The 144,179-nt window shown below is 43.9% G+C and overlaps 3 protein-coding genes and 1 long non-coding RNA gene across 7 annotated transcripts in view; 2 read left to right on the plus strand and 2 right to left on the minus strand.

The window, feature by feature from the left end:
• Positions 1-47,259: 47,259 nt before the first annotated feature.
• Positions 47,260-116,739, plus strand: LOC115163028 (latent-transforming growth factor beta-binding protein 4). Of its 3 annotated transcripts, XM_029714601.1 has the most exons (40): positions 47,260-47,794; positions 51,292-51,362; positions 56,693-56,978; positions 65,795-66,009; positions 72,616-72,822; positions 83,142-83,378; positions 87,408-87,697; positions 88,121-88,223; positions 90,262-90,324; positions 92,389-92,511; positions 95,366-95,542; positions 99,296-99,661; positions 100,793-100,909; positions 103,169-103,297; positions 103,621-103,746; positions 103,993-104,118; positions 104,320-104,439; positions 104,607-104,726; positions 104,810-104,929; positions 105,063-105,182; positions 105,339-105,578; positions 105,710-105,829; positions 105,993-106,112; positions 106,197-106,316; positions 106,405-106,524; positions 107,671-107,796; positions 107,912-108,037; positions 108,446-108,574; positions 108,784-108,909; positions 109,526-109,651; positions 109,832-109,975; positions 110,278-110,535; positions 110,872-110,940; positions 111,191-111,319; positions 111,464-111,610; positions 111,891-112,043; positions 112,267-112,573; positions 112,672-112,949; positions 113,194-113,343; positions 115,236-116,739. In XM_029714601.1, the coding sequence occupies exons 1-40, from the start codon at positions 47,496-47,498 to the stop codon at positions 115,367-115,369; spliced, it is 6,537 nt and encodes a 2,178-aa protein (XP_029570461.1). In that variant the 5' UTR covers positions 47,260-47,495; the 3' UTR covers positions 115,370-116,739. The 3 variants fall into 3 exon arrangements, with proteins under 3 accessions (XP_029570461.1, XP_029570462.1, XP_029570463.1); XM_029714602.1 differs by lacking the exon at positions 92,389-92,511; XM_029714603.1 differs by lacking the exon at positions 72,616-72,822.
• Positions 116,740-118,668: 1,929 nt separating this feature from the next.
• LOC115163030 (uncharacterized) lies at positions 118,669-121,409 on the minus strand. The gene is made up of 3 exons (XR_003869682.1): positions 121,341-121,409; positions 120,226-120,348; positions 118,669-118,752 (listed from the first exon to the last, which is right to left on the minus strand). It is a non-coding gene; the product is annotated as an uncharacterized LOC115163030 (long non-coding RNA).
• On the plus strand, positions 120,758-130,065 carry LOC115163029 (estrogen-related receptor gamma-like). Its single transcript, XM_029714604.1, has 7 exons — positions 120,758-120,904; positions 121,263-121,684; positions 123,046-123,162; positions 123,759-123,869; positions 123,981-124,142; positions 124,316-124,585; positions 129,029-130,065. Exons 1-7 carry the CDS (start codon positions 120,846-120,848, stop codon positions 129,271-129,273), a joined length of 1,386 nt encoding a protein of 461 aa, XP_029570464.1. The 5' UTR covers positions 120,758-120,845; the 3' UTR covers positions 129,274-130,065.
• Positions 130,066-132,772: 2,707 nt separating this feature from the next.
• The window catches only part of LOC115163031 (SH3KBP1-binding protein 1), a 12,779-nt gene continuing 1,372 nt past the window's right edge, over positions 132,773-144,179 (minus strand). The window contains exons 7-17 of one of the 2 annotated variants that reach the window (XM_029714607.1): positions 143,939-144,109; positions 138,789-138,879; positions 138,495-138,685; positions 138,178-138,293; positions 137,864-137,951; positions 137,594-137,710; positions 137,008-137,178; positions 135,247-135,402; positions 134,837-135,118; positions 134,608-134,743; positions 132,773-133,687 (exon numbers count right to left, since the gene is read on the minus strand). In XM_029714607.1, coding sequence (XP_029570467.1) covers positions 133,021-133,687; positions 134,608-134,743; positions 134,837-135,118; positions 135,247-135,402; positions 137,008-137,178; positions 137,594-137,710; positions 137,864-137,951; positions 138,178-138,293; positions 138,495-138,685; positions 138,789-138,879; positions 143,939-144,109 — 2,186 coding nt within the window. In that variant the 3' untranslated portion in view covers positions 132,773-133,020. Of the gene's footprint in view, positions 133,688-134,607; positions 134,744-134,836; positions 135,119-135,246; positions 135,403-137,007; positions 137,197-137,593; positions 137,711-137,863; positions 137,952-138,177; positions 138,294-138,494; positions 138,686-138,788; positions 138,880-143,938; positions 144,110-144,179 lie in introns of both variants that reach the window. The other variant, XM_029714606.1, reaches the window with a different exon arrangement.

Raw genomic sequence — 144,179 nt, forward strand, 5'->3', positions numbered from 1 at the left:
GGGTAAGGGTAGGCAGAGGTCAATAATCCAGAGGTGGGGCAAAGGTACAGGTCGGCAGGCAGGCTCAGGGGCAGGCAGAGTGGTCAGGCAGGCGGGATCAGAATAGGAATGGGTCAAAACCAGGAGGGTGAGAAAGAGAGAGAATGGGAAAAGCAGGAGCTGAGAACAAAAACGCTGGTTGACTTGACAAACAAGACGAACTGGCAACAGACAAACAGAGAACACAGGTTTAAATACACAGGGGATATTGGGGAAGATGGGTGAAACATGGAGGGGGTGGAGACAATCAGAAAGACAGGTGAAACAGATCAGGGTGTGACATGCACAAGAGATTAACAAAAAAATTCACCAGACTGTCATGGGTCTAGACACCCAGTGGTCAATGACTCAGGTCAGAAGTACCAGTTTGGTCTCTCTGCTCCTGTCCTGCATTAACTTATAGTACACCCTTTACTTTTGACAGTCTCTATGGTGCACTAGGTGCATTTCTAAAGAATAAAAGCATAAATAAGGGACTACCTGCTGAGCACTTTAAAGGTAGTAACATCCCTGCAGTCAAACCTCTGGTACATTGGACTCAGACTCAAAAATGTTTTAAGATGACAAGATAACTTGTTTTAGACAACAGTAAGAAAAGCAAAGTCAATGGAAAGTGCCAACTGTGCAGTGTTTTTAAATTATTACTGTGCAGTCAAAATTAGGTATTTCCAGTGTTTTGTATCATATTGTAAAAGTGTGGAAAAATATGATCACTTATTTTCTGGTTGAAAATACAATATACACAGGACCTTCTAATCAGCAGGTTTTGCATGGATGGAGTTTTGGCATACCTGGTGACATCACCAGGCAGTATAAGTTCATAGACCAATAACAAAGGAGGAGGGTATATAATATGCTCATTTACATATTTACTTTATTGTATATTTCTTCTTATTTCTAATCTTTTTTTAGTAGCAATACGTTGTTATTGATTATTGCATTGTTGGGTTTTGAGTTTGCAACAAAGGCTTTACACTGTACTTGTGCACTTGACATTAAAACTTGAAACAATGCGTTCTAACCCTCTCTACCAATGCTAGTTTTCAGGTAACAGACAGAATCCCTACAATTAAGCCCTACAATTAGGCCACTCTCTTACACCACTCGCAGACAGTCCCAGCAAAATCATTGCTCAAGAAAGGATCTTTTGCTTAAAAGCGATTGTTTATTTTTTAATTTTTCTATGGAAACGCATCATAGTAAATGAGACCATAAGAAACAAGATTCTCTGGTCTGAAGAAAACAAGATTGAACTCTTTGGCCTGAATGCCAAGCGTCACGGCTGGAGGAAACCTGGCACCATCTCTACGGTGAAGCATGGTAGTGGCAGCATCATGATGTGGGGATGTTTTTCAGCAGCAGGGACTGGGAGACTAATCAGAATCGAGGGAAAGATGAACGGAGCAAAGTACATAGAGATCCTTGATGAAAACCTGCTCCAGAGCACTCAGGACCTCAGACTGGGGTGAAGGTTCACCTTCCAACAGTACAATGACCCTAAGCACACAGCCAAGACAACGAAGTAGTGGCTTCGGGACAAGTCTCTGAATGTCCATGAGTGGCCGGACTTGAACCAGATCGAACATCTCTGGAGAGACCTGAAAATAGCTGTGCAGCGACGCTCCCCATCCAACCTGAGTCAGCAACTCCACGAGGTGAGATCTTGCATGGAGCCCCAGGCCGAGGGAGATTGACAGTTCTTTTGTGTTTCTTCCATTTGCGAATAATCGCACCAACTGTTGTAACCTTCTCACCAAGCTGCTTGGCGATGGTCTTGTAGCCCATTCCAGCCTTGTGTAGGTCTACAATCTTGTCCCTGACATCCTTGGAGAGCTCTTTGGTCTTGGCCATGGTGGAGAGTTTGGAATCTGATTGATTGCTTCTGTGGACAGGTGTCTTTTATACAGGTAACAAGGTGAGATTAGGAGCACTCCCTTTAAGAATGTGCTCCTAATCTCAGCTCGTTACCTGTATAAAAGACACCTGGGAGCCAGAAATCTTTCTGATTGAGAGGGGGTCAAATACTTGTTTCCCTCATTAAAATGCAAATCAATTTTTCTTTTGTTGTTATTCTGTCTCTCACTGTTCAAATAAACCTACCATTAAAATTATAGACTGATAATTTCTTTGTCAGTGGGCAAACGTACAAAATCAGCAGGGGATCAAATACTTTTTTCCCTCACTGTAATTCCCCTCAATTTGATGTGTTCAAAACGTGAGCTTGTGTAATGTAGAAACAGTGTCCACATCAAGGAAAGTAGCCTATATACAAATTAAATATGGAGAAAATTATTACATATTTTAATTTAGTATGATAGTAAATTAAGCAAAATAGCAAACTTTTACAATAAATCACATATTTCACTAGTTTAACCATTTAGAAAGTTTAAAAATACTCTTATGCACAATTTAACCAGGTGCTCTAGAAAGAGTTGGGTAGCCTACATTACGGGAACATGTTCTGCTGTTCTCAATTGTTGCTCATATGATAAGCAGGTATTTGTTACATGAGAGATATAAGGAAGGCTATTATTGCCACCAGTACAGGCATTGTGAAAAACACAAAACTCGTCGTTAATGAATTGCGTGGTATCTGTTGGCAGTTTGATGTGCGTGAGTGATGTAGTGATGTCCCATTCCCTAGGCCTTATGGATCTCTCCCTACCACTAGTTGTGCCGTTTTCAGTGCCACTCCCCCACCAAGGGACACACGTAAACACGGGGGAGGGTATTGGAATTGAGTCAAAGTGCTTAGCAGGTAGTCCCTTATGAATGCACCTAGTGCACCCATAGAGACTGTCGAAAGTAAAGGGTGTACTATAAGTTAATGCAGGACAGGAGCAGAGAGACCAAACTGGTACTTCTGACCTGAGTCATTGACCACTGGGTGTCTAGACCCATGACAGTCTGGTGAATTTGTTTCCAGCCTGTCCTGCGCATCCAATTAAAAGTGTCCTTAGACTGACTTGTTCATTCCCAATGATGCTCATGCACCCCTCAAGTAACCTGACCTCACAAAAATGTCAGCAATGGGGGTAAGGATGGACATGACCTGAACACACTTGGCCAGGCTAACATGTTAAAATGGATCTCTGGTTGGACATCGACAAATGGCGTGACTCTTTGCCTGCAAGGCTGGTTGAATTCCATCTTTAAACATGCATGCCACGGATCTGTGTGCTTGCTCAGTGTGCACCAGTACACAGAAAATCAGACCTTCCGTGGACAACCTACCCCCCCCCCCCCCGCCCCAAACACACAACGCCCTCCGTCCACACATTAAAACTGATTCATACTCAGTTCCTCGTCATCAGGCGAGGAATCACTTTGTGATTTCTACATGCCCACCAGGAAGCTCCTAGATGGGAGGATATCCCTCTCTCTGCCCTGGGATATGATTTATTTATCCATAACAACATACTGGAGGGAGGGACGCACATGCCCAAGGTGCAGCGATTCCTCAGTAGCGTACAAGAGGCCACACACACACACACACACACACACACACACACACACGTGAGAAATACACAAATACTGAGAATCACACACAGAAAAGGGCACTCTGCTAATGGTGAGCTGCACTCAACATCTCTCACAGATGAGCTGCTACGCAGGTACAGCTGCCTCACCTAAAGCCTACTCTCGTAGGAAGACGCTGTAGACCGCCAAGTGCTAAAAGTCAGTATTCTATTTATGCTGCAGTAGTTTATGTGTCGGGGGGGGCTAGGGTCAGTCTGTTATATCTGGAGTATTTCTCCTGTCTTGTCCGGTGTCCTGTGTGAATTTAAGTATGCTCTCTCTAATTCTCTCGTTCTTCCTTTCTCTCTCAGAGGACCTAAGCCCTAGGACCATGCCTCAGGACTTCCTGGCAGGGTGACTCTTGTTGTCCCCAGTCCACCTGGCCGTGCTGCTGCTCCAGTTTTAACTGTTTTGCCTGCGGATATGGAACCCTGTTCACTGTGATTACTATGATTTGACCATGCTGGTCATTTATGAACATTTGAACATCTTGGCCATGTTCTGTTATAATCTCCACCCGGCACAGCCAGAAGAGGACTGGCCACCCCTCATAGCCTGGTTCCTCTCTAACAACACAGAAATACCTTATTTACATAAGTATTCAGACCCTTTGCTATGAGACTCGAAATTGAGCTAAGGTGCATCCTGTTTCCATTGATCATCCTTGAGATGTTTCTACATGTCACGATCGTCGTAATGAGCGGACCAAGGCGCAGCGTGAGTTGAGTTCGACATACTTTTCTTCACAGTGAAACTACAAAAACAATAAACATAACCCAACCGTGAAAGCCGTAGTGCAACAAAACACTAACACAAACAATATCCCACAAACGCAGGTGGAAAAAAGGGCTACCTAAATATGATCCCCAATTAGAGGTAAAAATTACCAGCTGCCTATAATTGGGAACCATACAAACCACCAACATAGAAATACAAACTCTAGAAACCCCCCTAGTCACGCTCTGACCTATACACCATAGAGAGCCCAGAGGGCTCAGCCGTTTTATTTTTATATATATATATATATATATATATATATATATATATATATATATAGTATTGTAATTTGCACTGTATTATGTATTAGACCTAGATATTGTGTGCGTGTACTGATATGTAGGCTATGTGTGACTTTTAAATGTATGTACTTCAGTCCTTGACAAACGATGTTCTGTACTATGTATTATGTCATGTTTCATGTGGACCCCAGGAAAAGTAGCTGCTGCTTTTGCATCAGCTGATGGGGATCATAATAAATACCAATACCAAACTCTGTCACTAACATTCATGTCATAAAAACATGCACAAAGCACAGATCCCAGGTCAGGTCCTATACAATGAAACAGTCCAGGGTGGTACCAGGGTGGTCAGACAATAGACACCCTATTACATGACTGAGTGGTTGATGAAGATGAAGCAGGGTGGTTTAGGGTCAAACGTTTGACAAGCAGGGTCTATGATGGTTGAGGGAGAGTGTGAAACTCTTACCTCACATGCATTGTTGGTTAGATTGAAGGGCAGAGAGAATGGAGGGGACAAAGAGGAGGAAATTAAGTCACATTGTGCTGTTTCATACCTGAGGAAGGAGTTTGTTCTTCTGCCATTTTCTTTTTTGTAACAGTATTTTTTATTGGAGTTTCACAATTTTCACCCATATTAAGAGATACAACAACAAAGACAAGGCAAAAAAAACTGCACTCGCTTACACATATCCGTATGTATGCACGAACGTACACACACACCTACCGTTTCCCTCTCCCCGCTTCTCTCACCCCATCCCCCTCATTGCATCCCTCAATACATACATTTTAAACAAACATAAACAGAAAAAAAAATAACAATAAAGACATAATAAATAAATAAAATAAAATGCTCAGTTTAAACCAAGAAGTTGAGTTCCTCACACGGACCGTACAGTGTAATTCTGGAATACATAGATCACCATTCTAAGAGAATCCTTGCAGCATAATAGCTGATACTTCAGGTTCTAGGTAATTTAGGTAAGGTTCCCATACTTTGTAGAACTGATCTGTCTTAGAGTGCAATGTACATGTCAGATATTCCAGCGGCACCCATTCAAATAGTATCTTATGCCAATCTTTAATAGAGGGAACCTTATCACTAATCCACTGTAAAAGTATGTTTTTCCTCGCTGCGAAGGTGAGGATGTTGTAAAGCCTCCTCTTACCCACAGAAGTTACATGCCTACCAAGGAGACCTAACAGTAGAGAAACTGGGTCCAATTCCAGATCGACCCCTAGGATCTTTTCAATCTCTTGCAGAACACCAGACCAATATCTTTGTATTTTGGGACATGACCATAAACAATGTGTTAGGGTGCCTGTATCAGTTTTACATTTGAGACACTGAGGAGAGGAGGAAGCGGGGCTAAATGCATGTCTGCGATTTGGGGATATATGCAATCTGTGTATTATTCTTAATTGAATTGCTCTAGTACGATTACATATAGATATTGTTTTTGCATATTTCCAAATGTCCTCCCACATCTCTTCGTCAATGGTAACAGACAGTTCTTTCTCCCACACTTGTTTCACCCTCTGTGTGTCGACAGCGGAAAAGGACCTTAAAGCATCATAAAACAGACTTACAGACATTTTCCTTTGTGGGGAAAAAAGCATTCTTTCAATGACAGACATATCAGGGTTACCAATTAAGGTGGTGCTCTTCAGAATATAGTGTGCCATTTTCTTTTTAATAGTCTGTCTTAGATGAGTTAGAGGCTACGGTATATGCTGAAACAGTGCTTTCATGTGCTGTTACTGTGAATGGAGAATTGTCAAACGAGGCTATGCAAAATCAAATCAAATCACATTGTATTTGTCACATGCGCCGAGTACAACCTTACCGTGAAATGCTTACTTAGAAACCCTTAACCAACAATGAAGTTTTAAGAAAAACATTTCCTAAATACACTAATGTAAAAAATAAAAGAGCAGCAGTAAAATAACAATAACGAGTCTATATACAGAGGGTACCGGTACCGAGTCAATGTGCAGGTGTACAGGTTAGTCGAGGTCATTGAGGTAATATGTACAGTAGCAGTCAAACGTTTGGACACACCTACTCATTCAAGGGTTTTTCTTTATTTTTACTATTTTCTACATTGTACAATAATGTTGAAGACATCAAAACTATGAAATAACACATATGGAATTATGTAGTAACCAAAAAAGTGTTAAACAAATCAACTTTTATTTTATATTTGAGATTCTTCAAAGTAGCCACCCTTTGCCTTGATGACAGCTTTGCACACTCATGGCATTCTCTCAACCAGCTTCATGAGGTAGTCACCTAGAATGCATTTCAATTAACAGGCGTGCCTTGTTAAAATTAATTTGTGGAATTTCTTAATGCGTTTGAACCAATCAGTTGTGTTGTGACAAGGTAGGGTTGGTATACAGAAGATAGCCCTATTTGGCAAGAATAGCTCAAATAAGCAAAGAGAAATGACAGTCCATCATTACTTTAAGACATGAAGAGGTGTCAAGAACTTTGAAAGTTTCTTCAAGTGCAGTCGGAAAAACCATCAAGTGCTGTGATGAAACTGTCTCTCATTACGACCCCCACAGGAAAGGAAGACCCAGAATTAACTCTGTTGCAAGTTCATTAGAGTTAACTGCACCTCAGATTGCAGCCCAAATAAATGCTTCACAGAGTTCAAGTAACAGACACATCTCATTCTCAACATCAACTGTTCAGAAGAGACTGCATGAATCAGGTCTTCATGTTCGAATTGCTGCAAAGAAACCACTACTAAAGGACCAATAAGAAGAAGAGACTTGCTTGGGACAAGAAACACAAGCAATGGACATTAGACTGGTGGAAATCTGAAATTTGGTCTGATGAGTCCAAATTTGAGATTTTTGCTCCAACTGCTGTGTCTTTGTGAAACGCAGAGCAGGTGAATGGATAATCTCAGCATGTGTGGTTCCCACCGTGAAGCATGTAGGAGGAGGTGTGATGTTGTGGGGGTGCTAGTGACCTTTGCTGGTGACACTATCAGTGATTTGTTTATAATTCAAGGCACACTTAACCAGCATGGCTACTAAAGCATTCTGCAGCGATACGCCATCTCATCTGGTTTGCGCTTAGTAGGACTATCATTTGTTTTTCAACAGGACAATGACCAAAAACACACCTCCAGGCTGTGGAAGGGCTATTTGACCAAGGAGAGTGATGGAGTGCTGCAACAGATGACCTGGCCTCCACAATCACCCTATCTAAAGCCAATTGAGATGGTTTAGGATGAGTTGAACCGCAGAGTGACGGAAAAGAAGCCAACAAGTGCTCAGCATATGTGGGAACTCCTTCAAGACTGTTGGAAAAGCATTCCTCATCAAGCTGGTTGAGAGAATGCCAATCTGTCATCAAGGCAAAGGGTGGTTACTTTGAAGAATCTAAAATCTAAAATATATTTTGATTTGTTTACTACATGATGGGTTACTACATGATTCCATATGTGTTATTTCATAGTTTTGATGTCTTCACTATTATTCTACAATGTATAAAAAAGTAAAAATAAAGAAAAACCCTTGAATGAGTAGGTATGTCTGTCAGGTGTGTGCGTACTGGTAGCGAAGTCAGGAGCAGGAGAGCAGAGATTTGTGAACAGGCGCACACTTTATTGAGGCAAAAGTGCAAAACGCGCAAAACAGTCACAAGAATTATGTTTAACAATAAACATCTTCGTGAAATACCACAGAAAAAACAAACCAGTCTGGCGCGTCAACAACAAACACGTAACACAAACAATCCTACACAAAGCCATGATGGGGAACAGAGGAATAAATACATGTAGATTGATTGGGGAATGAAAACCAGGTGTGCAGGGAACAAGACAAAACAAATGGATACATGAAAAATGGCTAGAAAGCCGGTGACGTCGACCGCTGAACGCCGCCCGAACAAGGATAGGAGCCGACTTCGGCGGAAGTCGTGACAGTGTCCACATTTTTGACTGGTACTGTACGTGTAGGTAGGGGTAAAGTGACTATGCATAGATAATAAACAGCGAGTAGCAGCAGCATAAAAAAGGGGAGGTCAATGCAAATTGTCCTAGTAGCCATTTGATTAGCTGTTCAGCATTCTTATGGCTTGGGTGTAGAAGCTGTTAAGAAGCTTTTTGGACCTAGACTTGGCGCTCCCGTACCGCTTGCCATGTGGTAGCAGAGAGAACAGTCTATGACTAGGATGGCTCTAGTCTTTGGCAATTTTTAGGCCTTCCTCTGACACCACCTGGTATAGAGGTCCTGGATGGCAGGAAGCTTGGCCACAGTGATGTACTGGGGCCGTACGCACTACCCTCTGAGGCCGAGCAGATGCCATATCCATTGCACTGTATTATGTATTACGTATTACAGGTGGGAAATTAGGGTCAGTGTTCATAACGCTCACTCCAGTGTCACAGAACATGAGCATGAAAATAAATTAATCTGAAAATGAGACTGATTCATCCAGATCCATTCATGTAACATTTACCAAAGCGAAGTAACACTGCTCACTTTAAAATGCAATAAATCAAGCTAAATTCCATAGCATATCTCTTCACAAATCTACACAGGAAATAAAAAATGTTGTGGCTTCCCTCTATTCCTGCCAGTAGTCATTTAGTTGGTAGGCATGTGAGGGGGATGGGCGCCAGTGGGTACTGCAGCAATTTCTGGGGCCTGGGTCTCACTGACATCCATCTTTTGCAGAGATAGTGGCTGTGTGACAGGACGGCATGATGGAGTCAAAGAGGCATAAAGTACTGAGGCCGTGAAGGGTCAGCGATTGACAAAGACCCTGGCTCTCAAAAGGTCAGACTTCACCAACCGGTAATAAGATGACTCTCTCATGCAATTAGATGCAGTCAGGACATCTGATTGATTTGTGCAAGGCCGCAGAGCCAAAAACCCACGACAGCAACGTTTAAGACTTGTTTTAACCACTTCTATTCTTGAACACTGTATTTTATCTCAGTTAGAATAACCTCCTACATACATAAAGATTAGGCATGCGTGACCTCAGTTGACCTCCCCAAAACGCCCATCATATCTCATTGCAGTACATAACTAATTGATGCGGGGGTGGATGTAATCTACCACTGTGGGAGTTTGCAGTGCATCACAAACACTCTTATCAGGCACAGAAGGTGATAACAGAACAGGACCTTTCTAAGAACCACTAGAACTCTCTCTCTACTCAGAATCCATTTTTCCATTGACCTCGTTCACTTCTTTGTCTGTGTTCTCCTGTGGCTGCCTACTGCATTCGCTATGATGTAATTACTTAAATGTTAGAATACTCAAATCAGGATGAGCCCGATTGGTGGGATGAGGTGAACACATCTCAGGGACCAATCCACCTCCTCACTGATAATGTGAGGACAAGCCATCCAACTGACTTACCTGTCAGCTAAAATGATTAGTAGCCAACCCAAAGTCTAACAGATTCTTTCGCACACACTTTTCCATACAGTTCTCATCACAAACCTTCACCAGCAGAGGGCAAGCATGCATCGTGTGTCTTTATCAAAGCCAATTTCACTCATTTCATGTAATGCATTCTTCATTACTAACACTAGAGGGTGCAATGGCCAAATTTAAATCCCAAGTATGTGTATTGACTAAAGTATAACCATGCAGTACTGTAATAATACTCATACACACACACATGCTTCAACATACAAGGCACTTTACTCCTAAACTGATCCTGTTCTCCAACCTTTCTCTCTCTGTTTGTGGCTCTGACGCTCGTCGGATGTGGCAGGGCCTGAAAACCATTGCAGACTACAAAGGGAAGCACAGCCGAGAGCTTCCCAGTGACACAAGCCTACCGGATGAGCGAAACTACTTCTATGCTCGCTTCGAGGCAAATAACACTGAAACATGCATGAGGGCACCAGCTGTACCGGAAGACTGTGTGATCACGCTCTCCGCAGCTAATGTGAGGAAGACCTTTAGACAGGTCAGCATTCACAAGGCTGCAGGGCCAGACGGATAACCAGGACGTGTACTGCGAGCATGCGCTGAGTGTCTTCACTGACGTTTTCAACCTCTCCCTGTCCGAGTCTGTAATACCAACATGTTTTAAGAAGACCACCATAGTGCCTGTGCCAAAGAACACTAAGGTAACCTGCCTAAATGACTACCGACCCGTAGCACTCACGTCTGTAACCATGAAGTGCTTTGAAAGGCTGGTCATGGCTCACATCAACGCCATCATCCCAGAAACGCTAGACCCACTCCAATTTACATACGGCCCCAACAGATCCACAGATGATGCAGTCCCTATTGCACTCCACACTGCCCTTTCCCACCTGGACAAAAGGAACACCTATGTGAGGATGCTATTCATTGACTACAGCTCAGCTTTCAACACCATAGTTCCCTCAAAGCTCATCAATAAGCTAAGGAACCTGGGACTAAACACCTCCCTCTGCCCCCAGGTGGTAAGGGTAGGTAACAACACTTCCGCCACGCTGATCCTCAACACAGGGGCCCCTCAGGGGTGCATGCTCAGCCCCTCCTGTACTCCCTGTTCACTCATTACTGCACGGCCAGGCATGACTCCAGCACCATCATTAAATTTGCCGATGACACAACAGTGGTAGGCCTGATCACCGACAACAACGGGACAGCCTATAGGGAGGAGGTCAGAGACCTGGCCGTGTGGTGACAGGACAACAACCTATGCCTCAACGTGATTAACACAAAGGAGATGATTGTGGACTACAGGAAAAAGAGGACCGAGCACGCCCCCATTCTCATCGACGGGGCTGCAGGGGTTGAGAGCTTCAAGTTCCTTGGTGTCCACATCACCAACAAACTAACATGGTCCAAGCACACCATGACAGTCGTGAAGCGGGCACGACAAAACCTATTCCCCCTCAGAAGACTGAAAAGATTTGGCATGGGTCCTCAGATCCTCAAAAGGTTCGACAGCTGCACCATCGAGAACATCCTGACTGGTTGCATCACTGCCTGGTATGGCAACTGCTCGGCCTCCGACCGCAAGGCACTACAGAGGGTAGTGCGAACGGCCCAGTACATCACTGGGGCCAAGCTTCCTGCCATCCAGGACTTCTATACCAGGCGATGTCAGAGGAAGGCCTAAAAATTGTCAACGACTCCAGCCAGCCCCCTCTCTTCCCCTCCCCTCTCCACACCACTGACACTCTCTGTTGTCATCTATGCACTATTCATAGTCACTGTAATTAACTCTACCTACATGTACATACTACCTCAACTAACCGGTGCCCCCACACATTGACTCTGTACCGGTACCCCCCTGTATATATTATTATGTTTTACTGCTGCTCTTTAATTACTTGTTACTTTTATCTCTTATTCTTATCCATATATTTTTTAACTGCACTGTTGGTTAGGGGCTCGGAAGTAAGTATTTCACTGTAAGGTCTACACCTGTTGTATTCGGAGCATTTGACTGTGTCTCTTGTGTGTCTCTCTGTGTCTGTGTGTGTGTGTGTGTGTGTGTGTGTGTGTGTGTGTGTGTGTGTGTGTGTGTGTGTGTGTGTGTGTGTGTGTGTGTGTGTGTCTCTCTCTCTCTCTCTCTCTGTGTGTCTCTCTCTCTCTCTCTCTCTGTGTGTGTCTCTTGGCAGGGTTGGAACAAAGGAAGACATTTCAAATAGACTTTTGTGAGGTGAATGATTCCATGTCTGCACACGTGCCTGCTTGAAAGCATGTGCGTACATGCATGCGTCGCTCGGGTTGGGATGATTGGGTTGTTATGCCTGCATCTTACTAAAATGAAAACTTCCATCCCATCTGTTTTGGTCCTGAGCTATAATTCACCCAGACAACGTTCTGCTAATCAGTGCCATTGTAAACTGATCCTCTGGGTCAGACAATCTATCCTCTCACACTGAAAAAAGTCTTCAAACTGATGATCCCCAGACATTCATCATATAATAGTGAAAACTATTGCGGTTCTTGAGGATTGATTACATCTTCAATGCTTATTTAGATGGAGAGATCAGTGAGCTGGCCAAAATGAAGGAAGGAATGAAAGGAACGATGTGATGATGCCATTGGGCAGCCCACTGAAGTGCTGCATACACAGTGACCCCATGTGACCAAAGATCATGACCTCCCCAACTATTCCCTCCCCTGAGGTGCTAACCCTCCGTCAGTGAAACGCCTCCACAGCTCTTCCATAATAGTACAATTACCCCTCTTCATTATATAAACTGGCACAAGTCATATAAGCTTTTCTATGTGTATAGTTTTTGGCACGCAGTGAACTACATTTCTAAAGGGTTAATGATCTCGACATTATGTTTCAATACTGTTTCTGTAGCATCTTAAACATACTTTTTTGCCTCTAGTCAAATGAAATCTCTCCAAGATTTCGGGTTCTGTGAAATGACAGGGATTCAACACATGATAAATCCTGCCCACCTGCTCCTCTCATAGGGTATCTGAGACATCTATCATGACGGGAATAGAACCTGACCTCCCTGTGTCTAGGGTTTGCTCTCACCACCATAGCCAGTCACAACTAAGCTGACAAGTGTATTCAGATAGGCAATCAGGGTGGCTTTAGCCTCATGGTAAAGTGCACAAAGGGCATTCTATAGGCCAGTAAGCTGTGACAGGTCCACATAGCAACTCTGGACCACTAACAATTGGAAGAGAGAAGGGGCTCTCCCATTTACTTTTCCCAAATTCTCTGATTGTCAACAGGCTCCTTGGGGATTTATGGAGGTGACAGACAGACCGAGATCTGTAGCAGCTCTGTCATGCATTGACCAAAGGAGATAAAGTATTTGTGTTGAAATCAATGACATGCAATTTTCTATGGTGACACAATGCACAAGACACAGGGCAAATGCCTAAAAGCACACAGACCTCCGTCTCAAGGCCTGGAATGGAACCTTAGCTATTTCACTGAACACTTTTCAGTGGTACCAAATTTTTATGCAAAACATTTTTTTTGTGGACTCCAGGCATGAGAGAGATCATTTTCACGCACAAGAGCTAACTATAGATAACAGTTAGGGACAACAAATCAATAGAGGCACAACAAGGGAAACTCAAATAAACATTTGCTGAAGATGGATGACGGAAAAGAAAGGAAAAACAGATCACACAAGATAAATCGGTCAGCTCTTGAGTGGAAGTACGATAGCTCTAGGGGTGGGGGCACAGGGTGCCTTCAATAATTTTTCAACTCGAACTAGCTAGCTAACATTAGCTAACTAATTTCAACTGGCACAATGATATTGACAGCTAACTAACCCAGATTTGCAAGTTAGGTAGCTAGCTAGCCGGTTAGGTGAATTCCATCCCAGAAAAGTGGTAGTATGTTTGCTTTTGATCAGATGCGACCATCCTGATTAAAGTGTCCTCTAGAGTAATGGAGGACACATAGATCAGGTAGGTAACATCTGATCTGGTCAAAGGCAAAACATACTACCACTTTTCTGTCCTGGAATTCACCTAACCATCAGAGATGTCATCAGTGCTGTGTGTGTTTGTATGCATGTGTCTATGTTGTAAGGAGGTGCCCCCTTCCACAGTTCCTTGTAAATTAGGTGTGAATCATATGTACTGATGTGTGCGACTGGTGGATTCTGCTGGGTGAGAATGTGATATAGGGAAATGAAAATTGAAATGTAAGACAAGTTGCTGACAAGGAAACCATTAAGTTGAAACTGTAGGAGGCAACACCACACGATTCCAGGCATGACTGTTGCGTCTTACCTAACGAACCCCATAGTGGGTGTTAATGTAACAAAAAGGCCTGGAAGTTCAAGAGATTGCAGGTTACCCCAGGAAACCCATTGCGGGTGGTAACTGTAGACAACAAGGTAGCTTTATTCACGTCAGGGGAATTTAACGAACAAGATTGCTGCGTTCACATCAGGGGAACATAGCAGGGGTGAAACTTAGGTGCATACGATATTATATATGGCTCTGTTCACGCCAGGGGGGCAGAGCAGGAGTTAACAACTTTGGTGAAACTCCACATGGTTTCATGTGTTGCACTTGCATTTAGTAGAGTCTATGAATCACATAATAAGGCATAGTAATGGCGTCAAACGGAAGAATCAAGGACACGGATGGTTCCTGATGTTGTGAGATTCGCTCTGGTGTTTACAGAACTTGTGCTGTGAGATTGGGATATCAGGATTCAAGGTTGCTATGAGATTAGGATATTAGGACCTGCTTAGACAAAGCAAGTGTAACAGTACTGCAAAGAATGCAATATATGAAGAAAAAAATGAATGGCTGCAGTATTTCCATTATAATAAGTAAATGATGCTTGGAACTCTAAGGCATAAATATATGAAAGTGTGTATTCTTATTTTAAAATGTATATAGTTCTGTCCTTGTGCCGTACCTGTCTATTAATGTTATGTTTTGTGTGCTGCTTTAGCTAATGAGAATCCTAATAAAATACTAAATCATGACCAGTATCTGTGAAGTGAGGGGCCTGGAGCTGATCTACGCTGCCATGCCCATCAGGCACCTGACAAACACCTTTAGTAATATCAGAATCCCATTTATTCACCAAATACATTTGCATGGAGTCCTCCGACTGAAAGACAGGTTGATGCTGTTGCCTGAATTGGGAGAGACATTGCACTTAGCTATAAAATCATACAAGACATCTATTACTTTTTCATTGTCTTTTGTTCTTTTTGAATCAAATGGTACTATCAATAGGGGGCAGGACCCTGTGTATTCTTTCAACATGTCAGAGAACTCCTGTCTTAAAATGGGAAACCATACAGGAAGGAATGTCAAGTGACATGTTCGGCAAGGTAGCCTCGGCCTGCACCGGACAAAGTGCTGATAGTTCCAGTATCTGTATCGGCTGTGAATGACAATAGAAGATGAAAGACAAGTGTAATATTTGCACATTGTTATAGTAACAAGCATTTCGCTACACCCGCAATAACATCTGCTAAACACACGTATGTGACCAATAAAATTGGATTTGATTTGATTTGAGAAGAATGGTTTATTCTACATGGAACTGTTACACTTAAAACGTATCCATTTTGTTTTAGAATATCTACATACAGTAAGTTCAGCAATTGTACTCTTCTCATATTACTCTAGAGGCTACTGACCTCCTGGAGAAAGCTTTGAATTGATCAGTAGCTTTGAATTGATCAGTAGCTTTGAATTGATCAGAGTGCCATCCTCCTGCGTCTCAAATCTGCCTGTAGCTACTGAACTCTGCGAGCTGGACCCATGGGTTGAGGCAAACTCCACCCTTCCTGCCACCTGACTGCACCTGTCCATAACCTGTAATACGCTAGAGGCTTGAAGACAGAACCCCACCCAGAGTGCTGTGCATGTCATTAGCTATGTTTCCATTAACTTGTCCAGTGACTTTTTGTCGACATTTAGAAAGTTCTACACAACCGAATTAGCTGACCATCTTGAGATGGCGAGTCAGTCAGGATGGGAGAAGTCCAACTACAAAATGTTGTGCTCTCCACGGCAAAGCTAGCTTAACTTACCTCGCTGTACTCACTACTGCCCTTTTTTTGTTGTGATTGAATGGAAAAAACACACCCAAGAAATACACACATCAAACCACACCCCCAAGACAACCCTTGTTTGGCTTCAGTCATGGCCGCTAGCGTTAATGAGCAAGCTAAAAACAATTACGCCAAATCAGGAAGTTCAGCCCCCCCCCCTTTTAAATGGGCTGCTTTAGCTACCTAGCATTTGAACGGAAAACCGAAGTAGACATTAGAAAAGCCTTCCACACTTTGGTGAGGTTCTTGGAAGTCAAAAGTCACAGAAGGAAACTTCTGATAAACAATACAACATCCCTTACAAGTTTGAGAAAGTTCTCACTTGCATGGAGTGAGAAAATGTAGCTTTTAAAACTATAAACTATTTCCTAGTTACCAAACATTTCTGACATGCAGCAGATAGGAAGATAGAGGTGAAGCAAGAGCGTTTACTCTGCTCAAAAAAACTGTTCACGAAAAATAAGTCCACAAAGTAAGGAATTTTTGTATTTGAGCAAATAGAAGTTCCGTAATGGTAAGGTTGTTAAGAATGCACTGATATAGGTAGACTTGTGGCATTTCCATTTTTCTTTAATTAATAACTGTAAACTGACAAAAAAATCTAAAAAATAAAACTCCCTCTTCTTCAGTCCTTCACAAATCCATATCTCCCTTCTCAGGCTCCGAGCTCGTGCTCCACGTAGCTCCTCTGCCGAGAAGTCTTCCAATCCCGGATCCAGTCTTCCGCAACCACAATGATGTCCATCTTTCTGGACTTCCTCTCCACCTTGGCAATGCAATTAATCTCAATAGCTATAAAGGCGACACCATGGACTCTTCAGGAGCACCATTCGAACCCTCAACCCTTTTAACAGCTGCTGCATATGAAATGCTCTCGACAACCCTGACTTTGATCGCCTCATTCTCTTTCACCCTCGTCGGGCATTAAAAAGATGGGACTTCATGGTTAAAAAAAACAAGTTCATATGGAGGTGTGCCAGTTGTTCACACGCGTATCTACCCTCTTATTGGCTAGAATGTTCCCACCTGATCTCGCCTCCCATCCATCTTTGAGGACGTGTATTTCCATTGTTAGACCGGTCACTCTAATATCTTGTCAATATCATTATAACTGTCACCTGTCCTTTCTGAACCAGTGTGCTATATAAAAACAAGGAGTGGGAACCGTGTAGCAATAACTTGACCCCTAGACCTTTTCTCAATTTAGAGAAAGTATAAATATGCACTACCCCAGCAAAATATCAATTACAAGCAATATAGACAGCATACATGGTTTATATTTGCCATTTACCTCTGCTGGATCACATTTATCAATAAAAGCACAGGGTTTTTTTATATAAAATGTGATTTTTGAAAACAAAAATCTATAATAATCAAGACATAGGTGGAATAAATATTTTTTTTATCTTGAAAAAATATAAATGAAACAAGGTTTTCATCACTATTGATGTTTATTGCTTTGAACTGAACAAATTGACAAATTTTACAGACAGTATTTTATGGAAATGATAAATGAGCCCCATTGAACACAAATTACACACCGCATGAGGGACAGAGTTTTACTGTGTGTGTTGGGTCCACACACATCACAGCGCTTGTTCTTGTTGCTACCGGCTGCAATCTAGAATGATGAAAACACTTAGTTCAGGAATTTTACTAACATGTCACTCACTCACATATATAGTTACAGCAGGCCAAGGTGTCAGTCACGCAAACATGCAACAAAGTCAAAGTGATTCAGTTCAAACAAAAATGTCCTTTAAATCCAAGCTTCTCAAAAATAATTCAATTCAGATCTTTGAGTTTGTTCCCAAAAAAAGGTAAGTCCACAAAAAAAAAAACATTTTAATCCAATGGGAATACACGCATAACCTTTCATTCTGCTTAATTTCCTATCACATTTAATGTGGAGACATTACATAATAGAACATCTTCGGTGAGAGCAAATGGAGTTTGTGTTGAAATGTATAATGGGGAACATGGACACCTGCCTGCTGGGCTGTGTCAGCATCTTGCCAATATAATAGATCATCTTTGCATGCATTTAGAATGGCTTCCACCTACTGACCAACCCACTTCCTATTTCACTTCTTCTTCTGTGAGGTTTTATGGTGAACTACACACAAAAAGGTGTATTGCCGCCACCAACTGGACACTTTATAGTGTTTGTAATGCATGTGTATGGTATACTTGTCTTGTTGATTATGCTGGAAACATGGCCTTTGCTTTGGATATAATACAACTTTGGAAAGTGGTACCATTTTCCATTTGTATTTGAATTCTCTATAATATAACAATACATGAAAAGCTGATTTCATGGCATTCGTTTTATTCTCAGGATATATACACATTTGGTAGCAACATTGTAATATAGCAAAATTTTGCTATCATTTCCAAACACAAATATAAAGAGTTAGACAACTGCATAGAAATGCAGAAATATATCTCCGTTATAACGCCCCATTCTCCTCTTTTAAACTTTAACATAAATTATAACTCTGGCAAAAGATGAGTTTCGATTAGATAGAACTATCAAATATTTCAGTATTTCAATATTTCATGACTTTAAAATAAGAAAGCAGGGTGAAACATTTTCATCTTGTTCAGACACATCTGAATCATCCACCAAATATTCCCTTTAGTTCCAAAATACAGGTCACTCATACATCATGAATAAAGTTGGATTGTCAGAGTTAAAGTCTGGAAAATAAAATAAAACCCAATGCATAGACAGAAGATAAAATACAATGAAACATAACAGGGGCTGCATCACACCAATGTGAAATAAAACAAAAACACATTTTGATTTGAATAAAAGGATGCACAAACTGAGCCTAATACTGTATGCAACCTGGTGAAATGAATGTTGCTGAGAAATTCTGAGCACACACAGGGCAGCGAGGACACGCTCCAGGGCAGTGAGGACACGCAGTAAAAACTCACATTCTGAGGTTCCATTTTACCCACGAGTCCCTGAATTGAAGTACTTCTGTCAGTTCAGTTTAAGTAGTGGAATAATGAGATGGAGAAGGAAGCCATTCTGGCTCTGGCTCTGTTCTGGGTTGAGGAGGTGCCACTGTCCAGATGGTCTTGAGTCTGCTCCGGGCTCTTCCCTCCCATTGGTCCCTGGTTACTTCTCGTCTGGTCCAAAGCAAAAGCTCTATAATGTCAGAAAGCCCTGCACTGCAGCTAGCTAACTATATACCGGACTGTATCGTACACACCCATACACACACACAAAGAAAGGATGGTCGACTCCATGACTTTTCTAGTGATGTGTTGCACTACAAAGACTTGTTTTAACTAGCTTTGTTATTCAGTGGTTAGCTGTGTGTAAACTGTGTTTTGGGAATTTGAAGCATGCTTACTTACAGTCAGTATCTTTGTGTTGTTATGATATAGGACACAGTACAGCTGCATGTTGTACTGTAGAATTTAGTATACATCGCCATGCACTACAGCCTAGACCAGTGTCCGGTCTTCGAGTACCCCCCGACAGTACATATTTTTGTTGTGGCCCCGGACAAGTACACCTGATTTTACTTCTCAACTAATCATCAAGCCTCTGGCAAGTTGAATCAGGTGTTTTTGTACGGGGCTACAACAAAAAAGTGTGCAGTTGGGGGTAGCCTACTCAAGGACCGGAGTTGGGAAACACTGGTCTAGACAACAATCAGCCCAAACATGCTACGGTATTGGGTGGTTTAAGTAAGTTTATCTGGCAATAGAGAGTCCATTCTGTCCATCCCCATTACTATTCACTCCGATTCACTTCACTGTAGAAGCTCAATGGGACGGTATAGTGAGCTGGAATCATGTCATTATACCAATATAAGTGATTGTGTTAAAAAAGCATCAGGAAGCATTTCCATTTCAGCTACCAAAGTGTCTCTTCAATGACATCAGTAAGGCAAGTGTTTTTCAAGGTGAGGAGTGTGGGTCTGTGTTCTGTTCAAGTACTGAACTCTTTTGGAAGCACTGGAGATTGATTTGAGATGTATTTGTGCAGCAAGGTTGGCAATTGGGGCAAAACAAATGTGCTATACTTGTGTATGAGTGAAACTCATGGAGGTGACCATGTCATGCTAAGCTACACAGCACAGCAGGATCTCAAAGCTACATCTGACGCCCTACCGGTTAAATACTCTGACATCAATTGTAAATGGAAACCCAATATTTTGCTTTAATTGGTGCAGTGACAAACCATACTCAACTTTTCAATTGAAATTGACATGTTGGCTGCAATGGGAGTGGGGGGTAGTTTCTGTGAAAGCACATTACATTCCAAAGATAAAATGTTATTAATTACAGCGTCATACATGAACGTGGGGAAATATAATGATCCTAAATGTACAGCAATGATATAAATTAGCTTTGACTCTTATCCGTCTCTTTTGTTGTTGTAGCTAACATTTATAACCACAAGATGAAACGTGTGTATCAAACAGGTGTCTGAAGCAAGAGTTCCACTGATATTATCATGGCATCATGTCTTCTCAGGTTTCAGCTTGTTAGTAGAAAAGAGGATGTTGAGGATGAAGTGAATATTCAGGCCTGCGCCAAGTACAGTGCAGTGATATAATGGACTCAATAAACAGCCTCTCTTTTTCACTGTGTCGGGGTGAATGTCATATCCTTCAGCGTTGGAATGTGGTCCAGGTGACAATGCCATTTTGACCAGGATAAAATCCTCCACAATGAGGAGGGTCTTTGTGCTTGTTGACAAATGTTAACACCAGCGAACCATAAAGTGTGAATTCAGAACAAAATGGTCAACAATAGAGTATAGTTAGGAAAATGCGTGGCCAATTAATAATCAAACAGGGTGAACTCTACAAATAATACACGTGAGAGGGTCTGTACAAAACAATAGAATTGTCATCAAAGAAATGGTTTCCTATGTTTTTGATATCAAAATGTCCGCACATGAATACGCCTGCTCTTCCTCACCCTTCTGAGCCTAAAGATGGAATGGACGGCGATATGATCAGGCACTGCTTAGATTTTGGGGGCAAAGCTCAATGACACTGGTGGTCTTGACAAGCTTGGTCCTACTCCTTCTTGGTCCACCTCCATTTTCTCCCTGTCGCTGCATGCGTTCTCCTCTCCCTTGGTGACGTGTGTGTCAGCCTGGACCGTGGTCCAGTACTGGTTGTACGGTTGCAGTGGTGGTGGTGGTCAGATGGTGGTGTATATGTAGACGAAGATGACCACCAGCAGGTTGAGCACGGTCCCGATGATCCCCAGCACGGCCAGGATGCGCTCCTCTTGGTCGTCCACAGGGTCGGCGGCGTGGGCGTGGCAGACATACCGGCCGTGGGGGACCATGTTTACCATCAGTGAGCCCCACCCCCACAGGTGCCTACAGAGGGGAGGAGAGAGATGAGTGGGATACTGTCATTTACCATTGTAAGTGTTTATGCTGTACTTTATGTAGAGGTCTCCAATTCAGACATTAGACAGACAGACAGACAGACAGACAGACAGACAGACAGACAGACAGACAGACAGACAGACAGACAGACAGACAGACAGACAGACAGACAGACAGACAGACAGACAGACAGACAGTTGTTGATTACGTTTCGTTTTAGACAAGCTGACATTTCACATGATTACCCATATTTGGTTAACCCTTGCTATGGTTCCAGCATGACAGTGAGATGTTGGGCTGGGCAGCTCAGGGTACCTGCTCCTGTCCCTTTCCATGCAACAGCCCCATGTTTTAATTCAAGATGATGCTCATGTCAAACTGAATGTTTTATCGTCCAATTCCAGCCTCATCATGGGCATGACAGTTCTGTGCTACTTTGTCAATGAGGGGCCATTCAAGTGGACTGAAGTAGAGAGGACAGATTGTAGTAGGTGTCTGTGGAATGCTCTAACTGATACAGCTTACAAGAAGTGAGCCCAGGTCAGTTTGTGACAAAACAGAAACAAACTCTCTCCTGTACTGCGCTTGTTGGCTTCTCGCTGCACAACACAGGGCCGAACAGAATAAACAATATAGGAGCCAACCGAAGTTGTGGCAGCATAGGGGGCCCCGGTGAGGCCTGGGAGACAGTGATGTCTCCCTCCCTCTGCTCTGATGTGACTTAGCCATTCAGCGGTGAAACACGATTATTCCAACCCAATTAGGGGGAAATACATGTGGCACCTCCTTGCTCCAGGCCCCAGCCAGGGAGTCACTCACACATGGCCCCGGTGAGTCCTCTCCACGCTGGCGAGGAAAAAAAAGACTGGGGGGGGAAGAGAGAAGAGAGAGAGAGAGAGAGAGAGAGAGAGAGAGAGAACAAAATAAAGAAAAAGTAGAGGTGGAAGAAGTATGAAGAAAATAGATATTAAAACAGAAATAGAAGGAGAGATGTGGCGGTCGTAAGCAGTGTTCTTAATAGATACCACACTACCTCTTGACGCAACGGAAACAAACAGGCTATAATGGTTTTAAAGTGTCTCCAGTGGAACATTAACATTGAAAGATGCTTTTCCTGTCTACATCCAGGTATTGATTCTCAGTTCTGCACTCCACTTTGACTTATACAGCTTTATTGGATCTCATCATAACTGAATTTACGTGCAACTGATAGCCTCCTGGCTCTCTGTTGTTCACTCCATACCCATAAAAAGGGCTTCTCCCAAAGCCCCATGTGTAACAGTGAGTCGCTGGATGCTGACAGTGGACAGGGATCTGATGGGATGGGTGGGGATGAGTCACGGTATGTGCTCCCTAGCCCAGCCCCAGTGTCACTGAGAAAACCCATAACAATGTGATGCCTATTTTCCTATAATCAAGGCATTACCAACCCAACATACTGTATGTTATCTTTACAAGCATCAACCAGCATTGAAAAGAATTTTGCGTAGATGGTATTAAAATGCTTTCTTTAGATATATCGCTCCTCATACAAGTTGCAGGAATATACTGTAGGTTCCTCATTTACCCACCACAGCATATGGATTACACTAACCTATTCTTTAAGATCCACATTGGACTGGGGTAGATGATAGGAAATTGATGTTCTATTGGCAAATCCCTCAATGGCCAGACACTGTGATTGACATGGCAGCCAGCCAATCGGAGGCATATTCACAACCATTATCAGTAAAAGAGAACATATAACCCGCTTATTTTGAGTCCTTAGCAATGTTCTATCTTAGCCAGTCTGCACACAATACAGGCCTGTTCAGAAAGCATGTATTAGTGATGGTTCATAGGCTCGCTGAGGTTACAAGACTTCACCCTGCAACATTAATATCATAAGGGATCTGAGCGAGACACCATCGATGATTAATGCACTTAAATTTGCTCTTTAAAGAGCACTAGCACGGCGGAGTTAGAGACAGAGAGAACACTACTGAAGCTACTTTCATAGCAGAGCCTGGATGGACCTCCATCTGCAGTCCTCATTAGAGTCAACTGAAAACTATTACAGTATAGTAACACAGCGTTCAAATGAGACCAAAATATCAGCTCAGTTCAGACATTTTCTCTGCAGGAGTCTAATGGAAGGTTCTTGATGTTTTATTGTTCTGAAACCTCTATAAAGACAACCCCCAAAATCTCCAAGCTCAGACGCTTCAATTTTTTAATATGTTTTTCTGAAGACACAGAGGACATGGTCTACTAATGGACTGCACATCTGAGCACTTTACATCTCAAGTGTAATGGGAAAGGTTTTGATAAACAGTCAAATGTAATTGTGTATACATCTACAGTACTAAGTACCTTGCCCTGCTCCCTCTCCCATTTTAGCAGTGGCAGGTAGAGTTCTATTGGATTGCCCTCTGTACACTGAGCTCAATCAGGAGCTATCTTTAAGTTCATAAACAACTGCTGCTGGCTTCCAGTCAAACCTTTTAAGCACTAAAGAGAGATCAGAGCTAGTTATTGATGAAGTGTTGGCGACATCGGACCGTTCACCTTGAGGAATCATGCGAGCGTGCACACCTACACGGCAGGTCCAGAGAACTCCGGGTCACCGCTGCCCAGAGAGGAGTTCAATAATGGAATGTTCCCAGTTTTACTCAACACTAATTGCCAGTTAAATCAATCATGCTAATTACTGTCAAAGAGTAGAGATCCATTCTTATATAGTTTGTTACGACTATTGTAGTGTTAGTGACAAACAGCAGGAGAGAAGTGGTACTGTACACATGATCTAGAAAATACAGTAAAACCTTCCATTACAAGGCTTTGTGCAGCTTCAAGTTTTTCCTGGCTGTGGGTTGGGCTGGGCCTGGCTGTCTCTCCTTGTGCCACAACATTATGTATTCAGCCAGAGGTGGAAATAGGAAGGAATAATGACGGTGAAACAGAGTAAAAGAAAGATATACACTACATGGTCAAAAGTAGGTGGGCACCCCTTCAAATGAGTGGATTTGGCTATTTCAGCCACACCCGTTGCTGACGTGTGTATACAATTGAGTACCCAGCCGTGCAATCTCTATAGACAAACATTGTCAGTAGAATGGCCCGTACTGAAGAGCCCAGTGACTTTCACTGTGGCACCATCATAGGATGCCTTTCCAACAAGTCAGTTTGTAAAATGTCTGCCCTACTAGAGCTGCCCAGTCAACTGTAAGTGCTGTTACTGTGAAGTGGAAATGTCTAGGAGCAACAACGGCTCAGCCACAAAGTGGTAAGCCACACAAGCTCACAGAACTGGACCACCGAGTGCTGAAGCGTGTAGCAACAGTCACTACCAAGTTCCTAACTGTCCCTGGAAGCAACGTTAGCACAAGAACTGTTCATCTGGAGCTTCATGAAATTAGTTTCCTTGGCTGAGCAGCTGCACACAAGCCTAAGATCACCATGCACAATGCCAAGTGTCGGCAGGAGGGGGGTAAAGCTCACCGCCATTGGACTCTGGAACAGTGGAAACGCATTTTCTACAGTGATGATTCACGTTTCACCATATGGTAGTCTGGCGGACAAATCTGGTTTTGGCGGATACCAGGGGAATGCTACCTGCCCGAATGCTGTAAAGTTTGGTGGAGGAGGACTAATGCTCTGGGGCTGTTTTTTATGGTTTGGTCTAGGCCCCTTAGTTCCAGTGAAGGGAAATATTAACTCTACAGCATACAATGACACTATAGACGATTCTGTGCTTCCAACTTTGTGACAACAGTTTGGGGTAGGCACTTTCCTGTTTCAGCATGACAATGCCCCCGTGAACAAAGCGAGCTCCATACAGAAATGGTTTGTCGAGATCAGTGTGGAATAATTTGACTGGCCTGTACAGAGCCCTGACCTCAACCCCATCGAACACCTTTGGGATGAATTGGAACGCCGACTGCGAGCCAGGTCTAATCGCCCAACATCAATGCCTGACCTCACTAATGCTCTTGTGGCTGAATCGAAGCAAGTCCCCACAGAAATGTTCCAACATATAGTGGAAGGCCTTCCTAGAAGTGTGGAGGCTGTTACAGCAGCAAAGGAGGGACCAACTCCATGTTAATGCCCATGATTTTGAAATGAGATGTTCGATGAGCATGTGTCCACATACTCTTGGTCATGTAGTGTATATTTAGGAGATGTTTTCAAACTGTGGTGCATTTTGGTCCTGCATTAACGTGGTCTATGCCTTCTAACACCCATAGAGGCTGGAACTAGTTTAAAGTGTATGCCCCATAACAGGATTAAAATATCTCTCTCTCTCTCTCCAATGGAGGGATGCACACACAGCTCAGCCACATGTGCGGTGCCAAATCTTCAGTCATCAGAATTGGGGAGAAACAAACCAGAAGCACAACGTACTGATCAGAGTTGTGTTGTGGCATGGAGGTTTGGTTGGTAAGCATGAGCGTGAGTAATGAGATGCCTTTCAAGAGCATGCCCAGGCGTTGTAGGGAGGTCATACAGGCACGTGGAGGCCACACACACTACTGAGCCTCATTTTGACTTGTTTTAAGGACATTACATCAAAGTTGGATCAGCCTGTAGTGTGGTTTTCCACTTTAATTTTGAGTGTGACTCCAAATCCAGACCTCCATGGGTTGATAAATTGGATTTCCATGGATTATTTTTGTGTGATTTTGTTGTCAGCACGTTCAACTATGTAAAGAAAAAAGTATTTAATAAGATTATTTCTTTCATTCAGATCTAGGATGTGTTGTTTAAGTGTTCCCTTTATTTTTTTGAGCAGTATATATATGCACGCACCACTTTTCAGTTTATTCTTTTATACTTTTTTAAATAAAGTTTTTTTTTCATTTCACTTCACCATTTTGAGGGAAAAAATTGTATGTTCATTACAAGAAATCCAAATAAAAATCCATGTAAATTACAGATTGTAATGCAACAAAATACAAAAAAATGCCAAGAGGGATGAATACTTTTGCAAGGCACTGTAGCTACCAGCATGAGTGTGCAGTTTTCTCCACCAGAATGGTAGACTGGCCAACGCTGCCGAAAATGTTGTGGACTTTTTGTTGAAGAACCCCTTTCATTCTCTGGGGCAAACGAAAAAGGTGTGAATTAAAAGCGAGGGTCGACCTCTGCCTGAGATCAGTTTCATGAGGAAGGATGAAAAGGCGAAACACAACGAGAAAGTATGAAGAAACAGGGATGTTCTCAAGCAGCTTATCAAAACCACTGCGTTTTTGGGCAAGCAAGAATTTGCTTTAAGAGGACCCGACGAGAGGGAAAGTTCTGCCTACAAGGGCAACTACAAGGAGCTTGCAGACTTAATTGCACGTTACAATGCTTTACTTGCTGAACATATTGAACTTTCGACTGTCAATTCTGAATGATTTGATAGCTTCCATCGCATCATCCATTCAAATATTAAAGAGAGGTTGATGCAGCGCATATTTTCAAAATCCCCCAGTCTTTATTTAGCAAAGATGATAATACATCACTCCGGCCAGACACAAGCAAAAACTCATGACATAAATGTTGCAGCAGCCTAGGCTACACCTAAACATTAGAAATCTGACATGCTGTATGGGATGAAAACTAGACTATTACTCAGTCTGATCAACTGTAGGCTACTATTAAGAGCAGCTGCATACAGCCTATGTGCCCTGTCCATCTGGTCAGGGTAAACTAATTGGTAACGTTATGTATTTATAGTCCATTTGTGCGTCATGAGAAAATGTGAATAATCAAATGTAATTTATATTCAAAATTGGGGTGTTACGTGGGTCGTCTAAAGGAGAGCAAGGCGCAGCGTGTAGAGTGCTCATAATTTAACTTTTAATGAAGACACTTCAACAAAACAACAAAACGACCGACAACAGTTCCGTAAGGTACACTTTGACAAAACGGAAAACAACTACCCACACCCACACATGAAAAACGGGCTGCCTAAGTATGGCTTCCAATCAGAGACAACGATAGACAGCTGCCTCTGATTGGAAACCATACCTGGCCAAAACATAGAAATAGAAATCTAGAAAACCCCACATAGAAACAGAAAACCAAAACCACCCAAAACACCCACCTGTCACGCCCTGACCACTCTACTATGGAAAATGACCTCTTACAAGGGTCAGGACGTGACATGGGGTGGCTAGGCTGCCTATATGTTTTTGATCCAAAATGATTAACTGGAAATAATGAATCAACATAATAGTGATGGCAGATGTGAGTAATTTTTTTATAAGGCCTACAGTTGCATAGGCCTGCATGATGCAAACATGCATAAAGCAAGCTCAGCCCTGTGAGTTCCATTGTCTATCAGTTGTTGTCTATGTGTCTGGGTAGAGGAAATGTAAGGTAGCTGCAGTTTGAAAGGGTTTTCACCCCCCCCCCCCCCCCCCCCAGGGCCAGGAGTTTTTTTCAGGAGTTTTTTAAAACCATGAGATCTGATTTAAGAAAATCTCGTCCCATCATAGCCCATATGAAACCATTTTACAACTGATTAAGCACTGTCATACCTTATAGGCTCCAGAGTTTTCCTAATTAGGTTAACATATAAGGAAAAACTCCAGGCCTCAGGGGGTAAAAATTGTCCCACCGCTCTGGAACCTATGGTGGCACTAATCTGCTTGCAGTTGTCAGTTATCATCAGGTACGTGGATGACCAGGGCTTTATTCAGGAACGTTTCTTGAGCTACTTTGATGTGTCAAGTGAGCAAGATGCGCGGTCTGTGTTTAACTTTATGAATTCTGAGATGTTTGAGTTTAAGTTCTTAAAGAAACTCGTTGTACAAACCTACGATGGCGCCGCTCTAATGGAATGTATCTGCTATTTGTATTTACAGCTAAGTCCCCTCCTGTTCCCTGATTTAAGAGGTGATGACTACTCCACTACCATTGTCAACTTTCTACTGGCATGAACTGAAGCCACGTCTCATGTGCCCGCTCATCCACTGGCACAATGAATGTTTCCCCTCCAAGCACAGAGTACCCCTATCAATTTTCTGTCATTACTGTACAGTCATGGCCAAAAGTTTTGAGAATTACACAGATATTAATTTTCACAAAGTCTGCTGCCTCAGTTTGTATGATGACAATTTGCATATATTCCAGAACGTTATGAAGAGTGATCAGATGAATTGCAATTAATTGCAAAGTCCCCTCTTCGCCATGCAAATGAACTGAATCCCCCAAAAACATTTCCACTGCATTTCAGCCCTGCCACAAAAGGACCAGCTGACATCATGTCAGTGATTCTCTCGTTAACACAGGTGTGAGTGTTGACGAGGACAAGGCTGGAGATCACTCTGTCATACTGATTGAGTTCGAATAACAGACTGGAAGCTTCAAAAGGAGGGTGGTGCTTGGAATCATTGTTCTTCCTCTGTCAATCATGGTTACCTGCAAGGAAACACGTGCCGTCATCATTGCAGGTACAAAAAGGGCTTCACAGGCAAGGATATTGCTGCCAGTAAGATTGCACCTAAATCATCCATTTGTCGGATCATCAAGAACTTCAAGGAGAGCGGTTCAATTGTTGTGAAGAAGGCTTCAGGGCACCAAAGAAAGTCCAGCAAGCGCCAGGACCGTCTCCTAAACTTGATTCAGCTGTGGGATCTGGGCATCACCAGTACAGAGCTTGCTTAGGAATGGCAGCATGCAGGTGTGAGTGCATCTGCACGCACAGTGAGGCGAAGACTTTTGGAGGATGGCCTGGTGACAAGAAGGGCAGCAAAGAAGCCACTTCTCTCCAGGAAAAACATCAGGGACAGACTGATATTCTGCAAAAGGTACAGGGATTAGACTGCTGAGGACTGGGGTAAAGTCATTTTCTCTGATGAATCCCCTTTCCGATTGTTTGGGGCATCCGGAAAAAAGCTTGTCTGGAGAAGACAAGGTGAGCGCTACCGTCAGTCCTGTGTCATGCCAACAGTAAAGCATCCTGAGACCATTCATGTGTGGGATTTCTTCTCAGCCAAGGGAGTGGGCTCACTCACAATTTTGCCTAAAAACACAGCCATGAATAAAGAATGGTACCAACACATCCTCTGAGAGCAACTTCTCCCAACCATCCAGGAACAGTTTGGTGACGAACAATGCCTTTTCCAGCATGATGGAGCACCTTGCCATAAGGCAAAAGTGATAACTAAGTGGCTCGGGGAACAAAACATCGATATTTTGTTGTCCATGGCCAGGAAAGACCTTAATCCCGTTGAGAACTTGTGGTCAAACCTCAAGAGGCAGGTGGACAAACAAAACCCCACAAATTCTGTCAAACTCCAAGCATTGATTATGCAAGAATGGGCTGCCATCAGTCAGGATGTGGCCCAGAAGTTAATTGACAGCATGCCAGGGCAGATTGCAGAGGTCTTGAAAAAGAAGGGTCAACACTGAAAATATTGACTCTTTGCATCAACTTCATGTAATTGTCAATAAAAGCCTTTGACACTTACGAAATGCTTGTAATTATACTTCAGTATTCCATAGTAACTTCTGCCAAAAATATCTAAAGACTCTGAAGCAGCAAACTTTGTGGAAATTAATATTTGTGTCATTCTCAAAACTTTTGGCCACGACTGTATGTAGAGTCAATCACATATACAATCACATTATTACAGATCAATGATTTTACTCATTGCCTGGACTAACTCATTCTTAGCTATTTCATCTAACTGTGTACTGTGTTGTGTTATTGTTTTTTGTCTTCCCTTTTTGTCAAATCCTGTCCTGCACTGGTCAAGCCTCTGAACACCTCAACTCATGCCTCATACCCTCATTTAATCACTGATCCCTTTCCAACACAGTGTAAGTAGCCCTCCCATTCACCATAATATTGTACCATAAATGTATTTTTAAATGCTTTAGGTTAAAATAATTAGTCTTTGACGATTTTTGAAACACACTTGTTCGTCTCCGTGCGTTCCGCCTATACCGTGGGTCTCCCATCCTCCTCCATTTTAAGTCACCAGCCTCCACTGACGTACTGTATATCTCTAATGCTCAGGGGAAACAGTTAGGACAATTCCAGTGGGGTGGAAAACAGGAAGCAAAATCCTATTTATAAAATGCAAATACAATACGATGGATTGAAAGAGCTGCAAGTCAATATATTGCCTTACTGAAGAGTATTGGATTCTCAATTTAGATAATACTGTTATTCCACCCCATGTGGACGACAGATTATCTGCATCATCTCTTCATCACACAGAGACACTGGATGCCTTGTGAATGCCTTGTAGGCCTCTGTCATTGTGATCAATGGTTGTTGATCGATACCTAAATGATCATGGACTGTCTTGCCTATGATGTGAAAGCACTAACATAACACGTCCAAATAGACACCATGCTGCCGTCATATCCGTTGCCCCTCTCTCTCCCTCAGTCCACCCACTACACGGGTGCCTCTGATGCAGAGGTTATTGCATAATGTGGCCATAATGTAATTGTTCTGGGTCACTGCCTGAAGTGGGAAGTGTCTGGCTGTCTCATTTTAAAGATATGGTGTTGACATTTCCCAAAAATGATCACACTTTAACACGCTATATTAGAACCCTTACTAAAACAGCACAGACACACACACACACACACTCACATCCACACATGCACAAACGGTACACACGCGCGCACACACAGCGAGATGAGTCACAGAGAGTGATGGCAGAGGAACCAGAGCCTTATGACGGCCCAGACATCCACAGGCCTCATTATAAGCTCTGATGGACAGGCAGCGTGGGAGGGAAGAGTGGCGCCCAGGGCCAACGGATGACTGTCAGATCGCTTCCCATTCTTTCGTTCATCTTTCGCTTTTTCCCGCTCGGATTAGTGACTGTCCTTCCGACCAAAGCATCCGGGCTGACACTGGATTAAATTCCTCGCTTCCCCCTTTTCCGGTGTTATTCCCATTAGCTTCACCAGTGACCTCTTTTTGGGATCTCTCCTTGATGTTCAAGAGGTGGCAGGTTACTTGTGCCCTTTCCAATTCCACTCCCTTTCTCTACAAATGAAATGAACATTTACTGGCAACACCATTTGTATGTGGTTGTCGTGGTGGTGGTGGGGGGGGCGCAGCAGCCATTCTATTTAGATCTGCAGCTCCTCTATCTCCACCTCTCCTCCAACCAATGAAACTGAGAGACGGTGGCTTAACTGGCTCAATCTAATCAAATACAAGTTGATTGTTAGCGATTGAGTGGTGTTTCCGAGAGAGTTTGGAGGATAAAATGTAAGAAGCAAGGGGGATATGTAGAGGCTCTTGAAGGAGAAAACAGACCAGAGACTGCTTCCCTGTGGCTTTCAGCTACATTGATTGATCAATCCCTCATCCCCTGGCTGCTCTGTGAATGAATCTGACTTGTGGGAATGCCCTGTGTAGCCACACATGTCTGGAATGAAAGCCCCTGTGTTGATAGTGATAGATGGACGTGCTTCTGAAGAACACTCTCAGACATAGGGGCATACACCCAGGGGGCCAATTCACACTTGTCAGCCATGCAAAAACGTTCAAATCGACGAGGGAACGCAGTACTGACACCAAACGGTTACATGGGAATTTTCAAAGAGGGTAAGTTGCAGACCCCCTATTTTCTACACGAATATGTCAAACAAATCTGCTACGTCCCATTATGATCATAATTCTTAATTTTATATTTTTCAAACGTGTCAAAAGTAAGCATATGGTTTATCAGAACCATCAAAAAGTGAAGTCAAAAGGAGTCCAAAGGTGCAGTACAAGTGTAAGCATATGAACATTATCCTACAGGATGAGCGTGCTTTCAAAACTATAGTCAATTCTCTGCCTTAAGCGGAGGGCTTTTCAGCAGGAAGCAGGAAGCTGTCCTATATGACCTATTGGAAACACTGACAGGACTCATTGTTGCAGATGCTGGAAATCACATAGTGGTCATTTCGTTTTTTCCCTAGCACTACACAGCTGATTCAAATAATCAAAGCTTGGTTATTTTAATCAGCTGTGTAGTGCTCCGGCAAAAAACAAAATGTGCACCCAGGGGGGGCCCAGGACCTCAGGGCCCTGATTGATGTCACACTTTTACCCCCAGCTAATATACCTGACTCCAATAATCAACAAATCATGATCTTCTGTTAAGAATGCCATTTTTTTTAAATCAGCTGTGTTTGCTAGGGATGTGGAAAAAGTTTGACACCCCTCCACCCCCGTAGACTGGAGTTGCCCATCCCTGCTTTAGAGTCAACAACAGCCTAACCTCTGACCCAGCTCACCTTCTAAACAAACCCCTGTGGGGAGCAACATAGCACCCTTCAACAACATGTTCAGTGACACTTTCTCTGTTTGGCTTTTTGTCTATTCGATAAACATTAAGAAGCTGTATCGGATAACATCTTTCCCTCCTTTTCCTCTCATACAGTACCGCGACACAATGACACTCATCATGCACAGACAGACAGACAGGCAGACAGCACACGAATGCACACGAATGCACACTCTCACACGCACACACAACCTCTCCCTATCTCTATGACTGTAATGTGCAGTACGTCAACTAATGACTTGCATACTCACCACACATTGCACCAGGGGGGTAACCAATATGCTCCTTCTTTTTTGCTATTCCAGTATCCTCTCCATGTCTCCACCGTCTTGCCAAGCTCCTTCTCCACCCCCTCCCTTTCCCACGGCACACTTCTTTCTTCCTGGTCCAGCTCTCTCGCTGTTGGAAAATAGTTCAAATGTCCTGCTGCAGCACAGATTCGTTTGCAGTTAGTCTCTGTTTCCCTGAAGCAGTCCCTTTGAAACTCTGACACTTTTAAGTATGGCTTTGGCTTCTCAAGTAGAATAAATCCTTAACTTGACTTTGTATATGGTTCAACTGTTTTCAGTCCTCCAGAAGGAAGAGTCCCACCTGATCTTTTCCTCAGGTGTCAAGAGCCTCTTTCGTTTGTTTTGTTTCCACTTTGCAGGTAATGGAACATTGATGTATGCTTTTCCAACATGCCTGTCGTTATCAATATTTAATAAGAACTCTTGCCGTTTGAGCTTGATTCCCACTGTCCTTGTCATGAGGCTGTGGACAATGCTTTTCCTCCGCTTCATATAGTCGAAGTCTCATCTTCTGTCCCAGAGGTCTGTCTGGTCAGTGTCAGTTCTGCATCAAAGTCTTAACATAACATAATCTGATCCTTTGCACTTGTTGTGGACCTGTAGACAGTCTTCCCGACCCCAAAATGACATATTATTCAATTTTATCTTTCTATTTCTCCAAATAAGATCTGCTGCTGGTTGGAGCTGTGTTCAAGTAAGAGGCGTCTTCCATATAGCGGCAAAAAGGGCTGGGAATGTAGCCATAACAGAAATCAAGCCAATGGGACTGGATGAGAGGATTGTGAGATAAAAAAAAAGAGATCCCCAAAGAAGCTGCTGAACTGACAGCAGAGGAGATAGGAGAGGAGGAGAGGGAGGAGGTTGCAGAGAAACGTATGTGGGGGTGGGATGGAGGGGAGGGGACAGGTGGGTCAAGTTGCGTGTCTAGCGGTCCTCTGTCACACCTATGGATTTCCACTGAAGACAAATAAAGTCGTGAGTAACAGCCACAGAATCCCAGATAGGTCTTATATCGCTCGCTCTCTCTCTGAGGCGGTCAAACTTACTCCATATGCTCGTCCATCCATCATTCTCTCTTACACTCCCTCTCTTCTTCGGTCCTCCTCTTGACTTCTCTTTGTGTCACCTGGTTGGCTGTCAGATACCCAGCTTCTCCTCTCACAGGGACGAATTATGATTTAAAACCTGGTGGTTAACCTGTAGTGGAATCCCTTTTTGTTGCTTGTCCACATTTTCATGATCCTCCTCAAGTCTGAAGGAGGATCCATCACTCTCGGGTTTACAGGTTTGCACCTTTTCACAATTCCACTGTCTCTCTCTCTTTCTCTCTGTTTCGCTTACTCCACATGCGTCTCTGTGTATCGCTGAGCAGCTCTGTCCCCCCTCCTTTTTCCCTCTTTCTCTCTCTTCCCCTCCACTTCGAAGCTCCTAGAACAGCTACTAACTGACAGCATCCAAAATCCATTCATAATCCTGCTTTATAAATTACCCATGTTCCTGGTTATGCACACACTAACACACAGAAAGATACCAGAACACACTCTGGGGAAACATAAATAATGGAGTGCTAGGTTACAGTAGTAGTATGGTTATATATAGAAGACAACAAATTTCACTAAATATATATGACCCAAAACAACAATTTCAGCACTTCTCACAAGTCTGTTACCACAGAACTAGTCTACGGCTCAAGAAGAAGCATCGGTGCTGCCATAATAACAGTCCTCATTTCTGGCATAGCACCAGCATGAGCTGCTGTATTCTCTACAGTCCTCCAGTAGCACCGGTGCCAATGTGCCTGGGACTGTGGCCCACTGGCCTCCAGCTCCATACCCACTACCCAACGCCACCATCTGGGCACTGACAGCCAGCACACAGCCTGACAGAGAGGGAAGCACACTCGCTGGAAAAAAGGAAGAGGCATTTACAGTCCTGCCTCTGTCTCTGTTTATGTTTGGCCGGGTTTGTGGTGTTGGTGCCATTAGGTTGTTGAAATACATTGAATGGAACAGACCTTACACTGCAAGGTTCTCACGTTCTTTGCTACATGTTCTGTAGAGGTACAGCTAGTACACATACAGACACAAACAGGCACACACACATGCACACCCATGCACACACCCATGCACACCCACGCACACACCCATGCACACACACACACACAACCATGCAAACACACACCCATGCACACATACACCCATGCACACACACGCATGCACACACCCATGCACACACACGCATGCACACACCCATGCACACACAAACCATGCACACACACACACACGCAAGAAAAGGGCAAACATACATTATCGCATTATCAGGGATTTATATTACATGAATGAATTCTTTGTCGCAAGGTGTGATGAATGAAAATTATTTCCTGTAGCTTAAGCTTTATTGCCAAAAAACTTTTCAATCAACACGGTAGGTGGTGAAACTTCCTTTATTTTATTTTTTAAATGTTCTCCGCCAACTGGAGCAAAGCCATCAAATAATTAACTGGAACCATGGTAATGGCGAGGAGGAGAATAACCCTTCATGTAGGCTGAATGGGCACATTGGCTCTCGATTAGCAGAACAGGGGATAGAAGACACACTGTGAAATAGAAGGGCTACAGTAATTAGAAAGTGTGTGGGCACTGGAAAGAAAGTAAGGGAGTGGGAGGTGGTTGGGGAGGGGGGCAGTCAGAAGGAAGGCAGTCAGTCCCTTTCTAATGTATTACTCCTTTATTTTGAGGAAGGATTAAACTCCATCTCTTTTTACCCCAAGAAAATACTGATAAGAACACACACAGACACACACACACACACACACACACACACTCTCTACTCACCTCTTCCTCCCGTTGCCGGATATCCTTGGGTCTGACATACCATAATCAAACAGAATTTGGTTGCTAAGCAACTGCCTCTGTTGAGACACCTGCTGCATCACAGCCAGGCTGCTGATAACAAGTCAGATAAGCAAAAAGAAAGGGAGGACTGGGTAGGGATGGGCTGTTATAAAGCATTCAGCGTGTTATACTTTAGAAGATATTTAGGAGCGGACTCTGGAGAAGTTACATAATATACTGTATGTAGGCTGTCATGACAGTAATGTCAAGTTATGTCATATTGACGCGGACCCTACGGATGTAGGCTATCATGATGGAACATTCAAATGAGATCGTCGTGTTGTCCCAGGTTCTCTTATCTCTCAAACAACGTGAGAACATGTATCATTCTCCTGAAGCAACACGGTCTGAATCATGCACTCTGTGGTGCCTCTGAAGGCAGAGAGACAGAGAGGCGCTCACATGTCCCCCCCCCCCCCCCATGAGAGACTCTGTGGGGATGTGACTGAAAAGGAAGTGCAGATGATAAAATATTGACTCAGTCAGTACTACAGGGACCTCTCTTCACCAGTGTTCTACAGGAGGCTTAGCGAAGCAGCTCAAAGTCCTTCATTCGCAGCCTGGTCAGGCAGGCTGATTGAGGACAGAGGGATGGAGAGATGATGCAGATATAGGGATCTAAATGTGACAGCAGGACTGATTTGTGTTCTGAATAATGTAATTACTGATAACCTAGCTAGCAAAAAAAACAAGAGTCTGTGCCAATTTCTGGAAAGGCAAAGGAAAAATATCACACCCATTAAAGGGGTTTTTAATGGTTGTGATATTTTCACACTGTGAAGTCGAACTAACGGTATGACATTGTGAAAATTATGATAATGCCCTATTTGTATAAGAGCTGTTAAAAAAATAAAATGTGAAAGCCTGTTCAGGTGGGATGGAACTTTTGGCCCGCATACTGACGTCACAATGGGATCTGATTATAATAGGCCAATGACTGTTCATCTGGATAAGCGGGTGGTCTCTAGACCAGCCAATCAGGGGTGTGCATGTAAATATCTTCAAATGTGTTTCCTAACACCCACACGGTCAGACTGAGCATTTGAAGGGCCAAAGGAGGCTCAAGGAAAAAAATTACAATAAAATTACAAAGACTGCATGGGGCTTTAAGTTTGTGTAATTGAAATGGCTATCAGACGGACCTATGATCGTATGGCTCTGCTCCTTGAAGTGTCCCCCCTACAGTCATACCTTGGTAGAAGCCCCTGAAGCTTCTGATCTGGAAAGAGACAGAGAGGCCCGAGAACCTGCAGCGAGTGGAAATTGGGAGATAGATACCCCAAACAACAGAAATACCTTATTTACATAAGTATTCAGATCCTTTGCTTTGAGACTCGAAATTGAGCTCAGGTGCATCCTGTTTCCATTGATCATCCTTGAGATGTTTCTACAGCTTGATTGGAGTCCACATGTGGTAAATTCAATTGATTGGACATGATTTGGAAAGGCACACACCTGTCTATATAAGGTCCCATAGTTGACAGTGCATGTCGGAGCCAAAACCAAGCCAGGAGGTCGAAGGAATTGTCCGTAGAGCGCCGAGACAGGATTGTGTCAAGGTACAGATCTGGGGAAGGGTACCAAATAACTTCTGCAGAATTGAAGGTCCCCAAGGACACAGTGGCCTCCATCATTCTTAAATGGAAGAAGTTTGGAACCACCAAGACTCTTCTGTAACGTCCGTCTGAAGGAGTAGACCAAGGCGCAGCGTGGGTTGGGTTCATCATATTTTTATTAACGTGAACCAGCAAAACAATAAACAAAACACAACAAACAGTATTGCAGGCTACTCACAGCTATGCAAAATCAACTTCCCACAAATGACAGGTGGAAAAAGGGCTACCTAAGTATGGCTCCCAATCAGCGACAACGAAGTACAGCTGTCCCTGATTGAGAGCCATACCAGGCCAAAACACAGAAATACAAAAACTAGATCGGGAACATAGAATGAACATAGAAATATAAAATATAGAACATATATCAAAACCCCAAACACACAAAACAAACACCCCCCTGCCACGCCCTGACTAAACTACAATAACAAATAACCCCTTTTACTGGTCAGGACGTGACAGTACCCCCCCCCCCCCCCCCCCCCCCCCAAAGGTGCAGACCCCGAATGCACCTGAAACAAAAACTCACAAAAAAATAACCCCAAACTAAAGGGAGGGAAGGGAGGGTGGCCACCGTCAACGACGGTTCTTGTGCTACACCCCCCCTTCCCAATCCTCCCCCCTACGAAGGTGGCTCAGGAGCGGGACGCAGACCCCGCTCCACCACTGGCTCACCCTACTTTGGTGGTGCCTCTAGAGCGGGGTCCCTCGCAGCCGACGCCGGACTGGCGGGCGACTCTGGCTGCGCCGGACAGGCGGGCGGCTCTGGCTGCACCGGACAGGCAGGCGGCTCTGGCTGCACCGGACTGGCAGGCGGCTCTGGCGGCTCCGGACTGGCGGGCGGCTCTGGTGGCTCCGGACTGGCGGGCGGCTCTGGCGGCTCCGGACTGGTGGGACTTGCAGTAGGCCTGGCTCTGGGAGCAGGCACAGGATAGACCGGGTCTCGAAGACGTACTGGAGGTCTGGAGCGCACAGCCTGCACAACCCGTCCTGGCTGGGTTGTAACAGTAGCCCTGCATGGGCGGAGTGCTGGCACAGGGCGAACTGGGCTGTGCAGAGGACTGATGGCTGCCGTGCGTAGAGCAGGCGCAGGGTAGCCTGGGCCTAGGAGACGCACTGGTGGCCAGATGTGCTGCGCAGGCATACTCCTACCTGGCTGGATGCCCACTCTAGCACGGCACTTGCGGGGGGCTGGGATGTAGCACACCGGGCTATGAGCGTGCACTGGAGACACCGTGCGTTCTACCGCATAACACGGTGCCTGACCAGTACCACGCCGCTTCCGGTAAGCACGGGGAGTTGGCTCAGGTCTAACGCCTGACTCCGCCAATCTCCCCGTGTGCCCCTCCCAAAAGTTTTTGGGGGCTGCCTCTCAGCCTCCACTTGCCGTGCCAGCCGATCCTCCCAGAAACGCTGTTCTGCCTTCGCTGCCCCAATCTCCTCCAGCGGGCGACGGTATTCTCTCGCTTGTCTCCAGGGCCTGTGCGTCCAGAATCTCTTCCCAAGTCCATGACTCTAGATAGCTCCTCTCCTGGTTCTGCTCCCTTCTACGCTGCTTGGTCCGTTGGTGGTGGGAAGTTCTGTAACGTCCGTCTGAAGGAGTAGAGCAAGGCGCAGCGTGGGTTGGGTTCATCATATTTTTATTAACGTGAACCAGCAAAACAATAAACAAAACACAACGAACGAACAGTATTGCAGGCTACTCACAGCTATGCAAAATCAACTTCCCACAAAAGACAGGTGGAAAAAGGGCTACCTAAGTATGGCTCCCGATCAGCGACAACGAAGTACAGCTGTCCCTGATTGAGAGCCATACCAGGCCAAAACACAGAAATACAAAAACTAGATAGGGAACATAGAATGAACATAGAAATATAAAAAATATAGAACATACATCAAAACCCCAAACACACAAAACAAACACCCCCCTGCCACGCCCTGACCAAACTACACTAACAAATATCCCCTTTTACTGGTCAGGACGTGACATCTTCCTAGAGTGAGCAATCGGGGGAGAAGGGCCTTGGTTAGGGAGGTGACCAAGAACCTGATGGTCACTCTGACAGAGCTCCAGAGTTCCTCTGTGGAGATGGGAGAACCTTCCACAAAGACAAACATCTCTGCAGCACTCCACCAATCAGGCCTTTATTGTAGAGTGGCCAGACGGAAGCCACTCCTCAGTAAAAGGCACATGACAGCCCACTTGGAGTTTTCCAAAAGGCCATGTGAAACAAGATTCTATGGTCTGATGAAACCAAGTTTGAACTATTTGGCCTGAATTCCAAGCTTCACGTTTGGATGAAACCTGGCACCATCCCTACAGTGAAGCATGGTTGTGGCAGCATCGTACAGAGAGCAAAGTACAGAGAGATCCTTGAAGAAAACCTGCTCCAGAGTGCTCAGGACCTCAGACAGGGGCGAAGGTACACTTTCCAACAGGACAACGACCCTAAGCACAGAGCCAAGACAACGCTGGAGTGGCTTCGGGACAAGTCTCTGAATGTTCTTGAGTGGCCCAGCCAGAGCACCGACTTGAACCTGATCAAACATATCTGGAGAGACCTGAAAATAGCTGTGCAGCGACGCTCCCCATCCAACCTGACAGTGTTTGAGACGATCTGCAGAGAAGAATGGGACAAACTCCCCAAATACAGATGTGCCAAGCTTGTAGCGTCATACCCAAGAAGACTCGAGGTTGTAATCGCTGCCAAAAGTGCTTCAACAAAGTACTGAGTAAAGGGTCTGAATACTTATGTTTTTACTTTGTTATCATAGGGTATTTTGTGTAGATTGATGAGGGAGAAAAGCAATTTAATCAATTTTAGAATAAGGCTGTAACGTAACAAAATGTGGAACAAGTCAAGGGGTCTGAATACTTTCCGAATGCAATGTATCATATTAATGTTAGAGGTAGCAAGACCTCAAAGTAGCACACCTTCCACAGAATTCGACAGTACAGTAGTGCAAATTCCCAAGAGGCACTTTTGTTCAATTTTGATCACTTCTATTCCAAGCTGTGGGCGTAGCTCAAGTTCCAGCATAAATTACATCAATAAGATAATGTTATATGAAAAGCCAGAGTAGAAAAAAACTTCCTTGGGTTAGTTTGGCTCGAGGCTACCACCCACAACCCAACACACACACGCACCATGACCTGTATGTACACAACCATATGATGTATGCGATCAGACACTACATGCCGCATACACAATCTCAAACTCACTCATTCACAATTACCATCTGCATCATTACCCCTACCAAGCCTGTTGCACACTGAAACTCTCCTCGAGCAAAATGCTGCTCAGTTCTCCCAGCTTGCGACTACAAACATTCCTGTTTCAACGGGAAGAGAAAGGAAAGAAAGGCTAAACTAAGTAAGGCACTCACGTGGAACAGAACACAGAGAATAAAGATGCCTCTGTGCATACTAATAGCGGAGTGGGTGTGTGTACACTGTAGAGACTCACGGAACTCCATGCTACGTACATTTGCTTGCGGTTCAACTCACTCCCTCCCTCTTTACCATAGTTCATACAGCTAGCAGGATCTGGAGTCGTAGAGATCGCATTGGTCCAAGATGGCCAATAAAATATATCGTTGTTGCAGGGGCCTTCTTCAGTCATGGGAGAAGTGAAACGTAATGTGAATGTAATTGACTTAATGGTATGATTGCACAAAGAAATGTCAACGTGCCACTGAAATGCTAGTACTGATGCCTATCCTATCATACGGCCCATTGGCCTCCATCTTATCAATCAGATCAAAGGCCTGCTTTGCTCCACTGATTGTTAGCCATGGAAAGATGGAGCCTGCAGCGATATATAAGTTACATTCAGTAGGATATCGCAGGGTAATTCCCTATTTCCACCACTGTCTTCATTAGTACATTTCCACGGCACAAGGGAATGTGGAGCCATACAGGCAGAGCACATGGCAGGCCGGGAATCTCCCAGGCATAAAACAGCCCTGACAAAGATAATGAAGCTAGATTTGATTGCTCAGGTTAATATCGAGAGATGGGGGAAGGGGTGTTTGGGTGATGATGATTATAGTTGGAGTCTAAGCTAATCAGAGTTACGTTAGAGGTTTGATAATGGCCTCCTCGAGTTTCTTTTTTATGAAGAAGGAGGGAGGTCTGCGCCCGTGCATTGATTATAGAGGTCTCAATCAAATCACGGTGAGGTACAGTTAACCACTACCTCTTATCGCCACGGTGATTGAGTCAATGCACGGGGCGCGCTTCTTCACTAAACTGGATCTCAGGAGTGCGTACAATCTGTTGCGTATCCGAGAGGGAGACGAGTGGAAGACAGCGTTTAGTACCAACTCAGGGCATTCTGAGTACCTCGTCATGCCGTACAGGTTGATGAATGCTCCATCAGTCTTCCAATCCTTTGTAGATGACATTTTCAGGGAACTGCACGGGCAGGGTGTAGTGGTGTATATCGATGACATTCTGATATATTCCTCTACACGCGCCGAGCATGTGTCCTTGGTGCGCAAGGTACTTGGACGACTGTTGGAGCATGACCTGTACGTCAAGGCTGAGAAATGCCTGTTCTTTCAGCAGTCCGTCTCCTTCCTAGGGTATCGCATTTCCACATCAGGGGTGGAGATGGAGAGTGACCGCATAGCAGCCATGCGTAACTGGCCGACTCCCACCACGGTAAAGGAGGTGCAGCGATTTTTAGGGTTTGCCAATTACTACTGGAGATTTATCCGGGGTTTCGGCCAGATGGCTGCTCCCATTACCTCACTGCTGAAGGGGGGGTCCTGTACGTCTGCAGTGGTCGGTTGAGGTGGACAGGGCTTTTGGGCAGCTGAGAGCTCTGTTTACCTCGGCTCCCGTGCTGGCCCATCCGGATCCCTCTTTGGCGTTAACAGTGGAGGTGGACGCGTCAGAGGCTGGGATCGGAGCCGTGCTCTCTCAGCACCGAAGCTCCGCCCCTGTGCTTTCTTCTCGAAGAAGCTCAGCCCGGCGGAGTGGAACTATGATGTGGGGGACCGGGAGTTGTTGGCTGTGGTTAAGGCTTTGAAGGCGTGGAGACATTGGCTTGAGGGGGCTAAACACCCTTTCTCCATCTGGACTGACCACCGCAACCTGGAGTACATCCGGGCAGCTAGGAGACTGAATCCTCATCAGGCAAGGTGGGCCATGTTCTTTACCCGTTTTGTGTTTACCCTGTTCTACAGACCGTGGTTCCCAGAATGTTAAGGCAGACGCACTGTGTTGGCTGTATGACACAGAGGAGCGGGCCATGGATCAGACTCCCATTCTCCCGGCCTCCTGCCTGGTAGCGCCGGTCGTGTGGGAGCTGGACGCGGACATTGAGCGGGCGTTGTGTAGTGAACCCGCTCCATTCCAGTGTCCCGTCGGACTTCAGTACGTTCCGTCTGCTGTGCGTGACCAGTTGATCTATTGGGCACACACATCACCCCCCTCTGGTCATCCGGGGATCGGTTGGATGGTGTGCTGTCTGTCTGGGAAGTACTGGTGGCCCACCTTGGCTCGGGACGTGAGGGTTTATGTTTCCTCCTGCTCGGTGTGCACACAATGTAAGGCTCCTAGACACCTGCCCAGAGGTAAGCTACATCCCTTACCCGTTCGACAACGGCCTTGGTCACACCTGTTGGTTGATTTTCTAATGGATCTTCCTCCCTCACAGGGGAACACCACGAACTTGGTCGTTGTGAATCGTTTCTCTAAGTCCTGTCGTCTCCTCCCTACGGCCCTACAAACTGCGGAGGCCCTGTTTACACACGTCTTCCGGGACTACGGGGTGCCTGAGAATATAGTGTCTGATCGGGGTCCCCAGTTCACTTTGAGAGTCTGGAGGGCATTCATGGAACGTTTGGGGGTCTCGATCAGCCTTACCTCGAGTTTCCACCCAGAGAGTAATGGGCAGGTGGAGAAAGTGAACCAGGGCAGGTTTCTGCGGTCCGATTGCCAGGACCGGCCGGGAGAGTGGGCGGCGTTCGGGCCCTGGGCAGAGATGGCGCAGAACTCGCTCCGCCAATCCTCCACTAACCTCTCCCCCCTTCAGTGTGTATTGGGGTACCAGCCGGTTCTGGCACCGTAGCATCGGAGTCAGACCGAGGCTCCTGCAGTGGACGAGTGGTTCAGATGCGCGGAGGAGACCTGGGAAGCCGCCCATGGTCACCTCCAGCAGGCCGCGCTGCGCCAAAAAACCAGCACGGACCGTCACCGCAGTGAGGCCCCAGTGTTTGCACCAGGGGACAGGGTCTGGCTCTCGACCCGAAACCTGGCCCTCGGCCTGCCCTGCCAAAAGCTGGGCCCGCGGTTTGTGGGGCCATTCAAAGTCCTGAGGAGACTGAACGAGGTATGTTACAGGTTACAGCTTCCCCCCGATTACCATATTAACCCCTCGTTCCATGTGTCTCTCCTCAGGCCGGTGGTGGCTGGTCCGCTCCAGGAGTCTGAGGTACGGGAAGTTCTGCCGCCCCCTGGGCCCCGGCGTACTCCGTCCGTTCCATCCTGGATTCAAGGCGTCGGGTGGGGGGCCTTCAGTACCTCGTGGAGTAGGATGGGTACGGTCCGGAGGAGAGGTGCTGGGTTCCGGTGGCTGATGTATTAGACCCTGAACTATTGCGTGAGTTCCATCGCCCTGCGCCTCGCCCTCCAGGTCGTCCCCGAGGCCGGTGTTGACGCACTGCTGGAGCTGCGTGTCGGGGGGGGGGGGGTACTGTTGACGTCACTGGCTTTCTAGCCATCGCCGCTCCATTTTTCATGTATCCATTTGTTTTATCTTGTTCCCTGCACACCTGGTTTTCATTCACCAATCAATTCATATGTATTTATTCCTCTGTTCCCCATCATGTCTTTGTGTAGGATTGTTTGTGTTACGTGTATTTTGATATTGTTATGAGCATTACTTTTTGTCTATGTTCCATGTTTTGGGCACATTTATTGTTATTTTGTGCTGTCATTTTGACCGGAATAAAAAGTGCCCCTGTTCACTACACTCTGCTCTCCTGCACCTGACTTTGCCTCCGATACACACTCCTAACAACAATTACCTTATACACACAAGTGTAAAGGAATGAATAAGAATATGTACATCTCTTGTATCCAATAGTTCATCCCGACTGTATGTAATAAAACCTAAGATTATCTGGGGTAACAATGTAAGAAATAACACATAAAAAAAACAAAATACTGCATAGTTTCCTAGGAACGCGAAGCGAGGCGGCCATCTCTGTCGGCGCCTAACCTGGGAAAAAATTGGCCCAATGTCGTCTGGGTTAGGATTTGGCCGGGGTAGGCCGTCATTGTAAATAAGAATTAGTTCTTAACTGACTTTCCTAGTTATTAAATAAAGGTTAACAAAAATAAAAAAATAAAAAAATAAGTTGGCTGGATGTCCTTTGGGTGGTGGACCGTTCTTAATACACACGGGAAACTGTTGAATGTGAAAAACCCAGCAGCATTGCAGTTCTTGACACACTCAAACCGGTGCGCCTGACCTCTATTACCATACCCCGTTCAATGGCACTTAAATCTTTTGTCTTGCCCATTCAACCTCCGAATGGCACACATACACAAGCCATGTCTCAATTGTCTCAAGGCATAAAAATCATTCTTTAATCTGTCTCCTCCCCTTCCTCTATACTGATTGAATTGGATTTAACAAATGACATCAAGAAGGGATCATAGCTTTCAGCTGGATTCACCTGGTCATTCTGTCATGGAAAGAGCAGGTGTTCCTAATGTTTTATACACTCAGTGTATTTGGACTTTTCTACAATACCTAAAATGTTTGCTCACACTTTAAGCCAGTGTCGAAGCATCTGAACAAGACCTAGAGGGAAACTATGAGAGGCCCTGTGATTGAGGGCTGGGTTGAGACGGTCTCTGACTGCTCCGCAACGCGAATGTCCCCGTGCCGAATAGTATCATGGGCATTTATCCTATATTCAATTATCGCCCTGCAAGATGTATTTATCATTGTCATTTCTCTGGTACCTAGGCGTTAATTTACATCCCAGTTTCACGTTAAAGAAAAAATCGACTCAAAAATGAATTAGTCCACTGTTCATACAGTCCCAAAATGTTTTGCATGTCAGCAATCAAGTTTTCAAGATGTAGATTTTTCGAAAAGCAAAGTGTCACTTGCCACATCATCATGATGCAAAATGCAATATATCGACTCCGCCAAAAACATACATTAGGCTAAAACAAAGACAGTTGATTCATTCACTTTACATGTCACTCATCTTATTACTCAAGTATCTCAGATTACTGTCTCACTTGTCATTACTGGTGAAACAGAACCTTTATCAAGCATGAAAAATTCTAGTCAGAAACTGTCCTTTGCCACAATTACTTTGCATATCTGTACCATTGCTGCCATCTAGTGGCTTTTGAAAACCCTTCACCTCTGCACATTTGCAAATTGTTGTCCAATTTAAAGTTCTATAGCACCAAGTCAATGGGGGAAGACATGCTTCTGCATCGGAGGGTTTTTCAATACATTTTTGATACAACCTATCTGTCTCAGTCTGAGCAAAGATTGAGCTGTTATAATCATGAACTTTCATAGTTTATATGTAGATCTGTCAAACTATATGCAGATCTGTCAAATCTTACCTAAAACAACACTTGGTTTCCTTAACTTCTCATTAACTCTTCCTTTTCCAGGAGCTATATGGCATCCTTGGAATCAATGGAACAGCGCTTTTGGTGGTGGTGTTTGTGTATGTTTACATTCCAGTGCACCATGCATCATGATAGAAAACTGCTGCCCTTAATTGCATAGATGGATTATTTATCCACACGCAAAGTACACGCACAGGGAGAGGATAGCTCACTTCAATAGCTTATCACTGACATGTATCACCCCTCATACTGGGCAGAGGTTATGCATTCTAATGTATAATCACTGCAAGGCATGATAGCCTACATGTTGCAAATCATAAAGGTCCACTGAGAAAGAAAACATATGATGGGGTGACAGGTAGCATAGTGGTTAAGAGTATTGGAGCAGAAACCATAAGGTTGCTGGTTTGAATCGCTGAGCTGACTTGGTGAAAAATCTGTTGATGTGCCCTTGAGCAAGGTACTTAATGATTACATACCGTTTTACCTACTTCATACATATATACAGTACTGTATTCTAGTCAAGGCTCATCTTATGTACTTCTATATACACATTTATCTATTAATTTACTGTCCATGATGTATATACACACCATCACAAATATATATGTTTATGTTCCAGACACTGTGTGTATTGTTAGGTTTTACTTCATTTTTGGAGCCAGAAACACGAGCATTTCGCTGCACCTGCGATAACATCTGCAAAATATGTGTATGCTACCAATAACACTTTATTTGATTTAACCCTAATTGTTCCTGTAAGTCGCTCTGGATAAGAGCGTCTGCTAAATGACTAAAATGAATAAATCAATTGCTTATTGAATTTTGTTGAAACTATTTGAGTGTGCTGTTGCAAATTGTATTATTGTTGAAGGTCCTCGAGGATGCTGGTAGCCTAGACACAGGCAGACTCTGCTGCAGGCTGTGGTGGTCACCCCTCTATTTCCATGTCTATGCGCTGGTCCTACACATATCTGATTGGCTGTGCTGTTCTTATATTTTAGAACTCCTATCCCATTGGCTCAACATTTTTAAGGCGAACTTTAAACCGACTTTACCATTTTCTAATGGGGTAGACTGCGAATAATGCAAGAACTAATAGTGGAGTCTGAAGAGTCGAGTTTATTTTCTATTTGAAAAGGAAATTATCTAGCCTATTAATTGCATTTGCAAAAATAGGCAAAACTAAGACGTGCTCAAATTGTATATGATTGTTTTGGCTCACCTATTGCATAAAATGTTTTATATTTATTACTTTCTAAATTGTAATTTTCTTTTATCAATTTCCTGGTAATTCCGTTGCTCTTGGATTATTAATAGGGTCGATTTGTAACGCAGAAGATACCTCTAAAGATGTCAAGCAGGAGATATGCTAACTTTTTCGTTCTTGGGGTGACATTTCTTGTATTTCTTACATTTTCGAAATCTTCTGGGACACTAGTGAGGCGTTCAGCCCACAAAGGGCACGAGATGCAGCGGCTGCAGAGGCGAACGGCGGGCAGGTACCACCACGCGACCGTGAATGGTCAAGTTTATCACACTCAGTGGAGAATGACGACGACTTCAAAACCCAAATTAAAACAGAAACAGTACCATTTTAATGGAAAGAAGTACTGGAAATACACAACTAATGTGACACTTCAGTTAAATGGGTGAGTAGCCAGTGATAAATGTAGCTTACAACTCCGGAGCCCGACAGTCAAAAAGCAGGTGTTTTACAATAGCCGACATTACGTAGCCTATAGTATAGAGAATCAGCCCATGGTTCAGTGTCCTTTGTCATTTGATAGTTTAATTAACATTTTGATTAAGTACACATTTGGGTGTTTTATTATTTTGTCAATTATTGTTCTCTGGAAAGTCAGGCTACTAGAAAAGAATGACTTGTGCTTTGACGTACATTTCTTTCTGATGGGTAGCCTACTTCAAGGTATCTGTTTCAATTATCCATCAAAATGGTAGACCACGATCCAATGTCATTCCATCCTAAAAATGTACACAGGTCTGTATGTTTGCACAAGTCCCTCTTGGAATGTGAGAAATTCTTCTATTTGATATAAGAGTTATCGATGTAAGTTATATGTGACTTTACTGCACCTTTGATTAAAGTGCATGACAACAAGTGATACATGGACCCAAAGTCAAATCACACAGGACTGGGAAATGGCACTTCATGCACAGCAAAGTTCATGGAGTTTGCCACTTTCTGAACTATGGCCAGATTAGACACCCAACACATCATCCGGTGAAGTATTCCCCTGACCTGCAGAGGAAATGTTGATCCTTAAAGCTAGGGTAGGAATTTTGATTATCCCATTGCATTGGTACATTACAGTACTTCTAGTCATACCATGAGCGTAAAACCGTATACAAGCCCTCTAAGCAATTAATAGGATTAATCATTACTTCCCCTTTTCCAGACTGCCTTATTTGGATTATTTGAATGCCTCAACTCATATGTTTTCATTCAGTGAAAAAACATTTCACTAATTGAGATAAACTAGTACACAACTAATTTACAACTAATTTATCACCAACAGGCCATTTCTCTTTGGGGGCCATGACAGTCCCAATCTGCTCTATTTAGCCCCAATGCACAGAAGGATCCTGGCTAAATGTCCAAAATAAACATTGTCGTGGTTCTACTCGGGTGGTGGGGGGCCTCTGGGGTGGCGGTTCAGCAGTTCAACCCGGGCTTAGGTGAGTGACTGACCTTTCCCGGAAACTGGCATCGCTTCAAAGCCTCTTTTATGAGGATCTTTAGCACCCCATGTCATTTAAGAGGGTAAAATATATTATTGATCTTCTCATGGGGGTGAAGTGGAGGGAAATGGGAACAAATCCCTGAACTCTGCTAGAACAAGAGCATGAATTGACTTGGCGGAGCTGCAGTGAGCCTATAGAGTGTGACTGTGTAACTAAGGCTCTCTTTGTGTGAGCCTTTTTATACACAGCCACAGAGCTCCTCTGAAACATTGCAGTATTATGTGCTTGTACTGTACGGCAGGCTATAGGCGCTAACGCAACACATGCCGCAATGCAGAAGCTCTTGGAGTCTCTCGTGTTCCAGGACATTAGTCCTGTTCCAGAGCAGAGAGACCCTAGAACTAAAGAATCAGCATTCAGTCTGAGCCTTTTAGAATAAGTCCTCGAAGATGAGAGGATAGAAAGCCCAAGTCTAAGAGTCAGGCACTTCAGAATCGGTGCTCAGTCACCAGAAGAAAAGGTTGGAGACAGAAAGATGGATAGCCTATGGCATTGGATGAGAGCAGTGTGAGTATGCAGGCTCTTAATGGGGTGGCTCCTCCACCCAGACAACAGGTCCCACTTAGTTCTGTAAACACAGGGGCTGGGGATTATTCTACTGTATTAGAGCAGTGTCAGAACCGCATTAAGACTCGACTAGAGACAAAGAAACGTCCAGTAATTTTCCATTCCACAACCACCGTAGCTGACAACTCCCTATTTGGGGTGAAAGCAACCCCTCCACCTTGTCTCAGTGGTTTCTGCATTCAGCTGTCAGATCGGGAGGGAGGGAGGAGGAGGCGCTGACCGCACCGAATGAACGGCACTCATCCCATCGCCAGCTGACCCCTTCCCCTGTGCCTAGTCATATAGGACCTCCGTCATGTGACCCATGCCCTCTCTGTTGAATGAGACCATGTGCAAATGTTGACACATCAACTAGCTGGTATCTAAAACCCGTCTTCATAGTTGGAAGAATTCGGGTGGTTTTCAGTTCTCAAGACCTGCACTGAAGGGAACTGTCAGTCAGAGAGAACAATGCTATGCCTGTCACAGTCCTGTTTAGGTTTGGGTTTGGTTAGGAAGTTTGCACATCTTTTGTTGAGATCGATTGGATGTTGCTGGTCAATTTAAAAATCCTTTACAAAATATCTTCATGATTGTGTCCAAACTGAAAGATCCGCAATTTAGCGTTGATAAAGTTGTAATTCCAGCGCATCAATGGTCTGACAGTCTGTTTTGGCAGTGACATCTTCTGAATTAGCCTCCAACTTGGCCTGGGGTCAAAGGTCATTCCCAGTCTCCAGACAGGCTCACCTTCCTCTGGGTGAGTTCACTGCTGGGTTTGAATAGGGGCCCTGCCTCTGCTACTTTGCAGACCCCCAGTCAGACCCTTTTGGAAGACTATTTGCAAACACACAATAAAGCCAGAAAACTGTAACTAATTAGCAAATCCCACAAAGGAGGTATAAGGGGAGCTTGGTGGCGCGGGTCACGCTGAGCTGTCACTTTGAAGAGAGCGTCGTCACCGTGGCTTGTGTTGGCGTGCTAATTGCCTCCTCCCAGAAGCCCCCTGGATAAACAGGCGGGTGCCCCAGAAAAGAGACTCTGCAGAGGACCCTTAATCCGGTTTTGTTTACCCAATCTGTGGAGCAGAGGGGGCAAGCGGCTGGCCCAGAGACAGACAGATATGGCCAGACCAGTGTGGGAACACTATCTGTCATGCATTGTGCACAGGACGGACAGAGGCCCTTCTCACCCAGGGCAACCACACCATGGCCCCTCATTCATATTCATAGCTCCCTTTTAAACAAACTGAATCTATTACGTCCAAAGGCAAGTGTAAAGACAAGGAGGTATTAACTGTTTCACACTGAAGCAACAGTACATTTCTGGGGGCCCCAAGTAGTTTTTTTATGAATATCCAGGAAGTTGTGAAAATAGGACCGTGTTTAGATCCTTTTGTGATCAAATTAAGTGATTTATTTTGTATTCATGACCTTGAACTGTGTTATAAAGCAGTAGTGTCTGGGATTTTTGTGTGTGGGGTTCCTGTCTTTAAGCTTAACCTTAATTTATGACAGCCTAAACTATGTACTGTGATAACTGCTGCCAGGGGCGGACTTGCCATTGGCATTTCGAGCAAATGCCGGATGGGCTGGTCTATTTTTAGCTTTGTGGGCCTGTCTAACTTGGATTATTTTTTTGCGCAAAATGATCGTTATCTGGCTAATAATGTTGGCCTCAAGGAACAAATGGGCTGTTGTGCCGGCCTCGAGGGAAAAAATTGTCCGGTGTGTTAGAAATGCCAGGGCCGTTGACTGCTGCAGTGTTCTGATCCTATAAACTCTGATATCTTTAATATGTTGTCTGTCTGTCTGTCTGTCTCCCTTGCTCTCTGCAGGACTAACGTATGTGGAAACAGGTGCTGCCACGGATGGACCGTTTCACCCAAGACTCAGAAATGCACCAAACGTAAGTTTCTCATGTCCACTGACCTTTCTCCTAGCATAGCAGGACTGTCAGCCCTTCCATAATGTGTAATGTTGTTCCACATTGTTGGGGAAATATTATATAAAGATCTCGTCATACCGTATCGTGGAATATCATGCATAAATCTTTTTGTTGTTGTTGTAAGGAGCCGCCTTATGGATGGCTGTCTTTATATCACCACGACAACCAGAGTTGTCTTGCCCATAGGGGACACAGGAGCACGTGCCCCTTCAGATTTGTCCTGTTAACAAAATATATATAATAACTCTGTAATACTACTAACCACCAACAATTTTATGAAGTTGGGTTAAGCTAGCCCAGATAGGTTCCCAACCTCATAACTAGCTACCAAGAAGCCATTTCAGGCTATCAATCAAGTTAGAATAGCTAGCTTGTCTATAACTATCTTAGCTGGCATGCCTGCTGGCAAGGTTGGTAGACTTTAGAAAAGCGAGCAATAACTAAATGTTCTGAATAGGACTGCCATTCCTTTTGTTATTTTACCCAGATTTTAGCAGAGAAGTATACTAGTTTCTTTAAAAAATAACCACCAGTCAGGAGGATACAGACAGCTCGAGAGGTATGCTTAGATATGCAGAAAAATACATATTTGTTTTTGCATAGAATTAAACGTAATGATTATGGCTCTCGATTGCGGGAAAAAGCTGTTTCAGGCCTAGCCCCCCTCCGGACCACCCCCCCAGCCATCTTCACGTACTTTATGCCCCTTCAGATTTTTGGAGTACATGACACCCCTGATGACAAAAGTCTCTATCATGGTACTTGTGATTGATCTATTCCTAGTACTGTACTGTATATAGATGGCAAGCTGTCAATAGTTGGTTCAATAAGGAGCGAGCGAGCATCAATCAGGCTCTATAGGACAATGGAATGTTCTCTCCACCCAGCTGGAAGTTGTAATGTCACATCCAACATCAGCAGAACCCAGTCCAACCTGTGTTTCCTCCCATTTCACTCAGTCAGACATCTGGAGCATGTATGATTTCATTGTATCATCATTTTCTGATTATGATGGCGGTGTGGATGGCAAATGTGAATTCCGGTCAAGACCTACACAGTTTACAGATATACTATCTTAATTTGACCTTTTTAAACCTCGACTACACTACAATTTGCCTTTCCTGCTGCACAGGAAAATTCTCTGCAACAACAGATTGATTAATTACGATAGGACACATTCAGACTTGCAGTGTGTAGCAAAAAGCGTCCGGTATCGATATGTTTCGATATGTTATGAAAGTGAATGTCATGTGTTGATAGTGTTGAGTACCTCTGACTTTTTTTCATTAATTGGTCTTTTGACCAATCAGATAAGCTCTGAAAAAGACATGATGTGAAAAGACCAATTAGTGGGAAAAAGTGATTCTAGATCAGCAGTGTAACTCTGAGGCACTTTATGAATACGGGCCCTACTTTGTCTACACACCGTGCTGTACACGGAGAAGAGGTCAGGAGCTTTGAAGAAAGGAAGAGCTCCTATTCATGTCTGTCTCCAACACATCTCTGTGGTGTAATCATTATAGTCCACACCTGCATAAACCTTGTTTACAGGGATTGAACACCTTTACTTGATCCAACCCCTTGACCCAGAGGATTTAAAGGGCCAGTGTCATGTCAAAACAACCTGGCTCAGCATTCCTAGCATGGCCCTGCACATTGTCAGGAAGCACAAACTCACTGCGAATCTCACACTGTCACACACATTCATGCATGCACGCACAGAGGCGCACACGCACACGCAGGCATGCGCACACACAAATATACACCCATACTTCCTTTCCCCCTCTAAGGTTTATTGATCAAATATAAAAGCCACACTGAGAAGGAAACTCTGAAGTGGAAGCAGATTTAGGCCTAGATTCAATCAGATCAAGCGTTAAGCGGCGATAGCCAACACCCACATAGCTGATGTTTTGGTGTTGTCGGCGGTGGAACTGCGTTGGAGCTGTCGAATCGGTGAGCAGCTGCTCTTCTGATCTTTGTCATTAAACCACACCTGTCCCACTCGTGTTAGAAGTTCAGAATGAGAAAGTGTAGGCTATATCGAAATATGAAAATCATTAAACAAAATAATTAGGATTTCTTTAATCCTAATCGAGGTGTAGATTACATCTCACATTCCAGTGTTCACATTTGTAAGCAGTGCTGCATGGGATTTCTTTTAGTTTTTTAAAATTGCTAACATGTATTGGTCAAAACTGAAGTCACATTGTCAAAACTCTTCACATAGTCAGCGAAACAGAAGTGTATGTGAACCAAACTGTGAATCATTGCTTTCACACAAAATGCATTCAATGACCACATTCTCCGAAATCCATGAACTCTGTTCTCATTCATACTCCACCACCTGCAAAACTATATATTTGCAGCACATGCTTTCAAATGCTGATTGTTTGCAAAACTGTTAGAAACACATTCAAAACAGAATGATGGCAAATGTCGTGCATTTCTGCAGTAACCAGATTGAAACATATAGAACATTTCAGCAGAATATTTAATCATTCCAAACACAGCTGATTGCAATTTGAAATTTAAATTTTTTTGTCCAGTTACCAAACAGACAAAAGAGGACGGCTTCGGAATGATTTAGTTTGGAAACATGGATCAAGGAAGACCGGTTGGTGGGGAAAGAAGAATGGCAGGGTTGGATTAGATATTCCAGAAGATACTTTCCAAGATGCATCGCCAGAGAAGACATAAGATGTGATGTTGATGAGAACTTGTGGCTAAATGGAGGAGAAAGGGAGAACTAGAACCCTCACAGTACTCTACAGTATGAGTGATTATACTATACATGTTGATGAGAACTAGAACCCTCACAGTACTCTACAGTATGAGTGATTATACTATACATGTTGATGAGAACTAGAACCCTCACAGTACTGTACAGTATGAGTGATTATACTATACATGTTGATGAGAACTAGAACCCTCACAGTACTCTACAGTATGAGTGATTATACTATACATGTTGATGAGAACTAGAACCCTCACAGTACTCTACAGTATGAGTGATTATACTATACATGTTGATGAGAACTAGAACCATCACAGTACTCTACAGTATGAGTGATTATACTATACATGTTGATGAGAACTAGAACCCTCACAGTACTCTACAGTATGAGTGATTATACTATACATGTTGATGAGAACTAGAACCCTCACAGTACTCTACAGTATGAGTGATTATACTATACATGTTGATGAGAACTAGAACCCTCACAGTACTCTACAGTATGAGTGATTATACTATACATGTTGATGAGAACTAGAACCCTCACAGTACTCTACAGTATGAGTGATTATACTATACATGTTGATGAGAACTAGAACCCTCACAGTACTCTACAGTATGAGTGATTATACTATACATGGTGATGAGAACTAGAACCCTCACAGTACTCTACAGTATGAGTGATTATACTATACATGTTGATGAGAACTAGAACCCTCACAGTACTCTACAGTATGAGTGATTATACTATACATGTTGATGAGAACTAGAACCTTCACAGTACTCTACAGTATGAGTGATTATACTATACATGTTGATGAGAACTAGAACCCTCACAGTACTCTACAGTATGAGTGATTATACTATACATGTTGATGAGAACTAGAACCCTCACAGTACTCTACAGTGTGAGTGATTATACTATACATGTTGATGAGAACTAGAACCCTCACAGTACTCTACAGTATGAGTGATTATACTATACATGTTGATGAGAACTAGAACCCTCACAGTACTCTACAGTGTGAGTGATTATACTATACATGTTGATGAGAACTAGAACCCTCACAGTACTCTACAGTATGAGTGATTATACTATACATGTTGATGAGAACTAGAACCCTCACAGTACTCTACAGTATGAGTGATTATACTATACATGTTGATGAGAACTAGAACCCTCACAGTACTCTACAGTATGAGTGATTATACTATACATGTTGTTGATGGTTTTTGTTGTTGTAGTTATTATTGCAGCCCTGGAATTTCAGGAATTTGTTTTTTGTTTCAACTTTTTATTTTCCATAAGTAAATTACTACATGCAACGATATAGAAAAAATAAAGGCTATTGAAGCAAATTGCTGCATTTTTTTTATTCATTCTTGTTACATATTTTAGTACAGTCAATAAAGTGAAAAGGTGTTATTCTTATTCTATAATGAAATACTGATTCATGTGAAAAATCATTCAGAGAAAAGTTCATCATTTATGTAATGGTCCCTGTTGTTAGTGTTTTTTAGGTCAATGTGTGATGAGTGACAATGTACGCTTTCTGAGTGAGAATTGTTGCCAGTGTTATGGTCGAACGAGCTTATTCTGAGACATGTATGAAGTGTTTTGGTGGTCTGAGTGAGTTTTGGAGGTGAGATTAACTGTTTGGCCAAGATGCATGTTGTTAATGCAGACTGTGTGAAGAGTTTTGAAAAAGTGTCTTCAGTATTGACCGATGCTTGTCAGCAATTGAAAAAAAACTGTAATGCGACTCAGTGCAGCCAATGACAATGTCCGCATTATGTATAATGCCGCTCGTGCATTTGGCAGCCCTTAAGCAGTTCCACGTCCAGCACCACCAAAACAGCCGCTATGCGGATGTCGGCTAAAGCCAATCTGATTGAATAGAGCCCTTCGTTAGATTCAGTCCACTGTGCACTTTGAGTCTAACTTCTGTTTGGTCACATTGTGCTAGCCTTCGTGTGAAAAAGCCATGGATAAAAAGGGTTTCCGTGCACAACCCGTGAAACAATGTCAGTAAACGGTGCCAATCGCTGTTGATATTCATGGAGGCAGCCAGGAGATTTGTGGTAAGCTGCTGGGTTTGGGATATGCTGTTGTTGTCTGTGGCCAATGGGCCATTACTGGAGCCCTCCAGGGGGTTCGGCCCGGGCACAATGACGCCCAGCCAGGGATGATGGGAGAAACCAAGAGCCTGGGACCGGGGGTGGAGGCCTGCATCGTGTATGCATGAATACCCGCTCCCTGTATCCAGGAACATGGCTCTCTCCCTCCTCTCCTCTTTTCATTCCTTAGTTCATTTCAGTGGAGTGAAACCTTGACCGTTCCACCATTGGCTGTTTTTCTTGTTAAGTTACAATGCACATTAAGCTGTTTGTCCTACTGAGGTTTTATTGAGATTGTAAAATGTGCAGCACAAAGTGGTCGAAGCAGTTGTCCTCTTACGGTTGAGTTTCTGCTCTAGCATCTTAGCCCTCTCAACCACAGTCCACTGTTCTGGTTTTATGAACCTTCTCCTCCTCTCTCTCCCCCTACTTGAAGCGAGATGCCTTCCACGTTGCCACAACGGAGCCGTGTGCAGGCAGCCCAACATCTGTGAATGCCGAACGGGCTTCTACGGGGCCCGCTGTGAGTTTGCAAGCGTGACCTACGGCCTCGTTGGCCTACCCTGGGCCTTCCTGCGCTCCACCAGCCCCATGGTCAGCACCACCACCACCCTCTCAACAACCACCGTCATCCCCACCACCACCCCAGTGCCCATTGAGACCACAGCTGCATGGAGGACAGAGGGGACACCAGTCAGCACTGTGCGCTGGAAACCTCTTACGTGAGTTTTTGACTTCTGTTTACTGTGCACTACCTTGATTTACTGCATCACCAGCTTGTGCCATTTAGTCCCTTCTCTACTCCTCCATTTCCTCCTCCTCTTCCTCCTCTCAGTTTGCTGGCTTTGATGTGCTAGTCTCCAGTCAGAGGCCTGGGTTAGCCCAGCATGTGGGCCACAGGTGCAGAGTCAGAGTGTCTGTAGTGCTTAGTTTGGTCCAGCTGATGCAGTGCAGGTGTTGGGATCAGGGCACCTTGCCAAATGGTAGATAGGGTTGGCTCAGTGCCAGCCTAGGGGTAAAGATAGAGTACAGTATAAAATATAAGTTGACAAAAAGATGAAGACATTGTTTTGTGCTCTAGACCAGATCATATTTTATTTAACATCAATATTTAATTTGACAGCTAACTGAACCTTTAGTAAACAATTTTTTAAAAAATCATCCAGTGATGACAATATTTTGCGGCCTCAACTTATAGAGGTAACCCTTAAGTTTGTGGAATGTGAAAGAAAGCTTCTATTAAAATTGACTGTGGAGTGAAGTTACCCAGGATAGTCAGCAGGTGGAACTGTTCTCCAAATAAAATCTACTGTAATTAATAGTGGAACTAATACTGCAAACGGAGCCAGTGTGTGTGTGTATTTGCGTGCGTTTTTGTTCATAGTGAAGAGATGTGGTTTTTACAAGGGGTCCTAGGATTTTATTTTCAAAACCATTAATTATGCAGACAATGGTCAGAGTGTGTCATGTAAAGAGACCAAACAGCCCTTGAAGTCATGCAAGAGGATTGCCTGTGAAAAGAATACATATTTATGCTCTGAAATAAAAAAGAAAGCTTTTAGTCTCCGTAAGTCTTTTGCCAAAATGTGAACATTGTTGGTGGGTGACTGCTGTTGGAAACTTTAATGTTCATCATTCATATAATAGTTCAGGGGTTGTTCACCTTTTTCAGCCTGGGACCCAAATAAGACATTCTGTTTTCCTGGGACCATGCTCATAAAAACATGCCCCCTTTGGGTCGCAACCCGTAGTTTAAGAAAGGCTGCAATAGTTAATGTTATTCTCTTCAAGTCGTCTTGTAGCGTTGTTGAAATTGGTTAAAAATACAAAAATGTTCATGTTATTTAATGTATACCATACTGCAATGTTAGTTATTTAATGTATACACCATGCCTCGTGTAGTGATTCAGCATATCCTGCAAGACATGTAGTGCTAGGGAGAACTTTATAGCATTAGCACTTACTGTACTGAAGCTGGTCACTTACAGTCTAGCTGTTTCATATAGTTGAGGAACATTTCCCCTAGCTGCGTACAGGCTACGTCTCCAATGCGGACTAATGAAGAAAACAGAGTTTCCCTTTACAACCCCCAGCAGCCACTGCTACTCATTCACAAAAGCAGCAAAAACATTGTCTGCAAAAGAGATATCCACTGGAGGCCTGAGGCGTCCAGCTCTGTGGGAATTTGGACCGAATCACCATAATCGTTTCTGATGATGTTGATAGTGAAATTGTATGTTGTTACAATGGCGACCAGCGACCTCAACATAGGTTTTTATTTTTTATACCAAGTCTGTTGACATTTGCAACATAATAAATGTCTTTGTGACTACTACTTGATTTTGTGTCTTGTATTGTTGTGGCAAACCAAAGCTAGAGCATCACCGCCCTGTGTCACATGCATCACTACAAACAAAGCAATCTTTTAAAAGATTTAAGGGAGCGTTGTTTGATTTGAACCTTGTGTCTGTGTACAATAAAACCATGTATTCTGGAGAAAAAAACACAGTGGAGAAGTTAAACCCAGCAGTGATTTAATGCGTCTTGGAAAGGACGGAGCGTTTTCTCTCGTCTTTTGGCTCTGCTCCTCTTCTCATTCCTGAGTTCACATTTCACTAACCCTGCTTCCTCATCCATGTAAACAGATTGATCTCTGCAGGCTTCAACACCGCAGTATGTTGGATTTAAACTAATCACGTCTCTATGGATTTGTCCCAAATGGCACCCTATTCCCTGTGTAGTGCGCTACCTTTGACCACAGCCCTATGGTCCCTGGTCAAAAGTAGTGCACTACATAGGGAGCCATTTGGGACGCAGGGCATGTGGGGGCATTAGTACACTGCTATGACTCATACCATGGAATGGGAGCACGTTTGTGTTTACTGTGAACCAAAGCCATAGCAGTCTGATGTACAGTATGTATGCATTACTATGGCCATTCTATAGGATTACGTGCAATCTGCTAGACTGTGCTGCTGTAGGTCAGATTGATGGAATAGGTACAACCACTGTCCATTGAGCATCTATCTCTGCTCTGTTTGCTGCCCAGTCTAAGTGAAGTTAAATGCCTCAGACCACCAGGCCGGCTCCCTGTCATCACACACGGACACGCACACACTCGTCTAGGTTTAGTCTGGTCCCGAGACAGTTAGACATAAGCCCTATTTCTTCTTAGAGTATGACCCCAGTGCCTCTGCATAGTTTGACTTCTCCTTATCTCTTCTGTTCCCTTGTTGCTGGGCAGAATCATTAAGAGACAACACCCTTGGATCAGGTTATTAAATATAATTTTAGAGACGTGTCTAAATAGTTTAATAATGTTTTTAGGTAAACAAATTCCCTGTCCAAAGCTTTTAAACCTCTTATGGTGGCACGTTGCTCCAACTTAGTTTCAAGTTACTCTGAGTTGATTTAGGCAAGCTTTTTGAAACACTCTTAAAGGGGTCCTACTCCAACTATTCTCATTGTTTTTCACTCAACGATGCTAATGCTAAACTGTAACTAAGTAAATATCTTGGGTCACTGATTCACCAGGTCCATGGTACTCAACAGGTATCCATAAGAAGGTAAATGCATAATGTAGTGTAGGTGAATACTCCTAACCGGCCCATGCAGTTCTGTACTAGTGGCTCGGACACAGATGGGCTCTGTGTAAGATCACCCTGTCTGCAGGCACAGTGCACTCTCTCAGAATTCCACAGAATGATATAGGCATCTGAAATGATGCCAAACCGCGAGCCGTCCAAAAAAAAAAGGCGCTGTAACCTGGGGACGGTATTGCGCAAGACATGGAGTGGTGTGTTAAAGTAAACAGTGATCGCATCAAAACATAGGGATTTGGTGGATATCCTTATTAAGTAAACATGGGAGGAGAATGTATTAACTTGGTATGGTGGAGCCTGTAACATACTGAGGTCTGTCACCCCAATGATGATTTCCCAGGCTTGAATGAACTGGTTTTATCCCTACTCCCGCTATGCACCTCCACTGCAGCTGTTTGATGTTGGATGTTTGTTTCAAGTTCTGTTTTCCCCCCCACACAAGTTGTGGTCGGTCAAGTGCAGGTCAGGGCTACATGTTCAGCTGGGGAATATCGAAATGATGCTATCACCAAAACATTTCCAACTTCAACGTTCAAGTGTCTCTACTACAAGAGATTCTTACTCCTTTCGTGAGCTGTTGATTTTGTCTATCTTCACCAGAGAGGTTCATGACACTCAGGTTAAAATACCAAAACCAACTATATTAATTTGGTGACAGGTCAAAACACACATGAAACATTCAAGTTCTATTTTAGCGCATGGCTACGCAGACGCCCGCAAGCAGTTTGGAGGAAATTATTAAATAACATGTATGTGTAAATTGATTTTGCAACACTCTCACATGCAACGCAAGTGGTTTGTTCAGCATGTTAGTGATTCACTTAGTTTTTTTATTTGTATTTCCACAAGGGACATGTATAATCTATTGGTTCACTAGAGTTTGTCAAACTAATTTGGGTACTAGGATTAAATCAAGGCTTCAGTGCTGTTATTCATTTTACAAAACCAAATGTTTTTCAAGGGTCAGCACTTAAGATAGTAGAGAGTAGTCTTGGACCGTATACCATATATATTGTTTACCGGGGTATTTGGAAATAGCCACGGGATGGTTTTTCCATCCTGTGATTTTTTTCTTTTAAGTTTTAAAATAAATGGTCATATTTGTATCTACTTTTTAAGTAAATACCTGCAGTCAACTTGCGCAATACGTTAGGCGGTAAAGCAGATCGCGTTCTTCATTTCACCTGTCACATTATTTTACATTGATGTTGACCGTAGTTCCCCAGAACAGTTGAGCCAGCTGTGTATTTCATTTAACTTGCTAGTTAGCTAAGTAAGTGGCTGAATTAATAAGGAGACGGGGCATCATATAGTGTTAGCTTTCTGCCGTGTTTGAGCAGTCCAAGCTCTTTGGATGAGTTATTTGTACAGCTGCCATGGCTATCTTGATTTCCTAGAGTTTTTTTCCCTCTCCTTCTCATCCCCTCAATCTGCTCCTCCCCCATCTTCTCTGAGCAGAGCAGGCAGGTCGTTGCCATACTGTCACGTTGTGTAATGATAGAAGACAGGCGCAGGAATACAAAAATAGGGGCTTTTATTTCTCTACCCAAAATGGCAAAGATCATAAAAATGATGGGGGCGAATCCCAAAACAAACGTGTGTGCTTGTGTATATACAGTTGAAGTCGGAAGTTTACCTACACCTTAACCAAATACATTTAAACTCAGTTTTTTACAATTCCTGACATTTTATCCCAGTAAAGATTCTCTGTCTTAGGTCAGTTAGGATCACCACTTTCTTTTAAGAATGTGAAATGTCAGAATAATAGTAGAGAGATTTATTTAAGCTTTTATTTCTTTCATTACATTCCCAGTGAGTCAGACGTTTACATACACTCAATTAGTATTTGGTAGCATTGCCTTTAAATTGTTTAACTTGGGTCAAACTTTTCCGGTAGCCTTTCACAAGCTTCCCACAATAAGTTGGGTGAATTTTGGCCCATTCCTCCTGACAGAGCTGGTGTAACTGAGTCAGGTTTGTAGGCCTCCTTGCTCGTACACGCTTCTTCAGTTCTGCCCACAAATGTTCTATAGGATTGAGGTCAGGGCTTTGTGATAGCCACTCCAATACCTTGACTTTGTTGTCCTTAAGCCAATTTGCCACAACTTTGGAAGTATGCTTGGGGTCATTGCCCATTTGGAAGACCCATTTGCGGCCAATTTTTTTACTTCCTGACTGATGTCTTGAGATGTTGCTTCAATATATCCACATAATTTTCCTACCTCATGATGCCATCTATTTTGTGAAGTGCACCAGTGCCTCCTGCAGCAAAGCACCCCCGTTCTTCACGGTTGGGATGGTGTTCTTCGGCTTACAAGCCTCCCCCTTTTTCCTCCAAACATAACGATGGTCATTATGGCCAAACAGTTCTATTTTTGTTTCATCAGACCAGAAGACATTTTTCCAAAAGGTACGGTCTTTGTCCCCATGTGCAGTTGCAAACCGTAGTCTGGCCTTTTTAGGGCGGTTTTGGAGCAGTGGCTTCTTCCTTACTGAGTGGCCTTTCAGGTTATGTCGATATAGGACTTGTTTTACTGTGGATATAGATACTTTTGTACCTGTTTCCTCCAGCATCTTCACAAGGTCCTTTGCTGTTGTTCTGGGATAGATTTGCACTTTTCGCTCCAAAGTACGTACATCTCTAAGTCTCCTTCCTGAGCGGTATGACGGCTGCGTGATCCCATGGTGTTAATACTTGCATGCTATTGTTTGTACAGATGAACATGGTACCTTCAGGCATTTGGAAATTTCTCCCAAGGATGAACCATACTTGTGGAGGTCTACAATTTTATTTCTGAGGTCTTGGCTGATTTCTTTTGATTTTCCCATGATGTCAAGCCAAGAGGCACTGAGTTTGAAGGTAGGCCTTGAAATACATCCACAGGTACACCTCCAACTGACTAAAATGATGTCAATTAGCCTATCAGAAGCTTCTAAAGCCATGACATAATTTTCTGGAATTTTTCAAGCTGTTTAAAGGCACAGTCAACTTAGTGTATGTAAACTTCTGACCCACTGGAATTGTGATACAGTGAATTATAAGTGAAATAATCTGTCTGTAAACAACTGTTGGAAATATTACTTGTGTCATGTACAAAGTAGATGTCCTAACCGACTTGCCAAAACTCTAGTTTGTTAACAAGAAATTTGTGGAGTGGTTGAAAAACTAGTTTTAATGACTCCTTAAGTGTATGTAAACTTCCGACTTCAACTGTATATACACATACTAATCAGGGGAAATGGGAACCAGGTGTGTGTAATTAGACAAGACAGTCCGGGGTTGGTGGTAATGAATCCGGTTCAGTGACGCCTAGAAGGCCGGTGACGTAGACCTCCGAATCTGGTGAACGGAATGAGCAGCAGTCCTGGGGGAATCCATGACACCTACCGATTCCATTCTGCACACAGACAGTTTGTACACATGCTGCTCCAGTGTTGTTCCTTCAGACAAGCATGCATCAAAACTTTGTTCATTAGCACAATGTCTCTCGTTCACATTTGCTTATAAATTACCAAACTCACCAAAAATGACATCTGGTAGCTACGACCTATATTCGGTACCAGTCGAAGGTTTGGACACACCTACTCATTCCAGGGTTTTTCTTTATTTTTACTTTTTTTTAATAGTGACGACATCAAAACTATGAAATAACACATGGAATCATGTAGTAACCAAAAAAGTGTTAAACAAATCAAAATATATTTGAGATTCTTCAAAGTAGCCATCCTTTGCCTTGACAGCTTTGCACACTCTTGGCATTCTCTCAACCAGCTTCATGAGGTAGTCACCTGGAATGCATTTCAATTAACAGGTGTGCCTTGTTAAAAGTTAATTTGTGTAATTTCTTTCCTTAATGCGTTTGAGCCAATCAGTTGTGTTGTGACAAGGTAGGGGTGGTATACAGAAGATAGCCCTATTTGGTAAAAGACCAAGTCCATATTATGGCAAGAACAGCTCAAATGAGCAAAGCGAAATGACAGTCTATCATTACATGAAGGTCAGTCAATCTGGAACATTTCAAGAACTTTGAAACTTCAAGTGCAGTCGCAAAAACCATCAAGCGCTATGATGAAACTGGCTCTCATGAGGACCGCCACAGGAAAGGAAGACCCAGAGTTACCTCTGCTGCAGAGGATAAGTTCATTAGAGTTACTACCAGCCTCTGAAATTGCAGCCCAAATAAATGCTTCAGATTTCAAGTAACACATCTCAACATCAACTGTTCAGAGGAGACTGTGTGACTCAGACTTGCTTGCACCAAAAAACACGAGCAATGGACATTAGGCCGGTGGAAATATGTCGTTTGGTCTGCTGAGTCCTCAGTGAGACACAGAGTAGGTGAATGGATGATCTCCGCATGTGTGGTTCCCACCGTGAAGCATGGAGGCAGAGGTGTGATGGTGGGGGGGTGATTTGCTGGTGACACTGTCTGTGATTTATTTAGAATTCAAGACACACTTAACCAGCATGGCTACCACAGCATTCTGCAGCGATATGCCGATCATTTGTTTTTTTTAACAGGACAATGACCCAGCAGACCTCCAGGCTGTGTAAGGGCTATTTGACGGAGAGTGATGGAGTGCTGCTTCAGATGACCTGTCCTCCACAATCACCCGACCTCAACCCAATTGAGATGGTTTGGGATGAGTTGGACCGCAGAGTAAGGGAAAAGCAGCCAACAAATGCTCAGCATATTTTGGAACTCTTTCAAGACTGTTGGAAAAGCATTCCAGGTGAAGCTGGTTGAGAGAATGCCAAGAGTGTGCAAAGCTGTCATCAAGGCAAAGGGTGGCTGCTTTGAAGAATCTCATGTATAAAATATATTTGATTGGTTTACCACTTTTTGGGTTACTAAACTCAGCAAAAAAAGAAACATCCCTTTTTCAGGACCTTGTCTTTAAAAGATAATTCGTAAAAATCCAAATAGCTTCACAGATCTTCCATTTCTGTTAGTCACATGTCTGTGGAACTTGTTCAGTTTATGTCTCAGTTGTTGAATCTTGTTATGGTCATACAAATATTTACACCTGTTAAGTTTGCTGAAAATAAACGCAGTTGACAGTGAGAGGATGTTTCCTTTTTTGCTGAGTTTACATGATTCCTTATGTCGTTTCATAGTTGTGATGTCTTCACTATTGTCCTACAATGTGTACTAAACCGGTAATACCGTAAATCCCGGGATGTAAGTCCTCAGCCTAGTCAGTATGTCTGCCCCATCAAGCTGATAAACTGATAATTGTGTATAAAAAATAAAAAAAATAACATGGATGAACATGTCATGGGATTTCTTTCATTTCTAGGCAGATGCTGTTGGAGAGTTGATGCTGATTTAATTAAGTATCTAATTGAATGAACAGGCTATTGTTGCTTGCTTAATACACTACAATAGTGTATCTGATGTACCCCCATGTAATAATACAGTGAGTAAATCTTTAAGCCAGGGATTTTAGCTGGCTGCCAATCTACTGTAATAAATTACTGTCAGTAGTAACAGACGCACAGCACACACTCTTAGTTACCGTACTTGTTGACGTTCTCTGTAGTCTCCCCTGTCCAGTCTGAAGTAGGCCCAGTCTGCTGACTGTCTGTTCTGTCTCCTGTCCAGTCTGAAGTAGGCCCAGTCTTTTGACTGTCTGTGTCCCCTGTTCAGTCTGAAGGAGGCCCAGTCTGCTGACTGTCTGTTCTGTCTCCTGTCCAGTCTGAAGGAGGCCCAGTCTGTTGACTGTCTGTTCTGTCTCCTGTCCAGTCTGCAGGAGGCCCAGTCTGCTGACTGTCTGTTCTGTCTCCTGTCCAGTCTGCAGGAGGCCCAGTCTGTTGACTGTCTGTGTCCCCTGTTCAGTCTGAAGGAGGCCCAGTCTGCTGACTGTCTGTTCTGTCTCCTGTCCAGTCTGCAGGAGGCCCAGTCTGTTGACTGTCTGTTCTGTCTCCTGTCCAGTCTGCAGGAGGCTCAGTCAGTGCTGCTAAAACAGGCATTGGCCAGTGGGGGCCGAGGCGACAAGATGACCTCCATCCTAATGAAACACATCGAGACAGAGCGGAAGAAGCTCCAATCAGCCTCACCGTCAGACCTACAGGACACCCAGACCACCAGTGTCAAGAGCTTCCACACCCAGAAGGGCCAGTACACCGTCCACATGAGCCCACCTGCAGGTGAGTACAGACAGGCCCTTCCCTTAGACCCCCAGCCTCTCTTACTTTGGCCACACTATGTGCTGATAACATATGTTGTTGTGATAAGTAATATGATAATGGTCAAGGCAGCAAATGATCAGATATCATATTGTGTTAGGTTCCTGCTTGTTGTGATTAACAGGGTGTTGATATGGAATGCTTTGCTCCCAGTGGACTGGTGGTGACAAAGTAATGCGTTTTAGAATGGATATCGTTTTGGTACACCTATGAACATAGCATGGAATTTTCCATGAATACTTACCACATCATAAACAAAACACCCTGATGTTATTTGAATGATTTAGCCCATTTCCTAGTTGTTTACATTTAGGGAATGGGATAAGGTTATCGGTGAGTAGATGCGAGTTTCAGACCAGTACGGACCCTGATAACCCATTGTGACCAATTCCTGCCATTGTTTCCCTTGGCCCACTGGCATAGGTACAGTAATGGCCCAAATGATAGACGATGTTTAACTAATGGGATCCCCCAAATCTCCTGCCCCTATGACCTCATGGCATGTTGAAATTGCTTTCTGTGGTGGTGGATGGGAACCAACCTAATCTAAGGGGTGAAACTGGCATATTATTCACGAGGGCGGACACAATCTCCCACAACGTCTGTGGCACCAGTGACCTATGAGATGTTCCAGTCCCTTTAGCTCAGATTTTAACTCCATAGTACTGGAATCTAACAGGAGAAAATGACCTGTTTGCAACTGGCGTTAGTTTGCCTGCCATATTATGGAGAACCATGCTTTAGTTTATGTACTGAATGTACTTCAAGTTGTCTGGTGTGGTATTCATTTTTTGATTCGACACTAAGCTTTGACAACTTTACACTACTGATTTGTAGATTAGTGTAATGGTCACTCAGTGCTATTCAAGACATGATCTCATAGCAAAATAGCACATTAGTTGCACTTACCCAACACCACAAGCAAGAGCACTATATTTCTCTCAGCAACCTGGTTTGCTTTAAACAGTGTAAGGCCCATTCTAAGTATTGTACAGTTGTCTATATACCACTACTGTGCCCTACTCTCTTTTAATATCCAATAGGTGAACGTCACTCGAACAGAGCATGTTGTCTCGCATGGAAAGAGAGAGTATGACTCTATAATGCTTGATTTTCCCCTCAAAACCCAATTTAAATGCCTGCTATAAAGCTTTAATCCAAGTTTCCAAGTCAGAGAAGTAAGGGTCAGGTTTTGCATTTTTTCATATTCTTTTCCAGAAGTGAGACAGTGCCTTGAACATTTTGAGTAATCTGTCATTCCACAAGAGCTCAGGGTCCTGTTTTTTTGTATCCCCTGACCTCTTTAAGTACCCAGGCACTTGGAGTTTTTTTTTTCCTGCAAATGTTTGTGTAAGAGGTCCTTCTCTAAATTCCTCCATCGGTTTAATAGCTTTAGTACTTTCCCCCCCCCTCATCCTGGGAGTCAGAGAGAGCTTCTCTTCTCTTGAGTGGCAAGCAGGAGCACTGTGGATGAACAGTTGCTGTGTATGAATAAAGCCATTGTAAGCACAAGAGAAAGATTTCATTCCCCCTCCCTTTGCAATCTCCTATAGGCTAAGATTTGACCGGGCCATTGACCAATGAAGTGATCTTTTTTTAAATGTATTTTCACCTTTATTTAACTAGGCAAGTCAGTTAAGAACAAATTCTTATTTACAATGACCTGTTTTGTCCTCCCTGTCATTTCAGTTTTTGCACCTGTCAATCACACTTGGTAATCTCACTAAAGAAACTTAATTTTAAAACGAACAAAGAATTTGCACACCCCATTTAAGGGTCATAGGCCAAAGTCTGCTATGTAATGTGGGCAGTTATTTCCAATCGTTCAATCTCTTCATAATGTTGATCTGCTGTTTCGCCTTGAACCTGATTAAAACACGTCTGGAGAAAAACCCTGCAAACATAAAGGCCCTCCAGGACCAATTTTAAAGGCCATTGCCAAAGGCCACCATCGCTCACGCAGACGTATACACACTCGACCTAAAAATAAAGAAATGTTATAATTTATCTGAGCAAACCAGAAACCTTTAAATATATAAATTCAAACAATACTTTAAAAGCATTTAAATATAATACATAGGAAAGTTGTGCTGAACTATGGTAGATGAAGAATCAATTTTAATTTTTAGACTGTTAGAGTATTTATCTGGTCAATATGTCAGTGTATTATTTGTTTGTAACAGTGTATTAAATGTGAAAATGTGATCGTATTTTAATGTTTAAGGACTCTTGGAAGATTAGTCCAAAAGAGAACAAAAATAAATCCTAATAAAATCAAACCTCCATGAAGATACACACACACACACACACACACACACACACACACACACACACACACACACACACACACACACACAGAGTATAACACTTCAGTTCCATTCTTGATCCTTTACAGAGCCACTAGACTGATTGATAGTATTTTGGTAGCTGTTGCTTCCATGTGTGGAGGGGCAATCTGTTGTACATGGAGCAGAGCTTCCTGTTTTGTAATTGGAATAATACTCATATCTATAGAAAGTGTGTGTGTGTGTGTGTGTGTGTGTGTGTGTGTGTGTGTGTGTGTGTGTGTGTGTGTGTGTGTGTGTGTGTGTGTGAGAGAGAGAGAGAGTAGGACTAGACTGGTCTGGACAACTGGCAGAGGGATGGAGTGCACTGAGACAGAGACTCAGGCTGCACTAAACGTCCCGCACCGTGAAACGTTGCGTTCGTATTCGTGTAATTTACTGGCTATTTAACAGCTTTTTACTACAGTATCAGACAAAAGTTTGGACACACCTATTCATTCAAGGGGTTTTCTTTATTTTTACTATTTTATACATTGTAAAATAATAGTGTAGACATCAAAACTATGAAATAACACATATGGAATCATGTAGTAACCAAAAAAGTGTTAAACGAATCAAAATATATTTTAGATTTGAGATTCTAAGTAGCCACCCTTTGCCCTGATGACAGCTTTGCACACTGTTTGCATTCTCTCAACCAGCTTCATGAGATAGTCACCTGGAATTCATTTCAATTAACAGGTGTGTCTTGTTAAAAGATAATTTGTGTAATTTCTTAACCTTCTTAATGCATTTGAGCCAATCAGTTGTGTTGTGGCAAGGTAGGGTTGGTATACAAAAGATAGCCCTATTTGGTAAAAGACCAAGTCCATATTATGGCAAGAACAGCACAGATAAGCAAAGAGAAACAACAGTCCATTATTACTTTTAAGACATGAAGGTCAGTCAATCCGGAAAATTTCAAGAACTAAGAAAGTGGCAAAAAACATCAATTGCTATGATGAAACTGGCTCTCATGAGGACCGCCACAGGAAAGGAAGATCCAGAGTTACCTCTGCTGCAGAGGATAAGTTCATTAGAGTTACCAGCCTCAGAAATTGCAGCCCAAATAAATGCTTCACAGATTTCAAGTAACAGACACATCTCAACATCAACTGTTCAGAGGAGACTGCATGAATCAGGCCTTCGTGGTCGAATTGCTGCAAAAAAAAACACTACTAAAGGAAACCAATAAGAAGAAGAGACTTGCTTGTGCCAAGAAACATGAGCAATTAACATTAGACCGGTGGAAATTTGTCCTTTGGTCTGATGAGTCCAAATGTGAGATTTTTGGTTCCAACCGCCGTGTCTTTGTGAGACGCAGAGTAGGTGAACGGATGATCTCTGCATGTGTGGTTTCCATCGTGAATCATGGAGGAGGAGGTGTGATGGTGTGGGGGTACTTTGCTGGTAACACTGTCAGTGTTTTATTTAGAATTAAAGGCACACTTAACCAGCATGGCTACCATAGCATTCTGCTGTGATACGCCATCTCATCTGGTTTAGACAATGACCCAAAACACACCTCCAGACTGTGTAATGGCTATTTGATCAAGAAGGAGAGTGGTTGAGTGCTGCATCAGATGACCTGGCCTCCACAATCACCCGAACTCAACCCAATTGAGATTGTTTGGGATGAGTTGGACCGCAGAGTAAAGGAAAAGCAGCCAATAAGTGCTCAGCATATGTTGAAACTCCTTTAAGACTGTTGGAAAAGCATTCCAGGTGAAGCTGGTTGAGAGAATTCCAAGAGTGCGCAAAGCTGTCATCAAGGCAAAAGGTGGCTACATTGAAGAATCTAAAATCTAAAATATATTTGGAATTGTTGAACAATTTTTTTGTTTACTACTTGATTCCATATGTGTTATTTCATAGTTTTGATGTCTTCACTATTATTCTACAATGTAGAAAATAGTAAAAATAAAGAAAAACCCTTGAATGAGTAGGTGTGTCCAAAATTTTGACTGCTACTGTATAGCTAATAAGGCCCAACATTGGAGCATTTTTATGGCAGTATTTGAAAGGTTATAAGTGAATGCTAATTGGACTACTTTTTTTCCACTGGCTAACATCCCTAATAAAACACTCAAAGGAGGCAAAACAATTTACCTCATTGACCCGTACTAGAAAACATTGTGAACACCTGTCCTGAGCAGACACCAATACCTCCTCCTCCTCCCCCAGCAAGACAGGAACCCACAGTCCAGACCCAGACGGCTCGTCCCAGCGGTAGCATGGTAATTTACTGTTTGTCCTAGCCTACGCCAAGGACCTCCCCTCTCTCTCTCTTTCTGGCAGTGTATTCCACCTTCCAGCCTCCAAGTCCTGGCCCAGAATGACGCACCACGTTGAGCTACAGGTGCGGATCAGACCAGTGGTGCAGTGCCTCCGCAGGTGGTTCCGACACTTCATATAAGGGATGACCACTGACCACAGTACCAGTGTACCTGTAGTTTCTTTCATATTTTTTTGTTTTTAGCAGACACTCTTATCCTGAGCGACTTACAGGAGCAATTAGGGTTAAGTGCCTTGCTCAAAGGCACGTCGACAGAACCTCGAGGATTCAAATCAGCAACCTTTCTGTTACTGGCCCAACGCTCTAACCACTAGGCTACCAGTTCTCTCTGGGTTCTAGTTTGGTCCATTCCCATGAGCTATATTACGTCATTCTCCTAGATTTGTTGATGACCCATATAAGCTTCAAGTAAAGCATAATTATTTCAGTACTTAACCTCACCAAGCCTTTGTGGTCTAGGGCCTTGGTGAAGTTGACTGGCGCGTGCCTCGCTCGCTGTCCTCCCAGGTCTTCCAGGTTTTATACTGGTGTAGTAATACTGGTGAAACTGGAAATATGGTCTGTAATGGGGCACCTGTGTTTGAGCCCAGTCCAACGCAGCTGTTTGTCTTCCAAACTCGACAAGGAATTTCTGCTTAGCTTTGTTTCGGGGTTAATTATAAGTGAATATAAAGAACACGTCATGTTTGTAAATCTAACGACCATACAGTTTTAGCTAATAACTTTTTGACATTACAATGAATTTCTTTGTCAATTGGTTTTATATTTTCCATTCTTTACCATTCCTTTCCTAGCTAAATAATGAGGTGTTTCCATCAAGCTCCTTTTTTCGAATGGGGTTGGGATGTTTCCGGGGTTTATATTCATGAATGACCATAAAAGGATTATTTAACATTTGTCTCCTATAGTTTTCTCAGGTAGTGAAAGTGATGTGATTTCACCCTAGATGGCCTATAGGTCCAAGTGCTTACAGCGGTAAGAGTGATGGGAGCCAGTGCAACGTGGATGGCACGTGCATGTTTCTTTCCCCTGTTGCTCAGGCATGAGCTGGCTCGGTAAGGCAACAGGTTTAATGCACATTGTGTATGTCACAGAAGAGCCTGTGGGGCTTGTGAAATGACATCTCTGAAAATGCGTAGCGAAAGGAAAATAATTTCCCTCCTCTTCCCCCTGCCTTATGAGCAGAAAGAGAGAGAGAGAGAGAGAGAGATGACTCACCACCACAGTTTACAATGCCAGCGAGGACCTGAAACTCAAACCTTGCCTCACCCCCCCCCCCACCCCGCCCTCCTTGTGGTCTCTTCCTCAGATGACAGGACGGTCCATGTTATGAAACTAGAGGGGGGAGTGGGGAGTATAAGGAAAAGGGGGGAAACAAAACAGATTACGGTTACAGCATAACGGCAGGGCACAGAGACATGGTCAGGGGCTGCAGTGAAGAGTTAACAGTACAGGGTGATGGATTGGATCCCTTATAAACATTGTGTTTGGAGGCTTGACGAGAGCATTCTCACTATACTGCTTCCAATTAAGTGGACAGGCACTAAGAAAGCGTAAAAAAATAAAAAATAAAATTTAAAATTGCACTTGTGCGGGTGCTTCCCTCCTCAAAGTTCCTCATTTCTTTGGTTGGTGTGTTTAGGAAAAAAGGAAAGGAAGCGTTGGGTCTGTTCTTTTTTTTTCTCTCTTTCTTCCTTTCTCTCCTCGTCCTGCGCCAGTTGCGAGAGAGAGTGTGATTGAACAAAGCGTAAGAGTAAGCGTGGAGTTCACTGGCCTTCTCTCACATCTCTTCCTGCCGTACGCGGCAGCTCTTCTCCTGGATCTCTGTGGTGTCTCTTCTCCGTGGGATGCATCGGCAGTAATCGGACGGCACCATGCTCCAGCTCAGACCCAGGTTCAGGCTCCTACCACTGCTCTACCTCTGCTTCGTCTTCTTCCCCCTTCCAGCCAGAAACCAGACCGCCGGCCACCGAGGAGGAACGGCAGCAGGAAGGAGAGGAGCTGAGCGCATCAAGGTGCTCTTCACCCCGACCGTCTGCAAGGTGCGCTGCACCCAGGGACGCTGCACCAACTTTTGCGAGCAGGGCAATGTAACTGCCCTCTACATCAGTGAACAGGGGGACCGGGCTGCCGTGGGACCGGGCTTCAGAGTCTGTAAGTTTCTTACCTTATCTCATTTCTTACCTCTGTTTACCATCTCTCTCTGTAAGCATGCAGTATACTTTAGTCTCTCCTAGCCATAAGTAGCCAGAGGAGTCACTGAGACCTCCCACTCTAGGGTCCAGACAGAGTGACATTAGGGGTAAGCCACTGGGACTGATGAGCTGGAGGTGTGGTTGTAGCATCACTGTGATTTTTAGGTCAGTGGTGGAGACAGGTTTGGGAGAATGGTATGGGTTAGACCTTAAATGTGGACAGGTTGGAGGGATGAGAGAGTAGCCCCTTGGCTCTGCTGGCCTCGTTTACAGGTATTCACACCGTCTTGAGAGGCGACCATCCAGACATGTGTATACAGTGTATATTTACCAAGGCTCAGAGCCCATCCTTACATGAGATCCACCTCAAATAGTGACGTGTGGGGGGGGGGAATAGGCAAAAACAGAAAGATTGTCTCCCTTCCAGCACCTTGAAGAATGTATGACCAAACATCAGGGTTAATGTACTCTTTGATGGATCCATTCTACATGCCAGGGAATCTCTGTCTCCTCTCAGACTCTGTGTGTTTGTGTGTGTGAATATGTGGTCTTTTGACAGTGAATCATTTGTTCTTTGGATGTTCTTTGCATGTATTCTGTCTGTTGCCATATTAATAGTGTTGCCATCTGTATGGGCGAGACAGACAGAGAGCTATCCGCTATCTGGTCTCAGACCATCCATGAAACATTATGACTTGTTTTCTTTAAAGATAATGATCCATATTTCCATAGAAATTACACTGAACAAATATATAAACGCAACATGCAGCAATTGAAAGATTTTACTGCGTTACAGTTCATATATGGAAATCAGTCAATTTTAAATAAATTCATTAGGCCCTAATCTATAGATTTTACATGACTGGAAATACAGATATGCAACTGTTGGTCACAGATACTTTAAAAAAAGGTAGGGGCGTGGACCAGAAAACCAGTCAGTATTTGGTGTGACCACCATTTGCCTCATGCAGCGCGACACATCTCTTTTGCATAGAGTTGATCAGGCAGTTGATTGTGGCCTGTGGAATGTTGTCCCACTCCTCTTCAATAGCTGTGTGAAGTTGCTGGATATGGGTGGGAACTGGAACACGCTGTCGTACATGCCAATCCAGAGCATCCCAAACGTGCTCAATGGGTGACATGTCTGGTGAGTATGCAGGCCATGGAAGAACTGGGACATTCTCAGCTTCCAGGAATTGTGTACAGGTCCTTGCAACATGGGACTGTGCATTGTCATGATGACTGGTACAATAATGGGCCTCAGGATCTTGTCACGGTATCGCTGTGCATTCAAATTGCCATCGATAAAATGCAATTGTGTTCGTTGTCTGTAGCTTATGCCTGCCCATACCATGCCTGCCCATAGCTATGCAAGTGGCTGGTCTCAGACGATCCTGCAGGTGAAGAAGCCGGATGTGGAGGTCCTGGGCTGGTGTGGCTACACTTGGTCTGAGGTTGTGAGGCCGGTTGGACAGTTCTGGTGGACATTCCTGCAGTCAGCATGCCAATTGCATGCTCCATCAACATTTTATGTGGTATTGTTGTGTGACACAACTGCTCATTTTAGAGTGGCCTTTTATTCTCCCCAGCACAAGGTGCACCTGTATAATGTTCATGCTGTTTTAATCAGCTTCTTGATATGCCACATGTGTCAGGTGGTTGGATTATCTTGGCAAAGGAGAAATGCTCACTAACAGGGATGTAAACAAATGTGTTCACCAAATTTGAGAGAAATCATCTTTTTGTGCATATGGAACATTTCTGAGATCTTTTATATCATGGGACCAACACTGTTAGTTCAGTATACATTCCATATCTGACTTTCCCTTCAAGTCATTTTGACGGAAGTTATTCAAGTGTGCCTCTAGCGACCCACATTGAGACTCTGGGCATGCCAGAGAAGACATGAGAAGAAGAGTTTTGTAGGCCAGCTGGATTCAGCCAATTTTCTATTGTTTGCTGTTGCTGAGTGTCAAGAAGACGCACAAGCCCAGTCTCCTACTGTATATCACTGTTCTCACACTTAACCCCAAGCCCAGTCTCCTACTGTATATCACTGCTCTCACACTTAACCCCAAGCCCAGTCTCTTACTGTATATCACTGCTCTCACACTTAACCCCAAGCCCAGTCTCCTACTGTATATCACTGCTCTCACACTTAACCCCAAGCCCAGTCTCCTACTGTATATCACTGCTCTCACACTTAACCCCAAGCCCAGTCTCCTACTGTATATCACTGCTCTCACACTTAACCCCAAGCCCAGTCTCCTACTGTATATCACTGCTCTCACACTTAACCCCAAGCCCAGTCTCCTACTGTATATCACTGCTCTCACACTTAACCGCAAGCCCAGTCTCCTACTGTATATCACTGCTCTCACACTTAACCCCAAGCCCAGTCTCCTACTGTATATCACTGCTCTCACACTTAACCCCAAGCCCAGTCTCCTACTGTATATCACTGCTCTCACACTTAACCCCAAGCCCAGTCTCCTACTGTATATCACTGCTCTCACACTTAACCCCAAGCCCAGTCTCCTACTGTATATCACTGCTCTCACACTTAACCCCAAGCCCAGTCTCTTACTGTATATCACTGCTCTCACACTTAACCCCAAGCCCAGTCTCCTACTGTATATCACTGCTCTCACACTTAACCCCAAGCCCAGTCTCCTACTGTATATCACTGCTCTCACACTTAACCCCAAGCCCAGTCTCCTACTGTATATCACTGCTCTCACACTTAACCCCAAGCCCAGTCTCCTACTGTATATCACTGCTCTCACACTTAACCCCAAGCCCAGTCTCCTACTGTATATCACTGCTCTCACACTTAACCGCAAGCCCAGTCTCCTACTGTATATCACTGCTCTCACACTTAACCCCAAGCCCAGTCTCCTACTGTATATCACTGCTCTCACACTTAACCCCAAGCCCAGTCTCCTACTGTATATCACTGCTCTCACACTTAACCCCAAGCCCAGTCTCCTACTGTATATCACTGCTCTCACACTTAAGCCCAAGCCTAGTCTCCTACTGTATATCACTGCCCTCAACATGCAGGTGCACAGAGGAGATATATCATGAGGTCTTAAACCACATTCAGGGTTATATTCATGCTCCGTGGCAGAAAGAAAATACAGGGGAGGAAATAAAGTGGTATTTTTACCGCCCCTCCCCTTCTCTCTCACTATCTCTCTTTATCTCTCTCTCTCACCATCTCTCTCTCTCTCATCATCTCTCTCTCTCACCATCTCTCTCTTGTTCTTTCACCACCATCTCTCTCTCTCTCCCTTAGGCTCTTTATGCATTCACCCTTCCTCTTGATCTTGTTGCCCAGTTTGTTGTAATCCTGCGTTAATCACTTCTGTAATGCAGTAATTCGGAGTGCAACTTCTTTACACACTCACTGCCTCCTAGACTGAGACGTTAAGACAGACCGACACAAGACTCCAAATCCATCCTGGGATTAAGTTGAGATTAGCTGCATTTGTTCAGTAATAAAACTACATTTCAGTGACCAGACCACAGCTGCCTTGTGTCTGGCTAATCCGAGAGATTGTGTGTTTTTGTCTGTTTTGATACGCTGGGCCAGAATGATTGTACTTCCTCATAGTTTCTGAACAAGCCTTAGTTTTATGTTCTGAGCCAGAGTGCCTTAACCCTACACGGGGGCCTTCTAGATGTTTCATAGTTGAGATGAGAGGAGTTAGTTTCATAATGTTTGGAAATTATGGACGGACACGACTAGGGCCGTTGCATATTTAATTTTTATTGATTTATTTAACTTTTTATTTAACTAGGTAAGTCAGTTAATTAAGAACAAATTCTTATTTACAATGACGGCCTACAAAAAGGCAAAAGGCCTCCTATGGGGACAGGGGCTGGGATGTTTTATATTTTTATTTGTATTTTATTTAACCTTTTATTTAACTAGGCAAATCGGTTAAGAACAAATTCTTATTTACAATGACGGCCAATCCCGGCCAAACCCGGACGACGCTGAGCCAATTGTGCGCCGCCCTATGGGACTCCCAATCATGGCCAGATGTGATGAAGCCTGGATTCGAACTAGGTACTGCAGTGACGCCTCTTGCACTGAGATGCAGTGTCTTAGACCACTGTGCCACTCGGGATAAAAAAAAGAATTTAAAATACATTTAAAAAAGGACATAGGACAAAACACACATCACGACAAGGGAGACACCGCAACACAAAGAGAGACTGAGAGTGGGAATGAATGCACAAGATGACCATGTGATGCAATGCTTAAGATGACTGCCTTGAAGATGGCTCTTGAATTACCTAGATTATATAATATCGAAGTAAACTTGGAGTCACAGGATGACATGTATTGTGTGGTCCTCCCACTTCGTCGGGAAAGCATGCAATTTATTAGGCAACAGATGAAATAAATGATGATGAATTTCACAGGTTGGTGAAAGTGCAAGGTGATGAGCTTGATGCCTTTCCAATAAATATCGAGGGTCTTATTCTGGTGACATGATAATGACGCTTGGCTGTCGTTTGACAAATAAAAATGATCTTGTTCTTTTGACCGTAATAATCTCATCATGTAGGCTATACGTGCACTCTAGCCAGCAGTGTGCAGATAGCGTGCAGCATCCTTTGTGAGAAAACCATCAGTAGAGTTGAAAATGCACAGAAACTCATGTAACTTGTATATATTTTTTTCGGTACGTGGGAATTTAACCGCAAAATTTATTTTTGCGTGCACTACGCCATCACGTACAGCCTTTAATCTGCAAAAAGTACATTTGATGGAACACATCTCTGGTGGGAAAATGTGCATATTGTTTTCATGCGGATTTTAGAATATTATCATTAAAATATGTCGCCTATTGGATGGAAACCTAGCTAATGTAAATAGTCCGGGTAGGCATTTGATTAACTGTTCAGCAGTCTTATGACTTGGGGGTAGAAACTGTTCAGGAGCCTTTTGTTCCCAGTCTTGGCGCGCCGGTACCGCTTGCCGTGTGGTAGCAGAGAAAACTGTCTATGACTTGTTTGGCTGGAGTCTTTGACAATTTCTAGGGCCTTCCTCTGGCACCACCTGGTATAGAGGTCCTGGATGGCAGGAGGTTTGGCCCCAGTGGTGTACTGGGCCATACGCACTACCCTCTGTAGCGCCTTGCAGTCGAATGCCGAGCAGTTACCATACCAAGCGGTGATGCAGCCAGTCAAGATGCTCTCAATGGTGCAGCTGTAGAACTTTTTGAGGTTCTGAGGGCCGATGCCAAATCTTTTCAGCCTCCTGAGGTGGAAGAGTCATTGTCGTGCCCTCTTCACTACTGTGTTGGTGTGTTTGGGCCATGATAGGTCCTTTGTGATGTGGACACCTAGGAACTTGAAGCTCTCGACCCACTCTACTACAGCCCCGTCGATGTGAATGGGGGCGTGTTCGGCCCCTCCATTTCCTGTAGTCCACGATAAGCTCCTTTAACTTGCTGATGTTGAGGGAGAGGTTGTTGTCCTAGCACCACAATAGCCAGGCCTCTGACCTCCCTATAGGCTGTCTCATCGTCGGTGATCAATCAGGCCTACTATCGTTGTGTCGTCGGCAAACTTAACGATGGTCTCGGAGTCGTGCGTCCTGTAGGCATGTTTCTCAATGTAGGCCTATGTCTACAGTCAACTTTGAACATTGCATTCATTCATAATAACCCAGACTTGGTAAGCTTTAAATAGCTGCCAACCCAGTTGTTTGTTTTCCCATGACCTGAGTAATGAGTAATACCCCATATCTTGTATAAACGGGCTCAGGGAAAGTCACCTCCCCTTTTGTCCGCTTACCAAACGTCTGGTTTATAGGCTTGTTCCTAGACTGAATGATGTCAGCGCGAAGTCACACTTATGTACGAACAAGACCCCCCCCACCCCACCCCCACCCAATAAACACATACCATGTTAGTGGCCAGTAACATGTCAGGTGGGGTAGCATGAAACAGACAGACCAGGAACAATGACTCATTCTCCCCTAGCACCATGCAAATTAGACAGACAGTAGACAGTGCTCAACTGTGCACTAGTGTAAATTACACTATTGTTTTGTCTTGCCATACTTACAGTATAGTCTCTCTGGTCCTATTGGCTATGACGCAGTCGATGCCTTCTATCACAGACATGTGAAAAATGTCTGGTCAGGCAGAAGTGGCCAACAGAGCCCAAAATATCTCTGTGAATATCTCAGTGCATATTTAACCGTTCAATGAGAGACCAAACTGGCCAGCTATTCAAAGCGAGGTGCTTTGGCAAAGTTGATCTGGGGTGGTTTGGATAACTGCCATTATGATTAGATTTATTGTTGCAGTTGGACCTCATGATCTCATGCTGATTGCTAGCTGCACTGAGGCAAACTAGATGAAACACGACAGTGAGTCTATTTGCAAGTAAGCATTTCATTGTACCGTGTACACTACGCTGTGTCATTTGCGTATGATGAATAAACTTTGATTTGATTCCAAATGCCAGCTGCTTTGTTTGAGTCAAGTTGCATTGCTGGTATTAATTCTGCGTTCACCTGATAATTACTCTTCAGCTTTCTGCTGCAATGTATCTTCCTCACCCACATTGAGGAGTATTCGGGGTTGTCTTGCTAAAGGTACATGCCAGGTGTGCATGAGGACATCATGGGTTAAGCATCTCTGTTCAAGATATGGCCAGCTGAACCTTCCTTCTCCTGCATGCAAATAGGGAGCCCAAATGGCATGTTTCTTTGAGTTGCCTCAAAACATCTCCCTGTACGTACACACACACACACACACACACACACACACACACACACACACACACACACACACACACACACACACACACACTTTATTATTCTTTCCAGGGAGGGCTAATGCGGTCAGCCTTGAAGTACATACAACATCCTCCAAGGCCTAGCTGTAAAGCCTGGGGAGACAGGAAGTGATTTCACGGGGTTCCTCTGGTGTCCCACCATCATTTAGACAGGTAATGTGCCTCTAAACACCAATGAAACAGCCTCTGGTGAAAACTAAAGCTCTACATGGTGTGATAACCTGTTGTTCCACACTGGCCTGAGAGATGTACTGCATTACATGGATATGAGTGCAGTGAAAGACATGGGGATCTTCTTTGAGAAGAGAGGGCTGACGTCGTGGGTCTGATGGAGGGCCTGAGGAGAGCTGGGTAGCTGCTCACATCACTGTTTTTCATGGGAGGCACCTGCACCTTTGTACCCACATCGTATCCACATCCACATCGCTCTGGCCAAACGCCACGCCCACTAACATTTCTTCTCCACAATGAATCAGGTTTGCTTCCTCCCCAACGACTTCTCGAATGCGAACACATTCAAACCGTTCTGATTGGTCCCAGAAACTGATGGGTTGGACCAGAGCTGGTCTACATGAATCAGGAATCACGTCATTTTGACATCAGCACAAACGACTTCTAGGATGGTAGGTTCAGACTCGTGTGGAGCGATTGATAGAGCAGCGGAATTAAATTAAATGCACCCTCCCCTCTCTCTTTCTGTCTTTCTCTCACTCTGTCTTTCTGCCTCTCTCGTTACCCATTCTGTCCCTCGCGCTGCCTGTCTTGTTTTGTTTGTTCTTCCTCTCTTGTTGTCTCTCTCTTTGTCTTTCTTGATCTCTCTATATCTAATTTCTCCTCTCCCTGTGTAAACTCTGGTGGATCCGTTACATCTGGAGGGACGCACACGTCCAACTCGGCGCAAACAATTAGGTCACCTTCTCAGTTTGCATACTGCACATGACCTCATCACCACGGCTACGCCACAGCGGGGAATACACACACTGATACACTGCATATGCTCAAAACATGATTTCTCCACCGGAAACCTACTCCACACAGCATAACGCTGCTGCTCTAGCCCCGGAAGCCTCTGCGATAGGAACCTGGAGAACTCCTAAGCCACTGTACTGTAAATTCCTCTTGTAAAAAGCCTTTTCCTGAGAAAAACACCAACCTTTTTCCTGTTCCTCGCCATGGCCTCTGGAACAATGGGCAAGAGCATGACAGAAACTGAGAAAAGAGACATGTACGGTAGTTACCCCGACGCTGACACACTCACTGGAGCCCAGAGGACTTCGTATTCAGACGGAAAATCAATTCTGTGCCCCCCCTAGGGAAAGGAAGAACACTCAAAATGATAGATCAGTGTGTACTTTGGACAGCCTTCAGCTGCTGTCGTCTTTCCAGGTTCCGAAAGGCTCGGGGAAAGGTGAAGGCCTATAATCAGTGTGACTGTCGGGACCTCATACAGTCCAATAGTTGTGTTTTACAGTATCCTCTCCAAACCACTCTGATGAGATGTTCACCTCAGAGGAAACAGCTTCAGCTGAACCCTCTGTCTTGATTGCTGACACATTTGAGGGGTAAATTACCACCGAACACAAACGCAAAGAGTGTCGTCTTAAGGATCTAACCCTTTTTTTCAATTTTGGCCTAAAATGACATACCCAAATCTAACTGCTTGTAGCTCGGGGCAGCAGGTAGCCTAGTGGTTAGAGCGTAGGACTAGTAACCAAAAGGTTGCAAGATTAAATCCCCGAGCTGACAAGGTAAAAATCTGTCGTTCTGCCCCTGAACAAGGCAGTTAACCCACTGTTCCTAGGCCGTCATTGAAAATAAGAATTTGTTCTTAACTGACTTGCCTAGCTAAATAAAGGTCAAATAAATTTAAAAAAATAAAATAGCTCAGGACCTGAGTCAAGGATATGCATGTTCTTGTACCATTTGAAAGAAAACACTTTGAAGTTTGTGGAAATGTTAAATTAATGTAGGAGAATATAACACATTAGATCAGGTAAAATATAATACAAAGGAAAGAAAACATGCGTTTTCAATATATTTTCTCCATCTTTGAAATGCAAGGAGTCTAGGCTCAATTTAGATTTTGGCCACTAGATGGCAGCAGTGTATGTGCAAAGTTTTAGACTGATCCAATGAACCTTTGCATTACTGTTCAAAATGTATCAAGTCTGCCCAAATGTGCCTAATTGTTTTTTTGATACATTTTCAGGTACAAAACTGTGCACTCTCTTCAAACAATAGCATGGCATTATTTCAATGTCATAGCTACTGTAAATTGGACAGTGCCGTTAGATTAACAAGAATTTAAGCTTTCTGCCTATATTAAACATGTCTATGTCCTGGGAAATGTTCTTGTTACTTACAGCGTCATGCTAATCACATTAGCGCACGTTAGCTCAACCGTTCCGTGGGGGGGACACCGATCCTGTAGAGGTTTAAGAGAGCGCAGGTTTATATTCTAACCAATGACAATATGGATAGAAAGTCACACAAGTAGGTTCATCAGTACATTCATATTTGTGTCTCTTTCTTTCTCGCTCGCTCGCTCGCTCTCTTTCTCTCTCTCCCCCTCACTCTCTCACCCCTCCCTCTCTCCCTCCCTCATACTGCATCAGATATTGTTTACTCACTAGGCTGAGTTGATCCTTCTGGCCCAGTGTATGATGGACAGACAGTTGGCCAAGGAGATGCATAATGGACTGATTATAGATGCTGGAAAAATTAATTATGTTCAGCTAACTGCCAGGCATCTCTCTCTCTCTCTCTCTCTCTCTCTCTCTCTCTCTCTCTCTCTCTCTGTCTAGCTACAGTGCCATTGTAAATTAATTTCCATGGACTTGGGCATGGGCCAGGGCCAAGTTTTCCAATGTTGTTGTTATTATTATTATTATTATTATGAGCATTAATACAGCACAGCCATGTGATATGGAAAGCATGTGCTAGTGGACAGAATAAGCAGAGGCATGGTTTTCATCAGAGTGCTGTTTGTCTTCATCAGAGTGCTGCTTGTCTTCACTTGTTTTCCATTCATTGTGATAAAAACGGGCAAAACGTGTGCTCTGTTGTTTTTGAATGGCATTGTTTACAATGTGTCCAAACTGTCTATCGATTGTATCTGTCACAAGGACATGTGTTGGATGTTTTCCCTTGTTTTCTTGGTTGGCCAGGTGGGCGTAAAAGTGTTCGACCCTGCCCTTTGTTTTGTAATGGGATCTTAGCTGAATCGTGAGTTTGTGTTGTTACATTTGAACGGCAACAAGGAGGAACTCTTGGCCCTAATGGTTACTGAACCATGGAAATCACTACAGGACATCAAACAATATGGTTATTGTTTCTCTCAGTGCCGGAGTTCTATTTCAGTTGTTGATGTCTTTGACTCCATGTTTCTCCCTCACTGCGGTCATAGTTTACAGAGCCGTTCTGTTTCCCTCCCTCCATCTGTTTCTCCTCCAGTCCTGTGCCCCATGTTGTGTCAGAACGGAGGGGTCTGCATCCAGAAGGACCGCTGCCTCTGCCCACCAACCTTCACTGGCAAGTTCTGCCACATCCCTGTGGCCACGCCCTCCACCAATGATATTGAGAAGCTTCCGCGCAGCCCCTCGGTGCTGGCCAGTCAGCAGCTGCTGACCCAGTCGGAGTACATTCTCCCCCTGCAGAGCCAGCAGCAGAGCCACAGTCAGCCCAGCGGTGGTAAGTGTGACAAGGCCAGCCTCATTGGTGGCAGCGGTGGGATCTGAATGGTGATGAATTGAAAAATGTATACATTAGACACATCTTTAAAGCAGAGTCCAATGTCTCTAGTGAAGGAGCCTCTTCTTGACAGTAAGACTAGGATAAAAACGTAAAATAGAACTCTAGAATGAGCATAATGACAGCTAATTCTCTGCATATTGATGGACTGATACTGAAATGAAAGAAAACAGCGTTTTTTTTAAATGATCAAATTAACCATCATTAATTGCCTAATAATGCATGACAAATTATGCTTACGTCTGACATTTAGTCATCTGTGGTTTGGCTTTGAGTGTGCAAAAATGGTCAACTAAGGTTCACGTGTCACACAGTTACATAAAGTGTCTTTCCTGTATATTAATTACATTCAAACTGCACCGTGTGTGCTGCGCTAAAGATGACAGTTATACATGACTGTTTTCCCTTGGCCAGTGCTCAACACTTGAATTGTACCTCTCGGTGCCAATAGGTAATAAGCCTTGAAACACGGACAGCAATTCCTCTAGGTCTCTGAGACGTTCACAATCACTCATTTCCCATTGTTTTAACATCATTTCAATGCATATGAGAACACTCTGATTCGGCTACTTACGAATACTTGCTCTCACTGACTTTCCAAATGTGAATTTTGGATGTTATGACAGCCAGATGTTTCTGACCAAATTGAATCAGTTGACATACAGTACGCTCTTAGATGGTGAAGTATATTTGTACAACATGAAGAAAAGCCAAACACTGACGTTTCCCTGCATGGCGGTATTGAAACCCTGGAAAATGCACGTCATCATATTTGCCAATCTCAACTAACTACGCAGTCGGTGAAATCTGAAGCTTTAACAGTTACACTGCAGTTACAGATGGCACTTGTTTCAGGATACAGTATGGTTGGTAATCTTCTGCTGCCTTTGAAGATTTTATCATAAGAATGTGACCCTGGGCGCATGTGTATTTATCCATGCTCTATAAAGCTCAATGACATCAGTGTGGCTTGTTTTCGCTCCAAGGGGGGGTGGGAGGGCTGGTGAAACGCAACCAAAAGTTAATGACATTGAAATCTAAGCAGTATGCTGAGCTCATACTAACAAATGAAATGTCAGGGTCAGTTATGTTGACGAGCTGCTTCTACAAGTCCACGCTCTATTCCAGAACTGGGAGAGCGTTTTGGGAGTGGAGATCTGAGGGCTTACACAAACTCACTGAGGAGGCCTACGTTGAAGTGGGGTCTTAGACTTAGCTGACCTGCCAATATAGTACCACAGTATGAGTCATAATACCCATAAAGCCTAGCGGTCAAACAAGGAAATGGTTCCAATCATTTTTTTCACCATTCATTTTTCCCATAAGGGATTTTAGAAACACTTAAAATAAGGGCTGTGTTTAGTGTAGGCTTACTGTGGCGTGAGGTTTTGATAACTGTGTAAATCTCTCCAGGACAGGGTGACTTTTATCAATATATTCACCTGTATTTTACCCCCAAAAATGAAATGCTAATTAGCTGCTAATGTGGCTATCATAAAGAACAACAAATGCCATAATGATCTGGACAAGACTGATGAATCGAGGCAAAGGTAAGGATCTCTGGATTAACTATCTAATGTTAGCTAAATTTAGTGATGAATAAATCTTGTGCAAGTTTTAAATTGACACAATACCTGTTAGCAAAGGTGTCTGCTAGAGAAGATGTGCAGGAGCTTGCAGGGATTTTGTAGTCTTGCATGATGTCTACTTTAATGCTAATTAGCATGTTCAAATCTGAATATATTGATGTCACCTTGTCCGAGAGAGATTTACATGGTTATCAAACATCATGCCAGGGTAAGCCTTCACAAAACAAATGAATAGTGGAAAAATTATTGGAATAATTTCCCTGTTTGATTGCTAGGTATTATGGGTATTTTGATACCTACACTGTGGGGCTCTATTCTGTAGTGTTCATCATAAAACATCTTTGTCCATGCACATCTCGCAAATCCACTTATATCAGCAATATACTGTACCTCTTTCTGATGGCAATTTTGCTACACTGATATTTGTTCTAGTGCAGCCAGGACGCTTACATTCTACTTCCTTGGCAACTTGTGATACAATTTAGCATCACAACCACAGTTTGACAACCATCAATTGCACCACCATTTAGGGCTATGCAGCCTGTGGTGAATGTCATTCAGTCATTTCCTCTCTTCGCTTTAGGAGTGTTTTGAATGTTCTGTTCATCTCCTTGCAGCTAAATGGCTAACCTTTCATGCGTGAACCTTGTGAGGTCACCTTTATTTTTTTGCGTGAAAAACAGACAAAGGACACCTCTGTTGTGCTGTTAGGACCAGCTGTGAGGACGAGGTCGGCCATTACTGCAACACTGGCCCATATGACACGGCCAGAAAGTGTGAAGTAGTGAACAGGCAATTAAAAACGGGAATGAGAACCACAGTGTGAAGTAGTGAACAGGCAATTAAAAACGGGAATGAGAACCTACGTAGTACATTTTGTCACAACTCAAGTGGGGTGTAGACAAGCAGCGAGTAAATTCCAAATTACCTCAGAGTTAGTCTATGAACGGTTATGGGGATACCCTGCAGGGGTGAGACAATGGGATTGCTTGTTAACCACGGCGAACGGACGCCTGAGACATGTTTGGGTCCAATTGAGCCTTCTAAAATCCACAGCACGATCATAGAACAAAAGACCCATTTGCACTCTCATTGTTTTGGGGCAAATGAAAACACAGTCCAAACTGCATCTGTAAACGAAACATTGTGTTGGCTGCATATCTCCAGGGCCCAGTGTAAACGGTTGCGTATAGCCCTGAATAGTAAACCAGGTGCTATGGCTCTGATATTACGGATGGGTAGGAAGTGAAGACTCCCAAGGTCCTGGGTCTTGATTTTAATGAGCCTTGTTCTCCGCGTTCTCGTTTTTTTCAGCCTAGAACAAATCGTGCACAACAGTTCCTTTAGCATAAACAGATCTGGGACATTCAGTCACCCAGAGTTAACTGATTATCTCCTTGCCTTTTTAGTCTGTAAATAAAGCCCAAGAAAAGGTTGCGGTATGAGTCAGGGTCGGGCCTTCCGCTCAGCCTGGGCCTCTTGGCAGTGTAGTAGCGACACCGTGGGGGAAATGTTGTGACAACGTTTCACTCCAGTCTCTAAACGATATGAGGCTGCCATCATGACTCGCAGTAATAGCATGTTTTAGGAGAACAACCACTCCATTTTTAGACATACAGGGATGTGGATACCCCACACACACCTTCCTTTACTATAGCAGATCCTATGATCTGCTATAGTAACAGGACTTCACACTAGCTTCCTAACAAATGTAAAAAATATATTTTTATTTCATCTTTATTTAAACAGGTAGGCCAGTTGAGAACAAGTTCTCATTTACAACTGCGACCTGGCCAAGATAAAACACTAAAGACCGCCATTCAATATTTACCTTTCAATTTCAACCACATCAAAGGCCGTGCGTGTCACGCACCAAAGGCACCTCACATACATGGCAGCTCCCATTCATATCCACTTTCTTAGTTAGCCGTCAGCACAAAAATGCAAAGTCAATCATTCAGCGGGTGGTGAATGTGAACGACCAGGACTGCGTTCAAGTGAAAGGTCCATCATAGAATGACCTCTGACCCCTGGAGGCACAGTGGGTCAGGTCATGCTCTGTGCAGAGACTTTGTGGAGTCAGCAATGTTTGCTAATGCTAACCCCCACCCAAGTGGCACAGCGGTCTAAGGCACTGCATCTCAGTGCTAGAGGCATCACTACAGACCCTGGTTCGATTCCAGGCTGTATCACAACCACCGTGATTGGGAGTCCCATAGGGACAATTGGCACAGCGTCGTCCGGGTTTTACCGGGGTAGACCGTCATTGTAAATAACAATTTGTTCTTAACTGACTTGCCTAGTTAAATAAAGCTTAAATAAATAAAGCTTAAATAAAAAAATCTATTAAACTCCCATTCTTCTCTCTCCCTCCCCCCAGCATCTGGCTCATCCATGGTGAAGGTGCGGGTGCAGCACCCACCAGAGGCCAGCGTGAAGATCCACCAGGTGCTGAAGGTGGGGTATGGGCCAGGCACGGTTAGGGAGCAGTCGGAGACGGTCACCTGGTCAGCAGGCATCTCGGGGGCCAGCACCAGTGTTCTGCCAGGGGAGAGGGCTGCAGCCACAGCACCTAAACCCAGAGTCCAGGCCCAGACCCTCCACGATAACTCCACCTACACAGAATCTTCTGTGTTCAAGTACTGCTTCAGGGAGGTCCGCAACGGCCAGGTGAGACGGCCAGATTAATTTCTTCTACTATTGATACCTACAGATAACTACCAAAATAAAGGAAACACTTAAGTAAATGAGGGAAAGCACCTGCAAGCAGGTGCTTTCACACAGGTGTGGAATTAACATCCCATCATGCTTAGGGTCATGTATAAAATGCTGGGCAGGCCCAGTTGCCCATTATTTTGGCTAGCATGGCTAGAAGGTGCATTAAAGCTGTTCTGGTGCCTCATGGTGGCCCAGCATCCTATTAAGACGGTTTATGTTGGTGTTTCCTTTATTTTGGCAGTTACCTGTATATATGTCAAATGCATCAAATGATGTAGCTAAGTCTAAAGCAATCCAATAGAAATGGGTGGCATCTCTCATTGTGGTTGTGCCAGTTTAAATCCAATGCTCTTTTTTTCTCCTCTACCCCCTCAGTGCAGCTCACCTCTCCCAGGACTCAGGAGTCAGGACACTTGCTGCCGAGGGATTGGACTGGCCTGGGGCATCAACAAGTGTGTCCTATGTCCCCCTAACACAGGTAAAATACCCCCCCCCCCGCTCTAGTAGTCACCTGTCTGACTTCTACAGTGTGCCCTTTCCCAGTTCTCCTTTAAACTGAACTTTTCTCTTTTGTCCGTGTCCCTCTTCTCTTCCACTACACTTGTACTCTCCTTTCAGTCTTTCTATCACAAAGGGGGTTCATCCTTTTTCTCCCATTTCTTGTGTAGATGCCCCACCACCATCTGTCCCCTTTGTGTACCTACCCCTCATCTCAAAGCCAATCATTGTATACCAGAAACAAATGGGGAGGTCACTGCTGATTAGTAATCCCAGGTGCAACAATAACAAATGAGTTACACCTGTATTACACTGATCATATGTACTTTGTTTTTTGTTTATGTATACATGTGTATAGCTGATGGAATGTATTGTAGATGACACCTGTACCATGTTTGTATTATTGCAGAGTGACACTTAAATACATTTTTCAAAAATGTATGTCCCATGCTACAGTATAGTGGCTACCTTACCAGCTTGTTCTTGTTAATCTCACCTTCACTACCTTATTCACATTGACTCTGGTTTTTCAAAAGACAGGAATGCTGTAGATTGGAGTGGAATTCCTTTTAGAAACCTTAAACCAGATGTCACGACGGTTCTTGTTGTCTGAAATGAAATAAGAACTTCCGTAATATCACATTATTAACCAGTTATACACAGCACATAAAGTTGTAATGTTTTACTCCAGACCTGACTAACCTGACTGGAATGTACTTTTTTCTTAGCCATATTTGTCCAAAAGTTGGCTTTACCCTCTCGCCTCCTAGACCATATCAACATCATGTCAAAAAGTAGTGAGCTAATGTTCTGTTTTTAACTTCTTTCATCACCGCTAATCATTTTAACAGGAACCCAGACAGCCATTATTATTTTTTAGGTAACTCTCCTCAGCCATGCCAGTGAAAGAATGTACTTACTTGTTTTAGATAGCAAAGCCTAGAAATCAACATGGTCTTGTTTGTATCTGTTCCTGTTAGACTAACAGGGAATTCATACTATTCCACAGTATTATTGTTGCTATCAGTAATGGACATATTATGTAATAGATTAACTCCACGCTTAGCCGGAGCCAGTAAGAAATATATAGCATTATGTCGGGTCATTGATAAATACAGAAATAAATCACCGGGCTGTTTTTCTCTCTGTTCAACAGTCTTGAAAATATCATGGTTTTCCTCATTTTGATTTAGACTACGATGAAAACCTCATCAATTCGCAATGTCTCCCTCCTTGCAAACAACTTCCCCAAACATTCCCATAAATAAATGGTTCATACCGAACAATAGAGGCCTTGTCCAAAACTCTGGCCTGGGATCACGGTCGTTTGAAGCACTAAGTACTTTAAACTTTCCATTTCCTTTGAGGAATGTCCTTTGAATCTTTACTCAGCGACCTCAAGTCACTTCACAACTTCCCATTTGTCTCCCAAGCCTGTAAAGGTCCTCCGAATAGAGCTTTGTTGGATGTGAGAGGAGAGACAGCTGGGAGGGAGATTGTTAGCAGACAGGTGACCAACAGTGTGTGATTTAGGCTGCCAACAGTCCAGCAAACAATTGGGAGTAACATAGCTAGCTAACTCGCCGGAGATGGGATTGTTAGCCAATGTTAGATAAGGGGGTTTTCCACTCTAGACTGACGGTGAGTCGTCATGCTCGTATGGTAAAAACCCTTTATTTGCTCCGCTTGGTTTAATTGGCCCAGAACGCTCCGGTGTATCCCATGGCTCCTGTACGCTTGGCTCTCTCTCTGTGGTGCTACATGCTGCTCGTCTTCCATGGTGGGATCAGGGACTGTATATACAGTACACACAGATTGAGCACTAAAATAATCTGAAATCTCGTCCAGGCTCTGCAGGAGAAACATGGGTCAATCTTTTCTTGCCTATCACTCTGGTTGTAGATACAGCTATTGGCACTACATGACTAGGTATCCCCTTTCCCTTTACATCAGTAGGGCTGACATACGGTCTCTCGAGTATTGCTATTTAATCATCATTATGTGAATTGCCTTTTCAGGAAATGGAGTCGATGGGAGCTGTCCGGCTGGATTTGAGAGGATCAACGGCACCCAGTGTGTTGGTGAGTTCCATCTGTAGAATGATGGTGGTCGTCTACAATCTTAGAAAAACGGGTTCCAAAAGGGTTCTTTGGGTGTTCCCATACCTTTTTGGTTCCAGGTAGAAATCTTTTGGGTTCCATGTTGAACCCTCTGTGGAAAGGGTTCTACCTGGAACTCAAAAGGGTTCTACCTGGAACCAAATAGGGTTCTTCAAAGGGTTCTACTATGGGGACAGCATTCACCCTTTTAGGTTCTAAATAGCACTTTTTATTCTAAGTGTACTTACATCCTATCTCAGCACGTTTAATCTCTTTGTGTCTGGAACAGAACTAACCGGAAGAGATGTGTGTTGAAATGTTACAACATTTTGTTTGACAGTATTTATTTTAAAACAACTACCAGGTCAAATAGGTGTGAAAAAGAGAAGCATTGCAATGGTCCATCTTCACAATATGGCCTCTCTCATTTTCATTTGATGTTTTGAGTGGATTAATGTACAATATCACTTCATCAAATCAGCAGCTGTCTCCTTAGCTTGTCATATTCCATATAGACTCAGCTCACCCACACACACATAGAAAAGCACTTTGAAGCAGCTCATTATTCAACCCAGTCTTGTCACTTGGCCCAGAGATCTAGCGCTGAATAGTCTGAGACGATAAACTCTGAAACCACGAGCCATGCCTTGATTATCTGCCGCTATGGAAGGGCCGCTTCATCCGTCTCTGTAGAGCCTGATAAGATATGAGAGGGATAGGAGAAAACAGAGCACCCATCTCCCCTGATGGTAACAAGCAAATGCTATCATGCTGGCTATGACTCATTCAGGCCCGTTCAAAAACATGGGATGGCACTCAGATGGGAAATACCAATGTGGTTGCGCTCATTCGTGGTGAATCTGCTATTTATCTGAGAGGGGCACATACCCAAAGGCAGGTCACAGTGACACCATGCCACTTATCCGTATGATCAAATGCACGTACTGTAGTTTTAGTTGACCCACCTGTTCATGAATTGCATATTGTAAAAACATCACCTGTGATTCTTTAGAATAGGATTGGGGATACTGGGATTATACATGCACATTAGTTAGCAGCTGAAATAAATGGGGAGAAAAAAACTACATTGATCTGTAAGCTAAATTCTATAACATAAAGGAGCATATTCACCTCACTAACATGCCTCAATGGATATACGTATTACTGTTATTTGGCAGGAGGAACTTTTTCATTCCTGCATCTATATGGAAACATTTAACATACAGTTGTAACTCAAATGGATTAGGTGCTGACAGGTGGTGATGCAAACCATATATGCAACGTTGCCTTTGAATGTCTATTTGTAGCAAGAAGGTCTACAGTGAATTGGGAATGAGTTCAGTTCACTCCTATTACCAAACAGTTCAGTTCACTGCTATTACCCAACAGATGCAGTGTAAGTTAGGCCAGACGGTTGTATAACCTGACTGCTGGAAAACCATTTCTCCAGGAAAAGCATGGAGCCAGATTTTATGAGACGTAATGACAACACCAGGGCCCTGTTGCATCACTCACTCAATCTCCCTAACTCCCTGAGAGTCACACCTTGTGTTATAAGCTGCTACGATATTGATGAGGACAGGTTGGATAAACACCGATATGTTTATGTTATGGTTTTCTTTTACACTCACGTTGGATGTAGCCAGACTTTTTAGTGTTTCCAAGATTAGGATTTCAGGTTGGGGATAGTTCTTCCAAGTTCTCAGTTAAACCCTACAGTTTACAAAGTGTATTTGTTTCACAGGGAATGAACTCTAAGCACAAATGTTTGTCATGTCTAGCCATCCTCATTGGATTTCAAGTCAGTCACTGTTAATATCCCCAGAATATGAATGTCCTCTGTGATCAGGGCCTCCCCTGCAAGTACAGTATACAGTCTGTCACTCAGTCAGTCAAGGTTCAGCTCTCACTATCAGTGGGGAGCCCTATTATCTCCCCGGCCTTCAGGAAGAGGGTACATGACAGTTTCCTGTCTGTGGATCCTGTGGATGGATGGATGGATGGGGTTAGTGAATAGGGATGTGACCCTGGTGTTTCCCTTCCTAGATGTTAATGAGTGTTTGCAGCCAGGCTTCTGTGAGAACGGGAACTGTTTGAACACTCGGGGGAGCTACAGTTGTGTCTGCAGGCAAGGATACATACTGGACGCCTCTCACGGGATCTGTATCTGTAAGTAGCCTACAGGGCGCTCCGCTCGAAGGAGAGGAAGGGAATACTGTGCTCGCTGTGCCGCGGGGTCTGGAATGAGCAGGAATAACGCATGGCTAAGGTTCTATGGAGCTGAACTGTACAAAACACTATACACACAACCTCACATACAAAAACATGTTGAGTAAAGAGACCAGGTTAAAAAAAAAAATGTTTTTTAAAGATAATTTCCTGCAATTCTACAAATTTTTTGTCATGGCTTATGCCGTGTTTTATGCTATCCTAGTGTCTCAAGCATTATAACAAAATCAATGGGGGCCCCATGTCATGACATTTTTGGGGAATTTTAGATTCTCCCTGACTGTCTAGTTTTTATTTTGGTGATTGTTAGCTCTCAAAGATGATATTATAAAAAAGATGTACAGTACCAGTCAGAAGTTTGGACACACCTACTCATTCAGGGGTTATTCTTTATTTGTACTATTTTCTACATTGTAGAATGATAGTGAAGACATCAACACTATGAAATAACACATATGGAATCATATAGTAACCAGAAAAGTGTTAAACAAATATATTTTAGATTATTCAAAGTAGCCTTCCTTTGCCTCTGCGGTCCAACTCATCCCAAACCATCTCAATTGGGTTGAGGTTGGGTGATTGTGGAGGCCAGGTCATCTGATGCAGCACTCATCACTCTCCTTCTTGGTCAAATAGCCCTTACACAGCCTGGAGGTGTGTTGGGTCATTGTCCTGTTGAAAACAAATGATAGTCCCACTAAGTGCAAACCAGATGGGATGGCGTATCGCTGTAGAATGCTGTGGTAGCCATGCTGGTTAAGTGTGCCCTGAATTCTAAATAAATCACAGACGGTATCACCAGCAAAGCACCATCACACCTCCTCCTTCATGCTTCACGGTGGGAACCACACATGCAGAGATCATCCATTCACTTACTCTGCGTCTCACAAAGACAAGACAGTTGGAACCAAAAATCTCAAATTTGGACTCATCAGATCAAAAGACAGATTTCCACCGGTCTAATGTCCATTGCTCGTGTTTCTTGGCCCAAGCTGGTCTCTTCTTCTTCTAATTGGTGTCCTTTAGTAGTGTTTTTTTTTGCAGCAATTTGACCATGAAGGCCTGATTCACGCAGTCTCCTCTGAATAGTTGATGTTGAGATGTGTCTGTTACTTGAACTCTGAAGCATTTATTTGGGCTGCAATTTCTGAGGCTGGTAACTAAATGAACTTATCTTCTGCAGCGGGTCTGTGGGTCTTCCTTTCCTCTGGCGGTCCTCATGAGAGCCAGTTTCACCATAGTGCTTCATGGATTTTGCGACTGCTCTTGAAGAAACTTTAAAAGTTCTTGCAATTTTCCGGATTGACTGACCTTCCTGTCTTAAAGTAATGATGGACTGTTATTTCTCTTTGCTTATTTGAGCTGTTCTTGCCATATTATGGACTTGGTCTTTTACCAGATAGGGCTATCTTCTGTATACCAACCCTACCATGTCACAACACAACTGATTGGCTCAAACGCATTAAGAAGGATCTCTTAACAAGGCACACCTGTTTATTGAAATGCATTCCAGGTGACTACCTCATGAAGCTGGTTGAGAGAATGCCAAGAGTGTTCAAAGCTGTCATCAAGGCAAAGGGTTGTTACTTGCAACAATCTCAAAAATATAAAATATATTTTGATTTTTTTAACACTTTGTTTGGTTACTACATGATTCCATATTTGTTATTTCATAGTTTTGATGTCTTCACTATTATTCTACGATGTAGAAAATAGTAAAAATAACAAAAAAAACTTTTGACTGGTACTATATATAGCTTCATTATCATTTGTACATACTTTATATATGGTTTTAGTCATTTGAGTTTACACTGAAAATGTTGTAGTTACCGAAAATAATTTTCTATCTTTTGGAGTGGCGGCAACGATTTAGCAGCTAAATGAATATAGGGGAAACACTCTGTAGGACAGTAGACTACTTCATGCAATAAATATTTCCATTATCTTTATTCATGCTCTGATCCCAAAAATGAGTTCAAATTCCACACGCTTTTAGATTGAACAATATTCAGTAATACTTTACATTAACTGTGCTGTATTATATCATACATAAAACATACATTACACATCTAAACGCACATCATAAACATGACATTACAGCGCCTGAAGTTCTGTGACACTTGGCCTGCTTATTCTAACCGGCATTTTACGATGGTCAGTGCTTCTGAAATGCTGGTTGGCCTGTGACCCCTATGTGTTGCCTTTGGATCTGACGCAGTTTGTATCTGCTTGTCTGTGGGCTCCCTCTCTATCCAGTCCGCCCCAGCACTTTGCTCTAACTGCTGGAAGCTGTCTGTTTTGTGTGCATCGTTGACTCTGAGCGGACATCTTTAAATAATGTGTTGCCAAAATGTTCATGGAAATGCTTTGAGCTTTTCTGTTTTCTTGCTCTCTGAATCGATGGTTTAACAGCGATTTATTTCTGACGTTTCTTCTTTTTTCTGACGTCAGGTAGTTCTGCAACTCATTGTCTGTCTTCAGTTGAATATTTCTGTGTTTTTTAACCCGACTAAAGCAACAGAATGCCTACTGTTTTCTAAGCTAAGATCAAATACCAGAAGTACCAGAGAATTGTGACACAAAAAGCAAAGACGAAGAGTACACCATCATTATATTTCAAGATAGATTGCCAATCAACAATCAGCATGTGTTGGGCCTGCATGTTGGGTTTGGTGTATTATTTTGCTTGAGGCCTTTTTGGAAATGAAGCTGTTTCTGTATGGCTATAATAAACGCTATCTTCTCTCTACCATTCACCCATTGGCATGTCCTCACCCTGTCCTCCTCCTTGCAGCCCATAAGGTGATCTCGGAGGATAAAAACCAGTGCTATCGTATCCTGAACTCTGGCTCTGGCCCTGGTAGCTGCTCCGTGCCTATCCTTAGGAACATCACCAAGCAGATCTGCTGCTGCAGCCGCGTGGGCAAGGCCTGGGGCAAGAACTGTGAGAGGTGTCCCTACTTTGGATCAGGTGAGCATCCCTATTCTGATTCAAACCTCCACATCATACTGGACCGGCATTGGATAATCATAATGCAGCTAATGACCAGTGTTAACATTTGCCTATGTCACAGTATGTACATTGATCAAAAATACAAACACAACATGTAAAGTGTTGGTGCCATGTTTCATGAGCTGAAATAAAAGATCCCAGAAATTATCCATACTCACAAAAAGCTTATTTCTCTCAAATGTTGTGCACAAATGTGTTTACATCCCTGTTAGTGAGCATTTCTCCTTTGCCAAGATAATCCATCTACCTGACAGGTGTGATATATCAAGAAGCTGATTAAATAGCATGATCATTACACAGATGCCTTGTGTTTGGGGGCTATAAAGGCCTCTAAAATGTGCAGTTTTGTCACACAACACAACGCCACAGATGTCTCATGTTTTGAGGGATTTTGTAATTGGCATGCTGACTGCAGGAATGTGCACCAGAGCTGTTGCCAGATAATTGAATGTTAATTTCTTTACCATAAGCCGCCTCCATCTAGAGAATTTGGCAGTACGTCCAACAGGCCTCACAACTGCAGACCACGTGTATGGTGTCATGTGGGCGAGCGGTTTGCTGATGTCAACGTGCCCCATGGTGGCGGTGGGGTTATGGTATGGGCAGGCATAAGCTATGGACGACGAACACAATTGCATTTTATCGATGGTAATTTAAATACACAGAGATACCGTGACGAGATCCTGATGTCCATTGTCGTGCCATTCATCTGCTCTCATCACCTCATGTTTCAGCATGATAATACACGGCCTCATGTTGCTGGAAGCTGAAAATGTCCCAGTTCTTCCATGGCCTGCATACTCACCAGACATGTCCCCATTGAGCATGTTTGGGATGCTCTGGATCATTGTGTACGACAGAGTGTTCCAATATACAGCAATTTCACACAGCCATTGAAGAGGAGTGGGACAACATTCCACAGGCCACAGTTCTATGCGAAGGAGATGTGTTGTGCTGTATGAGGCAAATGGTGGTCACACCAGATACTGACTGGTTTTCTCTGTCCAGTGTCTGTGTTCTTTTGCCCATCTTAATCTTTTCTTTTTATTGGCCAGTCTGAGATGTGGCTTTTTCTTTGCAACTCTGCCTTGAAGGCCAGCATCCCGGAGTCGCCTCTTCAATGTTGACATTGAGACTGGTGTTTTGCGGGTACTATTTCATTAAGCTGCCAGTTGAGGACTTGTGAGGTGTCTGTTTCTCAAACTAGACACTAATGTACTTCTCCTCTTGCTCAGTTGTGCACTGGGGCCTCCCACTCCTCTTTCTATTCTGGTTAGAGCCAGTTAGCGCTGTTCTGTGAAGGGAGTAGCACACAGCGTTGTATGAGATCTTCAGTTTCTTGGCAATTCCTCGCATGGAATAGCCTTCATTTCTCAGAACAAGACAAGACTGTCGAGTTTCAGAAGAAAGTTCTTTGTTTCTGGCCATTTTGAGCCTGTAATCGATCCCACAAATGCTGATGCTCCAGATACTCAACTAGTCTAAAGAAGCGCGACTCATCAGTGAAGAGCACTTTTTGCCAGTCCTGTCTGGTTCAGAGACGGTAGGTTTGTGCCCATAGACAATGTTGTTGCCGGTGATGTCTGGTGAGGACCTGCCTTACAACAGGCCTACAAGCCCTCAGTCCAGCCTCTCTCAGCCTATTGCGGACAGTCTGAGCACTGATGGAGGGATTGTGCGTTTCTTGTGTAACTCGGGCCGTTGTTGTTGCCATCCTGTACCTGTCTCGCAGGTGTGATGTTTGGATGTACTGATCCTGTGCAGGTGTTGTTACACATGGTCTGCCACTACGAGGATGATCAGCTGTCCGTCCTGTCTCCCTGTAGCGCTGTCTTAGGCGTCTCACAGTACGGACGTTGCAATTTATTGCCCTGGACACATCTGCAGTCCTCATGCCTCCTTGCAGCATGCCTAAGGCACGTTCACGCAGATGAGCAGGGACCCTTGGTGTTTTTCAGAGTCAGTAGAAAGGCCTCTTTTAGTGTCCTAAGTTTTCATAACTGTGAACTTAATTGCCTACCGTCTGTAAGCTGTTAGTGTCTTAAAACCTCTTACATCTAGACGTTCCGCTAGCGGAACACCTGCTCCAATATCCAATGATGGGCGTGGCGCGAAATACAAACTCCTCTAAAATCCGAAAACTTCAATTTTTCAAACATATGACTATTTTACACCATTTTAAAGACAAGACTCTCCTTTATCTAACCACACTGTCCGATTTCAAAAAGGCTTTACAGCGAAAGCAAAACATTAGATTATGTCAGCAGAGTACCCAGCCAGAAATAATCAGACACCCATTTTTCAAGCTAGCATATAATGTCACAAAAAACAAAACCACAGCTAAATGCAGCACTAACCTTTGATGATCTTCATCAGATGACAACCCTAGGACATTATGTTATACAATGCATGCATGTTTTGTTCAATCAAGTTCATATTTATATCAAAAACCAGCTTTTTTACATTAGCATGTGACGTTCAGAACTAGCATACCCACCGAAAACTTCCGGTGAATTTACTAAATTACTCACGATAAACGTTCACAAAAAACATAACAATTATTTTAAGAATTATAGATACAGAACTTCTTTATGCAATCGCCATGTCCGATTTTAAAATAGCTTTTCGGTGAAAGCACATTTTGCAATATTCTGACTAGATAGCCCAGCCATCACGGGCTAGCCTATTTAGACACCCACCAAGTTTAGCCCTCACCAAAGTCAGATTTACTATAAGAAAAATGTTATTACCTTTGCTGTCTTCATCAGAATGTACTCCCAGGACTTCTACTTCAATAACAAATGTTGGTTTGGTTCAAAATAATCCATAGCTATATCCAAATAGCGCCGTTTTGTTTGTGCGTTCAAGACACTATCCGAATGGTAAAGAAGGGTTACGAACACGACGCATTTCGTGACAAAAAATTCTAAATATTCCATTACCGTACTTCGAAGCATGTCAACCGCTGTTTAAAATCAATTTTTATGCTATTTTTCTCGTAAAAAAGCAATAATATTCCGGCCTGGGAGTCGTTGTATCCGTTCAAAGACGAAAGAATAAAAACATGGGGTCGTCTCGTGCACGAGCCTGAGTCCCATTGTCCGCTGATAGACCACTTAGCAAATGCGCTAATGCTTTTCAGCCAGGGCCTGGAATTACGTCATTCAGCTTTTTCCCGGGTTCTGAGAGCCTATGGGAGCCGTAGGAAGTGTCACGTCATGCCAGAGATCCCCTGTTTTTGTTAGAGATGATCAATAAGGCCATGAAATGGTCAGAGAGAGCGCTTCCTGTTTGGAATCTTCTCAGGTTTTGGCCTGCCAAATGAGTTCTGTTATACTCACAGACACCATTCAAACAGTTTTAGAAACTTTGGAGTGTTTTCTATCCAAAGCTAATAATTATATGCATATTCTAGTTTCCGGGCAGGAGTAATAATCAGATTAAATCGGGTACGTTTTATATCCGGCCGTGAAAATACTGCCCCCTAGCCATAAGAGGTTAATGACCATTCCACAGGTGCATGTTCATTAATTGTTTATATATATATATGTGTGTGTGTGTGTGTGTGTGTGTGTGTGTGTGTGTGTGTGTGTGTGTGTGTGTGTGTGTGTGTGTGTGTGTGTGTGTGTGTGTGTGTGTGTGTGTGTGTGTGTGTGAAACATACTAACTAATTCAATCCTGCTTGTGGCGTTCTCTGTTTGCTCCTGAAAGTTGCTTTCAAGGAGATCTGCCCAGCAGGGCCTGGCTACCACTACTCTGCCTCTGTCATCCAGTTCAACCAGAGGTTGCTGGAGCAGCACGGGACTGGAGGTCCCCCTGTCATATCCCAGAGCACGGGACAGAACAGGCCACAACAACCAGCCAGTAGTGGTGCACAGACTCCCCAAACTAGTCACCAACAATCTTCAGGCTCTCTCACTCCCCAAATCAGGCCTCAACAACCAGGTATCACTACTCTGCTCACCACTCAGACCAGACCCCATCAGCCAGCAGCCAGTGGAGGCTCCCTGTCCTCCCAGGGCAGACCACACATCCCAGCCAGCTCTGTTACAGCAGGACCCACCCCGGTGGTGACAGGTGAGTAGACAGTAGCCCCTAGCAACCTCAAGGAGATTCCTCAATGTATAGTGTATATAAAGAGCTTCATTCCAGAACGCAATATATACATTTTCAGAAATGTTTGTAAATTGACATTAATTAAAACCACATCTTATGAAAGAGATCTAGGATTTTTTTATTTTACCATGACATGGGCTAGTGAAAAGGAAGACACAATATATAAACCTTACAATATATATATCATAAGGTAATTTTATTTTAGAGAGACAAATTATCATGCTTTGTGGCAAAACGCTATATATCCACCCCAACCAACAGAACTCCAATAGAAAAAGTGTCCAGATTGGGTTTTAAACAGTTACATGTAATAAAGTATTGATATGTAAATAAATATATATACAAATTATCTATTTGTTTAAACTAAATTGTGCAAATATCATAGTCAGTTTGTATTCAGAGGGTGAACAGTGTAGTGTATACTATGTGAGTTTTCTTTTTGGACATTTAAGCAACTTTTGGAGCAATTGTATTGTGGTTTTACAGGTTTTTTCATTAGGATAAATCAAGGAAAGATTTTAGTTTGATTATATACACTTTAGGGAAAGATTTAAGTAATAATAAGGACATTGAAAGTCTGTCGCAATTCTTTGCAAGGATGGATTGATTCTTATTGTTGGAGTGACACAGCACACTGTTTGCGGCCTCCGTATGTTTGCAGCCTGTAGTCTATTATTGTTTCCCGTTGCTGGATCTAACTCTCTAAACACATGTCTCTGGATATAGCACATTTTGGTATGAAACGATACAGATATCGCATTTTGCAACCAAAAAAACACATTCTAAAGCACATCTAAAGTAAATGTTTTTAAAGTTTGAGAACTGCCATAATTCATACACATAGAAAAAATGCAAATATGAAACATTTGCATTTTATCGCGTTTTGGAATCAAACCCTTCATATACTCTTGTCATTTCCACAGAGCAACATCAACTATTGAGACAGAATTAGAACGTTTAAAGTTTGATGTTTGTGTCCAGAAGGCTGTGAGAAAGACAATTCATATCAAGCTGCCTCTTCTCAACAAGCGGAAGCTCTAATGTGTCTAGACATTCTCAGTAAATGTTTAGGTGCGGTTTTGGTTTCTCCAGCTCGTTCCCCCACTCAGACCCAATGGCCTCCAGTTGACCGACGGCCAGTATCTCCAGTGAGACCCGCCCAGCCCCTCCCATCTCTGGTCACGCCCCGCCCACCCATCCCCAGGCCAGGTACCGTAAATCGTACACCACAACACCAAAGCCACAAAGTGTTTCATCTTGATACAGTAATGGCTCCAAGATTAGGTCAACTGCAGATAAACGCTGGTTCAACTTTCTGGCCTCTCACACTGCCAACTCCATGTCATTCCCTGTTAGAACTCTTAACTATGGTACTCCACACCTGACTCAAGAACAAAGAAGCATATAGTTTGGAGTCTGTACTGTGGAGTGAGAAAAGCTCAAAGTTCTCCATTGAAGTATGACAACTGGTCTTCCTGTGTCCGTTCTGCTCACATTTTATGTGACAGCACTTGAAAGCATGAGTTCACATTTAGAATGGAACAGATTAATGAGTGCTTAAGAATCATGGGTAGATGGAGTTGAATTCTCTGATAGCGTCGATTTTTACTGGCGGTTTTATCCACCTTCAAAGACATCAGATGTGTTTCTGGCTCTGGCCTTTTCTGGCTCCGCTAGAGTACTTAGCCGACCCTGTCCTACACACGCATGCACACACACACCTCCACTTCAACGTCAACAAAGCAAAGGAGATGATCGTGGATTTCAGGAAACAGCAGAGGGAGCACCCCCCTATCCACATCGACGGGACAGCAGTGGAGAAGGTGGAAAGTTTTAAGTTCCTCGGCGTACACATCACGGACAATCTGAAATGGTCTACCCACACAGACAGTGTGGTGAAGAAGGCGCAACAGCACCTCTTCAACCTCAGGAGGCTGAAGAAATTTGGCTTGTCACCTAAAACCCTCACACACTTTTACAGATGCACAATTGAGAGCATCCTGTTGAGTTGCATCACGGAAACTGCACCGCCCACAACCGCAAGGCTCTCCAGAGGGTGGTACGGTCTACACAACGCATCACCGGGGGCAAACTACCTGCCCTCCAGGACACCTACAGCACCCAATGTCACAGGAAGGCCAAAAAGATCATCAAGGACAACAGAAGGCGAGGTCAGTACAGGTGCATCAAAGCTGGGAACGAGAGACTGAAAAAACAGCTTCTATCTCAAGGCCATCAGACTGTTAAACAGCCATCACTAACACAGAGAAGCTGCTGCCACTTTAATACATGGATCACTAGTCACTTTAATAATGCCACTTTAATAATGTTTACATATCTTACATTACTCATCTCATATGTATATACTGTATTTTATATAATCTATTGCATCTTGCCTATGCCGCTCTGTCATTGCTCATCCATATATTTATATGTAAATATTCTTATTCCAGTCCTTTACTTAGATTTGTGTGTATTAGGTAGTTGTTGTGTAATTATTAGATTACATGTTAGATATTGCTGCACTGTCGGAACTAGAAGCACAAGCACAAGCATTTCGCTACACTCGCAATATCATCTGCTAACCAATTGTATGTGACCAATAAAAATTGGATTTGATTTGACACACACACACACACACACAGCTCAACTTCAAAACCTCAGTCGATAAAAAGTGTTTTACATTCTTTAATGCACTTCTTTGCAATACGAAGAGAGATTCAAAGAGGGAGTACCCTCACGCAGAAACTCTGGCTCAGATATAAGCCGTAAACAGATGGGTACAATGCTCTGTTTTGTCGCAAAACGTTTGCCTAATGTTAGCCAACTGCTCACCACCGGACTGTTAGTTTATCACATGTTGGCAGGTTTGAATCTCAAGTAGGGGCCGTCAAAGAGCTGCTAACTATTTTTCTCGTGAGGGAGGTGACAGTTTTGTGCTGTAACCTGGAATTTAACATTTTTATGCCCACAGCCTTGAATCTGCCCCATAACAAATGAGTTCTGAGACTATACATCCTCATAATGGTCCCTGAGAAATATATGAGCTGCACACTTAGAAAATAATAAGTGCCATTTCGAACCTTAAAGGACCTTTTTTGGTTCTGGGTAAAACCCTTTTGAGTTCCATGTAAAACCCTTTCCATAGAGGGTTCTACATGGAACCCAAAAGAGTTCTACCTTGAACTAAAAAGGGTTCTATAGGGACAGTGTGGAATGGGATGAGTGTATGTCAGAGCTTCGTTGTTCAGCTCTCCAATGTAAACAGAGATCAGGCAGCCAGATGAGGTCAGAACCTCCTCACACCATTCGCTGTGGCATCCCCTCTTCCCTCTCACAACCTCAGGTGGCTGATATGGATGAGATGACTACTAAGATCACACTTTGGAATCGTTTTTGAAACGGTGACAGACAAGCTAACTAAATGTGTGTGTTTGTGTGTGCGTGCGTATCTGATTGGGCGTCCAGTGCGGGTTGTGTGTGAGACCATGCCCCAGGTGTGTGGACAGGGCCGTTGTGTGGACCAGCCCGGAGGGAGACATACCTGCATCTGTAACGAGGGATACCAACTCAACGCTCAGCAGACTCGGTGTCAAGGTGAATGTTGTTTTGTTAGGGCACTGTTGCTAGTTGCACTATTTAGCTACTATTGGGAAGCATCAAACACACATACACATCCCAATGTTGGCTATTCCTGATGCTGTACTGGGCCTCAGCTGTATTTATAGTGTGCGGTCATTGAACATGTGCTAGTCATTATGGATGAGTCAGTTTCAGACTGGTTACGGTACCACAAGCATCTCACTGCAATCGCCTCCCCTGGCAATCGCCTCCCCTGAGGGGCCGCTTGATTACAACCTGTAGGGTTGGTCAGCTCCTCTTGACCTCTTTAACCCCACTCATTCCCCCTTTCCTTTCAGACATAGACGAGTGCAGGGCGTCTTCCCCGCCCTGCGGCAGCGGCCGCTGCCAGAACACAGAAGGGGGCTACAGGTGCAGCTGCCCCTCTGGATACCAGCCGGGACCCCAGGGCACCAGCTGTATAGGTACAGCCCCACTGTACACACCACTCACACACACACAGTCGCTGGCCACGGCAGCTGTGCACTGGACGTTTATTCAGACAACAGCTACTCTGTATTGTTGGGTATAGAGAGAGACCTTCTGGCATCCCCCTGGAATGCCTTGTGATCTACTTGGAGTTCAAGGGTTAGGAAATGGGGTCTGGTACTCTGGTCAGTGTTCTCTGAGAGTCCCTCGTGTTATTGTTTTCTTCTCATCTGGATCTCTAGATGTCAATGAGTGCCTCCAGACCCCCAGTCCCTGTTCTGTTGGGGAGTGTGACAATACACCAGGCGGCTACAGGTGTGTGTGTCCTGCTGGCTTCAGAGCCAACTTCCAACAGACGCAGTGTCAAGGTAAGAGGGGACGCGTACTCAACATAGTATTCCAACATCAGCAGTCAATAAGTATTATTTTCATGATCGTGATTGTTATAAGGAATGTTATGTCGATTGTGATAGCTGTACAGTAGTCCTTGTGATCATTCTAGAAGAAAATAGACACAACTGTTAACTGTCAAGTCTTTGAGTAAAGGACAAACTTTTTTGGTGGCACAGATATTGACGAGTGTCATCAGGTTTCTAACCCCTGTAACAACGGCCGCTGTGAGAATAGCCCTGGTAGCTTCAAATGTGTCTGCCGCACTGGGTACAAGCTAGAGGGCAACACATGTAAAGGTAAGGAAGCCATCTCTGCATCAATTCAACATTATTTCACTACTGAAGGTACTGTCCTGTATATGTTGCCATCTTCACTCACCATCGATTGTGTGATGTTGGTGAAATTATACTATTTGTCAGTTGGACATATTAAACTTCCTGTCTATCATTCTCCCTTTCCCCAGATGTGGATGAGTGTGAGGACCCCTTGAGGTGTCCTGTTCAGGCCTGTGTCAACTCTCCAGGGTCATACAAGTGTGTGTCTTGCCCGCCAGGCTTTGACCTGCTCAACGAACAATGCTCAGGTAACACTCCTTGTCCTGAAGCAGTCATACATAAAACCAAATAATAAGCTTTCACTAACGTTCTGTGTCGCCCCCTGCTGTAGATGTTGACGAGTGCCGTCAGACCCCCAGCCTTTGCACCAATGGTCGTTGTGAGAACACTCCTGGGAGCTACAGGTGTGTTTGCCACACAGGATACAAACTACAAGGCGAGACCTGCACAGGTACCAGCAATGACTCCACCCTTTGTATTTACCTACATTCCCTCTTTTTGAACCTGTCAGCGAAAGGAACTTTCGATCTATGGATCATAAAATTCTGCCCGTCTATTAATGTTCTGGCTCTTATCTGTTTCAGATGTGGATGAGTGTGAGGACCCTTTGAGGTGTCCTGGTCAGGCCTGTGTCAACTCTCAGGGTTCTTACAACTGTGTGTCCTGCAAGCCAGGCTTCAGCATGATCAATGGACAATGCTCAGGTAAAACCCCATTGCCTGTTCTGGGGTATACCTGTGTGCCTGTGATTTTTTTTCTTTTCTTTCATCCGTCCATCCATCCATCCATTAGTACATCCATTTATAGTGTATTTGAAATTGGCAACTACCTTTTCAGCAATCTCCTCTCCTTTCCTACAGATATAGATGAGTGTCGTCAGACCCCCAGCCCGTGCACCACCGGTCACTGTGAGAACACCCAGGGTAGCTACAGCTGTGCGTGTCTCACTGGCTACAGACTACACGGTGATACCTGTACAGACGTGGATGAATGTGCAGACCTATCCCAGTGTCCTGGCCAGGAGTGTGTGAACTCCCTGGGCTCATACAAGTGTGTGTCCTGCAAGCCAGGCTTTGGGCTGGTCGACAGACACTGCACAGGTAGGACACAACATGGCCTTTGTCAACACTGATACATGTAGAGCCGATCACTTACACAATAAGCCGTTTGTAAGCGTAAGTCTTTTTTATTTTATTTTATCTTTCGTTCTTTTTTTTTGTTGTTGTTGCAGATGTTGACGAGTGCCTCTACAGCCCCACTCCCTGTGCTAACGGCCGTTGCGAGAATACGGCTGGAAGCTACAAGTGTGCATGCCGATCTGGCTTCAGGCTACAGGGCAACACCTGCGGAGGTGAGACCGCACGTTGAACAGACACATCACTTCAGCCGATAAAGAGCAGTCAAATGTGTGACTTTCTTTAGCACATCATCGAGTGAAACGCTACTAGATATGGCCTTTGTTCTATCGACTTCATTAAGGGATTGTAAAGAATAACATCTGTTGGCTTCTCCAGATGTGGACGAGTGTGAGAACGCTCTGCAGTGCCCTGGTCAGGAGTGTATCAACTCTGAGGGCTCCTTCATATGTGTGGCCTGTAGCCCAGGCTTTGAGGCTGGAAACGGACAGTGTACAGGTGAACAAACTTCTCAACCACACACACCCATTTCTATTCCATATTGATAATTGCATCAATACTGATGTTAATACTTTCACACAGATGTCGATGAGTGTCGCCAGACCTCCAACCTATGTGCCAACGGTCGCTGTGAAAACACCCCGGGTAGCTACCAGTGTGTTTGTCGCACCGGGTTCAAACTACAGGACAGCATCTGTATTGGTAAGGCTGCATGTGTCTGACTTTTACATGATGACTCATGCTCCATATCACTCTGTTAGATGTGTGACCTCCACTTGCTTCATTTTAGACATTGATGAATGTGAAGACCCCTCTCAGTGTCCCGGGCAACGGTGTGTGAATTCTGAAGGCTCCTACAAGTGTATCGCCTGCAAAGCTGGCCACGTTATGCAAGATGGGTTATGCACAGGTAAGACTAGCTGTCTGTTAGGCAGTATATCAAGTAAAATCAAGGCATTCTGTCCATGTAGTCAACATGTTTTTTCAAGGTGTTTTGCTGCTCCCACACTTGCCTGCTGCATTTGTTTCTGGGAAGGAAGGCCATGGCTCTTTTACAGCCAAAAGGAGAAGGTGATTTGTAAACGGCGGCAGATTTCTGCCTAATAAGGAAACACGTTTTTAAAGAGATTAAATGAGTCAATGTTGAACTCTGCAGAATGTGACAGGAGATGCTTCTCACCAGACCAAAATTAGCGCCAAACTCTTTTTCACACACGCCTTCCACTTGAGATTGCGTTCCATTCATACTGCTTTATGGAATCAGACAATCACGTCACTAACACTATTGGTGTTATTGGTGATGCAGCTTGACTAAGACAGTCACCATAGTAAAGTTTGCTGCAGAATCAAGCTGTTTCAACAGCTGTTTATATAAACTGCACAGAGCAATGTGACCGGGCAATTTTTCATCATCCTACAGTAGGTGATGAGTGAGCAAAGGGGGTTGGTCACCCATTGGCCCTCTAGTCCCAGTTCCACACTGCAGACAGCACTCTCTGCATTCCTCTCCTCTTCTCTCCTCACTTCACCCTTGCTGGCTTCTGTTACTCCTCTTACTCACTTCCACGCAGATTTTTGTCCCGTGGGACACACAAATCATCAGCCATAGTATAATTTCAGGACACCGTACTCCATCCCATCAGGGTGCATTGCTTCTACCAACAACAACAAAAAACGAGACCACATTTAAAAATGCATATGAATGTACTGTTTCCGCTGTGATATGAGAAGTCTGGCTGTTGGACTGGGCCGATGTGAACCAATAGAGTCTGCAACAGATGTCTAGACTTCAAAGGGATAGCGTGTAAATCAGAAACACCTTAGGAATGGATGTAACACTTGGGAATGGATGGATGTCTCCTTGGCGAGGTTTCACTGTCAAAAGGTTATATCCATAAGGGACAGAATCAATTGGTGCTGTGTTGATTTAAGAGAAACCACTTGAATGCTGTTTAACCCCTTTTAGGGGGGACAGAAAGACCTATACATGAAGCAGAGGTGTGTGTGTGTGTGCGTGCCAGTACCAATGAGCATCCCCCCCCTCTCCCTTCCTCAGATGTGGATGACTGCCAGAGCCCTGACACCTGTGGTGCAACGAGGCTGTGCGTGAACACGGACGGCTCCTACCGCTGTGACTGTCAGCCAGGCTACAGAACCGCTGGCCTCGGACGCCAGTGTAGAGGTCAGTACCGACCACAATGTCGGTGACGTGCTTTGGTAATGTATATACCACGCTGCGCATCGCTGTTTCTTTTCTGTGTCATATTGTAGCGCGGGTTTGTCTTGCCTCTTCACAGACGTCAATGAGTGTCTAGAGGGGGAGTACTGCTTCCCCAAGGGAGAGTGTGTGAACACAGAGGGCTCCTACCGCTGTGTGTGCTCCCAGGGATACACCACCAGCAGCAACGGAAGCTCCTGCCTGGGTGAGGCCTCTACGCCATCTCGTACACACACACACCTCGTACACACACACCTAAGTCCCACTGGCATTGCTGTAGGCTACTCTTAAACCTGCAGAATGGAGAAGTCTCTACTCATGACATAGACACAACACGTATGGGTTGTTTACTCTGCAATTTAAACTGCCTATTAACGTTGACAACTCTTAGCAGGGCTATACTAGTAATCACTTATAATTATAATCACTTCTACAAATAATCACTTATCGGTTACTTTACACAGATTATATTGCTCATAGCCTCTCACACAGTGAATGACATCAAATGAAACGACATGGGCACAACGTCATGATAAAGGATTGCTTAGCTTGGCGGTAGGCACAGCGGGGTTGTCTGTGGTGATGTAATGGCGTGTTGTCATTGCGGGTCCAGATGTGGATGAGTGTGCCAGGTCAGGCCCGGGGGCGTGCCGGGATGGCCGCTGTGTCAACACAGAGGGCTCCTACCAGTGCCAGTGCCAAGTGGGATTCACCACCAACCCAGAGAAGACAGCCTGTCTGGGTAACTCAACACCTCAACTACTCTGCACTGTTCATCATCCACCGTAGACAGACCATTGAAAACGTGTGTTCCTTACGAAACCACGTGTCCCTTTATGTAACACGCACAGCTTTCAAGCCTATGGGGATGCTGAAGTGTGTGTGTGTGTGCGTGTGTGTGTGTCTGTGTCTGTCTGTGTGTGTGTGCGATCCCCCCTCTCTCTCCCCCAGATGTAGATGAGTGCTCAGAGGAAGCAGTGTGTCGGTCACAACGTTGTGAGAACACCATTGGCTCCTACCGCTGTATCACCTCCTGTGAGCCGGGCTACCGGGTCACCCGCACCGGAGAGTGCGTCGGTCAGTTCCATCTCTTCATCATCCTCATCGACTTCATCCTTTACTAAGTCTAGTCCACATATAAGAATGTATTTTTTTAATTATTCTCTTATTTATTAATCCACTTTATTTATTATGCTAGTGAGAGGTCCACAGGAACTCAATCAATAGAGATTGAATGCCGTCCTCGCTATACTGTCATACAGTTTAGCCATGATAGTTTGTGATCCCACAGATGTGGGATCCAGGCTGAGGGCGGGCCGTAAGGGATTGGTCGTCATGGCAGCTGTGTTTGATTGATGTGTTCGGGTTGGAGGCTTTCACTGCGCAGATGCTCAGTCACAAGACTGCCGTTCGCCTTTCCTTGCCAAGATATGCATCTGTAACACAGACAGACACACACACACACACACACACACACACACACACACATACACACACATTGTGAAAAAGATCTAGGGATGTATCTCATTGCATTGTTTTCACCGAACTGTTGCTTTATACCTTTAAATAATTGAATCAAGTTTATCCTTCTAACTATAATGAAGACAGTGACCATGCTAGAGACCATATTTCAGATTCATATATTAGTGATGTCATCTCTCTCTCCACTTCTGTTTCTTCTTCTCTCTCACAGATATCAATGAGTGTGCCAATGAGACCGTATGCGGGGAGCATGCGTTCTGCCAGAACCTAATTGGAACATACCAGTGCATGTGTGACCAGGGCTACACAGCCACCAGCGATGGGAAGGGATGTGTGGGTACGTCTCAACACAGACGTTACCATTCTGCTGTCCTATCATCTGTCATTGTCTTTGCTTGATTTAGCCTACATGGTTATACCTTTTCGCCCTATATTTTTCTTTCTCTTTCTCTCGCTCTCCTTTCTCTCTAACTCTCTCTCACACACTCTTTCTCTCTCTCTCTCTCTCTCTCTCTAGATGAAGACGAGTGTGAGACTATGCAGGGCGTGTGTGGCGCGGCGCGCTGTGAGAATGTGGATGGCTCCTTCATGTGTGAGTGTCCAGGAGAGGGGGAGGAGTTTGATACGCGCTCTGGACAGTGCCTCAGCACGCCCCGACCAGGTACTATACACGGTCCAACGCTATTGTGCTTTTCAAGAATTATCTAGATAAGCTTGTTTTTTACCGTACGAAAATATACATTTCTACTCCCTAATGGGAATAACACTTTCCCTGCTTCAAATGACATCACAGTTTTATTGGCATTTAACATCAGTTTGTGCAACAAGTGCCCATTCAAACACCTTGGCGTTGCTGCCCCCTGCTGTTCATGAGGGAACACTATATTGTCTTGGTGGTCAGCAACGCAGCCATAACCACACACACCTCAACCCTCAGACATCAATCATCCACGTGTCTCACAGGTCGTCCAGCGTTCCCTGGTGGCTCCTCCTCTTCTTCGTCTTCCTCCACCACCGGTCTCGGTCCCCAGCGTTGGCCCGATGCGTCCCAGCTGCCCCCTGCCCGGCCTGGCGAGTTGAGGGAGTGTTACTACAACACCGAGGAGCAGAGCTCGTGCAGCGTGCTGGCCCGCAACACCACCCAGCAGGAGTGCTGCTGCACCGTGGGCCAGGGCTGGGGCATGGGCTGCCAGTATGACCCCTGCCCTCAGCTAGGCACAGGTAGGGACCAGTGATCAACACTGATGTCAATATTATGTCTATTTTATGACTGTGTCTCGCACAGGAGGTTGGTGGTACCTTAATTGGGGAGAACAGTCTCGTGGTAATGTCTGGAGCGGAATAAGTGGAATGGTATCAAATACATCAAACACATGGTTTCCATGTGTTTTATGCCATTCCGTTTGCTCCATGTCGGCCATTATGTATGTCTATGTATGTCTATGGTAGACTCCTGGAGTCACATCCACCTGTCAACCCACTCAGAAAAAGCTATCCCTGATGTCGTGAAGTGTTCCTCTCTGATATGTCTTGTTGTTTCCTGTGGGTGCTGTTCAGCCGAGCACCAGGCGTTGTGCCCCAGCGGACGAGGATATGTGACTGGGCCAGGAGCGTTTAGCTACAAAGGTAACGACGGTCTCACATACACACACGGCAGGTAGCCTAGCGGTTAGAGCATTGGGCCGGTAACTCGAAAGGTTACTAGTTCAAGTCCCTGAGCCGACTAATTGAAAAATCTGTCGATCTGGCCTTGATGCGAGGCACTTAAACTCTAATTTCTCCAGAGTTGCTGTCAATAATGGCTGATTTTGACACACATGATTTGTATTCATGCTTGACCTGTACCTATAATCCAGGCCTTTCTCTCCTCTCACAGATGTGGATGAGTGTAAGCTGTTCCACCCTGAGGTGTGTAAGAGCGGTGTATGTGTCAACAACATCCCTGGCTACTCCTGCTACTGCACCAGTGGCTACTACTACGATAACGTGTTTCTGGAGTGCATCGGTTAGCGGCCTTTCTTTATCAGTGATATTGGGCTGTTTTGACCCAGACTTTATAATTTGTGATTGAACTTAATGGATGTACATAATGGGTAGGTTCCTAAAATCTCATCTCTCTCTCTCTCTCTCTCTCTCTCTCTCCTGGTAGATGTTGATGAGTGTGAGGCAGAGGAGGACAGCTGTCCAGGGGGAATCTGCGTCAACACGTTAGGCTCACACTTCTGTACCTGCGAGCTTCCTCTTGTGTTGGACGACACTCAGCGCAGCTGTGTCAATTCCACTGGCCTCGCCGTGGGTAAGACTACACACACTGGGAGATGGGATTCCCCAAACACTCTCACCTTATGAGTCCACACTACTCAAAAGTCACTTATTAGCTCAAGCTGTGAGATCTCTCTCACCGTCTCTGTTTTTCATCTCTCTCTCTCTCCTCCTTTTCCCCATCTATCGTTCCCTCGTTTTTTCCATCTTTCTTTGCCTCTCTTTATCCATCTTCCTTTTTATTCATCTATCTGTCTCTCTTTTACATCTCACCCTTCCACTCCTAATTCCTGTCTTCTCCCTACTGTCTCCAGATGAGAACCTATCGTTCTGCTGGCAGTATGTCACAGCAGACCTGGTGTGTCAGAGCCCCCTGCTGGGCGGACAGGTCACCTTCACTGAGTGCTGCTGTCTGTATGGAGAGGGCTGGGGACTGCAGTGTGCTCTGTGTCCTGCCAGAGACTCAGGTACTACTGGACTGACCGCACACTCACTGATGCGCTACTACGGCCACGCTGAATGTGGATGAGTATTTACATTGAACAACCCGCTGTGTTACCATTTTTGTCATAAGATGGAAGCAAAATGGCGCCCTGTGTTGCGAAACAGTGTTGTGTTTATGGGCATGTTTAAAGTTTGGGGAAGTGTCATTTTTGGTCTACGCCACTTTTCCTTCTCTCCCTCTTTCAGAGGACTATGAGGCTCGCTGTAACGTCTTCCTGAGGCCCCCAGAGTTTCCTCCCCCCTTCCCTGACCGCTACGGGCCGGACCCAGGGCCAGGACCCAGCAGAGGAGGAGAGGGAGGAGGAGGAGTGGGGTATCGCGTGCCCTATGGACCGGACTCCTTTCCAGACCCCATCTCCCGCAGGCCTGAGTACCCCCAGCCTGACTATGACGACTACACACCACCAGGGGGCAGCAGGTCTGGCTTCAGAAGCAGAACGCCCAGCACCTTCAGCGTCCCAGATAGCCCATACAGACGGCCCTCAGGATACATGTAAAACACTGCCCTTTTCACCACAGTCACTCATTCACATATATCATGTAAGACGCAACATATTTTCTCGTCAAACATGTTGGATTTCTCCCTCCCAGTCCTGAGCAGTACTATGACGAGGACGACTACGGCCCGCCTGACGCTCCTCCGAGACCCCATTTCCGGACCCTCCCAGACCCTCGTTCTGAGCTTGCCTTTGGGGCCCGACCCCCTCCCCCCATCCGAGAGGGCCTCCCTCTGAGTCTGGCCCCCCTCCCGGACAGTGACCCCTACAGTGAGGAGGAGAGGCCAGAACCCTGGCGTGTGGGACCCCCTTTCCCTCCATTCCCTGACAGACGGGGGCCAGGTGGTGGTGGCCCACGGAGAGTCTATGAGAGTAAGCCCTCTCTTAGTGTGCATTACTGGATTTACTGTTGTAACTGTAGCCCCTAGGGCTTTCAATAGGTCAAATTAGCAGTCTTGCTGGAAGGCACTACTATCGTTTTGCAAATGCTGCTGCATTACCCAAAATATTTCACATTCATTTTAAGATGTGAACTTAACCTAGGCCCTGTGAAGAATGCGTGTTTGATTAGCTATCTGTTCATAGTTCTGACCATCTCCTCCTCTCCCTGCTCCAGGACGATATGAGCCGTATGCAGGCCTGAGCACAGAGGACTGTGGGATACTGCACGGCTGTGAGAACGGCAGGTGTATCCGGGTGGCGGAGGGATACACGTGTGACTGCTACGAGGGCTACGAGCTGGACATGACCTCCATGGCCTGCATTGGTAGGTATCCCTCCTCACACAATCCACAAGACAAACCCTTCAACTATTTGCAATTGTCTATATGCAAAACTCCCTGCCTTTCACTTGTCCTTCGAACCTTATGCCTTTAAATCTATTCTCTTATTCTCAGATTGACATTTATGTTACAGTAAAATCTTTAGATTTACCAGTGCAATGGAAAACGTAGAAATGTCATAGATTTTGTATAGATTTACCGTTTTACACATCTACCAGAACATACAGTGTATTCGGAAAGTATTCAGACCCCTTCACTTTTCCCACATTTTGTTACATTACAGCCTTATTGTAAAATGGATTAATTTATATTTTTTCCTCATCAATCTACACACAACAACCCATAATGACAAAGCAAAAAACAGTTTTTTTTACATTTTTCCACATTTATTAAAATAAAAACAGAAATACCTTATTTACATAAGTATTCAGACCCTTTACTATGAGACTCGAAATTGAGCTCAGATGCATCCTGTTTCCATTCATTATCCTTGAGATGTTTCTACAACTTGATTGGAGTCCACCTGTGGTAAATTCAATTGATTGGACATCATTTGGAAAGGCACACACCTGTCTATATAAGGTCCCACAGTTGACAGTGCGTGTCAGAGCAAAAACCAAGCCGTGAGGTCGAAGGAATTGTCTGTAGAGCTCCGAGACAGGCTTGAGTGAGGAACAGATCTGGGGAAGGGTACCAAAAAATGTCTGCAGGCATTGAAGGTCCCCAAGAACACAGTGGCCTCCATCATTCTTAAATGGAAGAAGTTTGGAACCACTAAGACTCTTCCTAGAGCTGGCCGCCCGTCCAAACTGAGCAATCAGGGGAGAAGGGCCTTGGGAAGAGAGGTGACCAAGAACCCGATGGTCACTGACAGAGCTCCAGAGTTCCTCTGTGGAGATGGGAGAAATTTCCAGAAGGACAACCGTCTCTGCAGCACTCCACCAACCAGGCCTTTATGGTAGCCTGGCCAGACGGAAGACACTCCTCATTAAAAGGCACATGACAGCCCGCTTGGAGTTTGCCAAAAGGCACCTAAAGGACTCTGACCATGAGAAACAAGATTCTCTGGTCAGATGAAACCAAGATTTAACTCTTTGGCCTGAATGCCAAGCATCACTTCTGGCGGAAACTAGACACCGCTCATCACCTGGCCAATACCATCCCTACAGTGAAGCATGGTGGATGCAGCATCATGCTGTGGGGATGTTTTTCAGTGGCAGCGACTGTGCGACTAGTCAGGATCGAGGGAAAGATGAACGGAGGAGAGTACAGAGAGATCCTTGATGAAAACCTGTTCCAGAGCGCTCAGGACCTCAGACTGGGGCGAAGGTTCACCTTCCAACAGGACAACGACCCTAAGCACACAGCCAAGACAACGGGACAAGTCTCTGAATGTCCTTGAGTGGCCCAGCCAGAGCCTGGACTTGAACCCAATCGAACATCCAACCTAACAGAGCTTGAGAGGATCTGCAGAGAAGAATGGGAGAAACTCTGCAAATACAGGTGTGCCAAGCTTGTAGCGTCATACCCAAGAAGACTCGAGGCTGTAATCGCTGCCAAAGATGCTTCAACCAAGTACTGAGTAAAGGGTCTGAATACTTATGTAAATGTCATATTTCCTTATTTATCTATTTTTGAAGCAAAAATGTCTAAAAATAATGTGTTTGCTTTGTCATTATGGGGTATTTTGTGTAGATTGACAAGGGGGAGAAAAAAAAACAATCTAATCAATTTTAGAATAAGGCTATAACGTAACAGAATTTGGAAAAGTGAAGGGGTCTGAATAATTTCCGAATGCACTGTATACACATTTGGACGTTCACTGATTCACATGCTTGTGTTTTCAATTGTGTCTTTGTTCTGCTTCTATGCCCAGACATCAATGAATGTGAGGATCCTGACAACGCGTGTGTGAACGGCCAATGCATCGACACAGACGGCTCCTATCGCTGTGTGTGTCACCGAGGCTACGTCATGTCCCGTCGGCCCAACCGCTGTGTGGCGGCATAACACAGCTACTACTTTGAACATTGTCTTCCCCCACTCATCAGTCCTATCTGCTACTGGGGAAGTGTTCCCTCCGGCCTCTACTGTCTCTGTCAGGGGCTCACGAAAGTACCTGTCCATTTTCTGACCTGAGAGAAAAGCTGAGAGGGTTGTTCTCTGAAGAAAACGTCAACGTACTGACGTACAGTGTCTGAGATAGATTTGAGTCCATAGAACTCTGATATTAATACGGTTTGAGTTCTATACAGCACACACAACTCATTATACATACACATAAGCTCAACTAAGCACATACACTCGAGACTGCTATTTTAAAGCAGGTAAATAAATATGTCCATTCGCCAAAAATATGAAATATGTCCTTTCCTTTGATGTTGAAATGCATAGTTGTGAAAAAGAGGTTAACGTACATTGTGCAGAACCCTAACGATAAGAACACGTAGGATCCGGCCCATTGAGATTGCTCACTTTGAGCTCAATCATGATCAACACACTGTGTTCTGTGCCTAGACCTGAGGCAGACAGGAACCATTGAATTGGGCCAGTGTAGTCTCTAAGACAAAGATGACAAGCTACTGCTACAGACGAGCAGAGCCTTTGTCTAAGACGGAATCTCTGTCTGTGGATGTTTTGTTTAACGAACGCTCTCTTTAGCTGGAATGTACAGAAAACACAGCAACATCACGACATCGCTGAACCAAATGTCTCTTCCTCTAAAATGTCAGTGACTTGTATTCTCTCCACTTGTTGATTTTACAACTCCACTGATGTTTGTTTTATGATTGCTTCTTGTATTAATTTATGCTGTTTAAAGTTAAGTTGCTCTTTATGTAATGATAACTTTTATTATTTTATAGAAATGTATATGCGGATGAGGAAGCTACACATCACTGACGTGTCTGTACATTTACTTCTTTAAACTTTTGTAGCCAATTTTGATTTTTTTTACATGAGAATCGAATGTACCTGAAAACTATCTTATATCAGTTGGCTTTGTATTCACAATTTGAAATGTTTGTGTGATCAAAACACAATCAGTGATAAAATACCATTTACATATTTACAATTGAGAACTTTTTTACCAAATGGTATCTGTTTCAGTGAGTAGAACCTTCTCTGTAAATGTTCCTACTTCTTGATGTAGTTTACAAGCTGAAACAAACCCGAAAGCATTTCCACCTTTCAGCACCTAAAGATGTATAACACTATGCACTGTATTTGTGGATGACGTAGCTGTTGTGTACTTTTTACTCACAACTTTGTACATTTTTTTTATTTGTTTCTGGTATTTGTTAATTGTTTTGTCAGTGATTTTTGTATCATTATTGCTATGAAAACTATTTGAAAATATATTTGCACACTTTCCATTCCAAGTGGCTTTTGGATCTCATTCATTGTGACAGAATCCCATTCATCGTATACACTTCTACTTTACAAGGTAGTTGTTATAAAGTAGTAACATATTGGAAGCTGGTTCAGTATTGGGAGTAAACCAGTGGTGTAGGTATAACACAGTATTTTGATTTAGCCTGACGACTCAAACTAAATTATTCCGCTGTTCTGTCGTTCGCTACATACTTTGTGGTGACGAGGGTCACAAGGGGCCATCAGCGATAAAGCCATCAGCGATTGGATCGTCTCTAACCAATCAGAGTATCAAATGCCAATGACGAATTTTCAAACTGCCGCATGTGTTCTAGCTTTGGCTCAACCTATTGGTTTCTGGACCAATCAGACGGCCCTGAATGTGTTCCCATTTGGTGAAGGGTCGCAGAGGTACTCAGATCCAGACTCATTGCGGAGAAGTAGCGTTTAGCCGGAGTGTGGTTAGCCAGGCAAATTTTGATTAGCATCATTAGCACTGTCCCTATCTTGCACTGTCATAACAGCAGTTTCCACCTCTCTCACTCATGGTCTGTGGCTAGGCCTCTAATCCATTTACCTGCTACTCTAACCCTAATTCCCAGTAGTGTTTATAAGGATCCCATGTCTAATCTATTTTATAGGCCAATCCTTCTCCACCACACACTACAAAGCTGATTAAAGAGGTTCACTTCGTACTTAATTATCTCTTGCGGATTGCAAGTGCTAGCGGAATATCTGCTTTTTCTGTCTGTTCTCTCTCCTTATCACCTATCCTCAATCTGGCCCAAATGACTGGAAGACCGGTGTTAACACTTTACCACTTGCTGGCAGACACTGTAAGTGGCAGCTTCAGAGTAATTGTAACGCCTCATTATTATTGCGTTTACCAATAACCAGCCACAACCAAATTTGCTGTTCCTTTGTTGTTTATTACAAATATAGCCCACCTGAGTGGGTCTACAATTACACTGAGTATACCAAACATTAGGAACCCCCCTTCAGCCTCAATTCGTCGAGGCATGGACTCTACAAGCTGTTGAAAGCGTTCCACGGGGATGTTGACCCATGTTGACTCCAATGCCCACAGTTGTCTGAAGTTGGCTGGATGTCCTTTGGGTGGTGGACCATTCTTGATACACAAGGGAAACTGTTGAGCGGGGAAAAACCCAGCAGCGTTGCAGTTCTTGACACAAACTGGTGCGCCTGGCAACTAATACCATACCCTGTTCAAGGCACTTAAATGTGTTGTCTTGCCCATTCACCCTCTGAATGGCACACATACACGAACCATGTCTCAATTGTCTCGAGGCTTAAAAGTCCTTATTTAACCTGTCTCCTCCCCTTCATCTACTCTTACTGAAGTGGATTTAACAAGTGACATCAATAAGGGATCATGGCTTTCAACTGGATTCACCTGGTCAGTCTATGTCATGGAAAGAGCAGGAGTTCGTAATGTTTTGTACACTCAGTATATCTCACTCAGCCTTAAAACATGTAGTCACTATGGAGCCTCTATTAAATGACCATTAAAGCAGTAAGAGTACCTTATAAACAGGCATTAGTATTATTACAGTTTTGTAAGCGGACTTTCAGCCTGTTACAATGTAATGATATGGAATCAGGGACCAGATGGGCTAATAGTAGGCTTCTGTTCCGCTGGCTCCATCACACAGAGAGAGAGCGAGAGTTCAGTCCTGTCTGTACCATTGACCTGCACTGTAACAGAGCATGAAAACTGGTTCCAGGCCTCAGTACACTCCCAGGGAGCTACAGTATCACTTGATTTCACCCACTAGCACTGATGGTGCTGTTTGTGTTAACAGGGTCAACTGAGTCTCTCTCTCTCTCTCTCTCTCTCTCTCTCTCTCTCTCTCTCTCTCTCTCTCTCTCTCTCTCTCTCTCTCTCTCTCTCTCTCTCTCTCTCTCTCTCTCTGTGTGTCTCTCTCTCTCTGTCTGTGTGTGCGTCCGTGTGAGGAGAGGGGTGGGGGCATCTTGCTGATGCAGCCGTTGTTGGATTAGTGCTGAGGAGGAATAAGAGAAGTGTCAGACTAGACAGTAATCCTACCTCCCTGTACTGGGGGCCTACCGTGGTCAGAAGCGGGTCAGTGTGCTGCTGTGCTGTAATACATTTCACAGCTGGGGGATGACAAGGGCAGGGAATGTGTGCCAAAGGAGAAAATGCATCAGTGATCCACTGTGGGAACCTTTCATCCCAAATAATTTGGAGATGGTGGAATACCATGTGTAAATATATCAGGGAACTGGCCAAAATCATATTTGTTTGGAATATCCACAAAAATATGATTTCATATTGTGTTGGTTAAATAATATGTCAAATATATTGCTTCATCTTTTTCTATAAGTTCCATCATTTTTCTTTTTTGATAATCTATTTTGGAACAGTGTACACAATTCAAAGTGGCTCACTTATTGGGATCCAGCTAATACCAGTAATTCAGGTGAAAAAGGTATCTAGAGCAAAGCCTGGCTCTAACTTGCGTTCTTTGTCCTGATCTTTTTCCACATTCTGATTGTGCCCACATTTTTGGACAGGTGTAGACCATCAAAAGACTCACTGTGATCTGATTGTGATCAGATCATCCTGCCCACCTCCAGAGGTCGTCAGACACACGTTGTGTCTGGATATCTTACAAGTGTAGACAGATCTGGACATAGAAACAATTTAAATCATAATTATTTTGCCCATTGAATGAATGATTACATCAATATGTTTCTTACAATAAATAAATACATATTATTTTGAAAGAATAGCTGTGAAATAGTTTTCATAAAAAGGACCAGGAAATGTGGTCACAGTGCAGACACAGTAGAAGAATAACAGAACCATTTTTAATACCATGTGTAGACACATTTCTGGAAATGTGCGCACAATCAGAATGCAGACAAGATCAGGACAAAGGACCCATGTTTACACCAGGTATAAATGGGGCTTAGGTGTCTGATGACTGGATTTGGATGTTCTAGCTCCTCACAGGGTTTTCACACATCAGGGTTGTCCAAAAGTGCTGCTTCAGCACCCCTGCCAACGCACTGGCATCGGACAGCTCCTAATCCTCACCCTCCAGCCACCCTAACCCTCCTACCTCATCAACCCATCCCCTCTCACCAGCTGTAAGCCCTGTCCGGTACACGTACCTGACCTACTGACTAGTTCCAAGTAAGAGTCCCCTCTCTCTTTCCACTCCCTCCCTCCCCTCCCTTTTTCTAGTCTAATTCTATCCCTTGGTTTTCCGGTCTGTTCTAATTCCCCCAGCCTGCCTCTCACTTTCGCTCTAGCTCACTTTACCTGACTTTTACAGGTTAACCATGCAAACACACACACAAGAGAAAAGGCCAGTGAGACTGGAAAAATCTTAATTAACATACTTCAGTAATAGTGATGCATTTTGGTTCAGGAAGTAGAATACTACTGTCACCAATATGCAATTTCTAGCTTTCAAAAGTGAGACTTTGCTGTGAGGAACAACAAATACCTGGAAGCAAAGAGGATGCCGTGTCTGTGAGTCTGGTCTGAGTGCTTTCTCTGTTTACACCAAACAGTTCGGGAGGGAAATCCTGGTCCCACAATGACAGAGATGAGGGAGGGAGGGAGGAGTCTGGAACGCAGACCAGCAATGGAAAAAAAGACTAGTAAAATGCATTTCATGACAACTGAGCAAAACCAACAGACATAGTGCATGGCGTTCCATCATAAGCAATAACGTTTCATCTTATCACCTCACTTTGACAACACTTTGTCACAAAGAGGGAACAGTGAAAATCCTATTTTAACAAATCTGGTTCACACGTTGACTAGTGTATCGTGTATAAATGTTAGCTTGTGTGTAATGTGTAAACATGTACGCTCAACACAATAGAAGTGAGAGGAGGATGAAACCATCAACAAGCGTTTAGCGCTTGTCAGGATAAATCCTCCAGGCCCCGCCCCTGTCTAATGACACAGGGCTTCAGCTAAATAAACCTGCAACTATAACTTTGTCTCTTGTCTCAGAGTCCTCCCTCGGCCACTATCTCTCTACCGTTTGCTCCCAAACCAGGATACTAGAATACTACTACTGCCGTGACAAATCTCCTTGAGACTTTCCTCCTTGATATGGATCTAAAGGATTTTTGCCTGAGTGAAAACGTCAATTTTCTCAGCCAGCACAACCAGTAAGAATGATTGAGATTTATGTTACTTTTTTTTGCCATTCATATCATATATACGTTGTATTAGTCATTCATCTTTGTTAGTCATTCATCTCCATCAATTGTGTGCTGTTCATTTGTGTTCGTTTTAATTAAAGCATTAGATAAGGCTTAATTTAGTCGTTTTTTTAAAGTTATTATTAATTTTCTGTAGAATAAGTGCAAAAGTTGATTTCCTCCATTGGGAACATGAATAGAGGTGGTGGTCCTTGAGGTGGCAGACAATATTGTGGTCTGCATGCCACACTGTTATTGTAGCAGCTCACAGAAACAATAATAGGGTATTATATTTTTGTCATGATCATTTCAATTGTGCCATCAGCCTGTTGTCCTCCTCAAACACCGACGACGCTCCTTCACCAGATGATACATGTATCAAGACGGATCCCCCCAGCCCTACTTTCGCCCTGGACAGCACCACGCCATTCAGTCCCAGCTCGGATAGCAGTGGATACAGCTTATTCTCACAGGGTCACTCGATGGACCCGGAATCCCCGAGTTCGAGCAGCGGCGGCAGCGTTGTCAGCGCAGCACCGGACACTAGCGGCGCAGCTAAGTTTTGGTCAGAGCGCAGTTTGGCGCGCTCGGCGCACGTTGACTCCATCCTCAAATGTGACTACCTATCGTCGCTGCGCTCTGGACCTAAAAGGCTGTGCCTAGTTTGTGGCGACTTTGCGTCAGGATATCACTACGGAGTAGCGTCGTGTGAGGCATGCAAGGCTTTCTTCAAGAGGACAATTCAAGGTAAACAAAAGTGTATACGTTTTTGCAAAAAAGCTGATAGAACATCAAATAAAGCCGTCTGTGATGGTGTGTGTTGCGTGCACTGTGTGCGAGCGTGCACTGTGTGATACATTTAGGACATGACGAAGTTCTTGGCTAGATTTTAATTAATAAAATAATCAATAATCTATTAGAGGGGGAAGCGCGAATGAGGCTGAGTGCAGCGTACACAGATTTCCAATAGTTATGTCAGCCGCAGACTCAGCTATGGGATTGATTTTTGTGTGAAGACTCAATGTGTTCCATATTGGTTGATGCCCCCGGAAATGATTTATTGTCCCACACGATGAAATCTGTGGATCTGTCTGCGTACGTTCGTCACACGCCTATCTCAGACAGCACTGGTCCGATTTGGACGAAACGTGGGTGAATGATGCGTCTTGCCATAGATATCTGATTTCTTAATAGAATCTGAAATATTGGATTTTTGCTCTCTGAAACTAGACGCTGAAATGTTCCAAAATAACTGACGCATGATCTAGTGACGCCTGACGCATTAATGACTGATTTTCAACAATATTTTACTATGTGCCTAATTTCAAGTATGCTTAAAGTTGAATAAAAATTACTTTATCTAATTATTTTATTCTCATTTATCAAAAGTGGATTTTCATAATGCGTTCTTTTAGCAACAGCGGCCATCTCAAAGTATGAAAATGCAGATAAATGTGTTATTGTGCCTATAACACCACACAACAGATTTTCATTTCTTGTAAATAGCAATCTGAAGAGGTGCCAATCTCCTGTTAAAAATTCGGAGTTGTGATTTGGATGCCCTAATCTCTTGTCCAGGGGCCGGGGAGGGTTTAGGGGGAAGCTCATTGATTGAGGGCCCTAGATCACCCCTAGATCCAGACCCGCTTGTCTGGGTATAGATGGGTGGGAGAAATTAGCCAATACTCTATTAAATCCCTTTTTGTCTTGTGTGAGGCCAAACGTTATAACACTTGTGGTGGGAGTTGGGCTCAGTGTGAAATAACCAATCAATATCTGTATTTTGTCTGGGCTTCTATTGATTGCTGTGTGAAAGCTCAGGGTGCCAGCGAACACAGAGGCAATTGACTTTTTTCATGGTGCCACAGACAGTGAAACTCAGTAAGCCATGGTGGCACACCCCCTAAACACACACTTTGTTTTACAGCATGACAATTTGACCTTTAGGCTGACTGAAAAGGTAAGCATCAAGAATGCACTGTAAGAAAGATACTGTAAAATGCAGTATCACCTTTTGGATTCCATTATTGCGACATTGGCCTTGCAGACTGGTAACCTCAAGTATCGAGGGTGGGGTGTAAACAGAGCTGTGCTTTCTGTGTTTCCAGGTAACATTGACTACAGCTGCCCTGTGATGAACGATTGTGAGATCACCAAGCGTCGTAGGAAGTCGTGCCAAGCGTGCCGCTTCCAGAAGTGCTTGCGTGCCGGCATGATGAAGGAAGGTGAGACTTGAGGACCAACTCATCTCAATGGAATCACTGGGCTCAATAAATGGACATGCTTACGCATACAGACCCACAGAACACATACAGCCTGAAGTAGAGTTTCTAATTACTCAGCCTCTTTTTGTATTTGTATTTATTAAGGATCCCAATTAGCTGCTGCCAAGGCAGCAGATACTCTTCCTGGGGTCCAGCAACATTAAGGCAGTTATATACAATTTAAAATATTACATGACGTTACATTTCCCTCAGTCCACTACTCAACTACCACATATCTGCAATACAAAACCCATGTGTACGACGTGTGTGTGTAGAGTGCGTTTCTTATCATGTGCATGTGTAAGCATGTGTCTGTGCCTGTGTGTGTGTGTGTCTCTTCACAGTGCCCGCTGTTCCATAAGGTGTATTTGTATCTGTTTTTTTTTACTGATTCTACTGCTTGCATCAGTTACCTGATATGGAATAGAGTTCCATGTAGCCATGGCTCTATCTATTACCACTGGGCACCTTCCATTGTCTGTTCTTGACTTGGGGATTGAGGACCAATCAATGAGGAAACATGATGATCACTGATAATCGTGTTTGTGTCACTACAGGTGTTCGCATGGACCGAGTAAGAGGAGGACGTCAGAAGTACAAGAGAAGGGGGGACTCTGGCCTCTCTCTTTATATGAAGGCCCCAGACACACACCCCGTCAAGTCCAACGGTGTGTACCCTCTGTCGTGCAACACTCACACACTCCAATAAGAGCCGTGTCAGTCACAAACGGGGAGTACAATAGAGTACATTACTAATATATCTGTTTGACCTCTTTCAGGAAACAAAGTGATCTCCCAGCTCCTCTTGACAGAGCCAGCCCCCCTGTGTGCCACACCTGACAACTCAACCAATGACGACAACCTTAAAGCCCTGCTGACGCTGTGTGACCTACTAAACAGGGAACTCCTGGTCATGATTGGCTGGGCAAAGCATATCCCAGGTACCCACTTCTGTTGCTCTTGTATGTCATGTTAAATAAGCATGAGTCCCTTAAATAAAGGTTAAATAAAAAATACTATGCCATGCCATTTTACACTGGTACAAATGGACAAAGTAAACTTTTTATACTGTGAGAACTTATGGAGTATTACGTTTCCATATTTTCCCTTCCAGGCTTCTCTGCCCTTTCATTGGTGGACCAGATGGCCCTGCTGCAGAGTGGTTGGATGGAGACACTGGTCTTGTCAGTGGTGTCTCAGTCTCTGGGCTATGGGGAGGAGCTGGTGTTTGCTGGGAACCTGCGTCTGGACCAGGGCCAGTGCAGAGGGGCCGGACTCTCTGACCTCTACACCGCCCTGAGACAGCTGACCACCAAGTACCAGCAGATGAACCTGATCCAAGAGGAGGTGGTCACTCTCAAGGCTATGGCCCTCGCCAACTCAGGTACTAACTACATGGCATGCACTGGATATCTGTTATCAGTAGTTTGGTGTTGTCAGCTGTGACAGAGCAGACTCAAGAGACGTATACTACCGGCCAAAAGTTTTAGAACACCTACTCATTCAAGGGTTTTTTCATTATTTTTACTATTTCTACATTGTAGAATAATAGTGATGACATCAAAACTATGAAATAACACATATGGAATCATGTAGTAACCAAAAAAGTGTTAAATAAATAGCTACCCTTTGTCTTGATGACAGCTTTGCACACTCTTAGCATTCTCTCAACCAGCTTCATGAAGTAGTCACCTGGAATGCATTCCAATTAACAGGTTTGCCTTGTTAAAAGTTAATTTATGGAATTTCTTTCCTTCTTAATGCGTTTGAGCTCATGATCAGTTGTATTGTGACAAGGTGGGGGGGGGGGGGTATACAGAAGATAGCCCTATTTGGTAAAAGACCAAGTCCATATTATGGTAAGAACAGCTCAAATAAGCAAAGACAAACGACAATCCATCATTACGTTAAGACTTGAAGAACAGTCAATTCGGAAAATTTCAAGAACTTTGAAAGTTTCTTCAAGGGCAGTCGCAAAAACCATCAAGCGCTATGATGAAACTGGCTCTCATGAGGACCGCCAGAGGAAAGGAAGACCCCGAGTTACCTCTGCTGCAGAGGATGAGTTCATTAGAGTTACCAGCCTCAGAAATTGCAGCCCAAATAAATGCTTCACAGAGTTCAAGTAACAGACACATCTCAACATCAACTGTTCAGAGGAGACTGCGTGAATCAGGCCTTCGTGGTCGAATTGCTGCAAAGAAAACGCTACTAAAGGACACCAATAATAATAAGAAACTTGCTTGGGCCAAAAAAACACGAGCAATGGACATTAGACCAGTGGAAATTTGTCATTTGGTCTGGAGTCCAAATTGGAGATTTTTGGCTCCAACCACCATGTCTTTGTGAGACACGGTGTGGCTGAATGGATGATCTCTGCATGTGTATTTCCCACCATAAAGCATTGAGGAGGAGGTGTTATGGTGTAGGGGTGCTTTGCTTGTGACAATGTCTGTGATTTGAATAGAATTCAAGGCACACTTAACCGGCATGGCTACCACAGCAATCTGCAGCAATACACCATCCCATCTGGTTTGGGCATAGTGGAACTATCATTTGTTTTTCAACAGGACAATGAGCCAACACACCTCCAAGCTGTGTAAGGGCTATTTGACCAAGAAGGAGAGTGATGGAGTGCTGCATCAGATGACCTGGCCTCCACAATCCCACGAACTCAACCTAATTGAGATGGTTTGGGATGAGTTGGACCGCAGAGGGAAGGAAAAGCAGCTAACAAGTGCTCAGCATATGTGGGAACTCCTTCAAGACTGTTGGAAAAGCATTCCAGGTGAAGCGGGTTGAGAGAATGCCAAGAATGTGCAAAGCTGTCATCAAGGCAAAGGGTGGCTATTTGAAGAATCTCAAATCTCAAACACTTTTTATTCCATATGTATTATTTCATAGTTTTGATGTCTTCACTATTATTCTACAATGTAGAAAATAGTAAAAATAAAGAAAAACCCTTGAATGAGTAGGTGTTCTAAAACTTTTGACCGGTGGTGTAGCTGTAACCATGCAAAAGAATTCATCCCCCTTGGCATTTTTCCTATTTTGTTGCATTACAACCTGTAATTTATTTATTTTATTTAATGGACATACACAAAATAGTCCAAATTGGTGAAGTGAAATTATGTATTCAGTCCTTTGCTATGAAGCCCCTAAATAAGATCTGGTGCAACCAATTACCTTCAGAAGTCACATAATTAGTTCAATAAAGTCCACGTGTGTGCAATGTAAGTGTCACATGATCTCAGTATATATACACCTGTTCTGAAAGGTCCCAGAGTCTGCAACACCACTAAGCAAGGGGCACCACCAAGCAAGCGGCACCATGAAGACCAAGGAGCTCCCCAAACAGGTCAGGGACAAAGTTGTGGAGAAGTACAGATCAGGGTTGGGTTATAAAAAAAAATCGGAAACTTTAAACATCCCACGGAGCACCATTAAATCCGGTATAAAAAAAATGGAAGAATATGGCTCCACAACAAACCAGCCAAGAGAGGGCCGCCCACCAAAACTCATGGACAAGTCAAAGTGGGCATCAGTCAACAAAGAAACCAAAGATAACCCTGAAGGAGCAAAGCTCCACAGCGGAGATTGGCGTATCTGTCCATAGGACCACTAAGCCGTACACTCCACAGAGCTGGGCTTTACGGAAGAGTGGCCAGAAAAAAGCCATTGCTTAAAGAAAACAATAAGCAAACATGTTTGGTGTTCGCCAAAAGGCATGTGGGAGATTCCCCTAACATATGGAAGAAGGTACTCTGGTCAGATGAGACTAAATTGAGCTTTTTGGCAATCAAGGAAAACGCTATGTCTGTCGCAAACCCAACACCTCTCATCACCCCGAGAACACCATCCACACAGTGAAGCATGGTGGTGGCAGCATCATGCTGTGGGGATGTTTTTCATCGGCATGGACTGGGAAACTGGTCAGAATTAAAGGAATGATGGATGGTGCTAAATACAGAATTCTTGAGGGAAACCTGTTTCAGTCTTCCAGAGATTTGAGACTGGGATGGAGGTTCACCTTCCAGCAGGACAATGACCCTAAGCATACTACTTAAGCAACACTCGAGTGGTTTAAGGAGAAACATTTACATGTCTTGGAATGGCCTAGTCAAAGCCCAGACCTCAATACAATTGAGAATCTGTGGTATGACTTAAATATTGCTGCACACCAGCAGAACCCATCCAACTTGAAGGAGCTGGAGCAGTTTTGACTTGAAGAATGGGCAAAAATCCCAGTGGCTAGATGTGCCAAGCTTATAGAGACATACCCCAAGAGACTTGCAGCTGTAATTGCTGCAAAAGGTGGTTCTACAAAATGTTGACTTTGGGGGGGTGAATAGTTTGCGTGCTCAAGTTTTCAGTTTTTTTTTCTTTCTTGTTTGTTTCACAATAAAAAATATTTAGTTTCTTCAAAGTGGTAGGTATGTTGTGTAAATCAAATGACACAAACTCCCCAAAAATCAATTTTAATTCCAGGTTGTAAGGCAACAAAATAAGAAAAATGCCAAGGGGGTGAATACTGTCGCAGCCACTGTACAATCCCTCTTAGAAAGCATTATAAGAGTGGCAGAACTACCAAAAAGATATGCTACTATCTAACCTGCCTGGCTACTGCTTACAATAATTCATTGTGTAAAATTCAGCTTTAAATCTACTACACCGTCCTCAGGCAGCCCTACATACAGCCACTCTTTCAGGACTGTGGGGAGAGTTAGGGCTCTATTCAATCCGTATCGTGGAAGTTCAGTGTTGCAGCGTGATTGAAATTTAAAGGTAATGTTCCCGCATTAGCTGAGACTGTATTCACGATAAGCGCTGCATATGTCGGCTCAATTACCTTTACATTTCTATCACACAATCTTTAACGCTTCGGCGATATTGACTCAATAAAGCCCCTAAGTGTGATCCACAGTGCCTTTCCCTTGGGGTGTGTCCTTGAACACACTTTTGCTCCAGGGTCAGGTCCCCTAGCAGGGCAAGCCTGTTAAATGATGGTCAATGACTTGAAAAGCTGCTAGCTGTCAGGGAATGAATGAGTGGCTAGCCGCCCCCAATATTGGCAAACGTCCCTCACAGGTCTCGTATTTTAGCAATGACATTCTCACAGCATTACCCAAGTCAGTATCAGCCCTCCACTTAATTACAATTTTTAACTACTATTAATAATTTGATATGACTGTTATATTTTGTTTGTTAGGGGTCATTCTGTGAACCCATGTTATACTACATACTTTTGTGCGACAACAAAAAAATCTATGCATTTTAGTTGAATAATAGTTATTCAATCACCTCTGTATAAACTGCCACTCTTCAGACCACCATGACAGAGGGGAGGTCTAGGTCTCTGCCAAATCTGTTCTCCAACACCCACTTCTCTCACCCCTCCCCGCTGTTATTCCCCAGACCCCAGCAAGTGAAAACTGATCAATATCCGACAGTGAGACGGCTGCTTCTGCCCTCAGCCCTAATCAATAAATCCATCTGCCCTGCAAATTATCACAGGAATTCAGAAATCCATTCGGCGAGTCTGGCTGTGTTAGCCTGACACTCCGGGGCAGTCACACCGCCTGAGGTGGCTAGAAGAATCAGAGAAGGGAGCTTCTGTTTTTACATTTACAGTCCTTTCAGGAAAAATGAGTGTTGGCCGCATGCAACTTAACTTTGGCCCGTCCATTAGCCCTCAATGGAGAAACAAATGAGGTGGACAATGGGATCTGACATGCTGTCATGCCGAAACAAGGGGAGGTTTAACCCCCGATTCCACCCACACCCAAACACCCACAGGCCTCGCTTGACCTTGTCTCTCCCCGCTCAGATGCAGAGAACCTGGAGAATGCGGAGGCAGTGCAGCGTTTCCAGGACGGACTCCATGAGGCCCTGCAGGAGTACGAGAGCTCCCAGCACCCAGCGGAGCTCCACCGGGCAGGCAAGCTTCTCATGACCCTTCCCCTGCTCCGGCAGACTGCCAACCGCGCCGTGGACAACTTCTGCAGACTCCACCTGGAGGGCCGCGTGCCCATGCACAAACTCTTCCTGGAGATGCTGGATGCCAAAATATGACTGTTCTACACTTAACCTCCCATTGGCCCCTACAAACCTTAACCAGGTGCCCCATTGTTGAGGGGTCAGAAGTTCAGGGCTTGGTGGTTCGCAGTTTTATGACAAGTCATGGTGTCATTGAACAAGACTGACTTATAAGAATTGCATACAATAGAACAACTTATACAAGTGATAGATCTTGTTTCTTATTAGGGTAAAAGTCAAGGGCTCTATTCAATCCGTATCACGGAAGTTCAACGTTAAAGTGTGATTGAAATTTAAAGGCAATGTTCCCACGTTAGCGGAGACTGCGTTCACTGTAATCACTTGTCTATGTCCGCTCAATCGGAAATTACCTTTACAATGCTATCGTGCAATCTATAACGCTTCATCGATAAAGACTGAATAGAGTCCCAAGTCTAGTATATTTTTTAGGTACTTTTTCAGAGGAGAGTATGTACAAATGTTTTTTTTATATAGATATATATATATCTCATGGCGATTTTCGAGCCATGATATTCAGTCAATATGAAAGAATGTTACTCATGTGAAAACATAATAGCATTGCGGTTATTGACGATGCATTCTGGTAGCTAGAGACCACATAGCCAAATGCCTCCAAGCAGTTAGCCAGGCTGAACCAAACTATTAGTACTGCTATCATTACAAACAGCACATTCTTCTGACTTCCCTGCCTTATAATGTACTAAGGTGCGACACCATTTTGTATTTTATTTATGTATTTATTACATGATCGCCGTACAAAGACATGAACTGCTTTCATACTAGTATGTATGCTTTTTAATAAAATGCATTTGGAATTAAATGTGTTTAGAGTGTGACAGACATTGGAGTATGAACATTGCGTTTCATGTTGAACCAAAAAGTAGGCTCACTGTAATTAGTTTTATTCGATTAATGAAGACCAGATTAGAAAAGTACAGTCATAAAAGCTAGAAATGTGACTAACTGGAGGGTACTGTATATGAAATGCACTCAGCATCCTCAAGTAACATTTTGCTACTGATAAAGCAATCCCACTGTTGCCAAAATTATTGTTAGTTAATGGACAGACAGATGTACTTTGTACAGAGACATAAAACATTCAATGTTACATTTCCATTCAATATGTTTTTTTATATAGTCAGAAAATAGGATCTAAATAAAATGTACAAAAACAACATAGGATATTGGGTTAAATGACTACCTTTGGTTTCGTAAAATTCATAACCCATTGGAGAAGATATAAAACACAGGTACGTGAGGCACTGGTTCGTGATCTGGAAGACGACTTGAAAAAGAATGATCCAAAATGGCAGTAAGTTAGATGTAACTAAACATGAATGATAAAAGGTCTTTCATTGATCTATAGAGTTCTCCATCGGTTTCCTCTTCAACAATCATCACCACATTGATACTGCGTGTACAGTAGGCTTGTTGATTCATTTAAAGGTACAGAAAGCCAACAGTATGCAAAACAGGAAGACTGAAAGAAATCTGCAGAGGATATCAGAAAAGTTTAGGAGGTGTAGGCCTATACATCACTACAGCCTGCAAGCCCATGATGGTGGAACCCAGTGTTGGGTAAAGACTATTACATTTCTCTTAAAGGGCAACTTCACCACTTTTCAACCAAATCAGTAAAACTTAAAAAAAAAAAAAAAAAAAAAGGGATTTTTGAACACTATGAGGTTCACAGTGGGGAGCAAGAATATACTCTCCCTTGGCCTAAAGACTCATTGCAGGTTTTGAAAATCACTTTTTTCCCATTAATTCTACACTGTGATGTCAGAGAAGCATTTTTAAAATATTTTCAACCAGATAATAGAAACGAGACATTTTCACATACGTAGACACTGGTTTGGTGCTGAAGATGAAGAATGAGGTTGAAAAATTCCCTTTTAATTCAAATAACCATGACAATCCTGCCATCTGACAGGTGTATCTGTCTGATTAAACAGCATGATCATTACACAGGTGCACCTTGTGCTGGGGACAATAAAAGGCCACTTTAAAATGTGCAGATGTGTCACACAACAACCACAGATGTCTCAAATTTTTATGGAGCGTGCAATTGGCATGCTGACAGCAGGAATGTCCACCAGAGAACTGAACGCTCATTTCTCCACCATAGGTGAGCATTTTCCCAATGAAGTCGGTTACAATGCCGAACTCCAGTCAGGTCAAGATCCTGGTGAGGACGACGAGCACGCAGATGAGCTTCCCTGAGACGGTTGACAGTTTGTGCGGAAATGTTATTATTTGGTTGTGCAAACCCACAGGTTCATCAGCTGTCCGGGTGGCTGGTCCCAGACAATCCCGCGGTTGAAGGAGCCAGATGTGGAGGCATGGGCTGGCATGGGCTCATGGTTACACGTTGTGAGGCCAGTTGGACGTACTGCCAAATTCTCTGAAACGACGTTGGAGGCGGCTTATGGTTTTCCCAACCAAATAATTACATTTCCGCATAAACTATCAGAAACCGTCTCATGGAAGCTCATCTGCGTGCTCATCATCCTCACCAGGGTCTTGACCCGATTGCAGTTTGGCATCGTAACCGACTTCTGTGAGAAAATGCTCACCTTTGATGACCACTGGCACTATGGAGAAGTGTGCTCTTCACAGATTAATCCCGGTCTCAACTGCATTGGGCAGATGGCAGACAGCATATATGGTGTCGTGTGGGCGAGTGGTTTGCCGATGTCCACGTTGTGAACAGAGTGCCCCATGGTGGCGGTGGGGTTATGGTATCGGCAGGCATAAGCTACGGACAACAAACACAATGGCATTTTATCGATGGCAATTTGAATGCACAGTGGGAGGAGCGATAGGAGGACAGACTCATTGTAATGGCTCAAATGGAATGAATAGAAATGAGTCAAACATATGGTTTCCATATATTTGATGTTTGATACCATTCCATTTATTCCATTCCTGCCATTACAATGAGCCCATCTTCCTCCCACCAGCCTACACTGATGCACAAAGATACAGTGACGAGATCCTGAGGCCCATTGTCGTGCTATTCTGCCATCATCTCATGTTTCAGCATGATAATACACGGCCACATGTCGCAAGGATCTGTACACAATTCCTGGAAGCTGAAAATGTCCCAGTTCTTTCATGGTCTGCATACTCACCAGACATGTCACTCATTGAGCATGTTTGGGATGCTCTGGATCGATGTGTACGACAGCGTGTTCCAGTTCCTGCCAATATGCAGCAACTTCGTACAGCCATTGAAGAGGAGTGGGACAACATTCCACAGGCCACAATCAACAGCCTGATCAACTATGCGAAGAAGATGTGTTGTGCTGCACAAGGAAAATGTTGATCACACCTGATACTGACTGGTTTTCTGATCCACAACCCTACCTTTCTTTTAAGGTATCTGTAACCAACAGATGCATATCTGTATTCCCAGTCATGTAAAATCTATAGATTAGGGCCTAATTTATATTTTTGTTCAGCGTAATTGAATAAAATGCACTGCTCTACCAAATGCAACAGAACACATTCATACATGGCTGGAGTTATAATTTGTATCACCAATACATTGACCATTTGGATATATTGTATATGAATCTTGCCTACATCACAGCTGGCCCTTTTGAAAACAGAGGAATGACATTTGATATGTATCCTTGATGCTAAACAAGGAAAAGTCCATAAATATGACAATATGTGCCGTCACTAAACCACACATGCTCAGGAACACAAAAAAGCGTCCTGTTAGTCCACTCACTCATACATACATCACAGAGCCAGTCAGAAGCTGGTCTCATTCATAGGGGGTTTAGGACTGGTGGGGGGCACAGGGGAGGAGCTCTCTGGAGTGGCTGCTGCAGCCTCAAGGGGCGGGGCTTCTGTAGTAGGGGAGGTGTCAGCTCGACGAGGCGACACAGGGGTCTGGGAGCGGGTTGGACTGACAATTGTAGCAGGGGCAGGGCTGGGTGAGGTGGGATGTGGCCGGCGCAGTGATGAAGATAAAGATGAGGTGGGAGAGGCTGCAGGGGTGATGGAGAAAGAGGCGGGGGTCCGTAGGCCCAGTCTAGCCTCCAACTCTGAGCATACGGCCAGGCTGCGCCGCGTGCCCCCCTCAGCCCCTCCCGCAGAGTCCGAGACCTTGGCAAGCTCCTGACAACGTTCCACGAAGCTGCCTCTGCGCAGAGACCCCATGCCACCGTCCCGGTCTCTGTCCTGGAGGGCGGTGCGAACGGGCCGGGGGCTGCCGCTGCTGCTGAGGGAAGCCTGGCTCAGACCCAGGTGGTGGGGCTGGAGGCCCAACCCCACCATGGAGAGATTCATATCCCGGGGTTTGGTGAGAGGCACCGGAGGGGCCTGACGGGGCAGGCTACCGGAGAAGGGACCCAAGCTGCTCACACCTCCTCTGGCCCCGCGCTCCCTGGAGCTCTCACTCAGCTGGGACTGCAAACTGCAGAGAGAAGATAAACAGAGAGAATATGATCAGAGGCATGCAGATGGAAAAAATCTACCCGCCACAGATGTTTTTTACCAGCCAAAATGATTTTTGGCCATAATTACAACAACAAAAAACATGCTTTGTAATGTATTAGTAAGAACTAATGTGGTATATTGCTCAATTTCATTTCCTTTTTTATTTTAACCAAAATATCACATTGAGACAAAATGTTCAGCTGCCCCTTTAAGGGTGGATGGTTACCGTGCTAACGGGGCTACTGGAGTCATGTCACGTGTGTCTGTAAGTTTTGGGATGTGACTAGTAGGACAGCGCATCTACAGCGTCTCTTCACTATCAGTTGAAGTAGCAGATTTTAACTAACACTGAAAAACAACTGCGCTTGTGAAGAAAACAATGTAAACACAAGGACAGAGTCTCACTTTGCTAACTTGAGTAAATTAGACCAACTTTTATGCTTGTGCCAGCGCCTCCAAAAATGAATCTATCAGCGCTTCACTCACAGTGCGTGAAGCTGTTGCTGCGTGAGGTGGGATGTAGGATTCCTATTTCTTTGTGCGATTGGCAGCCATGAAACAAAACAGCAGAAATACTGTACTTTGAAAACAGCGACTTTTTCTGCTACAAATCGCAACTCGCACACATGCTCATACCTGACTTCTAACTATTTTTATTCACAAATGCAAATATAATTCTCACATTGTAGAGCCATGCCAATTTCCCACCCCTCAACATGGCTGATGAAGTAGACGTTGTTATCCGCCAATACTTAAATCTACCCGCATTTGGTGGGTGGCGGGTGTTCATTTTATGCCCTGAATATGATGTAATCTTGCAAAAAAGGAGATCATCAGTGGGTTAACATATGAAGCTGTATGGGGACATGTAGCAGGTGCCAATGGTGGCTGGTGTACCTGGAGGTGGAGGCTCGGGGGGTGGAGGAGGAGTGGGTGAAGGAGGCAGCAGGACTCATGTCGGGCGTACGGGTCAGAGCCAGGTCACACTGGTCTAACAGCTCCAGGAGCTCCTCCTCTGTAGGGCCGCCCAGCGCTGAGGGATAACCAGACAGAGAACCCAATGTCTATGACACATCACTTAACAAAAAACAAAAGTTAACACAAAAAGCCACACGGGTTGTCTTACCCCTGATGTCCACTTTCCCTGCGATCTCCATGGCGGTGGTCAGGTCCCACATCTGGATGCTACCGTTGGCGTGGCCACTGAAGAGGTAGCGGCGGGGACGTGAGCCGATGCGGCTGGACCCCTCGCACTCGTGCACCATGAAGGAGGTGATGGAGGTGCCGTCCACAGAGCGCACCTCACACACCCTCTTCCCATTGGACGAGAGGCGCACGTAGAGTTTGTCTGTGTCAGGGACGACCCTCTGGATAAATACCTGCTGGTCGTCTCTCTCGCCATACGGACCTGTTAGAGAGGAGCAACGCTCAGTACGGACCATTACAGTCCTTTCCCATTGCATCTCTAAAATGTTCACTTCTAATTAACATTTAAAACCAGTGTCCACTTTTGACCCTTGACATCGGTCTGCTCACCTATCTCAGTGCCGGCAGCACAGCCTCCGTGGCCGTCGATGTCCTCCAGGGAGAGGATCTTGAAGGAGGTGAGGGGGGTGGAGCCTGGCTGGGTGGAGATCATGCCCCTGAAGCGAGTCACCGTCCAGGTCCGCACGTGGTTGTTGTCTGCACACACTGACAACATGACAACAGGGTTAGCCCAAAAAATATCTGCATGACGGGCCCATCTTATGCACCAAACTTGGATGACCAACGCTTGCTGCTTTGTCAGCAACGTCAATGTTTAACGTAATTGGGGGTACCACAGGGTTCAATTCCGACTCTATTCTCTGTATATATATCAACGATGTCGCTCTTGCTGCGGGTGATTCCCTGATCCACCTCCACGCAGACGACACCATTCTGTATACATCTGGCCCTTCTTTGGACACTGTGTTAACTAACCTCCAAACGAGCTTCAATGCCATACAACACTCCTTCCGTGGCCTCCAACTGCTCTTAAACGCTAGTAAAACCAAATGCATGCATTTCAACCGTTCGCTGCCCGCACGACTAGCATCACTACTCTGGACGGTTCTGACCTAGAATACGTGGACAACTACAAATACCTAGGTGTCTGGCTAGACTGTAAACTCTCCTTCCAGACTCATATCAAACAACTCCAATCCAAAATCAAAACTAGAATCGGCTTTCTATTTCGCAACAAAGCCTCCTTCAATCACGCCGCCAAACTTACCCTAGTAAAACTGACTATCCGACCGATCCTCGACTTCAGCGAAGTCATCTACAAAATAGCTTCCAATACTCTACTCAGCAAATTGGATGTAGTCTATCACAGTGCCATCCATTATGTTACCAAAGCGCCTTATACCACCCACCACTGCGACCTGTATGCTCTAGTAGGCTGGCCCTCGGTACATATTCGTCGCCAGCCCCACTGGCTCCAGGTCATCTATAAGTCTATGCTAGGTAAAGTTCTGCCTTATCTCAGCTCACTGGTCACGATAACAACACCCACCCGTAGCACGCACTCCAGCAGGTATATCTCACTGGTCATCCCCAAAGCCAACACCTCCTTTGGCCGCCTTCCTTCCAGTTCTCTGCTGCCAGTGACTGGAACGAATTGCAAAAATTGCTGAAGCTGGAGACTTACATTTCCCTCACTAACTTTAAACATCAGCTATCTGAGCAGCTAACTGATCGCAGCAGCTGTACATAGTCCATCTGTAAATAGCCCACCCAATCTACCTACCTCATCCCCATATTGTTTATTTACTTTGCTGCTCTTTTGCACACCAGTATCACTACTTACACACCATCATATGCTCATCATCATCTGCTCATCTATCACTCCAGTGTTAATCTGCTAAATTGTAATTACTTTGCTACTATGGCCTATTTATTGCCTTACCTCATGCCATTTGCACACACTGTATATAGACTTTCTTTTTTTTCTATTGTGTTATTGTGACTGTACGCTTGTTTATTCCATGTGTAACTTTGTGTTGTTGTTTCTGTCGCACTGCTTTGCTTTATCTTGGCCAGGTCGCAGTTGTAAATGAGAACTTGTTCTCAACTAGCTTACCTGGTTAAATAAAGGTGAAATAAAATCGATTTAAAAAATTGCTGTGTCAGCCGATATCCAAAAATCAATCGATCAATCCTAATGAGAAATGTGGCTAAATTAATGAATGTGCATCATAAGCGGTAACGGTAGAATATACCGAAAAATGAATGATCATCCCTAGAACGTGGAGGCTCCCGGCCAACCATCCTCACCTGATATGAGGTGTTTCTCAGAGAGCATGATCTTGGTGACGGGGCTGCGGTGGACTGAGAAGGTCTGGAAGAGCTGGGGCCCAGAACCCACGGTCTCTGGGTGCTGCACTATGACCCGCACCGTGCCTGAGCTGGTCCCGTAGGCGATCTCGATCCAGTTGCCACTGTCGCCTGACGACACATTGGGGACTTTTATCCCATACACCATTTTAGCCTCAACGCATGCTGTGTTATGTACCGCGCATATCAAGAAATGGAAGTGGATAGTCAGCCGGCAGACCCAAAAGGTTAAGGTGAAGCATTAGGATCGAAATGTATTTAAGTTAGGGTTCATGTTAGGGAAACGAGGTTAGGTTAAAGGTCAAGATTAGTTTAAAGGTCAGGCAAAGAGTTAGCAAAATGCCACCAGGAATCATTCAAAATCTGCCAGCTGCCTATACAAAAAGATTGTTTAGCACCATGCATCTATTAAGATTGAATTTCCAATAACCACGATTGACTAATTGATACTTGTTAATCCTTTTTAAAAAAAGCAGAAAAAGCTATTCATTTCAGTGAAGTTCAAAATCGAAACAGGCAGACATACTTGTTTTGGGCGTGAGGTAGACACTGAGGGCAGTGATGGCGTCCTCCGTGGGGTCGCGGTACAACTCTGTCACTAGGAGGTCATTGTCCTTCATCCTCAATGGAAACTTCTGAACATCTGTTGACAAGATCACGTCAATGAGAGGTCTATACTTTGCAAGTGTATTCATATACTACAAACACACCTTGTGACTGCATTCTTCTATACGGAAAAACTATTTGAATAGTTTTACATTATTGCGTCATAGGTAGAAAAGATGACTTCCCTTACCTATATAATATATGGACCCATTGTTACAGCCTAGAATTAGGAAGGAACCGGCAGTATCATAGCTATTAATGGGAACCACATCTTGATTCTGAGAACGGAAAGACAAAAGGAAAACATGAACAACTGATGTACAATACACATACAATATATCCCATTTAGCCAACGCAACATTTTAGATATGGGTGGCCCCGGGAATCGAACCCACAATCCTGGCATTGCAAGGACCATACAGGACCACATATATTATTACTACACATAATGTGATGTGTTCTGTTAACGTGACATTCTTACAGAATGTTTGGACACAACTTTACCTGCCAATGTTTGGTCACAGCATTCCATACTCCCACTTTCCCTGTGTGGCTGGTGGCAATCAGCTGGTTCGCCACAAAGAAGAGAGCCTCTACGGGGACATTCAGACTGAACACACCTGGAGGGAAGCAGGTACAACGAAGACCTATTAGCACGGCCCTTACATAAGCACCCAGAACAACCTAGAAAAGTGGTCTCTTAAAATACTAAAAGTCAACAAACATCTTGAGTGATTAAAAACTATATCATAGCTATAATATTTGTTTTAACACCTCCGCTTTACTTTTAGAGTTGTGAGTACATTCGTTTGCAGACTGACCTATCTCGTTGCCATTGCCGTCGGGACAGATAGTCCAGAGGATGATCTCTGTGCCCGAGGCCACGGCCACCATCTTGTCGTTGTCTCCCAGAGAGCCGCCCATCACCTTGGCGTTGAGCGCCACCCTGTCAATCACCCAGTCCAGACGGGGACTGGTGAACACCTGCTGCCAGCCCGTAGACTCCTTCACTCTGATGGACGAGGACAGCACAGTTAACACCCTCCACGGTCCTTACCAAAAATACTGATTCATATAACACTGTGATATCGTACATGGAAGTCTTGTGTTCTTACCGGTAGCAAACAACAAACTGGGCATAAGCCACAGCGATCCAGTTGTGGTGGCCACAGATGATGCGGACCATGCCTGGGTCTGCAAGCTGAGCTGTGTCGGAAGGTAAAAAGTGACAGGTGTGGGGGAATGTGAACCCTCCTTTTGATAATATTCCCTTAACAAAGAATGGCTCCAGGTTAGAGCTTTTACTTTCAATACCGCGCAACCAGACAAGACAATACTGACGCTAAATACAACGTTAAAAACACTGGCCTGAAAGATCATCAAGGACCACGGACGGTTCACTCTAAACACCTAGCTGTCTCCCTGCACAGACCTGCACCTTAGAGACTGTTTGCACTGACTCCCCACACATCCAGCCCCTTACACATAAACTTACAAACAACACAGTCCTGCACCAGTCAGTTTTTTGGAGCCACACTCGCTCCACGCCAGCCCCACCCAATATCTGACATCAGGACAGATTTATCTCCGATTAAGAGAACTGATCATTGAAATGACATCAATTTATTTGATTGTTTTTATAACTCCAGAGTAATCGGCTATTAGGCCATTCTCCTTCCCTGCATGAATGAGTTTGTCTGCATCTCTATTCAACATTTGGATAAAAGGAAACCATGCCATGAATTAAGAATGATAGTCTATCTTCTTATTTTCAAAGCAACACTGACAACTCAAATTGCTTTGAAAAAGAGCCTTCTAATTCCCAAATGAAAGCCTATAGCCAACATAACAAAATACCCTGACATTCAATATGGTTTAGATAACCAAGTTGTTTAATTGAAACTTAAACAATTCCCAGAATTGAATAGGCTACAGGCTGCAAAAATTGCTTGTATTCATTTAGTAAGCCATTGGCTACTCAAACATTTACCAGCTGCATAGGTTTAAACTTTATATGGCCTGCATATGGTCTAAATGAACGATAGCCTGAATTAATGTAGCCTAATAATTAACTCCTCCGTTCCAAAAATACTGAATTTTAGGAGTAGATTACTAGAGGAAGATGGGTTTTCTTTTTACTAAATGGCTTGGTAAGTCATGGTATTTAACCAATTTTAAAGTTATTTTTTGAGAGTGGTGTGCGCGCAGGCAGCTCGAGATTATTTGATTGACAGCTGTCGAGTGATGGACTTTAGTCCCGCTTCATTTGCGTCATTCCTTTACAGACAAGTAAAATACCCGTTCAGCGGTGCTTCGAAAACTATCTCCAGAGAACGTTTCGTGTCGGCATTTAAAAAGTCGTAGCGTACCCAGACAAACAAACATGCAGTGTTGCCAACTAATCTTCAGGGTAAATTGCTAGAGGCAGGTTGATTTGTTGCTAAAAGTTGCTAAATGACGTTGTGATGACATTGCGTGATAACGTAAAATAGCGTCATTACGTAGAATACACAATAACGTTACTCAAATTGACTGGCCATCTCGGCAAAAATTATGATTTGACATTTGTTCAGGTACAGACTCCCACTCTTTTCTGTACAATTGTGATTGAGACATGTTGATTGATGTTGTAAGTTCTGTTCAAGATCAAACATTCGTGACCAACTATATTCATTGGGTTTGGCTTGTCGAACCCGTGCTGCTGCAGTCAGCCAACAATGATTTGCTATTTGCTGAAATTGCTGTTGGCCTGCTGCTCAGTGTTGCCAACTAATTTTCAGGGGAAGTTGCTAGAGGCTGGTCGATTTGTTGCTAAAAGTTGCTAACGTCATTACGTAATAACGTAAAACTGCATTATTACGTAGAATACACAATAACGTTACTCAAATTGACTAGCCATCTCGGCGAAAAATATGATTTGACATTTGTTAGTTTAGATTTGTTTATTATTATCATATTTTTATTTGTAAAACATATTTTATATGATATTAGATATTTTAAACACAACACATTGAATTATTAAACAATTACACATTATTGAACAATTACATTTTATTTATTTTCTTCTCAACTAGTAAACCTACACATTCTGAACAATTATAGTTTTAAGCAGTGTATTGGTAGTTAACACGCTACCTAACTGATCAACAATTATAGGTACAAGCAAATAACAAGGTATATATGCTATCTTATTGAACAAGCAACTTAACTCAAATAATGATGTGTGCGCTAGGCATCTCTCTCCAGGTTGTTGTGCTGCTTGGCTGGCTAGCTGCTCAATGGTTTCCTCCAGATATTGCCACTGTTCTCGCACACACTGCAGTACACACTGCCACCATCAGCTGTGTGTCTCCGCCAGTTCCAGAAAGTCCACTCCTTGCACACGTACTGTAAATATGATGAATCATAGATTGGCAAGGAAATCCTCTTCACAGTCCAACTGCATTATCACGGTGCTGGAACCAGCAGTAGAGGATGGAGTGGCCTTAAAGCTGTATGCTGCTGTGGTGCCAAACTGCTGCAGAACTTCACTTGGTAGTTTATGCCCGGTAACAGGTATCACCAGCCAGCTTCAGTCCATACCGCACCAGGAGTATGGAGTTGAGAGTGCAGTGACATTCTATTTCTTAACTTTGACTTGACCACACTCATTTGGCTGAACAGCCGTTCAACCTCCGCATTTCAGTGTGGCAAGGAGAGGGCAGCGAATGCAGCTTTGCACAGTTCTTCAAATGGATTTGACCCGGAAGAGTCCGTGTAGTTATTCACTTCACTCAAACTCGACTGTATTTTCAGTTGAGTCCCACCTAAACAGATGGATGTTTCTCCATTGGGAAACAATTGTATCAATTGTTTGGGGCTGGTATTCCAGTAGCTCAGCTACTTTAATAATTTCAGTGGTGCCTTTATTATGCTTTAGCGTTTCCTTAACACTGAACAAGGCCATGTTTCGCAAGGCTTCAAGGTTGTCTGGGAGCCTTGCTTGCAGCTCCTTGCTTAAAGCAACAATGTAGTTGATGCACCGTATCCGAATGACCTTCTTGTCCTCTGGCGCAAGACTGAGTTGGTACACCGTGCTCTTGAAAAAGGTACCCAAGGTATGGTGATGGACTGATGTCCATCAATGGCATCCTTCAGGACATCAATTTTTGCCATAGAGTTGACTACTCTGCTGCAAATTGATGTTAAGAGGAGTACCAGATTGTCCAAAAGCTTGACAGGATCTGTTTGCTCTCCCTCAAATGACTTCACTGCAACTTGTACGTCGGACAGGATTGATTTCAAGAATGTCAGGTAGACATAGTTGGTCTTGTCCATGTACATGGCGTGGAGCACATCCGCCAAGTAGCAATGCTCACTGGCCTTGGTCAACTCAAAGTGGAGTTTCAGTTCTTCCCACTGGCTCGATATATACGAGTTACCGCAGGCTCAATCGATAGCCAACGTGTGGCACACACTTTGGTGATCTGCAGGGGTTTCTGGCCACAATTAATGGTGGCATACACTGCTTTGTACGCCTTGCGCCGTTTTGGGGGAATGGAAAACCAGTTGTAGGTTTCCCTGATTAAGTACTCAACACTCCTAGGAATGGTTTCTTTGGATGCTGCACTGTCAGCCAATTGTAAAGAATGGCACACACAGCAGATGAGTACCAAATTGGGCAATGCACATTTTTCCTTTAAAATCTTGTGCACCCCAGTCATCACAGACGCATTATCAGTGCCAATACCCTGAAGATTCTCTTTAAGGTTACACTTCAAGAAACTCAACTACCGCCTTTGCTATTGATCTGGCATCGCCCCCCTCCAATTCAACCAGCCCAAGAAATGTGGACACAACAATTCTTTTTTTAGCACTGAAATACCGAATCACCACACCCAGGTATTTCGAGACACTGACATCAGTGGACTCATTCAAAAGGAGACTGAACTTCTCATCCCCCACATCTGATGTTACCCTTTTGAGAAAATAAGTAGCCAGTACTCCCCTAATCATTTCTGTGTACTTGGTGCGGTGCATTTGGAAGTTTGTTGCTGCCACAGAATCTGAAAAGGCAGCTTTGCAAGCCATACCTAAATGGTTGCATGCTAGCAGCGAACAATGCTCCGCAATAACCATTGCCATAGTAGCTTCTGCGCTTTTGCAGTTACCCACTTTCTTAACCAACTGTGGTAATGTAGACTGCGTTGTGAGGTTGTACGTTTTTTTTTTTTATATGCTTTGCCGTAGCACAATGTTTTTTGATGTCATACATTTTTGCAAGCATATCTGATTTGCAGTATGCACAGTATGCCCGACAATCATCCCCAATTACTGGCTTCAGCCACCCTTTAAATTCAGGTACAGACTCCCACTCTTTTCTGTACTTCTGGCTGTACAATTTTGATTGAGACATGTTGATTGATGTTGTAAGTTCTGTTCAAGATCAAACATTTGTGACCAACTATATTCATTGGGTTTGTCTCGTCGAACGCATACTACTGCTGCTGCAGTAAGCCAACAATGACTTGCAATTTACTGAAATTGCTGCTGGCCTGCTGCCGCCCGTGCACGAGCTGAGCGCCTGCTGCCGACGTCACTCACAATGCCCTTTTGCAGCCAGGCACGTGTGTTGTGACTGAGTGTGTGACAGAGAAAATAGTTTTTGTGTCATTTAGAGGGAAAATGCGTGCATTTTAAGCGTTTGAGTCACTTTTCAAAAGTTGCTAAAAGTTCCAAATATATTTTTAAAAGTAGCTAAATTTGTTGCTAGGTGCTGATTGAAAAACAAGTTGCCAGGGTAGTCTGAAAAATTGCTAAATCTAGCAACAAAATTGCTAAATTGGCATCACTGCAAACATGCCGTAGCCGAGGCGCATTCAAGGATATATGACTGCGGTAGATAAAACTACATTGCCCAGCTCTTGCGGTCATAAATACGTAATAGGACCATTATTCTGCATTGTGAATTGACGTGGAATTTTATGACTTTTTCTTATCGTTTTAACGGTAAGAAACATTAAGCGATAGATTCCATTTGTCACATGCATTCTACCTCTTCAATTGCTTGTTATTTTTTACTTGACTTTCATTGTTATTATTGATATTGGTTGTACTGCACTGTTGAGGGAACTACCACATAAGCATTTTGCTGCACATTTTCAACATCAAATTTTACGAGTCACACACATATTTAACAGATGTTATTGCGGCGTGTAGCGAAATGCTTGTAAAATATGTATGTTAAATGGGCATGTTAAATGTGTATGTGATTCCGAGGCCTTACCACCACTTATCCTCTCCTCCATCGTTGCTTTACCCAGTATGCCCGCGTTGCCTAGGTTGGGTGGCATAGTGTTGCTGCGTCTCACTGGAGCTCTCTCCATGGTCAGGGCACGCCCACCCATATACTGAGGCCCCGCCACACTATGACGGTTCCGCCGCTTCGCCGGGTACACTGGTCCAGAAGAAGAGATGATCAGGAAATCAAACTTAACACACACCTTGCCTGCCCTTGAAGTGAAGTC

Source organism: Salmo trutta, chromosome 26 (assembly GCF_901001165.1).
Source record: "Salmo trutta chromosome 26, fSalTru1.1, whole genome shotgun sequence".
Lineage (NCBI taxonomy): Eukaryota > Metazoa > Chordata > Actinopteri > Salmoniformes > Salmonidae > Salmo > Salmo trutta.

Coding starts and splice junctions, on each gene's coding strand:
- LOC115163028 (XM_029714601.1), top strand. CDS start 47,496: ATGTCAAGCAGGAGATATGCTAACTTTTTCGTTCTTGGGGTGACATTT. Junction 51,363..56,692: donor GACTCAGAAATGCACCAAAC/GTAAGTTTCTCA, acceptor CCCTACTTGAAG/CGAGATGCCTTCCACGTTGC. Junction 87,698..88,120: donor GGGAGGTCCGCAACGGCCAG/GTGAGACGGCCA, acceptor CTACCCCCTCAG/TGCAGCTCACCTCTCCCAGG.
- LOC115163029 (XM_029714604.1), top strand. CDS start 120,846: ATGGATCTAAAGGATTTTTGCCTGAGTGAAAACGTCAATTTTCTCAGC. Junction 120,905..121,262: donor TTTCTCAGCCAGCACAACCA/GTAAGAATGATT, acceptor TTGTGCCATCAG/CCTGTTGTCCTCCTCAAACA. Junction 124,586..129,028: donor TATGGCCCTCGCCAACTCAG/GTACTAACTACA, acceptor CTCCCCGCTCAG/ATGCAGAGAACCTGGAGAAT.